At 38.2% G+C, this 144,179-nt stretch overlaps 1 protein-coding gene and 1 pseudogene across 2 annotated transcripts; both read right to left on the bottom strand.

Annotated features, from left to right (window-relative positions):
- Positions 1-3,342: 3,342 nt before the first annotated feature.
- On the bottom strand, positions 3,343-3,897 carry LOC122739950 (annotated as a pseudogene).
- A 21,668-nt stretch (positions 3,898-25,565) lies between these two features.
- E2F3 (E2F transcription factor 3) lies at positions 25,566-110,735 on the bottom strand. Of its 2 annotated transcripts, none has more exons than XM_043975094.1 (7): positions 109,977-110,735; positions 39,257-39,368; positions 37,417-37,636; positions 35,926-36,084; positions 32,404-32,518; positions 31,316-31,451; positions 25,566-27,258 (listed from the first exon to the last, which is right to left on the bottom strand). In XM_043975094.1, exons 1-7 carry the CDS (start codon positions 110,364-110,366, stop codon positions 26,996-26,998), a joined length of 1,395 nt encoding a protein of 464 aa, XP_043831029.1. In that variant the 5' UTR covers positions 110,367-110,735; the 3' UTR covers positions 25,566-26,995. The 2 variants fall into 2 exon arrangements, with proteins under 2 accessions (XP_043831029.1, XP_043831033.1); XM_043975098.1 differs by lacking the exon at positions 109,977-110,735 and adding an exon at positions 108,581-108,822.
- Positions 110,736-144,179: the final 33,444 nt, after the last annotated feature.

The following is a 144,179-nucleotide window of genomic DNA, read 5'->3' as shown; positions in this document are numbered from 1 at the left end:
AAGGAGAACTCTCCATAGGCAGTTTTTGAAGGACCTCCCCTTTTGGGGGATGAAAGATTGAATGCTCCCTGAAGGGAGGAAGAGGGTCTTCCGGAATGCTAGGCTTCTTCCAGAATGCTAGCGGTCTGGCGGGCTCTTCTTCTCCCCTTGTGGTGGTGGTGCGTGTACACTCTGTCTCCGGCGACTGCTGTTCTGGGTGGCGCGAGCAACTGTAGACTGTTTGGGTTTGGTGAGTTAATTATGGAAAACCCTAAACTCCTTTGAACTAGCTTAATTGGAAACGGTCTGAGGATTGAATAAGTTAAGTTTAGAGTTAAGAGTATTTATCTGTATTTCTGTTTTCCTATTTCCTTATCTTTGATTTTTATTAATTTCACCTTTGTTTTTTAATTAATTCCCAAGTAATAAAATCTGATCCTTTTGTGAACTAAAGCTTAGAGGCTCCTTTCTTATTGGCCTGGGAGAAATATCTAAAAAGGGCAGTTCAGAGGGGAGGGTGAACCTAAAAGGTTCCTCATATTTCCAGGACCTCAATATTAAGGTGAATCACCCAAATAATGCTCTGTATATCAAATTTTGGCCCTCACAGTACTATGCACAAAGTAACAACAATATTGTAAGATGATCAGCTGTGAATGATTTAGCTATTCTCAGCAATACAGTGATCGAAGAGAACTCTGAAGGACTTATGATGAAGAATTCTATTCATCCTCAGAGAAAGAACTGATGGTGTTTGAATACAGATTTGAAACATATTTTTTAAAAAATTTCTTTTTCTTGATTATTTTGGTCTATGTTTTCTTTTACAATATGACGAACATGGAAATATTTTGCATGACTACACGTATATAACCTTTGTTGAATTGCTTGCCTTCTCAGTGTGGGGGGAGAGAGGGAGGAAGAAAGATAATTTGGAACTCAAACATTTTATAAATGAATGTTAAAAATTGCTATTACATGTAATTGGAGAAAATAAAATATTAAAATACTAATATATATTATATGTTTATTATTTATATATAAATACATGTTCAATATAAAATATAATTTGCTTCTCTTTTAATTTTTATTATATGATTTTAAATAAGATCACATATACATTTTTAACTTATTATGGAATATGTTATAAGGTGTTGATCTAAGCCTAATTTCTGCCAACTCCTTTCTAGGTCTTCCTGCAGTTTTTATCAAATAGGGAATTCTTTCTTAAGTAATTTATGAAAAACCCATACAATATTAATGAAACACAGGGCCCTTCAGCTTAAAGCAGCCTTGGAAAGATTAACACTTCATTTTCAAAAAAGGAGCAAGAGGATTCAGAATCATTCTTAGAGCTTATGATAAACATGCTAAACACTTAAAGAAATACTTTTGGGACAGCAGGCATGATTTCAACAAGTAAAAATTGATAATAAGTCATGCCATTGGATTTGTTAAATGTAAATGAAAGTTGTTTCACCTTCAAATGAAGCTGATGAAATGGTTGAGATCCAAGAGTAAAATGGAAAGACTCTATTCATGTGACATCCACATAAACACAAACAATTATTTGTTCACACAGAGAAGAATCAAGTAAATGGCTGATTTGTGGGGATTTGTTTATAGAAACAGCAGGTTTATGGATGGTAATTCAGGACCAGGTTATTACCACCTAAAACTAAGACAGGTTATCCTTAAGAAACATGGGTTTATTCATCAATGTAGATAATGCAAGGAAATGATAGAAACTGTGTAATTCATTATAGCTAGCTCCATAATTTTAGTACTTGTGAAATGCCTAACAAGGAATAACCTGATGTCTCAAATTGTGTGGCAGAAGCTGACTAGCTTTCATAAATTTGCAGGTGATAAAGCCCGATTCCAAAAATTTAGACTTCAATCTATCCTTAAAATTTCAACCAACATACTGTATTGGAACCAGGCCTTATCATAGACACCACTATAGAACACAATCATTCAGACATAATATTGACCAACAAAAAACTAAGAACAATGTTATTAATGGATGTTTCTACATCAACTACATGAGCCATGTAGAATGAAAAACTTTCAAGAAGTCTTAGGAACTAACATTCACACAATGAACAACCTTTATTCTAGAGAACACTGGATGAAGCATGCTATTCACTTTTTCACATAGAGACGATGGACTCAAAGATTGAAGTGTTTTGTTTTGTTTTGGGTTTTTTTTGGGAACATGACTGACATTATTTTTTTTCTTTTGCTTGCCTAATCATGTTTGTAACAGCTTATTTTTTAAACTTTCTTAATGAGTGGGAAGTAAAAGGTCATAGGGAGAGAATTCGGAATTGAACATTAAATTAAATTAATTTTTTTTTTAAAAAAAGGTTTCAACAGACCTAGCAGAAGAAATCAAAATCATGCTAGAACAAGATGATACACAGCAATACTGTTGTCCTATTTTCTGCTAGAATTGTCTTCAATACGTTTTCAATGAGTCTACAGAAGAACAATAGCAGAATAGCAATTTGTTGTACCATCATTTCTATATGAATTCCATCTAAAATGATGATATAGATCATGTAGATAATAATATTACCAGCTGACATTTATATAGCATTTTAAGGTTCACAAAGTGTTTTATCATGCTATTTAATCTGAGCCTCATAAGCCATGAAATAGGTTTTATAGATATGTAATATAGGTACTATGTATGAGATATGGATAGCTAGGTAGATAGATAGAAAGATAGACAGGTGCATATATATTTTAATTGGACCAAATTTTTACTAAAACAAAACAAAACAAAACAAAATAAATCCAGAACTTTCATGTCCAACAGAGCGTTACCTTTTAAAGTAGTAACCTTTGAAGGCTATACCCCCATAACAGGTATGTGAACATTGCCTAAAGCATTTGTGAAATTCCTGTCTTCTTGTACCTTGATAAATTGTCTCTGAAAGCAACTTCAAAAATAAAGTTGAGAGGAGCCATTTTCAAAGAGGAATCTCATTGTTTCATTATCATCCTTCATAATCGTATCAACCATAGAAATAAAATCTTTTAATCTTGAAATTACATTCTTTGGATAATATATAATACTATTAGGTAACCTTGGAGTCAGTGGTCCTAATAATGTTAGTATATAGTTAATGTTTTGCATTTTTATTCTTCTGAAAGCTGCTAACATTTTCTGAATCATTCAATTAACTTTGTTAGGTTCTGGATTCTTCTAAAAGTCAAGGCACCAGATGGAATAGTTCCTTTTTGAAATAGCTAAGAATCCATTATAAACTTAGGCCACTGGCCTGAGGTTTTGGGGGTTTTGGGTTTTTTTTTTTTTGGTTTAATTTAACTTTTATTTGCATATTAATGTCACATTTACTCCCGTGCCATAAGCTTTTGTTTCTTCAGTTTCTTTTGGGATATCTTTTTCTTTTGAGCAACCTCCTCCTCTGGTTTAGTAACAATTTGTTCCTTTTCAGTCAGTATCCTCTCAATATGGCAAAGGGAACTCATGTATGGGTTGATTTGACCATGAGCCCTGCAAGTATGCCGTCTCATTCTGGGGGCCTTATTAACTTGGATATGATCAATGACAAGAGAATCCACATCCAAACCCTTCAGTTCAGCGTTACTTTCTACATTTTTAAGCAAATGCAGCAAAACCTCAGCACTCTTTTTGGGCCAACGACCCTGTGTCCAACCCCACTGCTTAGTCTGGGCACACCTGCCAACTCCACCATCGTATCGACGGAAAGGAACACATTGTTTCTTCAATGTGATGTCTTTCAAATACTTGGTAGCTTTTCAGATATGCATGCCCTCGATAGCTTGGGCTGCTTCACAGGTATTCTTGAAGTGGATTCGGAGACTTGAACCCCTTGGCTTGCATGATTTTGTGGGGTTCTCTGGATCAAGAGAGTACCTCACCATTTAAAATGATTACCTAGGATGGCTCAAGGGAAGAGCCTGAGTTTATTTTTTTAAAACATAAATCAGTTTATATAGTATTAATGCTACTATTTCCTCTCTTTCTAAAAGCCTTTTTCTAATGGTTTTATTACTCAATTTCTTTTGATGATGAGAGAATTTGATAATTGGATTGATTGCATGATAAATCTGGTAGTAGTTTTTCTCTTTCATCAACAGTTGCAAAGGTTTTGTCTAATAAAAGGCCTGGAAGATTGATGTCTCTTTGAGTTATTTCCTCACATTTCCAGTTTGTTCTTATCACCAGACATCATGATCCAAGAAATAAAGCGGGATCTAGCACAAGACATATGAAATTAGATAACAGTTTAAAGAAAATGAAGGGGGATTTTGTGTCTATAAGGAAAGAACTGACATCTGAAATGAGCTCTGTCATCAGTAAAAATGGCACAAGACAAATTAATAACAAATATTCAAATCATGGAGAAAGTGGTAAAAAAAATTTTTTTTAATAAAAGAATAGAATTCACTGGAAATCAAATCCACTAATTAGGAGACAAAACAGTAGAATGTGCATCAAAACAAGATCAAAATATAACAACTAAAAAAAGGGTTGAATACTTTAATATCAAAGTTGAATATTTTAATATCAAGCCTTGAGAGGAACTAGGCAACAAAGCTTGGAGAAATAATTTGAGTCATCAGATTGCCTGACAAAAATGCAGAGAGAGAATGACCATTTTCCAGGAAAAGCAAAATTTCCGGATGTTGCAAGGTCAACTGAGAGACAACAGATTGATAGAATTCACTGGGCACCCTTGGAGATTCACTTAGACATTATTATCAAACTCTAGATCTTTGTTGATGAAGAAAATACTTCGCAAGCAGTTAAAGAGTTTGCTGAAATGAGAGGAATGATGTATTTGGAATCAGAGAATAGGAAGTTCAAATCCATGCTTGTCATTTAGTATCTTTGTGACCTTGGTCAAGTCATTTGACCTCCTTTAGATTCCAAAGCTGGAAAATGAAATGGTTGGGGGGCAGCTAGGTGGCACAGTGGATAAAGCACCAGCCCTGGATTCAGGAGTACCTGAGTTCAAATCCGGCTTTAGACACTTGACACTTACTAGTTGTGTGACCCTGGGATTCTATAATTTCTAAATTCTCTTTAGATTCTAAATCTCTTATTTTATGATCCAATACATGTAGCCCAGATTAAATTAAATAGGATTATCTAGCTATCACATGAAAACACAGAAGCAATGCAACATGATTTACAGAAAGTTACCCCAGAATCTCTTACACAGCTAAACTAGAAATAATATTTGGAGATTAAAAAATTCTTTATTCACCACAATATTTCTAAGTATTTCTTCAAGGAGAAAAATCCCTGGTAGAAGACTTTGAAATGTGAATAGATTCAGGTGGAAAAAGAACTATCAAATAATACCTAGAAGGCAAGGATATTTCATATGAAAATTGATAATATCAGGTAACGTCAGTTCTAAAACTCTGAACCACCATAATAATAGAAGGGGATTCCACATAGATGTTATACACAGTACAGTAACTAGCAATTTTTGCTCCAAGGGCAAGTACTAGAAGGTATAGAGTACGAACGACCCCTTAATGGATCACTGGGGAGAGTGAGAATACAGAAGACTTCAAAACACTATGAAAATTCCCCTGGGCAGATGGCCCTAACATATACACCAGAGAAAGCAGGTCATTTGATAACTAGATCAGTTGTTTCTTTGCACTTGTCTCCTGAGATGCCTGATAAATGGGTGATGAGTGGGGTGATAAAACTTATAGCGACAAACAGATAATTTTGGAGAGAGGGGAATGAAAGGGGGATGAAGGTCAACTTCCCCGAAACATTCAAAGCATCACGCTACAGCTAAAAGAGACTTTTAGGAATATCTATCTAAACTTCTTCAATTTACAAAGTAGGAAACTGAAACCCTAGAGAGAGGAAGTGACTTGCCCAACTTCACAGACTAATGCTGATTCAACTCTTTAAGAAAACTGAGGATGAGTTGAGTTGGAACCAAAAGAACACAAATCTCTTAGACACACACTGTTAGAGCTAGCATGGACCTTAAGAATCACTTTGTCCAAAAATACTGGGAAAACTGGAAAACAGTTTGGTAGAAAGAAACTAGGCATATGCCAACATCTCACACCATATACTAAGATAAGGTCGAAATGGGTATATGATTCAGACATAAAGGGTAATATCATGAGTAAATTAGCGGAGCATGTAAAATTTTACCTCTCTGATCTATGGATAAGGGAAGTGTTTATGACCAGATAAGTGATACAGAGGAACATGGAAAGTAAAATAAATAATTGTGATTATATGAAATTAAGGTTTTGCACAAACAAAACCAATGCAGCCAAAATTAAAAGGAAAGCAGGAAATGGGGGGGAGGGCAGGGAGGAGAAACTTTTACAGTAAGTTTCTCTGATAAAGGCCTCATTTCTCAAATATATAGAGGACTGAGCCAAATAAAAATAAGAACCATTCCACAATTGTAAATGATCAAAGGAAATTAACAGGAAGTTTTCAGAAGAAGAAATTGAGGCTATCAATAATCACATGAAAATTGCCACCAAAAAAAATCACTAGTGTTTAGAGAAATATATATTCAAGCAACTCTTAAGTACTACCTTACACTTATTAGATTAGCTAATTTGACAGAAAAGGAAAATAATAAATGCTGGAGGGGATATGGAAAAGCAGGTACACTAATACATTGCTGGTAGACTTATGAACTAGTCGAACCATTCTGGAGAACAATATGGAACTATGCCCAAAGGGCTATAAAACTGTGCATAGCCTTTCATCTAGCATATCACTGGGGGTCAAATGACTTGTCTAGGTTTATATGGCTAGTAAGTATAGAAGGCTGGATTTGAAGTCAGGTCTTTCTGTCTGAAGGCCCAGAACTCTATTTACTACACCACCTAACTGCTTCTACTGTATCTTTAAACATAATGTAATTTCCTTGTTTATTTCTCTTGACATTGTGAATATATATATGCATGTGTCATTTGCTCTATCTGATAACATGACTGAAACTCCTGCTTTGGAGAAAATGTTTGATGCAAATTTTATTTTAAGACTCTCATCTTCATTTTGCATGTATCTTTATTTTTTTGATAGGATTTTTTGCATTTAGTAAAATTTTGCTTCTATTTTCTTATCCATTCAGTCACTCTCATTTTATTGGATTGTTTAATATATTTACCTTTAAATTTATAACTGTAAAGTCTGTGCTTGCTCTGTTTCTTTTATATTGATACTTATTCCCTTCCTTTTAAAAGTCAGTACTTTGTTCCTATGATCAGTTTTACATATATTACCTTGACACTAATTTATTCCCACAGATTTCTCCCTGCCCCCAAAACTCTTGTCTACCTACTTTACCACAATTTATTTGAATTTTAATAATAATAATATGAATATCATTTATATACCACTTCTTATTTGTTGGACACTATGCTAAAAGCACTTTACAAACAATATCTCATTTCATCCTTCCAACAACACTGGGAGGTAGGTACTATTATGATTGTTATTTTATAGGAAACTGAACTAAACAGAGGGTAAGTGACTTGACCAAGTCCACACAGCTAGGAAGTATCAGAAGCCAAATTTGAACTCAGGTCTTCTTGATTTCAGGCCCAACACTCTATCCACTGTTGCACCTTTCATTTTTTAAATCTTTACTAATTTATCCATTTCACCACCAAATATCTACTTTTGATCTGTTCTTTTCCCTGTCCAGATGTGTTGTGGTTGAAAAACTTTCCTCTTCTACCCAATTCCTTAGTTTAAGAAACATTTTTGTCGGGGCAGCTAGATGGCGCAGTGGATAGAGCACGGGCCCTGGAGTCAGGAGGACCTGAGTTCAAATCCGGCCTCAGACACTTAACACTTACTAGCTGTGTGACCCTGGGCAAGTCACTTAACCCCAATTGCCTCAATTAAAAAAAAAAAAAGAAACATTTTTGTCATGCCCTTTGCCAAGAAGTTTTCATTTATTTTGGCCTCCTCCTTACTTTTCTCCCTTCTGGTCTATTTTGAATTTTATTCCTCATGGGCTATACCCTTACTTATTCCTTCTTTAATCTTTCTATGTTTTTCATGGAGAAAGAACTTTTGGAGTTCCAAATTTGAAATCTACCTTCTATTCTACTAACACTACTTTTAGACCTTACTCTATCCTTATTTTTTTCTCCCTGCAATCCACTCTTAGAAACATTTGTTTGAAAGGAAGCAATACTAAATGGAAATAATATTATATAGTGTCTAGCTTTGCCCCTTCCTTCTATTGCTTTTATCACATTCTTTCATTGCCATCACTCTTGTTGGGACAATAAAGAAATTCCATCCCTTCTGTGGTAGAAGTGTAACCTAGGGCCCAATCCTGATGCATTTGCATAAGACTCTATGGATTGGTGAAGAGAATGATTACTTGATGCTCTGTGCCTCTTTAGTGGTAGAGTTGGTGAGAGCCTTGAGAGGAAATATGTTCTTTTGTTTCATGTCTTTCAGACAGGACACACTTTGCTTTGGGTTATCTTCAGGGAGAGGCCCCTGGAAGGAGAAAAAGACTTTGGGAAGAAGTTATTATGTAGAAGAACTGGAGCCTTGATATATTCCTGATTTCTAGCTCATCATACTAGAGACTTCTGAGAATTAACCCCTGGGTAAGATCATGGGTTTTCCCTCTCCCTCTCCCTCTCCCTCCCTCCCTCTCTCTCTCTCTCTCTCTCTCTCTCTCTCTCTCTCTCTCTCTCTCTCTCTCTCTCTCTCTCTCAGTTGAACTAAGATATTTTACTTCCGGGGGCAGCTAGCTGGCGCAGTGGATAAAGTACTGCCCCTGGATTCAGGAGGACCTGAGTTCAAATCCAGCCTCAGACACTTGACAGTTACTAGCTGTGTGATCCTGGGCAAGACACTTAACCCTCAATTGCCCTGCCAAAAAAAAATCTTTTTAAAAGAAAAAAGATATTTTGCTTCCAGTGGAAAAGCCCCTTCACTCTGTCTAGTGTCTGCATAACCTCTCTAGTTTCTGTATGCTATTGATTTAGATAAATGGGTTTATTCACTATTCATTAGTTGTAATGGTTTTTGTGTCATTAGCATATGGTGGGAAGGGAGTCAAGTCTTTGGATATAACTTAGTGTACTTTTTCCTCATTAACAGATAGCAACCAGGAAGGCAAATTGATCCTAAACATAATTATATATATATATATATATATACATACATTTTTTTTGGCAGGGCAATGAACATTATGTGACTTGCCCAGGGTCACACAGCTAGTAAGTGTCAAGTGTCTGAGGCCAGATTTGAACTCAGATACTCCTGAATCCAGGGCTGGTGCCTTATCCACTGTGCCACCTAGCTGCCCCTAGACTACCAATATTTAAGAGGACTGATAGCTATAATTCTAGTCCAATATCCCCTCTCTGGGGAAAGAAGAGTAGACCAGTGTCATGGATTAGCCTCCTACTCCCCTCCAAGCAGGAATTAAAGTTTTCTTTGGATAGGAGTAGTCAAGATGCTAGAGATATCTATTCATACTTCCTTGCATTTATATAAATGCATGAGGACATGTACACAACTTTTATGGGCAAATCATACATCCTACATGAGAAACATTAACTATTCATCTGGAATCCATTGTATGCCCCATTGTACAGTTATATTTATAGCTTATGGCCACTAGTTTTTTCCTTAGGAAGGCAACCAAACTAACTGTGCTTGATAACTGGTCCAAGGGATTTAGGCTTGAATTGTTGAAATAACTTCCTAATCACCTAAGGCATAAGAGTGTAGTGATGAGCTCCTTAGGCTTGACAGACTTACCCTGTAAGATAATACACCTTTCTAACTGGGTGTAACAATGAATCACAGGTGAAGGTGAAGGGAGATGTATGCTGCTGAACTAATACTATATTTCTGCAGAATGTCCATGCTATCATTGAGTTAACTTTACTTAAAAAAAAAAGGTTATATTGTCAATGACTATTCCATTTCATACCAATCCTGAATCTGTACCACTGAATTGACCTCAATCAGGCCTGGCTCAGACCACCTTCTGTGTTCACCTCTGGACTAGAAAGTAGGTTATCTCTAGCTCTCTATTGTATCTTAATCTCCCTCTCCCCTTTTGTAAAACTTCCTACTATGTTATCCCTTTCACAAAAGATACTGATTCATCTTGGGAAGAAAAATTAAGTAGTCTGCTTGTTTGGCACAAGTCTGTCAGAAACTAATTAGTTATTTTAATCCAAACAACTCTGCTGAGAAAGACAGAGACAGAGAGACAGAGAAAACTCCGTCTTGCCTTTAAAAATCTAATCCAATGATACCATAGATAAATTAGGAGAGAAAGGAATAGTTTACCTCTCAGATCTATGGAGAGGAAAACAATTTATGTCCAAACAAGAGATAGAGAATATTATGAAGTGTAAGATGGAAGACTTTGATTACATTAAATTAAAAAGGTTTTGTACAAACAGAAGCAATGCAGCCAAAATTAGAAGGGTGGCAGAAAACTGGGAAACAATTTTTACAGCCAGGATTTCTGATAAAGGCCTCATTTCTAAAATACATAGGTAACTAAATCAAATCCAAGAATCCAAGTCATTCCCCAATTGAGAAATGGTCAAAGGATATGAACAGGCAGTTTTCTGATGAAGAAATCAAAGCTATCTATTGCCATATGAAAAAATGCTCTAAATCACTATTGATTAGAGAAATGCAAATGAAAACAACTCTGAGGTATCACCTTACACCTATCAGATTGGTTAATATGACAAAAAAGGAAAATAATAAATGTTGGAGAAGCTGTGGAAAAACTGGAACACTAATGCATTGTTGGTGGAGCTGTGAACTGATCCAACCATTCTGGAACTATGCCCAAAGGGCTATAGGACTGTTCATACCCTTTGACCCAGTAGTACCACTGCTAGGTCTGTATCCCAAAGAGACCATAGAAAAGGGAAAAGGACCCACATATACAAAAATATTTATAGCAGCTCTCTTTGTGGTGGCAAAGAATTGGAAATTGAGGGAATTCCCATCAATAGGGGACTGGCTTAACAGGTTGTGGTATATGAATGCAATGGAATACTATTGTGCTGTAAGAAACGGTGAGCAGGAGGAGTTCAGAGAAACCTGGAAGGACTTACATGAACTGATGCTAACTGAGAAGAGCAGAACCAGGAGAACATTGTACACAGTAATAGCAACATTGTGTGATGAACAATGGTGATAGACTTGGCTCTTCTCAGCAGTGCAACGATCCAAAACAGTTTCAAAGAACTCATGATAGAAAATGTTCTCAACATCCAGAAAAAAAGAACTGTGAATTATGAATGCAGATTGAAACACACTGTTTCTACTTTTGGACTGTTTTTTTCCCCTTCTTTTTTTTTGAGGTTTTTCCCTTGTGTTCTGATTCATTTTCACAAGATGACTAATGTAGAAATATGTTTAATGCGATTGTACATATACAACCTATATCAAACTGCTGTCTGTCTTGGGGAGGAGGGAGGGAAGGGAGGGTGGGAGAAAAAAAATTTGGAACTAAGAATCCTGTGAAAACAAATGTTGAAAATTATCCTTATATGTAACTGTAAAATAATAAAATACTTTAAAAAAATCTAACCCAAGTAATTTTCTACTTATAATTTTAAAGTAATCCTGAAACAAAGGCAAAATTCCAGTCAGGATTAAATGGGAGTACACATTTTGGGTAACAATAGTAACTTAACTTTGGTGCAGTGAATAGAGCACCTTGCCTGGAATCAGGAAGACCTGAGTTCAAATTTGACTTCAGACATTTAGAAACTATGGGCTTCTAAACCTTGGGCAAGTGATTTAACCCTGTTTATCTCAGTTTTCTCTTCTGTAAAATGAGCTGGAGAAGGAAATGGCAAACCACTCTAGTATCTTTGTAAAGAAAATCCCAAACAGGGTAATGAAGAGTTGAACACAACTGAACAAACAGAACAACAACTATGGAGAATGACTTTCCTAAGTTTATTCTATGTGGTCAAAGATGGAGAAAGAGGAACTATTCTTTTTTTGTTGTTGTTTTTTAGTGAGGCAATTGGGGTTAAGTGACTTGCCCAGGGTCACACAGCTAGTAAGTGTTAAGTGTCTGAGGCCGGATTTGAACTCAGGTACTCCTGACTTCAGGGCTGGTGCTCTATCCACTGTGCCACCTAGCTGCCCCAAGAGGAACTATTCTTAATGGATTACCAAAAGGAGGCTACCTTCCTTATCTAATCATCACTCTAACCTATCTTCAAGGAGATCTGAGTTCATCCCCTGAACTTTAACTTACTTTTGCTTTGGAAACTACTTAGACCCTTGAAAAGGATGTTACAAAAGGATTTCAGACTAGGTCCCTGCATTGATAGTATATCTTAATATATATATATTTTTATTAGGGGCAGCTAGATGGCACAGTGGATAGAGCACTGGCCCTGGAGTCAGGAGTACCTGAGTTCAAATCCGGCCTCAGACACTTAACACTTACTAGCTGTGTGACCCTGGGCAAGTCACTTAACCCCTATTGCCTCACTAATATATATATATATATATATATACATATATATATATATTTAATTAACACAACTAAAGGCTATATGGTTATTTCCACACACTTATAGTGGAGTTCAGTCTGTGATATTATTAATTCAACTCTTCCTATTTCATTCAGAAAATTTAAAAATCACCAATAAATAAACATGTCTATGTATAAGGAAAATATGAAGATTGTATTTTTTTTAAATACCATGAATTTCTTTATATATAGTGTGATTTTAAAAATTAAATTCAATTTAAAATAAATTTTACACAGTAGTAAAATAAATTTCGATTTGTATCCCCCTCTGAACATCGACTTTGTTTTCTCCATTGTATTTTAAATATTTTATTATGCTATTTTCTTTCTTTTTTTTCCCTATCTCTATCAAAATAATCCATTTTATATCTCACAGTGCTTTTACCTCTTATTTATTCATAAATTCTTCTCCTAGCCATGTGTCTGATTGGTAATGTGTTCCATGGTTTTTTTTTGTTTTTGTTTTTTTTTTTTTTTTGCGGGGCAATGGGGGTTAAGTGACTTGCCCAGGGTCACACAGCTAGTAAGTGTTAAGTGTCTGAGGCTGGATTTGAACTCAGGTACTCCTCACAAACTGTGAGATTTAAAATTGGATATTAGATCATAAATCTCCCCTACTTAACCTTTCCCTTAATTTATCTCCCAGACTAGTAAATGGAAGAAGCTTTTGGTTTTCTAGATAGACCTTTTATTGTTATGGTAGTCACAAGGTGATGTTGATTAGAAGGATAGGAAAGTAGAAACACAATACAAATCATCTTAAGTCTAAGCTTATAAATTAGGTGGTGCCACATAATCAGTTTTTATTGAGAAGTGGGACAAATTGCACTCCAAGTAGTCAGAGGAGGAAGAAATCATTGGGAATAAAAATATGATTTAGGGACTTTTGTGCCAGGACTGAGGGACAGTATGGGGTCTTCACAAACAAACCTATCCCTCCTGCTCCCAGGAGGTATGTCCAATTTGTTCCTGCTGAGTTAAAGTTGCTTTATCCACTGCGCCACTGAGCCGCCCCCTGCGTCACTGAGCCACCCCCCATATTTTTTAAATTTACTTATGATAGCTCCCTTCATGCCTAGATCATGTATGCATTTTAACCTTATTCTGTTAAATGGTGTAAGATATTGGTCTATATCTAGTTTCTGCCAAACTGCTTTTCAGTTTTCCCAACAATTTTTACCAAATAGTGAATTCTTATTCTAAAAGCTTAAATCTTCACATTTGTCAAACATAAGGTTACTATAATCATTTACTACTGTGTTTTGTATGTCTACTCTGTTCCACTGACCTAGTTTTCTATTTCTTAGCCAGTACTAGATAGTTTATAATTACTGCCTTATAATACGGATTAAGATCTGGTACTATAAGACTTCCTTCCTTTACATTTTTTTCATTAATTCCTTTGATATTCTTGACCTTTTGCTCTTCCAAATGAATTTTGTTATTTTTTCTAGCTTAAAAATTTTTTTTTGGGGGGGAATTTAATTGAGATGGCATTGAATAAGTAGATTAATTTAGGTAGAATTGTCATTTTTATTATGTTGGTTATGCCCACCTGTGAACAACTCATATTTTTCTAATTATTTAAATTTGACCTTATTGTTTAAAAAGTGGTTTATAATTATGTCCCTGTAGTTCCTGGATTTGTCTTGGTTGGGATACTCCCAGGTATTTGACACCATTTTAAATGGTATAATTCTTCCTATCTCTTTTTTGGGGGTTTTGTTGGTGATATATAGAAATGCTGATGATTTATGTAGGTTTATTTTATATCCTGCTACTTTGCTAAAATTATTGTTTCAACTAGCTTTTTAGTTGAATCTTTAGGATTTTTCCAAGTATATCATCATAATGTCTACAAAAAGATAGTTTAATTACTTTATTGCCCATTCTGATTCCTTCAATTTCTTATTCGTTTCTTTTTGCTATTGCTAGCATTTCTAATACAATACTAAATAACATTGGTGACAATGGGAATCCTTTCACTCCTGATCTTACTGGGAAAACTTTTAGCTTATCACCAATACAAATAATACTCATTAATGGTTTTAGGTTGGTGCTCCATATCATCCTTTCCTTTTTTTGTGTGTGTATGTGTGAGGCAATTGGGGTTAAGTGACTTGCCCAGGGTCACACAGCTAGTCAGTGTCAAGGGTCTGAGGACGGATTTGAACTCAGGTCCTCCTGAATCCAGGGCTGGTGCTTTATCCACTGTGCCACCTAGCTGCCCCTATCCTTTCCTTTTGTTTTTGTTTTTGTTTTTGTTTTTGTTTTTGTTTTTGTTTTTGTTTTTGCAGGGCAATGAGGGTTAAGTGACTTGCCCAGGGTCACACAGCTAGTTAAGTGTCAAGGGTCTGAGGCTGGATTTGAACTCAGGTCCTCCTGAATCCAAGCCCTGTGCTTTATCCACTGCGCCACCTAGCTGCCCCCTTTCCTTTTTTTTTTTTTTTTAAATTATCAGGGCACCTAGGTGGCGCAGTGGATAGAGCACCAGCCCTGGATTCAGGAGAACCTGAGTTCAAATCTGGCCTCAGACTCTTGACACTGACTAGCTGTGTGACCCTGGGCAAGTCACTTAATACCCAATTGCCTCACTAAAAACAAACAAATAAATACATAATCTTGATAATTATACTTATTTACTTTTCTTGTGTTAATCTTATAACTGTGAGGGGGTTATATATGTGCATATATGTATGTATATATATATATATATATATAAACATATATGTTTACACAGATAGATATTTATATGCATACATATGCATATAAATGAGGGGATATAGTAGCTAATTTGGGGATTCACTAGTTTAAATGGGAGATAGGAGAGTGAGTTCTAAGCATTTGTTATATATCATTAATATATTCATATGTATATGCATTGTTTGCCCCATTAAAATGTAAGCTTCTTGAAAGAAAGGATTACTTTACTATTGTTTTTTGTGTCTCCATTGATTAGTACAATGCCTAGCACATAGTGTTTAATTATTGCTTGTTGATGTTTTGATATTTCTTTGATATCTTTGATATCAATAATAGAAAGGGAAATCCCATAAAAAAACTACAAAATGCAAACAATTTTTGATGATCAGTCTATCAAAGTGCATTTAACATTTATATAGATTCAAAGTGCTTCTTTAAAAAAATTAAGAAAACACAAGTTAAAAAGATGGAGGAATATTGAATGCTCATGACTATGTCATACCAATATAATAAAAATGATAATACTACCAAAGTTAATTTACAGTTCTAGTTCTATTCCAAAATGTCAAAGGGATATTTTACAGACCCAAATAATATCAACATTCCTTGGGAGAAATAAAAATTTTAAACCATCAAGGTAAATTGTTGTTGTTTGTCCTTTGCTCTTTGTTCTAGTAGAGGACCATGGCATCAGGGTGATGTCATGACTTGAACTGAATTGAAGTGAAGGAGAGCTGTGCAAGGTCACCACAACCTTACTCCCTCCTCCAGGGCCATCTGGGTCCAGTGGCAAGATATCTATCTATCTATCTATCTATCTATCTATCTATCTATCTATCTATCTATCTATCTATCTATCTATCTATCTATCTATCTGGATGACTAGAGATGGCCCTGGGTGTTTAAGGCCATTGGGATTAAGTGACTTGCCCAGGGTTACACAGCCAATAAATGTCTGAGGTGAGATTTGACTCAGGTCCCCTTGATTCCAGGGCTAATGTTTTATCCACTGTGCCACCTAGCTGCCCTTAAGGTAAATAATGAAAAAAGGTAGAGACAAATGGAGCCTAGCACTTTTTAGACCTATATAGGGTGTCCCAAAAGACTTAGTGAAGTTTTAAGCTTAAATACTTTAGTTAATCTACATCATAAATAGTTGTTTATAAATAAGATATATATAGGAAAAATAGAAAAAATCATCAGAGAAAAGGTTTCCTGGAAAGGAAGAGATTATAAATTAGATAAAGGAAAACTGGAAAGAATGGAATTCGATGACCCGGTGTTTGATAAACTGGAAAACAAAATTGCTTAGGAAAGAATTCCCCCTTTGTTAAGAAATTCTGGGGACACTTGGAAAGTGGTTTAGTGGAAATTAAGCTTAAACCAACTTCTTGCATTGTATTGTATAATAAATTCAAAGTGGATACATGACCATAATATTAAAGATCATGCCATAAAATAGAAGAAAAGCAGATCATATCTCTTTCGCAGTTATTAGCAGGAGATGTGTTTTTAGCCAAACACAGGACAGAAAAAAATTTTTAAAATACAAAAGAGATAACATTGCACAAAACCAAAAATCTTCTGAAAAAATAAAATAAATGAATCAAGGTTAAGAGAAGCAATAAAATAGGAACACGTCTTCTTGACTCTGAGACCATCATCTCTATTTATTACACCACTGCTTTGCATATTTCTTGGATAGTAAATTTTTGTCAGAGATAGTTTTTCATAGTTTCTCATCTTATTCCCAACTGATTTTATTTGTGCTTTTAAAAGCATTTAAATTTTATTTATTTTAAATTGTCTATTTTATCTTTATATCATGTTTGGTTATGTATTTTCCTGTTCACCATAGTTGTGAGACTATGTTGTTGTTCTTGATTTAAAAAAAATATTTAAGTTGAATATCTATAAACTTCCCCTTAGCCCCTTCCTACTCTCCCAAAGAGCTATTTGATATAAAAATAATATTTCTTAAAGAAAAAAGAGGAAAAGGAGGAAAAACCTGGTAAAATGGATCAATGCAAAAAAGTCTCAAAAGGATTTATTTACTATTTCTACCTTTTAACATTTATTTGCAATATCTCTGTGCCCTATTATATGGTCAATTTTTGTACAAGTTTTATATGGTGCTAAGACATATGTATATTCTTTTTTTAGTGAGGCAATTGGGGTTACGTGACTTGCCCAGGATCACACAGCTAGTAAGTGTTATGTGTCTGAGGCCGGATTTGAACTCAGGTACTCCTGACTCCAGGGCAGGTGCTCTATCCACTGTGCCACCTAGCTGCCCCCATATGTATATTCTTTAGCAATACCATTTAGAAGATGCCATAGGTCTTTAACTCTAGTTTCTCCAACAATTTAATTCTCTCTATTTTAATTTTATTTGAATTTGTCCAAAATCGAGAGGGAGACTGATAGTGAAATCTTCTGTGACTAATGCACTACTTTTTGTATCTTCTTGTAATTCAGTTAATTTCTTTCATGAATTTAGGTGCTAGGGCATTTGGAGTTTGTAAATTTAATATTGATATTGGTTTGTTGTCTATCATTCCTTTCAGCATAATGTAGTTTATATCCTTTTTTGTTGTTGTGATTATTTATTTTTGCTTTGTCAGCATATTGCAACTTGTGCTTTTTCATATTTACCTGATGCATAATACATTTTGTTCCAGGTCCTCATTTTTATTCTGTAAATTACTTTGCTTTTTAGGTGTGTTTCTTCTAGGCAACAGATTGTGGGGTTTTGCTTTCTTATCCAATCTGTCACTACATTTCATTTTATTGGATTTAAAAAAAATCTATTCTCATTTCAAGTTGAATTAGGCTTATATTGTCTTCCATTTGTCTCTGATATTATTTTCATTTTCTGCATTAGGATTTTTTTTTTGGTTCTTCTGTGAAGAGTACTTTGTTCCTTCAGTTATTTTTACTAAATCTACTTTAAGGCAATCCTATTCCCACAGGTTCTTTCCCCCTCCTTCTCAAGTTGCCTCTGTTTGTCATCCCTTTCTCTAGTTTTAGAGTTAGCACCCCTTTTTCTTCCTCTTAGTTAAAGTCTCTCCCCTCCCCTTCAACTTATTTTGTTAGTTTAATTTTTTTCCTGCACTATTTATTTATTTTGGTGGGGCAAGGAGGGTTAAGTGACTTGCCCAGGGTCACACAGTTAGTGTCAAGTGTCTGAAGTCATATTTGAACTCAGGTCCTCCTGAATCCAGGGCTGGTGCTTTATCCACTGTGCCACCTAGCTGCCGCCCCCTGCACTATTTTTTGAAAAAGAATTTCTTTTCTTCATTGTCTTTATTGGTTCTCTACCCTTTCTATTCTGTATTTTTATTCTTTTATTCATGGCCCTTTAACTCATCTATTCATTCTTCACTCTATATATTTTTTCCATGGAATCAAATCTTCCAGGGTAACTATTTTATCTTTTTTTTTAATTTTATCTCTTCTAAAGTTTCTATGGTATTGCTTTATAGATATTGCCCTTTCCCCCTTCTTTAAATATATATTTTAAATTTTTTGGAAAGTTCCTCTTTTAAGAGATATTCACTCCTGGAAGAGATAAAGGATAGAAGTATTATTCCATGCTAGAAATGTTTGTGTCGGGGCAGCTAGGTGGTGCAGTGGATAAAACACTGGTCCTGGATTCAGGAGGACTTGAGTTCAAATTCAGCCTCAGACACTTGACATTTATTAGGTGTGTGACTCTGGGCAAGTTACTTAATACTCATTGCCCCGCCCCGCCCCCCCCCCAATCAGAAATGTTTGTGTCCCTGATTGTGCAGTTCATTACTGCTTGCTCTTCTCATGATCATCTTCCTCTTCCCCCTATTTTCATGAAAACTCTTCTCTGGGTTCATGCCCTCCCACCCTTCTACATGTCAGTTGTTCCTATGAACTCTGATTCCCTTTCTTCTCAGGTAGGATGAATAGTCTCTCCAGGTATTAAATATCTTAATATTATACCCATTTAAAGACCCTATTTCCCATCATAGAATCTCTACCACAGGAACATTCTCCCCTCCCCCACTTAATAGTATTTTATTCTTTTCCAATTACATGTAGTTTTCAACATTCATTTTTATAAGATTTTGAAATCCAAATTTGTCTCCCTTCTTCACTCCCTCCTCTCTTCCTTCCCTAAGAGAGCAAGCAATCTGATATAGGTTATACATGTACAATCATGTTAAACAAATTTCCACATTAGTCATGTTGTGAAAGAAGAATCAGAACAAAAGGGGAAAACCATGGAAAACCAAAAACAAGTGAAAATAGTATGCTTTGATCTGAATTCAGATTCCATAATTCTTTCTTTGGATGTGGATAGGATTTTTCCTCATGAGTCTTTTGGACTCGTCTTTGATCACTGTATTGCTGAGAAGAGGTAACTAAGTCTATCATAGTTGATCATTGCACAACGTTGCTGTTACTGGTTCTGCTCACTTCATTTAGCATCAGTTCATGTAAGTCCAGATTTTTCTGAAATCTGCCTGCTCATCATTTTTGCACAATAATATTCTATTATATTTATATACCACAACTTGTTCCCCAATTGATGGGCATTCCCCCAATTTACAATTCTTTGACACCAAAAAAAGAGATGCCATAAATATTTTTTGTACATATGGGTTCTTTTCCCTTTTTTATGATCTCTTTGGGATAGAGACCTAGTAGTGGTATTGCTGGGTCAAAGGGTATGCGGTTTTATAGTGTGAGAAAATAATGGGTTTGGGGATGCCCAGAGGGGTCCCCCTCCCCAAGGGGATTATATTAAGATTGATTAGATTGACTTTGCTGATTGACTCACTTGGAGTTGATTGGAACCACACCTACCTAAAGGCCTGGCCCTCAGGGGGTATGTTCTCTGAACTCAGCACATACTGCTCCAGACCACCCTCAAATCCAGTGAACCAATAGATTTGGATGATGCTAGCCAATTAGCTTTGCGCAGTGTGGAAGGGCTGCCTCTCCTCTGGACCCAGAGAAAGCTTCCACACTGAGTTACTCTCTCTGAGGCACTCTTAGTGGCAGAGAATTTGGAGGAAAAAGCAGGCCAGGCTGAGCTCTATTCTCCCTTCTAGGCTAGCTAGGCCTTCTGAACTTTCAGAGACATGTGCGTGCTCTTTACTAATATTTAATATACTTTAATAACTGCTTAATGCCCCCAAATTGGTGCTAAAGCTTCTAATCTAAGTAACAAATATATGAGAAACCCAAGCTAATTTTTCCCAAACTTGGGACAGAAATAAGGCAACTACATATAGTTTTACTCGCCACAATAGTCCTTTGGGCATAGTTCCAAATTGTTCTCCAGAATGGTTGGATCAGTTCACAACTCTACCAACAATGCATTAGTGTCTCAATTTTCCCACATCTTCACCATCATTTATCATTTTCCTTTTCTGTCATATTAGCCAATCTTATAGGTGTGAGGTGGTACCTCAGAGTTGTTTTGATTTGCATTTCTCTAATCAATAGTTATTTAGAGCATTTTTTCCATGAGAACATCCTTTACTGGGATTTCCTCCCATTTCTGAATTGAGATGAACTTTTTCCCATTTCCATACCACCCTTTGCCACATCACCCTTTCTCCTGAAGGTCCTCTTCTTTCTGAGAGAACAAAGGAGTTATTTCTTCTAAGTCATCCTTTACCATTGACTTGATTAGGGTACATCACACATTTCCTTCTATGTTCTTCATCCCTCTCCCTTTTATGCACCTTTCCATTCTACAGTTTAATCTCACAAAAACCAGATTCCCTTGTAGGTGGGTGGTTGTGAGGTTTAGTTCATGGTGTTTCAGGTCTGTTCCTTCACCTTCAGCTTTTCTATTTAAGTTCTGCTTTCACACTTGTCTATGTATTTTTAGAAAGAAATGTCTTCATGGTTTCTTTGTTCCTATTTTCTTATTTTTTAACCAAATAGATGTCTTTCCAAGATTCCTGTCCCACTTGTCCTTCTTTGAAGAATTTATTTCCTTATGCCTTCCTAGGTTGTTGTATTTGCTTACCTTTCTTGTATTTCTCTTGTTGGGGGTATTTGCAATGCAAATACTTTGCTCCCATCTATTGTTTTTTTTTTCTCTTATAGGAATATTTCAAATGCCTTTCTTATATTTAATGTCCATCTCTTTTCCTTGATGACTGAATCCAGTTTTGTCACCTTGATCTCCTTAGGTTTTGGGAACATTCCATTCTCTTCTGTAGATTTTTGTTGGTCCTTTGTTATTTTAATTTCCTTTCATATATATATATATATATATATATACACACACACACACATTTATATGTATATACATATTTGCAGGGTAATGAGGGTTAAGTGACTTGTCCAGGGTCAAACAGCTTGTGTCAAGTGTCTAAGGTTGGATATAAACTCAGGTCCTCCTGAATCCAGGGCAGGTGCTTTATCCACTGTGCCACCTAGCTGCCCCACCCTCTTTCCTTTATATTTTCATCTTTCTTCTACTCTTTTGCAGAATGTTTTTTGTTATAGGACTTGTTAAATGTAATCACTGTCTTGGGTCTCAGTGTTTTGACATAGATTTACCCTTTTTTTCTGGAGGGAATCTGTGGATTTTAAAAAATTTTAAACATCCATTTTTTTTTAGTTCCAAATTATTTTCCTCTCTCCAGTCCTTCTCCCATTCATTGAGAAGGCAAGCAGTTTGATAATGTATGGATTCTTTCAATTGGTATTTTATTTTCTGTGTTCAAAGTCATTGGCAGTTTTCTTTTATTTCTTCTATTACAGTGTTTAGTGTTTTTGACTTGTGTTCTTCTACATGTCTTTGAGATCAATGTTTTGTTTAGGTTTTTTAAAATGTTACTGCTTTTTGCTTTTCTTCTTCCAGACTGTCCTTCATTCTTTTTTTTTTTTCTTTTCAGTGAGGCAATTGGGGTTAAGTGACTTGCTGAGAGTCACACAGCTAGTAAGTGTTAAGTGTCTGAGGCCGGATTTGAACTCAGGTACTCCTGACTCCAGGGTCAGTGCTCTATCCACTGCGCCACCTAGCTGCCCCCCAGACTGTCCTTCATTCTTACATATTTACATTTCTAATTATTTGTTCTCTTTTGTTTCTGATGATTTTCTACTATAAATTCAAGCTTTTCTATTGTGCCCATTATTTTTTGCTGGTCAGGTCATACAATCTGTTCTCATTACTCTCTTGTACCTTTCAGGAGTTTTCTGCTGTTTCCATGTATTCTTGGGAAACCATAGGGTCCTCTGCCTATCATGTGTTGATTCATTTTCCTTTTTCTTGCGATATTTATTTAGGGATGAGTTTAGATATCTAGAGCCCATATTCCTTTTTATTATCATCTTCTCTGTTGGTTTATCTGCTTGTGCTCAAGGTTTTTGAGTTTTCTTCTTGCTGAATTAATAATTTCAGTCTTTCCCCCTTATATTCCTCTATCACTTTCTGACTCATTCCTTTTTCATGGTGTCTTCCTGGGGGACCTCAAAGCTATTAAGCTGAAGAATTCATTTTTCACTGGCCTCAGTTTGTGACTTCTTGGGAGGCAGAAGTCTCAGTTTACAGTCCCTTTTCCTTCAGGCTTGGTAAAGGCTCCTCCCATCCCCCAGTAGTGCCCTGCTTCAGTTCCCTCCACTTTTTAGTTTTCTGGCTGAGTGTTGCTACCACAGAAAAGTACCAGATTCCTATGTCTTTCCTTTGCAAGTAGCTGGGCAGAACTGAGGTCTGCTGCTTGTTGCTGGACTGGTGGGGTAAGGGCAGTGGCAGCATGTGTTACCAAGGGAAATTTCTCAGTGGTCCCTGGAGCACAACCTTGTATGAGCAGGATAGGGATTACTGTTAATTTTTAAGGCTTCTTAGTTTCTAGGCCCACAGAAATAACTGCAATTGTTTCATCTACTGTGCATAACTGCATTTCCACTTTTTGGGAGGAGGGTTTGAGAATTAGTAAGGATTAAAGAAAATATCAAGTTTGTTACCTTGTTGGGCCATGTGACTGAGTTATTCAAATGCCCTAGGCATCCATGTAACATTTATTCCTTTATTGACTCATGACTTTGTTAGCAAGTGGGTGGATTTACTTCTAGGACTCATGATCCAAACTGGATTTGCAAAAAGGTAAGGTCTGACTTTGTCCAGTATAAGGCTATGTTTGTGTGTTGGTTTGGGGTGGTGTGGTAATGGGACTTTGGTTATCACGAGTCTATTCAGGAGGGCAGAAGCAGGATATTTGGCATATTGATGAAACCAAAGATTTTAGAATATACCAAGAAGGCCATTAAATATGTAAAATACACAGTAATACTTTTTTTTGGGGGGGGGGGTGAGGCAATTGGGGTTAAGTGACTTGCCCAGGGAGTAATGCTTTTTAAAAATGAATCTTCATTGTCCTAAAGATAAAAGTTTAAAAGGACAGATCTAATCACAAATTTAAACTCTTAAAAAATTGTTTTATTGATTCTTTACCATACAAAATTTATTCAAATTACATCCATTTGAAGTGGTAAGATCACAGCTAGAGAACAGGTCATCCTGTAACAAATCTATTTACAAAACTCATCATAAAAGCTTTTTTTTTCAACTTTTTTTTTACATTATTTTACACATTACCTTTTTTTTTTAAACTAACATACAACACAAAGCTCAACTGATTAGTATTATTTTTGCCTATTCCCTCTTTGGGAGAAGGGTTTACTTTGTACAAAATGGTATATCCTCTGCAAAAAAAAAAAAAAAAGTCCACGACCTGACCACTTCTATTCTTTTCACTCTCCATTAATCTTCCTATACATTTCTCCTTCTTCATCCATGTGTTCATTTGGAACTTAAGTTTTCTTTTCCACAGAGCTAAAGCTTTAAATACTGCAATTTTATTTACAGATCTACATCTTAAAAACAACAACAACAAACAAAACCAAACACTCTTAAAAAATTACAAACCAGCTAGAAAATATTCTGGCAGTGTTTACAAATTAATTTCTATTATTATACAAAATGGCTAGGATGACTAAAATGTGAGTTGACTACATTAGCAACTTAAATAAAACCTTCACTATGCACATATTTGTACATATAAACACACACTTAACACTGTTTGACAGCTCATAATGTGTTGCCCTTTATACAATTTTATATTCTAAGGCTCACTCAGTCAGAATTTGCACACAAGTAACTTAACTTTCAGCCATTTCAGATGTGAGCTTTTGTTTTTATAGCAGCAACTCAAGGGTACCAGAAAACCTGCAATACAGAGTACTCAAAAGTAAATAATACAAAATACTGTAGTACTAACTCACTTTGTGTGCCAGATAGAATGATAAAGATAAAACAACTCGCAAACAAAAATACAACATGGGACATCTAATTCATGTACATCAAACGAGCCCATGAATTGGAAAGAAATTTATACACAAAGGAACTTTTAAGACGTATTAGGATTCCTCTCACTTTCAAAACAATAAATATGGTATTATATTACCAAAAGGATTAAAAAAATAAACAATCCAGTCAGGTGATACTCACTGTTTAAACTTTGGGAAAAGTCAGCTTTGCGCTGCTGGCAAAAAGAATCACACAAAGCCGGAAGCAGAGGCAGCTAACCAGATGAGATAAATATGGTATATGGAAAAAAGCTTGGCATAAATTGTTTCCTTTACAGGAAAAAAAAAAACCAAAAAAACCCACAGTGCATTTCCAGTAGGCACTTAACACAAAGCTTCCCGCCCCGTTCCCCCACCCCTCCCTCCCCTCCACTTTATGTAGTACCACCACCACCACCAAACATTCTGTACCAGGTCCAGGGTGTGTGGGGGCAAGAACACACACTGTGCATCTTTGTTCTGCATTGTTTTTCCCTTTTCAAATACACACCCACACATACGTACACAAGTATTTTAAGGTGTTGGTGTCACTTTTATGACTCCCCCACCACTTTGCATATTATGGAATTCTGTCTATAGTCAACTCCAAGGTAAGGTTCTTTTCAAAATTTACCAAGGGATTTTTTGTTTTGTTTTGTTAAAGTGTTTCTCAAGTGCCTACGTGCCTAAGCACCGTCAGGCATTCAAAGTATCAATTTAACTGTTCATTCTGAGGTTCTTCCTAACTATAATTCTCCCTCCATACTCTATCTGTTGCTCTGGATGATGGGAGAATTCTCAGCATTCAGGGAATGGAGTTTGAGGTACAATGGAGCCAAGACAAACTCCAACATATGAGCTTGGCTGTTTAGAACACGTTTCCATCTGGAGATGGGAAAGCATACTTGGATATTCACCCAAATGAAGCTAACACAACCCCCCCCCCAACCCCCAACCCCCAACCCCAACCTTGGACACCATTCCCTGAGAATAAATAGGAAGAATTCTACCACACCTTAACTAATACTGCCTTATTTGCCTTGACACCTTTCAATCCATAATACTCCCTTACAAGTAAGAGGGAATAGGATTTGGCCCAGAGCTATTGCTGGACCAAATACCTTTTGTGATTACTTACTAGCTAAAGTAAATATTGTTCGGCTTCCTGGGATGGGAACATCATTCTTCCTAGAGGTCTTTTCCTGACCCCATCCCTAGGAGTGGTGTCCCTGAGTGTGATACAAGAGAGCCCTTTCCTGTGGTCATTGGCAGACAAAAGGCCCCCAAATGAAGCAGTTCATCCCAACCTCTCTACTTAGAACTGCTGTATCCATGAATGTGGGACTCCCTTTCGGCAGGTGGCCCAAGGCATTAGTGTCCAATACTGATTCACCCCTGGTCCTCCATTCCATAGAGAAAGGACCAATGTGAAACGAGGCCTATACAGCACTGGGATCACACAGGTTTAGAAACTTTGCTCAGCAGCAGCAGTTCTTAAATTAGTAGAAACTGCTTCAAAGTAAACAATTAAATTGAAATGGTGATGGGTGCCACAGGAAGGCTTAAATGCTTAAACAAACAGAAAAAAAAAGTTAAAAAAAAAAAAACAAAACCACCAAGGATTTCTAAGTGGCCATGTGCTACAAATAAACTTTAAAGATACAAATAAAATGGGGGATTTTTATGGGAGCACCTGAAAATCCACAATTGCTTGAAGTGGCAGAAATTGAATACATTTCATCTATATTTGCAACATATATGGAATACTCCAAACCAAAGGCATAAAAGGGCATTAGTATTTCTTACCTCATACCAAACAAATAGTACATAGCTTAAATCAAGTTAGGACCACAATTTAAATATTCCTAGGAAGAGCTGAAGAAATCCATTTCATACTTTTGCATGACTTCAAGTTTATGCTTCCTGCAGTTCCATTCCATATTAGCAGACCCCCAAAGACATGCATTCTACAAAGAAGGCACGGCTTGAAATGCTATTAAGGAAGATTGCTGTTTGCAAGTGGACCACGTGGTTCAGGCCCTTCTCCACCAGCCTGTCCATCAGGCACAGAGGCCACCTGGAAAAGGAGGGCGGGCAGGCAGGAGAGAGGGCAAGGTACAGCTACCTGATTGCACACGTTCCCACCTGCTGTTTCATCCACGAGATTTTGGAGCCTAGGGCAAAGCAAGGCTTTCCCAAAGGAGCCTGCCACTGTGCGTTTATTCAATATTTAGAAAAAAACATAGTAAAATGTCAGCTTTGTTGTGAAGTTGTAGTTTACTTCGTGATAATATTCTTGGAGGAAGAAGGTGGCAAGGGACAACACTGAAGGACAGATGTTCTAGTTCCATGATAAAAAAATATTGGTTTATATAATAGAGAGAATTCACACAAAACAATCAACTGCACATAAAGTCCTCCACCAATGGAAGTTTTTCTAAATCATAAGCATCAAAGAGATCACTGATGCCTTCTTCTTCTCCAAGGCTGAGTAGGTAGTCTTCTTGGATCAAGGGAGGCAATAAGTTCACAAATGGTCCTTCTAGGTTTGAAGGAATTTGGTCCTCAGTCTGCTGGAGCAGATTAGTTGGAGAAGCCAAGGGAGAAAGGTTTGCCATAGAAATGGAGCAATCAGCATGTCCTGAGTTGGTTGAGGCCAAGTCTGTGAAGTAAGATAGAAAGGAAAAGAGAAAAACCAAGGAAAAATGATGTTTGAGCTTTGAAAGAAGGGCTGCGTTGCTTCCTCAGTCATTCGATGCTTCTGAAAGAGGACTGCATATTTATTGCCAAGCACTGGGCTCAGCAGATATGTCACAATAAAAGGGTGACCTCTTTTCTTTTCTGCCTCCTCATCTACTTAAGCTATCAGAACTGAAGGCAAACAACTTTAAAGACCAGAAACTAAGTTCATTTCTGCCGACAATTAAAAATTTAAAAAATAAACGTGGGGCAAGTCAGGTGGCACAGTGGATACAGTGCCAAGCCTAATGTCAGGAAGACTCATCTTCCTGAGTTCAAATCCAGCCCCAGACACTTACTGGCTATGTGACCCTGTTTTCTCAACTGTAGAATGAGGTAGAGAAGAAAATGGTGAACCCCTCCATTATCTTTGCCAAGAACACACCAAACGGGGTCACAAAGAGTTGGACATGACTGAACAACAACAACGACAACAACAAAAAGCCAAACAGTCCCCTCTAACCCACAAAAATAACAACAAATAAGGTGGGCTCCAACACTTTAACCCCCAAATCATGTACCTTTGATGTTAGGAAAAAAAATAATATTTAAGTATTGTTTAAAACCATTTTTATGATCAAAAGTAAATTATAACTATTTAATAATAACGGTGGCCATTTACATAGTGCTCTCTATGCAGTATCTCATTTGAGTTTCACAAAAAGTCTGTGACATAAATGTTATAATCAGGGCAGCTAGGTGGCGCAGTGGATAGAGCACTGGCCCTGGAGTCAGGAGTACCTGAGTTCAAATCCGACCTCAGACACTTAACACTTACTAGCTGTGTAACCCTGGGCAAGTCACTTAACCCCAATTACCTCACTAAAAAAAAAAAATGTTATAATCACCCCCATTTTACAAACAAGAAAACTGAGGATGAAAAGTTAAGCAATTTGCTCAGGGTCATACAGGTAGTAAATGATTTTGGATTCAAATCCAGATGTCCCCGATTCCAAGCTGGCTTGGAGTATTCCAAGTATGTTGCAATGCCTATAAGGTGAAATTATTCTGAATTGGGGCCATTTGCCATGACCTCCCTCTTCTCCCTTTTTCTATATAACATCATCCTCCATTCTCTCCTCACTCCAATCTCACAAAGGCCAGCCCTTCTCTATATAAACTGGAGACCCCTTACTTCTCTTACTCTCTAATCTTTTCTTTAATACTGCCTCTTTTCCTGCTGCCTACAAACATGCTCAGGTTTCCCCCACAAAAAAATTCCTAATTTGGTGCTAGTATCCCCTCAAGCCAACTTTCTCCACTCCTCCCACCCTTTGACAGCCAGACTTCTAGAAAAAGCTATTTTCTTTCTCTGCCTATACTTTCTTTTCCTTTCACTCACTTTTCATACCTTTTGAATATGGCTCCCAACTTCAGTAAATAGAAACTATTCTTTCTAAAGCCACCAATGTTCTTTTTAATTGCCAGTCGGATGGCTACTTCTTTTCTTCCTCTTTGACCACTCTGCAGCCTTTGACACTATGGGCCAACCTCTTCTCCTGGATACCTTCTACTCTCCAGGTTTCTGTGATGCTGTTCTCTTTCTACTTGTAAGACGATTCCTTCAGAGTCTCCTTTACTAGACCATCATCCATACAAGGCAGACCCCTTTAACAGGGAATATACCAGGTACAGAGGTGTGCTGCAGCCGCAGCCAGCTCATACTGTCTTACAAGAGTCGATTATTGCATTTTCAGTGTGAGCAGTTATTTGTATCTCAAAAAATCAGCAAATGCTACAAACCATAGCATGATTTGTCGTTGTGTCAATTATTTGAAGTTAAGAAAGTGATGGAGAAAATGTCAATAATGAAGATTCAATTTTAAAATATGCAGTGAGTTTTCAGAAAGCCAGTTGTTAAACATTTATTAGCACACTCTAGGTTGTGCTACCCCAAGGTTCTTTCCTGGGTCCTCTTCTCTCACTACACTTTTTCAATAACCTCAACAATTCCTATGGATTTAATGATCGCTTCTATATAGATGACTCCCAGATCGACCAATTGAACTCCCTTTCTGCACTGCCGACTGTCTAGAAGGCATTTCAAGCTGGACATCCCAGTTCTTTGGGAACTCAACATATATAAAACAGAATTCATTACATTTCCCCCCAAAGCTAATTCTTTTTCTGACTTCTCTATAATCTGTTGAGGGCATCATCAGCTGCAGAGATTTTACAAGGTCTGAGTCATTCTTGACTCCTTTCTCTCCCACTCCACATAGCTTGCCAATTTTGCCTCCACAATATTTTTGGTATGTCTCTTCTCCATTCAAACAATCATCACCCAATTTCAGGCCCTCAAAACCCCTTGCCTGAACTACTAGAACAGTCTCTTAATTAGCTTCCTGGACTGAAGTTTCTACCATTTTGAATCCAACTTTTACACAGATGTCAATGTGATATTCCTAAAGTTACAGGTCAGATCAGGTTATTCCCTTCCTCAATATACTTCAGTAGCTCCCTATTAATTCCAGGATTGAATATAGACTGCTGTTTGCCACTGAATGCATTTTATAACCTGGTCCCAACCTACCTTCCATTTTTATACATTATTCTCATTCATGAACTTTGTAATCCAGGTAAGTGAACCTTCATATAGTTCTCACTTAATTTAAGTGGATTGTTCAGCAGACTCCTCCTCGCCTCCTTAATGGTGCCTCCCAGCTCTGTGGCCCATAGCCAGAGCAGCTTCAGTGCTTGGGTACCCCCACTGAAGAAGTCATTGCTGTTCCCTCATCTCACTTGCCAGGAGCCAGAGCTGGATCCTGGGCTGGGGGTCCTGCCTGCTATGGAGTTGTATTTGTGTAAAGTCTACATAAAGTGAGAACTGTCATATTAATTGAATATATTATGTGTAAGTCTGTCTCCCCTAAAAGAATGTAATAAGCTTCTTGGGGCCAGGGGCTGCTTTGTTTGTGACTAGCATCTAGCATAGTGCTTAACACTACGCTAGAACTTAGTCAATGCTTTTTGACAGAGCAATCCTAATTTTAGTTGCAGAATTAAGGAGTGAGGAAAGGAAGGGAATCCCCCATCACTTCCTGGAGAATTATTATCCTATACTTGAACTTCTTCAGTGATGGTCTGAGTAGGGTATTGGCAGTAGTCCTGACTTCTGGCATTCAACCCCCATTTAATTGTGACTAAGGCTGGCTAGAAGTTATCAATCAAAGCTTATGTGAACTGTGACCCTGGTTTTAAGTCACAAAGAAGCAGGTTGGTTATTTCTCACCCGTGGCCCAGATTAAGATGTGAGGAGGATGTGTAAGATGTGCATAGGACAAAGGATAAGGAGTTGAGTAGATAGGGACAAACTTTAACCCAGCACAGCTTATGATTAGATACACCAGTTTTATTTGGGGGGGGGGGTGAGGGGGAGGAAGAAGGAAAGTATGGGATATGTTTTTCTTAAAGATGATGTAGGTATATTTGTAATATATGAGAAAAAGAAAGGTAGTGAAAGTGTTAAGGTTCAGAGGAAAAAGGAATAATTTAGGAGAAATAATTATTTTTATGAAGATTTTTTTTGCCTTTTGTACTCTTCTCATCTCTGTTAAAAAAAAAAAAAGGTTCTCAAAAACAAATATCTTCCTGCACAATTTTTCAATTTTATTCCCTTGGACCTTCTCTCTCTAGCACTGTAACAAATGGGGACATGGTCAAATGTAGCATATATTTTTTTAAAAAGGAAGAAGTTTTGCTATCTACTTCAAAGGTGGTCAGTAGAAAGAGAATTTGGGAGTAGAGGATGGAGTTTTATCCCCTTTATGACCAAATAAGGAAGATTTAATGGATAATTCCTTACACTGAATCAATTAGAAGGATAGTGTAAAAATAAATTAAAACAAAAACAAATCAAAAGGGTATTTTCCTCTCAATGTTTCTGTTTCCTAAGCCTAGACTTAGAGAACTCAAACAGGATTGTCCATGCATTGATTTTCACATCAAGTTTTTAAATGATACAAAACAAAGATTTTTACCTTTGGAACTGGATTTGGGAATATTCCCATTGTGGTCTTGGTTGTAGGATTTTACTGGACTGTGTGTTTCATTCTCTTCTGGACACAGGTAAACTTCAATAGGTCCTTGGTTACTTGATAAATGTATTTGTAGGCTCTACAAATATATTTAAAAAAATGTCTACAGTAGGAGGTGAAACTTTGGCAATTTCCCCTACTAAACTTCCTTGTGGTTTCATCACAGCAGAGTAAGTACAAAGAAGCACATTCCTGGGGTCATCAATGTAACTGAGAGATACTCTACCTCCTTCAGGGTTTATCAAGATTTTAAGAAAAAAAAAATACTCTTTCATAGGCAAAGGGTGCCACTAGTGAAGTTTTAGGGACTGTATTTTTGAATTATCACCACTTATCTGTTATTTGATATTAAAAGGTCTATCTTATTGATGTTACAATAAAAAATTTCTTAATAGTATACACTTTAAAATGTGGCTCAACTGTACTGAATGAGCAAGGGATGCTATTTCCAAGTGGCAATAAAGACAATGCAGCACATACTTTTATTTGTCATTAAGTTTTTTTTTTTTAAATTAAACTTATTCCAAGAAAGGAAAATGCTTTCCTTAATTTAAGGGCTCTTAGTTCAAGGTAGATTCAGCTAATATATATGGAAGGAAAATACTTTTGTACTTCTTCAAATATTTAATTAGATCTACCTTTGAACAAAAAGTCCTTTATGGAAGATAACATTTTTTTTCTGTTTCTAATTTTTAAAAATGAACCAAAAAACCTATTTCCTCTACTTCCTACTTGCATCCCCCCCCCCCACCCAGGAAGAAAAAAAGGAAAACAAAACCTTTGTAATAAATATGCAGTGTTGAGCAAAACAAATTGCCGCATTGACTATGTCCCCCCAAAATATAGAAGACAGATTATTATTGGTTAACTCACAAAACCCTCAAGACAAATTCACACCTCCTACCGCAAGCCAGGAGAAATAGCAAGTACTCAGGAGAAAATGATGTACTGATTTTCCCAATTCGTGAGTTTAAGAAAATAATTATAGCTGAAAGCTTTGCATCAACAGCAATTTTTAGTCTTGTCCTTACCTCTAAGGGATCAGGCACTTCAAGTCTTGTTTCTGGAGGGGCTTTCACAACTATAACAGTTTGGTCTTTAAGGCCACTAATTTTTCGGATATCTTGATATGTAACATAAGCTAATGTGATTGGTGTTAAAGAAATCTTACCATGTAATTGGCAAAAGTAACCATTAAAAGACAACAATAAATCTCCAAAAAGTATGGGTACAAAAAGCAAAATGTTTTACTTCAGTTACACTGGTAAATGACTCTTGCCTCTTTGATTACCATCATGATTGGCTCCCTTTGTGAATTTTTTTTCTCCATTCAGTAATGTGTTATGAACCACCTATTCTTTTTCTGAGGAAGATGTTATCAAAGATTTGTTGTGATTAAAGCATCCTTCATTTACTGTTAGTGACAACTGCTAGAGGTGGAAAGTGTTGGTGAGATTATAAAAATTTTAAGGTAAGCATAGATTAGCCATTTTTACTAGGGAAGGGGAAAAAAAATCCCTAAACCACCTCAATAACTAGGTGAAGCTGGCAGCTGGGCTAGGACAGGTGTGAACAGCTAATTGGACCCCAGTGGGTATCACAGTCTCTGGGCTTTACAAACGGGCTAAAAAAAATGTAACCAAAGTGGAAACTTGGTGGGAGGTGATACTTGGGGGTGCCAGGCTTTGAAGTCATGAAAGACAGAGAAAGGCTACAGGTCTGGATGCGAGCAGTATCAGTGATGGAATAGAATTTCATCTAAAGAAAATGCCAACCTGGTTTTACCTTGAGCTGTTCCCTACACTCACAGCCTCCCTTCCTCCTCACACTCCCACTGCTGCTTGTTGAAACTGTTCTCCTCCCAAAGTCATCTTAAATGCCACCTCTTTCACAAAGGCTTCCCTGATTACTCCAAATAGAAAATGATCTTTTCCATGTTGGGCCCCACACGGCATTCTGCTTCCATTGCTAACACTTTCATCATGTATCAATCATCATAGATTAGTTGTCTGTGTATTTTATATCCCACACTACTAGATGGTGGACTCCTTGGTAGCAGGAACCGTGTCTTATTTATTCTAACACAATGTCCTGCACATAGTGGACCCTTTGAAAAATTCTTTGTTGAACTGAATTAATAAGAAGCTGTTGAGGGTGGGTAAGGCTGGGATCAATAGGTATTACTGGGAATTGTTTTGAATGATGCATAGGGTTGATCTGATTCCTAATATCTTAGGATAAGATTTCTTCAATCTAGGAATTCAATTTTGTACTCTGTACTTTATTTTATCCACTTGTTTCCTTTTTTTTCCAGGGGGAGAGGGGAGAAGGAGGAGGGAATACAATCTGTCTCTGGAGAACTACAAGGAAAAAATAGCATGTTACCCACGGTTGTACAAGTAATGGAAGGGCAACTTGGGAGTACTGTGGAAATCACATAAATGAAGTGCCAGAAAAAGATGGCAGGAGAGAAAGAGTAATCTCTGCTCCAGCAGTTCTGGGGTATGGTCTTAACAGAGAGTGAGGGAAACCTCAGGAAGGATGGTTTGGACTTCAGCTGTGAGTGCCATATTGTTTCTGTCATGGATTCTCTCTTTACACTGGCCAGTTCTGATTAGCATTGAGAAAAATCAAGGAGTACCATAGCAGGCACATTTTTTAATTGCCACATGTGATAAAAGCTTATTAAAATAAATCTCATCTACAATGACTCAATCTACTGCAGGAAAGGAAATTTCAACATATTTGTCAACAAGTTGAACAAAATTGGCAACAGAATAGAAAACTGAAGTGAACTGTGCAAACACGTTCTAAACATATGAACTTGAAAGGTCTTTCTCTCTGGCCTGTTCCTGAATTTGCTCCATTAAGGTCAGCAACCTGCAGTGAGCCTTTTACATTTACAATAAAATGCTGAGAAGGCTGATGTAGATGACAATGCAATTGCAGTTATCACATGTCCTGAATGGCTGTTCATCAGGTACTAAGCAGCTCCTCTGGGATTTGGTACAAAAAAATAGAGAAACTGGAACAATCCTTGTAGGGGACTATTGCATGCTGGTCATTATTACCAACAGAACCAGCTCAGCTATTCTCTATCTCACTAATAATCACCCCTCCTTCTCAGCAGACTACCTTATATGGAGTGGATACAATAAATGTTTAACTGAATTAGTGATGAACAGTTGATTTAAAAAAAACCAAACAAACCCACAAAACCCCAACAAAAAAACCACTACTGAAATCTTGTCCAAAATTATTCTATATTGAAAAAAAATAGATGCTTCCCTAATTTCAGTAAAAGGCAACTATTAGGATGTATTTCCCTTCTTCGGTCCAGAAACATGACAATGCAATGCAACTATAACGTATCACAGTAGATTATGTTTTATTTCCCCACTGACAAAAGATCAGTGTCAAATAATCAGAAAGTTTAGGTTGAAATAAATCTTGGGATAACCAAGGTCCCATCAATTTTGCTTTCTATTAATCAACCATTAAAACTTTTATCCCGGGGGCAGCTAGGTGGCGCAGTGGATAGAGCACCGGCCCTGGATTCAGGAGGAACTGAGTTCAAATTCAGCCTCAGACACTTTACACTTACTAGCTGTGTGACCCTGGGCAAGTCACTTAATCCCAACTGCCTCATCAAAAATCAAACAAACAAACAAAAAAAACCTTTTATCCCCCAATGAGTAAAAGAATTAATAAATAAAAATCTAGACTATGTCTAGTTTGCCCTTTCTTTAAGATGCAGAAACATGAGAAAACAAGTTTTCATGGGACATGAGTTGAAATTTCTCTCCACGACACTGTTGCTTTTTAAAAGGCAACCCTGGGATGAATGCCTTCAATCTTTAATGGCAAACATGTTTTGTTTTGTTTTTTCAACCCTTTTACACCCCAATCACATTTAGGATGATGTCCTACCTGCTACAACATTTAGCAAAGAGGAATCTAGAACCTTAACAGGGTCAGGGATCCACTAAAAATCTGTGAAACAGGGGCAGCTAGGTGGCACAGTGGATAAAGCGCCAGCCCTGGATTCAGGAGGACCTGAGTTCAAATATGGCCTCAGACACTTGACACTTACTAGCTGTGTGACCCTGTGGAAGTCACTTAACCCTCACTGCCCCCAACAACAACAAAATCTTTGAAACACACTGACATTAAATCTAATGCAAAGTTACCATCAAAATTAATATTGCTGTATTAAGTACTTAATAAATAATAACATGACACTGTACTATAAAAAACGAAATGTCATGTCCCACCTACTTGTGCATGTGCAGGTTGTTTCCAATAATTCCTCTTAAAAAACAGATATTATGTCTAAACTAGTACTGGGATCATAAAAACATTTTTACATTTTCCTGAACACACACACACACACACACACACACACACACACACACACACACACACACACACACATTTTACATTAAACTAATAGAAACCTTCAGCATAATCCAGACTCCTTTAAGTCTGGAGATGATCTTATTGGAATTCTAGAGTGGGCATAAGCCAATCCATTGAGCAGAAGTAAAGGATATTTTTGATTTTCTGAATCTTCTGTTAACAGCTTAAGGTCCAGGGTGCAGCTTTGAATTAGCTCATCTAGCTTCTTCTCTTCCTGACTAAGCTCCGTCACTTCCTTTGACAAACCTTGACACTGAGCCAGCATGCCCCCATCATCAGAGAGACTGCAGCCCCTAGAAATTAAAAGAGATTATTTTGTGCAACTATTCATAAAACTTCAGCGGGGGGGGGGGGAATGAGCTGGGAGTAGACTAGAAATGGGAATAGTTCATTTTACAAGCCTCCCTGACAAATAAGAGTATAAAGAAAGCTTACATTTTGTAAACCAAGTTTCAAAATGAACATTTATATGCATTTTAACATAAATTCAGTCCTACAGTTTTCACTACAATGAAGCAAGATCATTCTTTCTTAGAATATTGTTCTTTCGGAAGAAGGTTTGAATTAAAAGGAAAACAGGACAAAGCCATCTGACTTAAATAAACACTCATAACAGAAACAGAAAGCAAGAGATTCTTTGAGCAAGAAGTATACCCAAAACAAAACAAAACAAACCACCCCCCCAAATAAAAAACTGGATGGTTTAAACTCTAGTTATAGTCTACAAAGAAGGGTCTACCAAGAGAATGAGTGAAGCTTCATCACCAGTAATTAAAAAGAAAAAGAAGGGTGAGGGTAATTGATATTAAGAAGGTCTAACACTCAACAGGTTTCTTCTCTGTCCTTCTGTTTCTCCCCTCCAGCCAAATGGACAAAAATATTTCACTGCTTCTTTCAAGCACCAGAAAGAGGTCCAGGACATCACCTTTGAAGCATTATCTTATAGAGCCACCAGGTAATAAATTAATTCCTCCCTCCTAGTGCTTAAAATAATCTGATGCTGTTCTTCTTTCTGTTCAGGTTTTCTATCAATAATCTACAAGGTTTAATATCATCTTAAGTAACGTAGTAGAGTGCATCATTTTACAGATAACAAAATGGAGGCATAAGCATTGAGAATTCTGGTCAAAATCACGCAGACCATGAATAGAGTCATTGGACACACAGGCTTGGTTAATTTGATGTGTATATGGTTGACACAAGCCACAATTTATTTCCTAATTCTATTTTTAGAAGGTCAAAAGGACAACAAATATATGTACCTATCTTGCAGATCACATATGCAAGCACAGAAATGTACAGTCACCTGTCATTCAAAAATAAATTCTGGTTGGTATTTGTGACAGCACTGTTTATTTCAAAGATTTCCCTACTTGAGGCTAATCAAATAGAAGTTCTTCTATATTTGATATTATTCAAATAAAAAGCCCATTTTCTTTTTAACCTTTAAGATTATTTGGGCTAAGGAACCAAGTAGATGAAGGGAGACAATGAATCAGGGGAATGGCAGGTACGGGAGTACAGGCAAGAAATGGAACATGGATATGAATGGGGAAATTAGGTCTGAAAGAAAAGCTACTGCCATTTAAAAGCTATTCCCCATAGTGACAGCGACTGATACTCACATCCACTGTACGTTGTTTTTAGATTTCTTCTTAATGAGGTGGATGCCTTCCAGCACATTGGTGATATCATAAATCCTCCTCTTTTGCACCTTAAGCACTTCGGCTGCCTTGTTCAAATCCAAGACCCCATCTGGGGATTGGCTCAATAGCTGAATGAACTTCTTGGTGAGCAGACCAAGTGACGTATCATACCGTGTTTTTTCTGAGGGAGATTTTGGAGCTTGAAGAAAAACAAAAACCGAACGGGTAGGGGATGGGGGTGAAGGTAAAGAACTGAAGGGTTCCTTTGCAATGAAGCAAGCTTTCCTTCCCATTCCAGCATGAGTTAGCATCCAAAGCACAGAATTTTCTAAATTTTTTTTTGGGCAAATTACAAATAGTAAAGTTTTAGAATAAAAAAGACAAGGCAGAGAGTTTCTATAAAGCACTTTACATTCAGAGGGTGTGTGTGTGTGTGTGTGTGTGAGTCTTCTGAAGCCTCACTATAATATTGCTATGGAATTGATACCCTAAGGAGCATGGTAATAGGTAAAACTGTATTACAAGTAAGTTTTTGATTTTTAGTAAATAAGTTACTTTCAACAGGGCCCAATACCCACTCATGTTATATTTAATTCATACCACGGTGAGTTGTATTGTAATTGGGCTTTAATGTATTTTTTTCACTTTTGCCAAGTTTTCAAATAAGACTTCATAGGGCCATCTAAGGGACCTCAGAGACTACCTAGTCTAGAACCCTCAATTCACAGATGGGGAAACTGTGGTTCAGAAGTGGTAGGTGACCTGCTCAAGGTCACACAGAAAGTAGGTACCAGAAAGGGATGGAATTTGAACTCACATTCTGACTCCAAATCCAGTGTAATTTCCATTGTGCCATAAGTTAAATGAGGAAACATTGATCATCTATGTGCAAAGTACTGTGTTAGAATAATTTGCCCACCAAGTCTCCCAGATTTTTATATGTTCAAGTCAAGGATTCCATCTTACATTAAATATTACTTGGGTAGTTGACTTAGTAAGCCCTCATGAAGATGACATGATCTTAGATATAAATAGAGCTGGAAAGAACCTTACAAGTATATATACATGGATACTGAAGTTGGAGGGAGTTGAAGTGACTTATTTAAGATCATACAAGTAAATAAGCATCAGAAGTGGGAAATGGACCCAAGTCCTTACTTGAGAGAGAAAGCACTCTTTCTGTTCAACCAGACAGACCAACTTGGCTTCTATAGTTAGATGACCCCTTTAAATCCTTCCCTAGTATACACAATTTTTTCTTTCTCCCCTTTAAGTGACTGTAATGGTGACCAAGGGAGGAAATTTAGAATCAGAAGGGAACTTAGCCCAACATCAACTTACAAAGGGGGAAACTGAGGCCCAGACAACTTAAGTGACTCTGCCCACAGTCACACACGTAGGAATAACAACTGTAACTTTTCTGTTCTTAATCAATTCTAATGCTATCTGGCTACAGAATCAATGTGTGGGGAGCTGCTCATCTTGATCTGGTTAGTCTCAACACCAATTATATAAAATTAAACTTGATTACAGAACAGTGCCAAACATATTTTATAATTTAGGTTGAAAATGTAACTGTACACTGAAGTCAAGATCTTGCAATGACATAGCATCCATGCACAGACATATACTCAGCAGGTTTCACTTGGAAAATTGTGGGTACTTTGGTGGGGTGGGGGGTGGGGAAGAAGATAGAAATAGAAAGAGATTAGAAAGAATGAAATATGGGCCAAAATTATTCTAAATTTTGCAGTCTTTCGGCCACGTGCTGTGAAAATTGGGAGTCCTACACCAGAAAGAATAATGAATATTTCCTTACTTTTTGGACTATCTGGACTTCTTACTGCAGCTCTTCCTTTGCCTTTGGGGGTTTTTAGACCATCTGAGAGAAACTGATGACCACTTTCTCCTAGCTCCAACCTTCGCTTTGCCTATAAGAAAGCAAAACCATATCCATCACTGATTACATCTTTAAAAAATTAAAATAATTAATGACAAAGTTCTCCCAGTTCCACAAAAATGACTGTGGAATTGGGAAGTTGGCAGGGGGATACAGGGGCAGTGTTAATCATTACAATTAAGAGAAATTACAGACTCAAACTTAGGCTTCAACTGGAGAAACACTGAATAATCACTTCACACTATCAAACCTGGCAAACTAGAATCCTAACAATAAATTCTTATTCAATTTAACAATTATTTCTGGAGTGACAATTATGTGTCCAATACTGTGCAGGATGCTGACAGTGATATAATTTAATTATAATGCTGAAAAATTTCATAGTGACTTGCCAGTATAAAACACTCTCAATTAGATAATCATATTAATTCTTTACAATATAAAGACATCCAGCACTCATATTCAGCTGAGTTCTTAGTCTTCTTATAAAGGCCCATTCAATAAGACTTATGAGAACCCCCACAGTCTTATCTAAGACAAAGTCCAATATCTAATATTGGATCTGTGTTGAGGAAGACACACAGGTCCTAATGCAAAATGAATGGGGAATATTTCTATTTATTTCTTTTTAAAATTATGAACTTAATTAGATATCAAAAATGTACATTTCAACATAAAAAGAAAACCGAAAGGGAAAGACTAATCAATTAATACAAGTATTTCAGTGTAACTTCCAATCTTATTACTGAGATTTTACTAAAGTCCATAAAATATGCGATTAAAAAATTTTTTAAATCAATTTAATTCAACAACATTAAGCACTTATGATGCAAGTACACTATACAACATAAGGGACACACAAGGTTTTTTGTTTTTGTTTTTTTTTTTGTGGGGCAATGGGGGTTAAGTGACTTGCCCAGGGTCACACAGCTAGTAAGTGTCAAGTGTCTGAGGCTGAATTTGAACTCAGGTACTCCTGAATCCAGGGCCAGTGCTTTATCCACTGCGTCACCTAGCCGCCCCGGGACATACAAGTTTTTTAAGTCAGTTTTTGTCTGCAATAAGTTTACAATCTAATGGAAAAATAAGTCAGGTTTATAAATAACTACAGTTCACATAATTTGCAAGATTTAAAGAGGAAAAGACAACAGTATTAATTTTTATTAGGAACCAGATCTCAGCTTGAACAGTACCATGTTTGAGTAACTGAAATCTACAACACAAGTAGCACGTTTTCTCCTGTAACCAAGATCAGCACCATTTGCTACTTTTATCATCCCTATTTCAAATATAGGAAAAACAGGGTAGAATTTCAGTGGCACGTTTGGAAATAGAATGAAATACCTCAACTCTTGGCTCAATGACTTAGGCAACTCTATCACTGCAAACCCATTTTAAACAAGTTTTCAAGGACAGGAACCTTGTTTCCTGAATATCTTTTTTTCCACTGACAATGCTGGCAAGTTCTAAATACTAACATCTGTCAATTTCATCAACAGAAAAGACTAATTTATGTTTACAAAGAGTTTGACATACATCTTATATCTAGAAAATAAATTTAAGTAGTTGTATGGGGACATTTTCTTAATGATGCTTGTTTTTATATTTTTGGTTTTTGGAAAAAAAATTTCCATTTATCTATATAAAAACAATTGTGAAATATTTACATAACTATTAATATTTATAATATTTTGTCATATTTATAACCAACAAATATTTTATAACCAAATAAAAATAACAATAGACTATTATTAGAATGAAATACTTATGCTTTTACTCTCTGCAAAGTTAATGTATTCTTTGTAAAACATCACAGCAACTCGATGTGGGAACTGGATGGAGAGAGTATACACAGGCCTTCACCTTTATTATAGGTCACTCTTCCTTTTACTCTTTTCTCCCCCCAACCCAGAAGGAAGTAGAGAAAAGACTTGACAAAGCCTCTTTTCATTTTCTTTTCCCATACTAGACTAGAAATTTTATCTCCTCAGATATTGTCCATTACTGGAATAAAATGTAAATGTTTAATTGGGAACCTCTAGCTTCTCTCTGTGTATATACTCACACATATAAAGTAAGTGTGGATTTTCTCATTTACTTGGCATAACAACACAATACTACTTTTAAAGCTACGTTCCAATACTGATTCTGATTTACAGACTAATTTATGTTTACAAAGAGTCTGACATACATCTTCTCATTTGATCTTCATTGATATTTTGTTTCTGTTTTTTGCAGGGCAATGAAGGTTAAGTGACTTGCCCAGGGTCACACAGCTAGTAAGTGTCAAGTGTCTGAGGCCGAATTTGAACTCAGGTCCTTCTGAATCCAAGGCCAGTGCTCTATCCACTTCATCACCTAGCTGCCCCTCATTTGATCTTTAAAGCAAAAATACATTCTAATCTCCATTTTACAAACAAGGAAACTGACACAAGCCCAATGAATTGTTAATAATTGCCAGAAACTGGATTCAGGTCTTCTGACTTAAAAATTTGGGGGTTTCTTTGCAAAAACAAACAAATCTTAAAGCACTATTTAAGGGCTAGTTATTGTAAATTACTATAACACACCATATTTAAAATTGTATTTAAAACATAACACTAGGTTAAGCAGGCCCATAATATCTTGTAGAAAGAGATTTAGAGAAATACAATTAAATGGCCTTAGAGATCATCTACTCTAACCTTTCATTTTACGCAAAAAGAAAACAGACTCAGAGAACTGATTTGCCCAGGGTTTTTTCTTTTTTTAAAGTCTTAACCTTTTCAGGTTAAAAAAAATGCATAAATGCAATGGCGCTTTTAACTTAAACTCCTCTCAAGTTAACCTTAATCTATATTTTAGAGACACCTAAAATAGGCCAAAAACCCCTGTACAAATCAAATATAAATTCAGTCCGCAGTAGTCAGGACCAGAAAGAATTAGGTTCCTGAGCCACCATATCATATTAATGTCTTAGAATCAGAGTTCAGTTGAAACTTGCATGTTGGAGCCACAGTTGGTAAAAAGCACTGTGAAATTTCAACTTCAGAGTTGTACATTTTGGTATGGATCAAAGAAGGAACTATCAACTTAATACCTGAATGGACAAGCCTGGAAGGGAACCTGGAGAATAGAGCAGGTAGGAGAGAAAGGGGAAAACCAAAAACGAGTTTAACAGGTGCCAGCCATGACAGGCAAGGAAGCATCTTCCAGGTGCGTGGGTGAGTATATAGAGACAAAGCTGGAGTAGGGAAAATTATATAGTGGGAAAAAAGGGCCTATTGACAGAGAGGTAAGAGAAAATGAACTGAGCCTCAATCAAACACTGTAGCAGAAGGAGGGAAAGGACACTTCTTGCTTTAGCTTAACAAGAGCAGGGTGGCTTTCTAATAAGCTACAAACCCTAACAAGTTCTGGTGATGCCAGACTAGGAAGTGTGATAGAGCAACCTAGAAGGGGCAAAATAAGGAAAAGGAAAAAGGGTAAGGTAAGGCTTAATTTGAAAGCAAAAGAAGTCATAATGCAAAATGAATGGGGAATATTTCTATTTATTTCTTTCTAAAATTATGAACTTAATTATATATATCAAAAATGTACATTTCGACATAAAAAGAAAACCAAAAGGGAAAGATTATATGTAAATTTCTTAACTCCTCACCTCTCTTACTCCAAAAGGGGTCCGCCAACCAAGAAAACGAACCAAAACAAATAAAAATGATTAAAACACACCCCTTGCAACTGTTTCCTTACACGTGAATTTTATCAGTTTACCAAGTTCTTTCTCTGCCCCTTCAAAACTAACACACTGTTCACATATAAAGGAAGCATAATCCTCTATAATTTACAAAGTAATGAAACTTTTGTTTATTTTTTCTTCTGAACTTTTCTCAGTAAGTTTTTATCTCTCCTTCCCACCTCCATATCTCCCATTAAATAAAAAGAAAACCGTTGTGACAAATATGGATAGTCAGACAAAACAAATCCTTCATTTTTCACATCCCAAAGTATGACTTATCCTTTGGGCCTGCAGCTGGTTATTTTGTTGTTTGGGGTTCTTAAGTCTTTCCAGGTTGTTTGTCCTTACAATTTTGTTGTTATTGTTTAATTGTTCTTAGTTTTACTCTGAATCACTTTATACAAGTCTTCTTTCATCATTCTATACAGCAAGGCAACATGAATATACTGTAATTTATTTAGCCATTCCCCAATGGATAGACACCCCTGTAGTTTCCTTAATTATTAGTTAATTTGGAGCATTTTTTAATATGGCTGTTACCATAGATTTCTTTTTTTGAAAACAGCCTCTTCATAACCTTTGACCATTTATCAAGTGAAGAATATAAGTCCTATAAGAATATTCATGCCAAAGTTCATTTTCTATCCTTTTTGTAACCAAATGCTAATAGTCTATCTGAAAACAGTTTGTTCAGTTTTTAATAAACTAAATTTCTTTTCCTGACCCTTCCATATATCAAGTTCTTCATTTATAAAAGAAGCAATACCTTCATACTTTATCATTTGGTTTATTTCCTTTTCTTTACACAAAGTTATTTATTTTGTCCTGAAAAGCACCAAACTTCTCTGTATTGAAAGAGCAGCAATTTAAAATATATTACATGTGAAATTGAACTACTGTTATAGTGTTTTCCTCCTACTACCTGTAAAGTTTGTTTAAAAATATTTGTGTGTGTGCATGTGTATATACACATATATATAAAATTCAAATTAAAATGGTAGTTCTAATGTTTGTCTTTCTGAACTTCCTTCTGTTCCTTTATTTTCAAAATGTTTTATTGCCAATTTTTTTTCATGTCTTCATTTAAAAAAATAACACTATTATTACTCTCACAACACCCTCAATCATCTCCCACACACCAAAAAAAGACCTTATAATAAATAATTATAGTCATGAAAAACAATTTCACACATTAATTAAATAGGAATATTTCTCAATATCCTGTTGGCCATTTAGGTCTAGGAGAGAAAGATATCAAGGTGAAAAGCCTTGTTAGAAACCAAACTTATCAAATAGAATGGAACAGGTAAGCTAAGCTGCTGAATAAAATTCTTGATTAACAAAAGGCAAGAATTAAGAGAAGTGAACATTATATACCTGTTGAGTTTGATTCTGACCTCTCCTTGGGGACAAGGAATCAATTATCTTTGCAGATCATAACAAAGAGTTCTCTTTCATCTCCTTCCCAATTAGGATTCCTTTGCTTTCCCTTAGTTCACAGCAGCCTGTTCAGATGATATGCATGTGAGTGTGCATGAGCATGCGCGTGTGTGCGTGTGCACATGCACACACACACACACACACACACACACACACACACACACACACACACACACACACACACCCTTGCCTATGTTGCCTGGGTTCCAAATGTAAAGGCTCCTAGAATCCCAATCTTGATGACAGGCATGAAAGTTTTGACGTGCTCCATTTTTGACTTGGGCCCTAAAGCTAAAAGTTTCATACCATTATCATTTTGTGTCTTTGATTTTAACTCTCTAAAATATTATTTTTAAAAAAGCATATAGTCAGTAACAAAGACAAAACTAAAACATTCCCTGTCCTCAAGTAGTTTATATTCTATGGTTTAAATCACACTGGGCAATGACAAATGTAGTTAACTACGAGTTGCTAAAAGTTAAAATTCTAGTTTTAATTCTTACATTTGTTCTATTACTGTTATTTCTATGTCTTTTAATGCAAGAGAAATTATGTAGTTAAATTCTGCTTTCTTTTTTAATCTCCTACATTTTCTGTGTTAAATTTCTTTATTGTCATTTAGTCAATAGGCTCAAACATTACCTTATCATTTAAGAATGCCCAACACTTATGAAATAGCTGGCTATTTCAAATCAAGATATCTCATACAGAATCACATTCTTAACCTTTTTATAAAAGATATTAGTTTCTGGGGAAAGAGATCGAAATGGATTAATCCAATGGGCTTGACTTCATTTCAAGAAATAAACAAATACCAAAAATAAAAACAAAAATTAGATAACAGCCTTAACGCCATATTCACTCTTTTTCTCATATAGAAACATTTTGGAAGTAACCAAGTCCTAAGGACAAATTTTTACCATGAATTCTGATGTTAGTGTCAAGCCAAGAAAAATCACCTTAATTGAAGATATTCAAGAATTTATTTTTATTTGGGATTTGAAGAAAGCATGTTCCTAACTCTTTTATTAAAATTGGGTGTGCATGCTATCCAGTCACAGAAAGAAGGCTTCTGCTGATACCTGCTAAATAAACTACATTTTTTCCCCTTTCAGAAAACATCTTATGATCCTTCTTTAGCTAGTAAGCCTGATTCTGGAAAGTCTCAGGGCAACCTCTCTAGGTCAGACACCTCTGGTTCCCTGAAGGCGTGTTTCTATCCATGTCCATACAGCTTAGATCCTGGGATGCTTTGTGGTGCTGGCACTTTAAATTCTCATGAGTTCAGTAACAAATGAAAGCAGGCAAGGTAGTTGACCCTAGTGGACCCAATTCCACAAACACCCCATTGGGAAGGAGCTCTAATGAAATCCAGAAGAGTGCTTTTTGAAGATTTTTTTTAATGAACCTGGGAACTATTTGAAGAACTTCTTCTTAAGTACTGAAATGTTAATTTTTTAAATACAAATTATTTTTGTAATGGTTTGTACCCTGGTTGTAAAGCTGACATCTGTTACTCATGTGTTTTTTCAGGAGCATCCTATAATCTTCCACAAATGCCCTGAAGGCTTATGATCATGAAGAATGATGTTTTCCTTTTCCTTTTCTATTTCCTTCTTAGCAACAAGCTCCATCACAAAATCATGAGGCAGGAGATGTGATGATAAGATGAAGTATGAATCAACAACCAAGGTTAATTCTGGTCACTCTTGCTCTTGAGGAACCTTAGTTTGTGCCCCTTCTCCAAGTTCTATTCTCAGCTCAAGGGTCACTAGGAATGTAGCCTTCCTTCAAATTATCTTAGCCTAATTTTACAGCACAATATTTTTGGTTAAGTAGTAAAGTACCAAAACCATGTGTTCAAATAAGGCAAGAGAGATATTTCTTTATAAGTTCTTTAACTGAAAAGATAGATAAGATTAGAGTTAGGGCAAGGGTAAAAAAAAAATCAACAGTATATAAGGCAATATGGTGTCATTATTTTGAAATTTGCCTATTTTTGTGATTAACTTTTTGCCATCCCAACAAATTTACTGTAGTTAATTAAGTACTATGAAGAAATGAATGTCTTAAATTGATATAAACCAGATGCTAAAATTTATGTAGTCTCTGTTACCTTTTTACACATTACAAAGCAGATCACAATCCTAAGGCTAATAATGGATTAGAAAGTTTGAACCATTAAATTTTATAATTTGAAGTAAAACTGAACTTAAAACTGCCAGACATTGTTCCTCAGTCTCCACAGGAACAACAGATGTTTAATATATTATACTCAAAAAACAGAGGTAGGAAACTCACAGGATAAGCCATTTTGTTTGGCATCCTTATGAGAAATCTCAAAAAGTAATTAATGGCATTAGACTGATTGGACCCAGAGGTCTGAATGGGTCATCTTCAATGATGCCAATGCTGTTGCTGGGAAATGTTTCCCAGCATGGTTAAAATCTTCTGGAACTAAAAGAATAAGCTATCATTATGTTTGCCAAAAGGGCATCCTTAAAGTTGCTAAGAAGGGGACACAGGTTGAAAATTTGGTTTTGAACTCTTAGATATTTTGTCCTGGTTTTCTGTCTCATTCAGACATACCTGTTTCTTTTGGTATCATGTCCAGCTATTTTAGACTTCGTGTTCTATCACCACAGAAACCATGTCTCTTAATTCCAGTCCTCCTCTGCCCCCTCTCAAAAAACCCCTTGAAATTTCACTCCTAGTAGGTATTAAAAAAACAAAACAAAACAACTCATTCTCCTTGTCTAGCTGATTACATCCCATGTGAATATATTTGCATTAATTAGGTCGGCAAAGATTTCTGGGAGTTCTAGAAATAGCTATGGGTAAGGGAAGCAAAGGGAGCCTATATAAAGAAAAATGAGCAACGTTGGGGAGAAATGGAAACAGGAAGTTCTTACTATCCTAGCCTCTACTCTGAACCACACAAGCAGGAAGTCATAAGCTTAGTTTAAAAAACAAAACCAACACAAATATAAATGACTACCTTAAGAAAAATGGTAGTGGACATGTTGTCAAGCTGACATCTTTACCAAACCCTGAATTTAAACATTTTTTCCCTTCCAAAAAACAAACAAAATAAAAAGCACAAAACAAAACAAAAAAACTTTAACTTGTTGGTAAGATGAAAGGCATTCCTGCAGTTAAAAGTCAAGATAAGGGGAATGACTTAAAAAAATCTGATGTACTGATTTCAATATAGATGGGTAAAAGATCAAGTACATTGAGAGATGCTCTTTCCTTGTTTCTGGTACAGTATTCCTTTTTTGGATAGGAGGTATGATTTCATTTAGGTAAAAAACTCTAGGTGAAGAAACTACCAGTGCAAATCAGAACCTGCTCTGCAAGTTAGTATAAGCAGGTTGCCTTTGGGGGCACCAAGAGGTTCAAGGAGATATATCAAGGGCAGGACTTAAACCCAGATCTTGAATATGAGACAAGCTCTTTATCCACACCATCTAAATGAGTTTTGATTTCATTTTTCCAAGCGTACTGCTGTATTGTTGAAGATGGTATCCTTATTCCAAAACCCCCTTGGTTTCTATGTACACTGTGCTTTTGTGGGTAATGTTCACTCTGTATTTATTCATTTTGATCATGGTTCACCTCTAAGATGCTGAGTTTATTATTAGATATTCTTTGTAGCAGGTATCACTTTCCTTGGGAGTTCCAGGATGGCATTTACAAAAAAGATACTTATCTTTGCAAAGCAAATGTACAAGGTGTTGATCATCGATTTTGACCTTTCTCACTTTTAAAAAATTTTTCCAGTCAAGGACCTGGAACGGTATCTCCAAGGTAGCCATCAAGAGTTTGGGGGCAGACAGTATATTGAACAAACTCTATGAATGTTGATTTGGCAGAATTCCACAACAGCTAGATGCCAGTTTTGCATCTGGTGTTTATCTCCTCAATGATGTCAACAAGGGCTGGATTTACTTCATTATGATGTGGTGTATTCCATGCTGACAGTGTTTCTGAGTAGAAACATTTTCATGATTCACAAAAACAGAGCATGCGAGGGCTTAAGATGCTCTTTGTTTTTTTCCTGAAGTTGGTTTTGTTGGTGGATGATACCATTGAAAAGCTGGTACCTGGTTATGACAAGTGGAAGTACCTAGGTTGTTGTTGGTTTTTTCCTGCACCCAAGAGGAACAATTCTTAAGCACAGCTGTAGATGTAGGAAAGGAGGATGATGAGCCAACAACTGCCAAGATTTTACAGGATGCTTTTTCTTGGAAATTGGACCACCTGACATTTAAAAACCTAGGTGTGTTCTGAACACTTGAGGTAATTTGTGAACCTCTCTCTACACAAACACCTCGATTCAGTGAATGAATCTTTATCTATAATGACAGGTTTAGAGGAGATGACATCCTTTTTAGGGAACTAAGCTTGAGGACAGGCATTGCTTTTTTGGGGGGCTATGGGCCTGGCAAATCAGAGGTGCTTAAAAATGATTGTTGATAGATTTTCCCATATAATATACAGGGTGGGTCAAAAGTCATGATGTTTTAATAACTTTTTGAAAATTATTTTTTCTTTATTTTTCACCATTTCTGAGACTTGATTTTTCACATGCAATATAAATTCATTTTCTCTGTATACTGTATATGATGCTATGGCATTATAAATTAAAATAAAGGAATCATTAAATATTGAAACCCCTTTGTGACTGTTGACCCACTCTGTATAATCAATTTGTCTTGTTTTGATGCAAGAATGAATGAATCATATTTTTTTGGGTGGGGGCAGTAAATGTTGGTGGTTCCTGGTATGCTAACTTTTCTTCTTTAGTGGAAGACCTTTCTAGTCAATAGTCAAACATTTATTAAGGGCCTACTAAGTAGTAAGCACTAGGGTTACAAATAAGAATGAGAAATTCCTTCCCTCAAGGAATTTACACACACCCGGCCACTCCACTCTTCTTGATTAGTTTGTGGAAGAGACTGAACATTTCTTGACTGGAATATAGTTCTGGAAGAATACATACCTTACTAAAAAAATAGGATGAGTAAAAAGTGTGTTGGAATTCAGGAAACAGATCACATAACTGCCACAGAGGCATGATGAGAGACTTCAACTGCACAGATACCTACTGAGCCCCATCACTTCCAAAAGCATTAGAGCTAATACTCTCTTTGCTTGATTTAATGATTATCTTTCCAACAGAACAAGGGGGAAATCTAGTCTAGATTTTATTCTCAACACATGATTTTGGGACTTAGGGGAAAATGATCAGCCAATTCTAGAATTTGTGATAGAGAAAAGGAAAGTCAGAAATGGTCCACTTGAAATTTGTGCTAGATTTTAGGGAATGGCCGATTTCAAGGTTTAGAGAAAGGATAACTAGGATACCATGAACAAAAATTCTGTGGCAGGAATTACATTTAAAAGGAATGAGGAAGCTCAAGAATAAAATTCTGTGGAAGTAAATGGAAACAATTCCAGTGAGAAGGAAAAAGGGAAGTTGTCTAGAGAGAGTGATGTGGGTATAAAGAGAATTCACCAACAAACTTAGATTTTTAAAAGCTCTGTACAGAAGATGTAGGGACAGGAAACAGATGAATAATATAAAGGCATGACATGATCCTGTTAGGGCAGTTTCAGAAGCACTAAAGTTCAGAATGAATTGGGGCTAGTAAGGAAAGCTAAGGGTAGAAATAAAAGAGTTTTTCTTATCACTATATTGGGAAGAGAGACAACTGAAGGATGGACAAAACTGATGTTTGGATGTATGGCAACTTGACAGATGACAACACAGAAAGTAGAGTTGCTGGACCACTGTTTAGTTTCTAATTTCTCTACAGAGGAGAATGACCTTGGAATTGGAAAGAGTAGAACAAAAGATGGCCAATAAGGAATTCATACCCAAGATAAATAAATAGTAATCGAGCATCTAGCTCCTCTTGATGAGTTTGAATCACCTGACCCAGATAAACTATGTCCTGGGGTATTTTATTTATTTATTCTTTTTTTTTGGTGAGGCAATTGGGGTTAAGTGACTTGCCCAGGGTCACATAGCTAGTAAGTGTTAATTGTCTACAGCCGAATTTGAACTCAGGTTCTACTGAATCCAGGGCCAGTGCTTTATCCACTGCGCCATCTAGCTGCCCTTGTCCTTGGGTATTTTAAAGGAAATGGCAGATGTAACAGATGGAATTATTATAGGAAACAAGCTACCAAAAAAGACATCCCATCTTCTCTCCCCACCATCTTTATAAAATCCTTGAGAATGATTTACAAATATGCTGACATGATTAACAAAAATAAAAGAGGTAGCTTTCATAGATAATATTCCACAATAGACCTCATTATTATTGTCAAATAGCTGACTGAAGAGAGCAAAGAATTCATGATTTCCAGTTTATTTGTTGTTGTTCAGTTGTGCCTGATTCTATGTGACCCCATTTGGGATTTTTTTTGACAGGGATAATGGAGTGGTTTGCCATTTCCTTCTCCAGTTCATTTTACAGAAAAGGAAACTGGGGCAAACAGGGCTAAGTAACTTGCCCAGAGTCACATAGCTAGGAAGTATCTGAGGCCAGATTTGAACTCAGGAAAACGAACCTTACAGATTACAAGTCTTATATCTTATAGATTCACTGTGCAACTTAGATGCCTAACAGTTTATTTGTTGAATACCAAAAAGCATTTGATTCAGTAGAGCAAAATGCTGCTTTAACATTTCTCCTTAAACAAGTTATTTCTCATGTATATGTTGAGATCACATGAGATTCACTGATTGGTGCAACAACAGGGATGACTTTAATTTAAATCTTCTAACTCTAAGAAATGTAAAGAATTAATTGTTATTTGAGGTTTTTATGCCTCGGTGTGCACTGGCCTGGGGCTCCGCAAACCACATGGTGCTCCTCCCACTGGTTGTAGCCCTTGCCATGGTACTGGCACCTCACATCATCACCACTTGTCGATGCCTACATGGGCCTGGCAAAATTATAATGATTGGAAGCCTAGTGAGGGCAGTCATGTGACTGTCAGAGCAGCCATCCTATTGGCTGGGGGCTGTGTGGAGTGTGCTGGGAGGAAGGAAGTTTTTTCCCCCTTGGCATTCTAGCTGGAAGCTAGAAGGCGCTGGAAGAGGCTGAGGTGTATTCTCAGATGATTTCTGGGCGGTGGTGTTTTTTCAGGTTGTATAATTTCCCTTTCCCCATTTTATTTCCTTTCCCTTGATCCTAATGATCCCGTTTGTGTTGGTTTTTTAAAAAGTTCGTTCTTGTTAAAATAAATCCTGTTCTGTTTTGAGGGAGGCTGCCAGTCTCCTTCCTTGCCCCAATATTGCGGCGAGCTGCTTAGCTAACACTCCCCAATTAAAAATTGGTCCCCACAGAAACAAATGCATCATAAAACAAGAACTACCCTTCCCAAAGGTGTCTGCAAATATCATGGGAGTATTTTCCAGCAGTCCTAATAGAACTAATATTCTTTGTAGACGGTGAGATCTGCAAGCTTCTCCTTTTTGCAAATTATATTGTCCCAGTCATAAATGAGATTCCTAACTACTCAAAATATCTCTGCCTCACAATCCACACAAGGAATAATTAAATGGATAAGGATTCTTGTTCTCCAGACCACCATACGCAGCTGAATGGAAAGAGCCTTCTTGATGAAGCCTTCTCTGATCTCCCCAGAGTTCTTCTTTTCTATATTCTACAGAGATCCTCATATGTACAAGTTGTCTCCCCAATTAAAATGTAACCTCCTCAAGGCCAGGATGCTTACCAGAGTGTCTGACAGAGCAAATACTTAACAAATGCTTTCTCGACTGATGCGCTATTACTGAGCCACTGTGAGTGATCTTTCAAAGACTGTGGAAAAGCAAAAAGGTACCGTCTATCAGAATAGGGTTAGTTTTGATTTCCAAGATAAGCAAGAGAACAGTCTTCATCCTATAGGACAGTGAGCATAATCTCCATTTCCGGCAAAATCCTAAAACATTACTGGAAGCATGTGATAAAGAACATTTAGAAAAAGAGGCAGTGATTATAAAGGATTAACACTGCCCCCCCCCCCATGGCTTCATTAAGAACAAGTCATACCAGATTAACTTGATTTCCTAATTTGACAGTTTTACTAGACACAGCAGGGTGATCCTGATACAATTTACCTGGGCAAAGCATGACAAATTCTCTCATGTTCGTTTTGTGGAAAATACAGACCAGATCTGAGACTACCTATACAAGCAGGTATATCTGGAACATGCTGAATGGTTGGACCAAAAATAGGTATTGTTATTTCAATGTTAACCAGTCAGTTGGTATTCAATGGAATGCCCTTTGTGTTTGTGTTTGGACTTGGGTCTAACATTTTTATTGGTAACTGATAAAAATGTACACAGCAAACCCATCAGATTTGTAGGTACTACAAATCTGGGAGGGATAGGAAATGTATCAGATGGCAAGAGTTAAGATTCAAAATGACCTGGACTGAGACACTGGGCTGAATCTAGAAATATGATTTAACTGATAAATGTAAAGTCATGTGGAAAGAGCCAGACCTAAGCAATCGATATGCCCCTGGTTCAAGAGTACTGAGAATGATTTCTTTATAGCTCATACCTGCTACCAAATCTAGGCAATAGAGAGACAAAAATTATTCTTTATGAAGCCCTATAAAATTTAGACCCATCTTCCTTCAAAATGCTTCTCTTGTGGCATTTCACTAGAAATCTCAGTGGAGGTCAGATAAGTTCCTAAAACTGAAATGCACTCTCCTGGGATTGGTCTATCTGAATATTGCAGGGAATTAAAAAAATACAAAGACATATTTTTTAGCTGGTGGGTCTTATTATTAGTATTATCTTTATAATTAATTAGAACGGTAACACATTAGAGACATGAAACTTCAAAACTAGCAAATATCTATCATCTTTACACAAAAGCCTTATATGGAGAAGAAAAAGAAAGTTAATGGAGGGAGATGCAAATACTTTTCCTTAGAATGAAAATTTTAGGTTTACCTATGAGTGGCGAATCCTTCATTCTCATATAGACTCACTGCATTGCCTCCACTAATCTCTAGGTTTTCTTTTTTCACTCCTCTCTGTACTTCTTTGTGTATGTGCATCCAGTAAAAGCAAGGAGAAAAATGCAAATTAACTACCTGGGTTATTTTCTAGCTTTTATACAAATAACCATTTCTTGGTTTCTCATTTGATGAGTCCAACAAAAGGGTTCAAAAGTTCTTTACAAATCTAAATTACCGATCTTTTACTTCCATGAAGATAGTAAAAAAACGAAATAAAACAAAAAACTCAAAACAAAACAAAAAAATCTTTTTTCTTTCTTTTCCACCACTGTTGGACCAGATGTTCTTTGCTAAAAGTGGGATATGGAAGGGAAACCAGAAAGACCAAAGGTCACCAAATTTTTATTAGGCTGCAATTGACCAAATATGGAAAAGGCAAATACAGTTGAAATATTGACTAGACACAAGTACACTAAAAGTTCTTTAGACTCATTCCCTGGAAAGACTAGGAGATTAAATTCCTTAAATATGCTGAACAATCTCTTCTCTCACCTAGGTGGTGTGGTAGATAGAGAGCTAGGCCTAGAGTCAGTAAAAACATGAATTCAAATCCAGTCTCAGATGTTAGTTGTACGACCCTGAGAAAGTCACTTAACCTGTCTGCCTCAGTCTCCTTAAATGTAAAAATGGAAATCACAAAAGCACTTACTTCACAGATAGATGGAGATAAAGTGAGATCATATTTGCAATGCCCTTAGCACAGTGCCTGGTATATAGAAGATGCTTAATAAATGCTTATTCACTTCCCTCAACTCCCCATAAATATCATGTTGTTGTTACTCTTCAGTTGTGTCCACCTCTTTGTGACCCCATGGACTTGTCCATCAGGTTTTCTAGGCCAAGAAACTAGAATCATTTGCCATTTCCTATTCCAGTGTATCCCAATTTTAGAGATGAGAAAATGAAGCAAAATAGGGTTTAGTTGACTTCCCAAGGTCACATTGCTAGTGAGTGTCTGAGGACACATTTGAACTCATCTTCCTGACTCCAGGCCCAGTGCTCTATCTACTGTACCACCGAGCTTTCCCATAAATATCACATAATCACATATTTGAAAACATCACTTTATGCATGAGGAATCTGAAACCCAAAGAGTTTAAGTAACTTGCTCAAGATCATAAGTGGCAGAGCTAGGATTCAATCTAATAGTTTTTCTGTTCTAACGCACTGCTTCCAAAGTAAGGGAAGAAGGAAATGTGTATTTATTAAGCACTTACTATGTGCTAAGCATTTTACAAATATCATCTCATTTGTTGCTCCCAACAATTCTAAAAGGTAAGTGCTATTATTAACCCCATTTTACAGATGAGGAAACTGAGTCAGGCAGAAGTTACGTGACTTGCCCAGGGTCACACAACTAGTCAGTGTCTAATATCCTATCAGAGGTAGCATGGTATAATATAATAACAATAGCAGTAAGTACACTAGCAATTATATTGTTCTTTAAAGTTTACAGTGCTTTATAAATATTATCTCACTTGATCCTCACAACAATCCTAGGGATTGTATGAAGGAAGATGCTATCTGCATCCAGACAAAGGAATGATAAATAGATGTATAGAATTCTACACACACACACACAGACGTGTGTGTGTGTATGTGTGCATGTGTGTATATATATTATAGCCATCTCTAGGGAAGAGGGAAGGGGAGGGAAGGAAAAAAGAAAAAAAAAGAAAATCACATGATAATTTTATTATATATTTAAAAGGACTAACAAGTTGTACATAATTGATTTGCAGTTTCATATGCAATCATCTTTTTAAAAACCTATATTATGTTAGGGAAATGCTTCTTTTATTCCATAAATTAAGAATAAAATAAGTATTTTTTTTAAAGTCTAGTATCTAAACAAAAATCTTTTATAATATTTCTAACAAGTGGACAAGAAGTTGGAAATATTGTAGAGGTGGTTCATTCTACTTTGGGAGCATTCTAAATGTTATAAAATTTTTCCTTATATCAAATTTAAAAATGCATCTCTACAACTCCCCCTTATTGCTCCTAGTTCTCTTGTCTGGGGCACAGCTGGACAATGCTCATCTTCTTTCACATCAGAGCTTTTCTGAAGACAGCTACCACAACACTAGGGCTATGGCCCTTCAGATGCAACTATCATGTGCCAGACTCATCTCTAGTTCCTTCATGGGGATTTTGAAAAGACCATATTCTCCTGTCCTTTCAACACCTTTCTCACGCTCTTCTCAGTGGTCTACAGCTTATCAATGTCAGTGCTAAAATGTGGTACCCAGATCATACCCAGGATGTGTCATGAACAGGCCACAAGAACACTGGAACTGGAATCTTCCTTACTGCTTCTTCTGATTCAGTTTAGGAAAGTGAGAGGCTATCTGAGTAGTAAACATATAACATTTGGTTCTCAAATGGACACAACTAAAAAGCTGCCTCTTCTGTTACAGGAGGTGAAAGTATTGACCAAGCATGTCCAAACCTAATTATGATACTTACAAAACCACAAGGGCCCCATAGGCAAGCCAAACCTAAGGAGTGAGAGTAGGACCAGCCTTAACTCAACTACTATTATTACTCTCTGAGCTTTTCATTCAGATTCCTCAGGGATTGGTCCCAGAATTACCAGGAGTTTTTAAGAGGTATGAGAGCATCTCTTTCAGTCTCCACCCTATTACTGCACCATTAATGACCAAACAGCACCCTGGTCAAAGCATCCAAGGACAGACACCCTTGCTTCAGGGACTGGTGGGAAAGAATACATACTTTATCTTCTGTAAATTGTGTTGTGTCTTGGGGAGAACAGGCAGTTAAACACAACCTATGACTTGGTAAATGTTTTGTACTTAAACCAACTTTGCATTCCCTTTTAATTGAAAATGAAAAGATTTACTAGGGGGCACATATGTTTAGTGTGGTCACTTTCAAACCATGGAATTTTTCTGCAAGGGACCAACAACTGCTTCTGTGAAAAGGCACTGTTCATATCAAAACCTGGATGGACCAAAGCTCTCCTTAGACTTCAGACAACAGAAGACTGTGCAGGTCAAACCCCCTAGATGAGAGTTTAAATTAATCTGTCAAATGCATTGAACCAGAGACAAGTGAGAAAGCCTATTATTGACTGAATTACCAAGGCATACTGATTCATTAAAATTTTATCCTTATGAAGCCAATCAAAACACCAAAAATTAATAAAAACTCTTAGGGAGGGTAAAAGCAACTAAGGTACACCACATTCCTCAAATGACTAAAAGCACACTAAAAAAAAAAAGAGGGTAGGAGTTTTAATTATGTTGTTATTTGGTATAGTAAATCATATAGTCATCATTTTTTTGTGTGTGGGGTTATATTTTGGTATTCCCCATCCTGACTCCAACTATGCAGGCATATTGGGGAGGGGGACATTTGTTGGTCTAGTACTCATATTCAGATTTACATGACAACAAATGCACATACATTAAGGACTCTAGTTCACTTCAAATTTAGGAAAATATCAATCAGCCTTTCTGGGAATTCTAGTTGTAGAAGCCTTAGGATACATGTATCTATAAAGACTAGCAGATGATCCAGGAGCCTTACCTTCTGTTCTGATTTCAAATTCTTGTTACAGGCAAAAAGAAAAGAGATGAGAAGAAAACAATGATGTCCTTGTGGTGGCAAGACAAGTTTTCAATGGTGCAACACTTCCTAGCATTTTCCAAAAACCAGTTTTGCTGGTTCTTTATTATACGACACTGATTTAACCTGCAGAAATTCTGAACAAAGATCTGCTACTGGTGAGATATCTCCATGATTTCTGGAAGTGTATAGAATCATTTTCTAGAATTACTAATACCCAAGTGAAGAAATGTGTTTTCTTTCTACTTAAAAACAAGCAAACAACAAAAAACCAACCTATTTTTTAACTTGTCCACATTAGGAGGAGAGGGACCAAGGAACCAAACAGAAATCATTCACCACCAGTCATGGCTTCCAAGGAGGAGGTATCCCTATGTGGGTTAGTGGAGTCAGCTTCTATAGGATCTAATTGGAGCCTACTAAATTTAGAGCTGGAAGGGTCCTTAGGAACTACTACTAACTCCAACCCCTTCATTTTATAGATGAGAAAACTGAGACACAGAGAGGTTAAATGACTTGTACAGGATCACACAGCTAGTAGGAATTAAAGTTTTCCTGATTCCAAGTCCAATGATTTAAACATACTACCCCATTTCAGAAAGAGAGGCTCCTGGAACTTAAATGCAAATAGGAAATGTTTACCATACCCTAAGTTTTAAGAATGAGATACGAGGAACAAAAACCCTAGAGAGCCATCAGTCTATAGAGGAATGCTTTAGAATTTGAAAATAACTGAACAATCTGTGGCACGTAAATATAATGAAATATTACTACACTGCAGAAACGAGACAGATCCAGAAGAACATGGGAAGACTTGTATGAACTTATAGTTCATACAAAGCAAGTGAAGTCAAAGGAATAATAAACACAATTCTTACAACAATGTAAATAAACATAAATCTATAAGATGATAAAGCTCATGTCAAATATGATAGATGTTGGCACTATACTATCTCCTTTTTTTTTTTTTTGGTGAGGCAATTGGGGTTAAGTGACTTGCCCAGGGTCATACAGCTAGTAAGTTATAAGTGTCTGAGGCTGAATTTGAACTCAGCTCCTCTTGAATCCAGGGCCAGTGCTTTACCACTGCGCCACCTAGCTGCCCCTTGTCTATAGTGGAATTTTCTTTCTTTCATTCTTTTTTTTTTGGTGGGGCAATGAGGGTTAAGTGACTTGCCCAGGGTCACACAGCTAGTAAGTGTCAAGTGTCTGAGGCCAGATTTGAACTCAGGTACTCCTGAATCCAGGGCTGGTGCCTTTATCCACTGCATCACCTAGCTGCCCCCTGGCACTATACTATCAAAGAAAAAGCAACTATTCTTCAGTTCTCTTAAGGACCAGTAAACTATAAAAGTGAAAAGGGACCCACTAAGAATCCTAATCAAGTGTTTAGATTATAGGATCAAGGATTTAAAGCTAGAAGGGACCTTAGAGGTCATCTAATTTGACACTTTCATTTTACAGAGGAGGAACCAGGCTCAGAATAGTGAAGTCATTTAATTTGCTCAAGGCCACACAGGGTAGTAAGCAGCAGTCAGGATTCAAATACAGGTCTTACACCTCCAAATCTGGTGCTCTATTAGAAGTTTATGCATAAGGGGAATAATGTAAGTTGTTGGGAGGAGATAGGATTGTTTTGGAAGTAGCTGTTCTAACAAAACAATATATATCCCAAAATCATTAAAATAAACTATGGTAATGGCAAAACCCAGAGGATAATAAAGTCAACAAACTAATTTCATCTATTAGGGAACAGATTAGCCTTAGAGAAAAAAAGGCTATGAGTCATGTAAACTGGGAAGTACCCCAGGAATTCTTTCTAAGTCCAAATTGGCTCTGACCATTGATCTTTTCTTTTACAAGGGGAAAGCAGCCACTTTTTAATTTATAAAATGTTTCCTTCACACTGGTAACTAAAATAAAAATTACAGTGCTACATAAAGACAAGGAACTTTTAACTCTATTTAAAGTATGCATATGTCAAGTGATAATTAAAGATCAAAGTTGCTGACTTTCAGAAGGTCAAATTGTATTAGATAGGGTTGCAAAATCTACTTTACATGTAAGGAACTTTGTGGGGATACAGTATTTCCCAAACCAGATTAAAACTCCTGTTTTGAATTAGTCTACAAAATGTTCCAGGTGTAGTGTGTGTATATGTGTGTGTGTGTGTGTATGTTCCAGTTATAGTATGTGTGTATATAAAATAAAAAAACCTCAAAAACCCCACGAAGTTCCTTACACACAAAGTCAATTTTGCAACCCTATATGTGTATATACATACACACAATACACATATACCATATATATACACACACACACACACATATACAACAAATCGGTATTCAACAGAGGTGGGAGGGGGATGATTGTTGGTGTTTAAATGAACTAACTTCTTTAATAACTAGAGTTATTAAATGTCTGCTAATTTTAAAGTAATTTAATATGGCGTCCCATACCCTCTCCATAGTTTTTCAGATCAAGGCAGCAACAACATAAGTCTATAATTAAATATCTGAGAATGATATCAGTAACCCACAAGTTGTCCTTCCATCTATAATGAGTGAAAGTATCAAATTGTGAAGACTACAAAATTACAGGGACGCGACAAATGAGTGTTCATATCTTACTCCTAAGTATAAAGCTGGAACAAGTCCCTATTCTTAGGGAGTATGATGTAATGAAAAGAACATTAGATGGAATCAGGAGACCTACATTCTAGACTAGCAATCAGTCCTGTTTGCCAACCTGTAAAATGAGGGGATTACTCTAGATAAGGAAAGGTATAGTGCAAAGAGCCTGAAACTGGAATTCACATCTCAGCCAGGTTACAATTGGTGTAAGCTCAGGCAAGTCTCTTAACACCTGGATAACAGGCCTACCCCTCTTCTCATCCAATCCTCCTTAATCTTGGTGTCTTCCCTCTGAGACTACCCCAACTTCATCCTTTCTATAGCTTATTCATACATAGACATAATATACGCTAACCGACCAAATATAAAGTAGGTAGTTGGGACTAATAGATGATCACTAACGTCTCATTCAATTGAATGCACCCTTATATTCCTAGTAAGTTTCCAACTTCAGGGTTTAGAAAGTCATAGAAACATTTATGGTCTAACAGTAGATAGTGACCACGGATGGGTCCCTTGGCTTGGAACCTAAGAGTATTAGTATTCAGGGAGAAAATGCATCAGGAGGGGAAGAGTTCTTGTTATGAAGAAAAGCTGAGGGTTTCCAAATAGAATATCGCCTCAGGTATTACTCTAACCAATAAGAGATAATCCATCCCGTTTCAGATCAATATACTGTTACTTGATGTGGGGAGGGGGTGGGGTTGCAAAAGTCATGAATACTTAATAACTCCTTTATTTTTTGTTTTGAATTTATAATAGCATCATATATAGTATATATAGGAAATGAATTTACATTACATGTGAAAACCAAATCTTGTAAATAGCAATAAATAAAGAAAAACAATTTTTGAAGTTATAACAGACTGATCATAGCATTATTTTAACCAGATTACTGATGAGATATAATTTACAAAAAGTTAAACAGATTTTCAATACCTTTCAGAGTGGTTTATCTTTACCATATTTCTGTCAATGTGTACAATATTCTCCTAGTTCTCCTCATTTCACTTTGCATCAGTTCATGTAGGTCTTCCCAGGTGTTTCTGAAAGCATCCGACTCATCATTTCTCATAGCCCTCTTACAATTATAAAGATGAAGAAAGAGTTGCCTGCATGACTCATTAATAGTTGCTCTATAACCAGAACTGAGGTCTCCAGACTTCTAAGACCAGTATTTTTTCTTAGAATCATAGCTAGGAAGGGGCTTCTGAGGCTGCCTAGTCTAACACTCTCATTTCACAGGTGAGAAGCTAAGGACCTATCACAGAAATAGTAAATTAAAAATTCAGGATCTGAACCCAGGTCCATTGCTATCAAATTCAGCATAGTTTCTACGGGACCTCTCAGCCATGCATTGAGACTTTCATTCGTGATTTTACCTATTTTGTATTAATGTTTACAGAAGATCACAGATCTAGACCTGGAAAGATCTCAGAGATCATCTAGTTGAATCCCCTCATTTTTACAGAGGAGGTCAAATTTAAATCGAGGTCTTCTGACTCTACCATATTGCCTTCTTGAGGAAAACATATTCTTTTTGACTCTGATTCCTCAACATTTCATGGAGTGCCTGGTAGAGAGTTGTGGCACTTCATAAATGCTTGTAAAATAAATGCTTCAACAAATATCTTTGGGTTCAAGTTCAAATCTTGGGGTATTAACTTGTAAAACATCTTTCACAGTAGCATTTTCTTCAACTGAGTTGTAAAACTGTTCAAATTTGGGTTACGTCCCATGTTTTAATTCAAAAGGTCCTGCTGTCTCCATGGTCAGGATGCAAATCAAATCTTAACAGAAATGCAGGAAGTTCAATAACCACGTTGATACTTGCAGTTAGTTGCTTCCCCATATTTTCTTTTAATTCATCCTCAACCCTTCAATGGTCTCCAAGAAGCATACCTAAAAAGAAGGCCTAATCACACCAGACTAAAGCAGTCACCTTGCTCATCCTTCACCATTCATTCAAAAGTTTCAAGATACAAAGGTATCCAGTCATGTTGGTATCAAGGAGATCTCAAAGATTTAGTAAAGGTCTATTTTATGGCAGATGAAACTGTTATGAATTCCAAGTAACTAAGATGAAAATCCCCTTTGTGCTAAGAACGCTGTGTTAAATCAAATGAACGCTGTTCACTGCCTACTGGAAGCAAGGCAGATAATGTGAGTTATCCATCCCCAACCACAGACAGCTGGCAGTGTCTTCCCATATACTCCTTATTTTCCTTAAGACAACACAATAAACAGGGCAAGAGGTAGAGAAGCAATTTATATCTGCCATAATAGGTTTTTTTTAATTACTGTAAGAAATTTTAATTTGTTTTTCTTAGCACCTACAGTAATTGTAAACTCTGTTTTAAGGAGTAAAAAACACTGAAGTTAAGATAACTGGTAAAATGATGACACATGAGAAACCTTTCCCATGAGTAAACAGTACAAGATAAAGTTTTCATTTAGATGAAGGAACAGCTAATTGAGAAAACTGTTAACAAGTAAATGAAAGAAAAGAACTTAAAAGGTAGACTGCCTTTGGTGGAACTCTTAAGACACCTTTCTACCACCCTCCCCACCCCTAAAACTACCCCCTTTAAAGTCAAGTGGGAAACCACAAGTTAAGACAGCACACAAAGTACTGGGACACACCCTCTGGCCCATGGAAAGCCTTCCTGATCATAAATAGGATGAGTCCAACCAACCAGTTATAAAACAAATGTTCCCTTTACATCCTGAGACAACATAAAGGGGTAAAGTTTTATAGGCCAAAAACATCTTAATCAAGGAAGAATAAAAGGAATTCCTTCTGGGAGAGACTAATAATGAATAAGGAAGAATTATCAGGACAAGTGAAATTCAGGGCTTGGAAGAATGGGTCCCCAAGGATGTAACTGTGATGTTTTCAGAGGACAATACTATGGCCCCTGGAATCTGCCTCTTTCAGGCCCCTATCTCTCTGCCATCAGGGAATGAGGGCAGAGTTCTGTTATCTTTGAAATTCCTTTCCCTGTGTATAACCACTTCTCCCTCTTCCCAAAGTTGGGGTATTGTTGAATTGTAGGATAGAGTTTGTACACAACTGGGTACCATTAAGAATGATATTTTCCAGGGGCAGCTAGGTGGCACAGTGGATAAAGCATCGGCCCTGGATTCAGGAGGACCTGAGTTCAAATCTAGCCTCAGACATTTGACACTTACTAGCTGTATGACCCTGAGCAAGTCATTTAACCCTCACTGCCTCACCCCCCATGACATTTTCCTGTGTGTGCATGCATACATGTATGTATATGTAGTCAGATGAAAAAAAAATTCCTCGAAGTCCCTTTCACCTCTAAATTTTAAATTCCTTGCAACAAAAAATGCCTAGTAACCTCTAATACTCATTATAGGATTAAGAAGTGAGCCTCACCATACTGTCCTAGAAATTAGACCAAGTCTTAGAATTTTAGCAAAAATATTTTATTAATGCTTTGTTTTTATATGACATTCATTTCTGGATATATTCACTTCTCCTTTTCTCCCCATAAAGACTTCCCTTACAGTAATAAAAACATTAAAAGTCAAAGAAAAACAGTCTGCAAAAGCAACCAACATATCAACCATGCCTGACAATACATGAAAAGTATACCAAATCCATGGTCAACCACCTCTGCAATGAAAGGAGGGAGGTATTTTCTTTATTCTTTCCTGGGGTCAAGCTTGGTCAGAAGTATACAGTTTCATGTTATTGTTTTAGTTATGGTGTGTATTATTTTTCTGGTTCTTACTTCACTCTGAATCAGTTCATTCATATAAATCTTCCCATGTAGCTCTGATATCTTCATAATCATAATTTCTAATAGCAATTCTATTACATATGTCCTATAGCAACTTGTCTAGCTTCCCCCCATCAATGGGTATTTCTTTTGTTCCTAGTTGTTGCCACAAAAAGTAATACTATTAATATTTTCGTATATTTAAGAACTTTGTCTTTGACTTCCCTGGGGTTTATGCCTGGCAGTGGCATTTCTGGGTCCCAAAGGGTAAGGACATTTTAGTCCATTTGGAAAAAAAAAGCACAATTTCAAATTTTTTTCCAGAATGGTTATATTTATGCACAGCTTGATCACCAGGGTATTGATTTGTCTATCACCCTTCAACACTTGCTTATTTCCATATTTTGTCATATTTGCCAATTATTATAATTTGCATTTCCCTTATTATTATTGTTTTGGAGCAATGGAATGGTACTTACGTAGAAAAGGAAAGACAGGGCTTTGGTTAATCAATCAACCTTTATATAATCAAGAGTTAATTCTATTTCACTTGGCCTTTTCCTACATGGAGGCTAAGACGAAATTTAACAAGAAGGACACAAGATTTCATTACCATCTGTCTCAAGACTTATTTACCAAATGTTTACGTGTGCAAGGGCTATGTAGAATGTTCCATAGTTAACATTTATATAGCTCTTTATGACTTGCAAAGCGCCTTAGAAATATTCTCATTTGATCCTCACAACAATTTTAGGGAGATGGATACTATTACTATCCCTGTTTTACAAATGAGGAAACCTAGGCAGACAAAGGTTAAATGACTTGCCCAGAGTCACAGTTAATAAGAGTTTGAAACTGAATTCAAACTCGGGTCTTCCTCAATTCAACATTAACAAATTGGGATATAGGAAAATCCCAAGACTGAAAGTAAGGGTTGCACATGAATATAAAAATTTTCATTATGGACATGCTTGTGTAGAGGTCTTTAGGTTTTTGTATACCTGAGGGGAGAACAATACAAGATGTAAGTTACATTTTCAAAAAACAGGTGGGCAGGGTAGAATTCATTTTCTCTTCTTTGAGATTAGTCAGGAATACAGGTCAGCAACACTGAAACATTATTTTTAAAATGCTCCAATTTAGCCAAGTTAAATGAGCAAAGAAATAAGTGATTCCTTTTCACACTTTTACCAGACACCTACCTATTTCCTCACCAGTGATTACTGAATATAGTTTTAATTTTAGGAGTGGCTCAAGATTTAAATTAGTGTTGTCAAATAAGCCAGAGCACTGAATCTGGAGGCAGAGGACCTAGGATCAAATCCCACCTTTGCCTCTTGTTGCCCACGTGACCATCTGCAATTTACTTCACCTTTTCAAGAGTCAGTTTCCTAATGTGTATAATGAAGGGGTTGGACTGGAAGACCGCTGAGCTTTTTTCCAGGTCTAAGTCTACGATCCTGCAGTACAAAGAGCTCTGGACTAATTTGTAGTCCTAAAAACAAAGAAGTATTTTCAAGCCTTAGTCATACGGCTGGGGTTTCCATTTAAGTTAGTAAAATTAGCATAAATAATATTGAGTATAACTTTAAACTAAATCTTGGTTTCATAAGTCTCAAACACTGATAAGTGTTGAATCCTACACTATTCCCTCCCCCATCTATGTTGCTCTTCCAAAGAGCAACAGGAAAAGCCCCAAAGTAAAATTTAGATTCAGGGACTCTGGCAGGGAGGACACTTTTTTGGGGGGGGGGGGATGGGGATGGGGGGGACAAACATACTCAGAGTCAGCAACATGAATAGAGCACTTCAAATACCTTTCTAATACGCAGTGTTGTTATTTGTCTGAAAATGGAAACCAGTAACTTGTTTTATGATCAACAGTAGACATGATTTGAGCTGGGGGTCTGCAGAAGAAAACTCAAAGGAGACAGCTGGCAATTATCTGGCTAACTTAATCAGATAATCCAAGCCTAAAAATTCACTCTGGTGCAAGAACGGCCTAGATTGGCTGTCTTCATTGATTAAATGAACCATGTAATTACCAAATCTCCCTTTTACTTTGCTGTCTAGACAGCACTTTGGTGTGTGAAGAGTCCAGCACTTTAAAGACCCTCAGTCGAAGAGTAGTATAATCTGTGGTAGAAACTATTCATCAAATTCCAAATGGAACAGGCCAACTAAAGAGAAGTTTTCAGAAGAACGTTTTAAAATGTGTAAAAGGGCCATACGGTCTAACTACAGGGCACAGTCCTTAAATAATGAGCAAATGAACAAAACCCTTTAAAATATACCAACTGTCTGAAAAACAGTCATTAGAATAAGAGATTATTCAAAATAAAAATGTGGGGAAAGGGTATGTGAAACTATAAAATATTTTAAGAGTAGAAAAAACCCATTCTGGTATATGAAAAGTCTTAGGTGAATTTAATACAAACTAAAAATGCAGTATACAATTCAATTCCTACCAGAGAGTCTCAGTCAACTGTTGTTAAGCATGTTATATTACCACTATCTGAAAGTACATTAAAATATCACAAATTAAGGCAACATCTTGCCATTTGCAAGGGGTGAAATCTGAGGCAATTTACTTAACATCAGCTTGCTCATTTGTAAAACGAGGAAATTAGACTGGGTGATTTCTATAGTCCCTTTTAGCTCTTAAAGTTCAAATTCTATCTGTGTATGGTTTCTTTGTAAGTCTCTACTCTTCATTCTAGTTTCAGAGGAGCACAGAATCATGGCACTGGAAAGCATTTTAGTGATTATCTTATCTAATGTATGGATTCCCTCCCATATTAACACCTACTCATGCTTCATGGATTAAAGCAAAGCACTTTACATACATCTCCATCTTATTTGACCTGCACAAAACATCGCAAGTAAGTGACGCAATTTTATTATGCTCATTTTATATAGAATGTTTAAGCGACTGATCCAAGGTCACATGGTTAGTAAATGAGAGAGCCTTGATTTAAACTCAGGCTTTTCAGAGCTCTTTCCTCTAGATCAGTGGTGTCAAATTCAAATACAACCAAATCCTTGCAGGTCACATGCTAAAAAAACACAAATTAACACTGTCCATGTTATACTGTATTTTTATTTCTTTTGTTAAACATTTCCAAGTTACATTTTAATCTGGTTCAGGCCTCACTGGTAAATTTTGCAGGCAGGGGCAGGATGGCCTAGAATTTGATGCTTCTTGTCTCCACATGACACTAACTCTTCTACAACATCCCAAAGAACAGGTTATCCAAGCTCTGCTTGGAAATGTTAGGAAATGAAAAAGCCTACTTATGAACCAGCCCATTCCACTGTTGTTCAACTATACCTGTATGTGTTGTCTTTCACTATTAAAATGAAAGCTCGTTGGGGACAAACCTTAAGCACAATGCCTAGCACAAGGTAAAGGCTTTATAAATCCTTTTAATTTCATTCATTCATTCATTTACTCATTTAGAACTGAAATCTGCCTTGATATAAACCCCTACCCATTGGTCCTGTCTCTCCCCTCTTGAACCAAACAGCATAAAGTTCAATTCCTTTCCCTGATCAACCTTCAAATATCTAAAGATTGGGATCAAGACTGTCATGTACTGGGTGGGCTCCAGCCTGCCAGTCCTCCCTCTAAGCCACAGTGGTTCAGAATTGCACACATCATTCCTCATTCTCAATGATAAGTACATATATTTCCATCAATGCTGCTTAAGGGCACATTAGCTTTCTGGGTTCTTTAGTACAGCAGTAAGAGCTCAGGATGACCTGGAGTCAGGGGACCTCAGAATGGACTGACCAGGTGTATTACCTTGGGTAAATAATTTAACTACTCCAAACAGCTTTCTTCATCTACAAGATGAGAATAATAATAATAATAACAACAACATCAGAACAGGGTTGTAGGTAGGAAAGCTCATAAACGATAAAGTTTTGGACTTACTATCTGTTTCCTAAACTCAACAATCCATTTTCTAACTCAACCTCTACCTGCCTCTTTCTATGCCCTCCTTCCCCTTTTTAAAAAGTAAGGATTTCAGATAAATCCTTACCTTTTTTTCAAGGGTTTTGCATCTTTCATGAAAGCCTTCCTTGATTCCTCCACTTGTCCCCACTTTCCTCTTTCCTCTCCAAATTACATATTAGTTACTTATCAGGAAAGACTGTGAGGAGGCATCACAGATAGTACTGGTTTCAGGACCTAGTCAACTCCTGCTTAGGACACAGGCTTGGATGTGACAAGCCAACTAACTGCTCGGTGCCTCAGGCAATTCTCTATGCCAGGATAAATTTTAGAACAGTGGCTGATCCGCATTTGTGGAAGGCTCTTCCTCACTGGGAGCTCCCTACCCTGAAAATCACAGGAGGGTAGGGATGGTTTTGTTTGTGCATAGCTTAGCACCTAGCACCACAACTGGGGTATTTTAAATGTTTGTCAAATTGAATTAGTAAATGAAAAAGGTCCCTTATCATTTTTACTAGGTAGGAAAAAATCAACATAACTGTAGATAAAGATAAAACAAAGGAAAATAAAGGGCTAGTAAGAGCTATGGGCAGGAATCTAAACAAATCACAGCTGTGCTGCCCAGGACATGCCCACAAAAATGGTTTCACATTAATATTTATGTAGAAAAGAGAAACCGTGCTGGAGTAGAAACAGCAGGGGCTAAGAGGCAAGAGGCCTAGATTATAGCTGGTGTGACCTTGGGCAAACCCTTTGACCACTCTGTGACTCAGCCTCCTCATGTGGAAGGATTGAGCTTAGGGCTGGGCTCTGCTAGTTCTAAGATCCTACATTTGGCTTATTTTTCATACTCACTTTCTTTTTTTCCCCCCTCATCTTTTTTCTTTTTGCAGGGCAATGAGGGTTAAGTGACTTGCCCAGGGTCACACAGCTAGTAGGTATTGTGTCTGAGGCCATATTTGAACTCAGGTCCTCCTGAATCCAGGGCTGGTGCTCTATCCACTGCGCCACCTAGCTGCCCCTCATACTCACTTTCTAGCAATAATGACAATAATGATGCTGAAATATAGAAACATGAGGGATGATTATGATGACGAGTTATATGAAGTTTGTCAAAATGTAAAAGATCATTTAAAGCTCAAGGACAACTATCCAAAGAATACACACTCATCATAAAATGGAAGAAACAAAAATAAAAAAGCTGTAGTGCCTAATTTTAAACACAAATCATTCCTATGTCCATTGTGCTTTGGGATTTACAAAGTGTTTCTCAAAAAAATTTTCTGGAAAGTACCTAAGCAAGTATTATAGAGATAATAATAATAATATAATTATATATTATCATATATGTCTATTTTACTGATGATGAAACTGAGGCTGAGTGGTTAAATGACTTGGTCACTATTATACCATTAATTTCAGTGTCAGGGTGGGGACTTGGTTTCAAAGCCTATCCCCCAATTTCATGCCACAAAGATCTAATTAGAGTTCTTACAGAGATCTGTAATGCTGCTTACTATCATTCCCAATTCTGCTTGGCACTACCCAATTCTATTAGACAAATGAAGAGCTAAAAAACTCTCTAGGCACTAGCTCCGCATTGTTTAATATACCTTTGAACAGCTTTAAGAAACCAAAAATGAAAGAAAGCAACTGTTCAACTGCTCCTCTTTTCTTGGTTGGAAGCTTCAACTTAAAATACCACTTCAAAATCTAACCAAAATTGCACAGTAAATTACCGATCACTGCTAGTCAGTTATGAATGCTATTTTACTTTCCAGATAAGCCTGGCAGTTCATTCCTTTTCTAAGTGGCACCTACCTGTCATTGTTGATTTAGATGTTTTCAGAAGAATCTTTCATTCTCAGATACAGCTGTGAGTAATGGGGAGTTCAAATTCTGACTCCACTGGCATGGAATTATTCTAAAAATGACTACAGCTCTCCCAGGGTCTCAAGTTCAAGTGTGTCTCTTCTTCCCAATTTGATTACTTTTGGTTTTTTTTAATGTGTGTGGCTAGAGAAACAACCAATGGCCAGGAGAGCACATTAAAACATCTACCATCAAAGAACTCAGAAGGTTGAGCAAAAATGTCCAAATTTCTAAGCAAGGGCAAAGCTTCCACTTTGTCCTTAGTCTAGAAATTTTTCCCCCCTTTTTCTTCCATGAAGGCAGATTTTTTTCCCCCTGGTGGGTATTGTTTATTTGCTTTTTAAAGGGAGGACGGATATGTAACGATATGTTGGGGAGGCATTGAAATGGTCAAAAAGAGTGAGCAGTATAGCAGTCATTCTATTTTTATATACTTTATTCTACTTCATTCTGGGTGCTCAGAATTTCAATCAATCACACATTTTAAAAAAGGATTAATAAATTAGCTCAATAAACTTTAGCAACTTAAGAAAACACAAACAAACAAAAGACTACCAACCCTATAGAGAGAGGCCTTACCTTAAAATAAAAAAACTAAGCTGAATGCATTAACTCACTTAACTAAGTTTTTGGTTTTTTTTTTTGCAACTCCGGGCAAGTTACAACCAACCCAGGCATCAATTTCCTCTTCTGTAAAATGCCTCAAAAGACTGTATGTGAAGAGCAAACAAAAACACCTGTAGTTTGCTTTCTTATCCAGGCCCCAGCCTCAATTCAACATCAGGGACTATGTTCCCCTGCTGTGTCTGCCACATCAGAGCTGAGCTGTCTCAAGTCCTAACTAACCCCCCGGCTCCCTAGAGGCACCACAGCAAGGAGAGGACGCTGGAATTAGGCAAGAAGAACATTAGGCTCTGAAGGCAGGAGAACGGAGCCCAAGTTTGGCTTTTACCACTTACTAGTCACGTGGCTTTGGCTCAGTCACTTTCTCAGTCTGTGTCATCACCCACAATTCGTGACTAATACTCATACTCACAAACTGCGAACTGTAAAATGCTATCTACTTCAATACTTCAAGGATTCAGGCCATCAATGGTGCAGGTATTCTCTCCACTAACACAGATCACAACTCCTTAAAGCCATAGCAGAATCATCACTCTGTGGCTAACGTGGTGATGGAACCTTTCTGAACTTAGGGAGGCCTGTCTTCAGGAGACATATCTATTCTTTCTCTTTCCACACACACACACACACACACACACACACACACACACACACACACACACACGTGTGTGTATGTGTGTGTATATATAAAATATTATTATAGATTACAAATCTATATTTAATTTTACAGTATAAATTATATATTACATGAAATTATCAATATATTTATAATTATCTTATAGAGGTATAATATAATTATTTAAAGTTATATAAAGATTATAAACCTATCTATATGTAATTCTATTACAAGTTACATTATATTAAATTTTATATACTATTGATTTATAGCTATGTTTATAAGAATAAATTTACATGTGTGCGCACATATATATGCATATATACAGAGAGAATAAGAGGGAGAGAGATGCAGAGAAAGCACCAGAGCCTACTGTCAGGCCCACTCTCAATGGCTTTCCCACTTGGTAGGACTTGTCAGGTTTTTAGTTTTACTGGTATACCCTTTGAGAACACAGGATAAATTCCACAACAGGATGAGGCATTAAAGTTGTGAAGGAAAAGTGCTATGTAATTATTAGTAACCTTTCCCAAATTCCCTGTCCCTGAAACATTTGATTGCAAGTGCTTTTGCTATTTCTGTTAATTCATAGGATCATAAAAGGATCATAGATCCTTTATGGAAGCTCCCTTAGAGGCCTTCTAATCCAACCTCTTCATTTTATAGATGAGGAAAATGAACTTCCTGAGTCTTAAGTAGAAGGTCACACAGGTAACTGTAAAGGGTCAGCAATTTCCCCACTGCACCACACACTCATGGCTACTGCTGAGGTCCACTGACTGTATCGAACTGAGTAACATCTAAGAACAGCACTAAAGTTAGAAGTAGTGATTAGAATACTTTCTGGGAAGAGACAGGCAACTGAATTTGGGGGTTGCAAAAAATCTGAGTAAATGTTCGATTTATATACATATTTTTTTATATGTCTCTATACCCAGGGTTGAACAAAAATTTCTTGGATGAAAAGGATTCAGGAATGGAAAAAAATTTAAGAAGCACTGGTCTACCTCACCCATCCCTGTGGAATATGCCTCTGAGGCATTCAGAGAAGGGATGTGGAGAGAATCGGTGCAGGGCACTGAAATGCCCTTCTAAGAATTAGGAGTGGTATAAAGTGACACTGGGACCCAGGTTTGGGAGTTACACCCTTTGGGACAATACCATCACTTTTTTAGATTAGCATAATCCTCTACTCTATACTCTACAATAATCTAAGTATGGTGGTGTAATCAGAGTGATAACCTTGTAACTAGGAGACATGTACTGCATGTGACTAAAGGCTAAGTTATTTAGCCTCTTTGAGATTCATTTTCTTCATCCTCCCTCCTTCCCAGGGTTGTGGTGGGCTTGGGGGAGGAGAGAGTGCCTTTTTAAACTTTGGAGCACTATGAAAATGTGAACTTTTATTGCCCATCAAAGTATTTACTCAGCCCTGATATGTGCCCAACACTGGGTGGCTACACTCTGAAGGGAGGGAGATATAACTGCAAAAATCTTCTCATGGTGACCAAGATGGTGAGAGTACTAGAGATAGAGAACATGCCATATGACAATCAACTGAAGGAAATCAGGACCACTTAGCCTGGAGGAGAGAAGAATGGAGAAGATATGAGAGCTGTCTCCAAGTATTTGAGGAACTGTTCTATGGAGGGACTGGACTTGTTCTGCTTGGCTCCAGAAAGCCAAAGAGAGGAATAATGGGTGGAAGTTACATAGAGGCTGATTGAAGGGAAAAATCCTGAAAGTCTGGCTTTCCCCTAGCTACTGACTCCTTTGAGGAGGTCTTGAACAGGCTGGAGGACCATGTGTTGAGGATGATGTCAAGGGAAATTCTGTTCTGGTACAGTTTTGCACTTTAGGTCTTTTATAGCTCTTCAGAATCTGTGATATCCTGATGCATGTGCCATTTCTTTGCTTAAAGCTCCTTTGCCCCTTACTTCCCACCAAATAAAATTCATTTTCCTGCCATTCTAGGGATTTAATATATGATCTCTAATGCCCCAACTCATACCATTCGCATGTCCCCCTCCTCAATTTAATTTGCAATTCGGGGAATTCAGACTATTTGTCAACTATTCACCTTCTCTCAGGCTTTACTCTTTTTTTGGGCAGGGGGCAATGAAAGTTAAGTGACTTGCCCAGGGTCACACAGCTAGTGTCAAGTGTCTGAGGCTGGATTTGAACAAAAGTCCTTAATCCAGGGCCAGTGCTTTAGCTGCCCTGCAGACTTTACTACTTACAGCAGTCCCTAAGCTTGGAATGCCCTCTCACATAATTAGATACCTGTTGAATTCCCATCTGCCTTTTTTTTGTTTGTTTGGGTTTTTTTTTTTTTAGTAAGGCAATTGGGGTTAAGTGACTTGCCCAGGGTCACACAGCTAGTAAGTGTTAAGTGTCAGGCTGGATTTGAACTCAGGTACTTCTGGCTCCAGGGCCAGTGCTCTATCCACTGCGCCACCTAGCTGCCCCTCCCATCTGCCTTTTAAAAGCCCAGTTCAAATGCTATGTTCTTCAAGACATCTCTCTAACTTTCCCTATTTTTTTGTAATCCCAAGGGCTAAGCACAGTGCCTGGCACACAACAGACACTTAATGATGAAGGTTCGAGTCCCTCCTCTGACACATACTGGCTGTGTGATCCTGGGCAAATCTCTTAATCTCTCAGTATTCAAGATTATAGGTTTCAGAGAAAATGCTGGTCTTCACTGCTAGAGAAATGTCCCTCACCTGGGAGTTCCCTACAGCAATGAAATCATAGGTCCAGTCCCTTCCCTATTTCCTTTCTTGACTATGAGATCTATGATGGCAGCGGCCACATACATAGTTTCTCTATTATCTTCCAGCACCTAAAATATCTATTATGCAATAATTCCAGGATATATGGTTTTATCCTATACATACACACACTGTGACCATTCTACAGCTTAAAGAGAATCCTTAACAATCACTGTAGCCAAAACATTGACCAATCTGTATCCAACTGGTAATGAACAGATGGTCCTCAGGGTACAGACACAAAATCTGTAGCTGGACCTATACTCAAAGCCTTTCTTGTATTGAGTAAAGCCTTCTAGAACTCAGTCACCCCTGTCATTAGGAGACATTGGACAAGACTTAAGTAGAGAAGCCAGCCTTTAGCTGGTGCCTAAGAATATTGAAATTGAATATGGTCCCTGTCCTCAACAAGCTTATAACCTAATCAAGAGGGAAGAGGGAGGAATACAACAGAAATAGAGTTGCCTGAAGGTGAAATGGGCTACCTAGGCAATGCTGGGCTTCTTGGTCTTGGGACAGATGTTGTAGATGGGGTCTATGACTTGAGTAGGTGACAGCTGACCCCTGAGCTCCTTTCCAACTCAGTCCATAATTCTATACTAATTATCAAACAATTAAGTTGTGCTGTGTAGTTTTGAATTATAAGCATAAATGTACACTTTAGAAAAGAGTTGCAGCATTTAAGAAAGACTTCAAGAAAAAACATCCTGATAGATGGGAGAGGAATAGGCAAATGGAATGTCTCTCTGATGAGACCAACCAAAAAACTCTGTTGATTATTTCCAATATATTCTGTTTATATCTCATTTGTATGTAATTGTTGGCATGTTGTCTTCCCTATGAGATGAGTTTCTTGAGAGCAGGGACTGCTTTTTGCCTCTTTGTTTTTCCGGTGCTTTGCACAGTGCCCAGCATATAGTAGGAACTTCCTAAATGTTTACTGATTTACTGACTGGCCAACAAGATAAACAAAAGGACAAATGTTGAAAAATGTTAATTTAGTGGATAGTAAAGAAATGAGCCCAGGGAAAAGGAAGTGCCAGCTGGGCATAACTGTACATCTTTATCCAATAATCAATCTGGAAAGGGGAGTGTGACTATTAGAAATGCTAATGGAAGGAGGAAATCCAGCATGTTGGAGAGGGATTACTGAGGAGCAAGTCTCAGAATCTCAGAATTGGAAGGGGTGTCTTTGGTCATCCAGTTTAACCTATCTATCCCTGAACAAGAATCTTCTCCACAATATGACAAACAAGCTTTTGTGATCCAGGTTTTTGCTTGGAGCCATTTCCCACCTGGGCACCATCAAAACTCATGCTTCCTTTAGTAACCTTTCCCCACTCTGACTGGAGAGGGTGGCCTGGGGAGAGCTTCACCCAGATTTTCCATTTAAAGAGAGCACCCACGGTAGCCAGCTCATCATTTCCCACCTGGCTTCCCTCCTGACTTCATCATGCCCCTATTTGGATTCCTTCCCCCAGGAAGCCCATTCTATTTTTAGATAGATCTAATTTTTAACCCCCCCCCCCCCATTAAACCTAAATATGCCACGGTGCATTCATCACTGATTCTGTCCTTTGAGATGAAGGTGAACATCATCTTGCTTACACTTTCCAAAGATAGTTATGACATCTCTCCTGAGTCTTTTCTTCTAGAAACTAAGAATCTCCAGTTCCTTAGAATGGTTCTTATATGGCATAATATTAAGGTCCTTCCCTGTTCTGGTCCAGAGACACTATCCAGTTTACCAATATTCTTCCTAAAATGTGGCCACCACTATTTAGCCAAGAAGGGGGAGGGAGTCAATAGACTAGGTGAACTTAAAGGATGTGATGCAGAGAAAAGGTTTGGTAGGGATTGTAAGATAAAACCTTAGACTTTTAGGCTGCCTAGGACCTCAGAGTTCAGCTAGTCCATACGACCTCCTTCGAAAGTAATTTGTGAGGCTGCTGTAAGCAATTCCAAAAATTCCACAAACCATTTATTAAGTGTTAGACAACGTGTGTGGGGGTTGGGGGAGAGGGGATGGGACACAGATATAAACTGATATAAACACATGCCAGGGAATGCAGTAAATGTAGGGGTTACAAAGATTAATAGGCTAAAGGCACTGCCCTCAAAAAGTTTACAGTCTAGAAGAGAAGTAAGGCACAACGAGCTAATAAAATGCAGACTGCAATAGAGGAGCTGCACAATGCAGTGGGAATTCAGAGGAAGGCAAGGTCATTTCCAGCTTAGGGGGTGGACCTCAGTTTCCTCATCTATAAAATAACGGTGTTGGACTAAAGGGTGTTTGAGATCCTCAATAATGTTCCTCTTCCTATTTGGAATTTATCTTCCCTCTACCCCCAACTTACCCATACATACATATACATGTATACACACAAATACATATATAGACATATGTATGTATGTAAAATTATAGTATGTATGTATACCATAGACCCCTTTGGCAATCTGGTATAGTCTATGGACTTCTCAGAATAATATTTTTGAATGTATAAAAGACACAGGATTATAAAGGAAGCCAATACAGTGAAATAGTTATCAACATATTTTTCAAAAAAATAACCTAATGAACACCAAATTAAGAGCCCCTGAAGTAGATTGATGGCATGAACCTTCAAAAGCCATCATTTAGTAATTAAGTTAGGGTAAGTTTGGGGGTTGGAGGTGGGAAGAAGTTCCTTATGTGAATAGGAATACTACTGAGGTCTACACTCATTAAGTCAAAAAGTGGAAGAAAAAAGTGAGAAGAACCTTAGAACAAACTTTAGGGCCAGAACAAAACAGGGCACGGGGTGGAGAGAAAAGTAGTAGGTCATTATGTGCAAGTTTCAGTTAATGCTACAAGGCCCACATGGCCACTCCTTCAAGATCAAGGGTTAGAATTTTCAAATCCACATATCTACAATTGTCCAGCCACTGAGTAGGACATATTCTATAGTTGTAAATTAATAGTATGATGTTGTTCTAGTATATAAATTATTTAAGAAGGCCAAGACTTAACTAAGCAAATTAAACAGACCAAAGATACTAGAAGTCAGAGTCTATTAGAACAAATACATCAGAGTGGAGGAAAGGGCCTTGTTACTCAAAATTCTTTCATTTTTCTGGAATTCCATAATATCAAATACTGTCTAAAAATAAGTGGGACCTAGCAAAGATTTAGAGATATTTTTCTCATTGTAAGTTATTATATCAATAATGGCATTCATTGCAATAAGATCTGACCTGTAATACTTTAATGAATTTTTTTGCACTAAAAGTAAAAGAAACGTAAAATTAGTTACATGGACTGTCATTTTGATTCTCTCAAAAGGATCAAATGAAATCCTAGGGATAAAAGCTACAAATACATTTCGTATTTTACTTTGGCATATCAAAATGTCACCAGCAAAACTGTACTAGGACTCTTAAAATGAAGTTAGTACAGCTCTGTGTATGTTGTCTTTACTATAGGATAAAGCTGCTCGAATGGGCCCTGTGGGCCCTATTGGGTGACTGGATCAGAGATTTACACCTGGAAGGGCCCTCAGAGGTCATCTAATCCAGTGGTATCAAACTCAAATCTGTAGGCCCCATACGGACTTAGAAAACCACAAATAACAATTATGTTGTACTATATTTTTACTTCTTTTGTTAAATGTTTCCCAATTACTTTTTAGTCTGGTTCTTGTGCACTGGTAGTGAGTTACAAATTTGACACCTCTGATCCAATCCAATCATCTCATTTTACAGATGAAGAAATTGAGGCCAAAAGAACTTACCCAAGGGCATACAAGTATAGTAGAGGAATTGAGGTTTGAACCCAGGTCCTTGGGCTCTAAATCCAGTGTTTTCCACTGCTTCTTATTAACCCCTTCTAGTTCAGTATCCATTTCACTATATTTGCAGGCTTGAATTTTTTTTTTAAATGTAAAAAAAGCAAGCTGCTTTTTAGACACATGTATGTCTTTCCCACAGAGGTTAGTTCTTTAGTATTTCTAATTTCTCTATAAAAAGTTATAATTCTAATTCTTCTCATCAGGGCATGTCTACCCAGTAATTTCCAATCTCTTCCTCCACCCACCCACCTAAACTTGTCCTTCCTAACCTCCCTATAACGGTCTGCATCAGAACCACCTTCCTAGTCATTGAGGCAGAACCTGGGAATCATTTTTGACCCTTCCTTCTCATTCCCCTCCTCCAATATATCTACTCAGTCACCATATGCCATCAATTCTGACAACTCACATCTGTCCCTTCCTGGCCTTAGCTTCTAAAATGGTCTTCCTGCTTCCATTCTTTATTTTTCTGTCATTCATTATTCATACCACTTCCAAAATAAACTCTCTTGGGTACAGGTCTTCTCAAAACCCTTCTGTGGTTTCCTAAAGCATATCCTATAGAATAAATTACAAATTCCTTAGTGTGGTCATCAAGGCCTAAATTATCTGGCTCCAACATATCTTTCAGACGATTTCCTGCCATGCACCCTATAATAGGTTCTGTATATTGAAACCATCATTTATTAAGCATTTTCTATGTGTGTCAAGCATTGTGCAGCTGGGACTGAGACACAAAGAAAAAAATCCAGTGGTTACTGCTCAAGGAGCTGGCATTCTAAAGGAGTAAGTCAACGATACACAGATTAAATAAATGCAAAGTATATACAAAGTAATTTCAAGGTGAGAGGAACAAAAAATGGGAAATTAGGGAAGGACTCACGTTTGGAAGTTGTACGCAGGCTTAGCCTTGAAAGGAGCTGGGGGTTCAAAAGGGACAAAATTGAGGAAGGAAGGCATTTCAAGCTTGGAGGGCAGATATAGGAGATTGGATATTATGTAACAGACGGTTTTCAGAGTGTGTGTGTGTATGTTTAAAGTTTTGGTGGTGGTGGTGTTTTTGCAGGGCAATGAGGGTTAAGTGACTTGCCCAGGGTCACACAGCTAGTAAGTGTGTCAAGTGTCTAAGGCCAGATTTGAACTCTGGTCCTCCTGAATTCAGGGCCAGTGCTTTATCCACTGCGCCACCTAGCTGCTCCCTCTTGGTGCTGTTTTAAGCTTTAATTGTTTACCTAATTTGACCCTCACAACAACTCAATGAGCTGTAATATTCCCATTCTGCAGAGGAGGAAACTGAGACTGAATAGTATATTTGGGTGGAATATATTAAGTCTAGAAAGGGGTTGGAGCCAGATTGTGAAAGCAATAGGGAAAAATCAAAGCTTCTTTTTTGGGGAAGTGACCTTGTTGATCAATTTGGTAGCAACAGTGAACAAAGTGGAAGCAGGAATACCAATTAGGATAACATCACAAGGGCATGACATAAGGAGATCAGTGTCTAAATGGAGATAAAGTAAATATTGGAGATTGACTGAGGTTGTGAACATGGGTGAGAGACTAGAAAAATTCTGGTACTCCAATCAATAGAAAAAAGGAAATTTAGATAAGCCTGGAGTGAGGGCAGAGATATTTTGGGACCTTTTGGACGTTCTACCCTTCTGGCAAGAAAAATGTAAGAAACCAACTCTAACCCCTGGTAAAAAGGAAAAACAAAACGAGATCAGGTAAACCTAAAGTGAAGTTGGGGGCCAACTACACAGTCTGTCAAGCTGAGTCCTGAAAATCTACAATTGGATGAATCAATCTCTGACCCAAAGATACATTCACTTATACTCACACACACACACACACACACACAAATCCAACTCCACATACTGACTGGGATCTTCACTTAAGTACTAACAGTTAAACAGACAAAAGACTTCAAGTCCCTTTCCTCTGCTCAGTGCAAGAATGAGGAGGGCTTCAAGGTCTACCCCATGCCTGTTATACTAGCAACTATTGCCACAGAGAGAGGAAGAAACAACCATTAACTATTATCTGTTCTGTATGCTTTATCCCTATTTAAACAGTAAGCTAAATGCTTCTTCACTGCTTCAAACCCATTTGAGTCGATAGGTACAAGAACTCAACATGGCCTCACATGTGACACAGTCACCAGAAAGTCCCAATAGATTATACAGCAACTAAACTCATTTGGTCTTGACATCTCATATCTGACAGTTGTCCAGAGAAGGCAAAACTGGATTAAATTACAATAGCAGTAACACAACTTCTCACTCAAGTGGTGAGAAGGAAAGTAAAACACAATTTTCGCAAGTGAGAATTAAACAAAATGGAAAGAAAATACAAGAGAATGTGAGAGACCTGAGAAAGCCCTTTGAGGTAAATGGCATAAAATATTTTTCTTCTGGCACCTCTAACGGTACTCTAACTATAGGTAGAGAGAATTATACCCTGCTCTTTTTCTGTAAATTCTTGTCAGAAATGAATGACTGCTTTAATTAAGTTTTTGTCCAAAAGATTGCTATTTCCTTCCCAAAGGGGTGGACAAACCTTGTTTTAACCAGCTGCCTCTTTAAGAAGCTGGTGTTTGGGCAGCTAGGTGGCGCAGTGGATAGAGCACTGGCCCCGGATTCAGGAAGACCTGAGTTCAAAAATCCGGCCTCAGACACGACACTTATTAGCTGTGTGACCCACTTGCCCAGGCAAGTCACTTAACCCCAACTGTCTCACCAAAAAAAAAAAAAAGCTGGTGTTCAATCAATAGTATTTATAATTTTCTCAAATCTTATGAGCACTACAGACCTATAAAAATGCTTGGTTCTATAAAGGACTGTTTTTACCCAACATTAAGAGAAGGGCAACAGAAGGTTGAAGTTGAAAGCCCAGAGTAAAAATGATCCTTATTTCAATCGGTAGGGGGTGTGGATAGGTGGGTGGGTGGGTGGAGGTGGGAGTGGATAAGATGATCAACTATTTAAAATTGTGGTTAATACAAGACATCCTTTTACAGGGTCTCAGGTCGCAAGATCAAAGATCCAAGGCTAAAAGGGTCCCTAGATGCCATGTATTCCAACTTCATTTTATGCATATGTAAATTGAGTCCCAGGGAGGTTTAGCAACTAGCCCAAAGTCAGTCAGAAGGAAAATTCGAATCTAAGTCCTTTGACCTTGGAGACAATGCTCCTTTCCGCTTTTACTGGTAGGACATATCTCTCTTCTGGCTAGCAAGTTATCTATGCAAGCTGTGAAATCTCTTCCAGGCTTAGACCTTTTACATAGGTTATCAAAACAGTTTACTTGAGGGTTAAGTGACTTGCCCAGGGTCACACAACTAGTAAGTGTCAAGTGTCTGAGGCCGGATTTTTGAACACAGGTCCTCCTGAATCCAGGGCCAGCGCTTTATCCACTATACCACCTAGCTGCCCCCTTTTTTACTTTTTTTTTTTAGATGACAGGATTTTAGCAATGGAAGGGACACTAAGGACTATCCAATCCCCTTCTTCGTAAAAATGAAGAAAACTAACTCATAAGTTAAGTGACTTCATAGTCAGTCACACACTGTCTTCACCAAACAATTTAGGACAATTATAAAAACATTATGTGTTTCATATGCATTATCTTGTCTCTTTAATTAGATTATAAGCTCACTGAGAGCAGAGGCCACACCTTGTGTGTCATCTCCTTCTAAAAATATAGATTACTGGGGCAGCTAGGTGGTGCAGTTGATAAAGCAACTGGCCCTGGATTCAGGAGGACCTGAGTGTGACCCTGGGCAAGTCACTTAACCCTCATTGCCCTGCTCCCCCCCCCCACATATATATGTATGTATATCTGATGCATTTTATGGTCACCTAAGTGGGGCAGTGGATAGAATTCTGGGTCTGGAGTCAGGAAGAATCACCTTCCTGAGTTCAAATCCGGCCTGAGACATTTCCTAAATTGTATAATCCCAGGAAAGTCACATAACCCTGTTTGCCTCAGTTTCCTCATCTGTAAAATAAGCTGGAGAAGGAAATGGCAAACCACTCTAGTATCTTTGCCAAGAAAACCCCAAATGGGGTTGGATACAACTGAAATGACTGAACAAGATGCTTTTTAATCTTTACATCAGTCGTTTTCGAACTTCACCTCTAGAATGAATCCTCCCTTGTAACAAAGAAAATTAATCAATCAGAAACCAAGATTGTCTGCTGTTGTATTCAATGTTCTGTCCTAGTCCAAGTATGTGCAATCATCTCTTTTCTGTTACCTTCACTGTTTTTTTCTATCACTTTAGGGGTTCAACTTCCTTTAAGAGGATTATTTACATTGCTGTACCCATTATCTATATTATTCTCTTGGTTCTGCTCATTTTTCAACTCATTCACCAGCTCATACAAATGGTTCCATATTTCTTGGAATTCCTTATATTCGTCATTTTTACTGTCCACTGATATTCACATACCAGTTTTTTTTTTGTTTTGTTTTTGTTTGTAAAGCCTTTCCCTAACTGATTGACACCCAGTTTGTTTCCAGCTCTCTGCTACAAGAAACACTGCTATGAAAATCTTTATATTGGATCTTTGATTTTGTCTGACTTTTTTTGAGTATATAACTAATACTAGGACTGCTAAATCAAAAGGCAGGGACAGTTCAGTTATTTTTCTTGTATAATTCCAAGTTGAAATCCAAAATGCTTGGATTACTTCACACCCCTAACAACAGGGCTCATCAGTACTCTCTAAGTACCCTTACTTAGTCTTTCCAATGTTGGCTGGTCTCATAATAATAAATTATGCCTTTGCTGATCTGAAAAGTATGAGGTGCAACCTCAGGGTTCTCCTAATTTGTATTTCTCTTACTATTTGTAATCAGAGGCATTTTTAATGTGGTCATATATAGTTTCTAATTAATTTGAAAAATGTTCATTAGTTTTAACCACTTTAACTATAGGGGAATAGCTTTTGGTTTTATTAATGGATACAAATATTCTTTCCCACTCTTCTTCTTTTTTTTTTTTGGTGGGGCAATGGGGGTTAAGTGACTTGTCCAGGGTCACACAGCCAGTAAGTGTCAAGTGTCTGAGGCCGGATTTGAACTCAGGAACTCCTGAATCCAGGGCCGGTATTTCTTTCCCACTCTTCTACTTCTCCTCTAATCTTTTTTTTTTTTTTTGCGGGGCAAGGAGGGTTAAGTGATTTGCCCAGGGTCACATAGCTAGTAAGTGTCAATGTCTGAGGCCAGATTTGAATCCAGGGCTGGTGCTACATCCACTGCGCCACCTAGCTGGCCCCCCTCTTCTAATCTATCTTTACAAATTTATTTGTGCAAAAGCAGGAGGGTGGAGCTGAAAGGACTGCATGGCTCTTTCCTCAACTCTTGGTTTAGTCCCAGCTACCCTGAGGATTTCCCCAATCTAGGACTACTCACACCACTTCTCTAAACAGGGAGGGAGTTAGCACCTACAATTTTCCCAGCAATATGGAAGACCTGTGGACCTGTCCATTGGCCCTGGAGCTTATTTCTCCTGTATGTGCTGTTTACCTCAAAAAGCGAGCTCCTTTGGAACAGAGGCTGCCTTTGCATCTCCGATGCTTGGCACATAGTACATACTTAACTTTTCATTTATTCATTTTATGTAGTCATCTTTTCAGGATCTCTTCCATCCCATATGCTTCTTCTATATCCCCATAAGTACCAGGTAGATGTTGAATCAATGTTGAGAGGCAGCACACTTGTCTTGGTTTCCTCATCTGTTTCTTTTCACACCTTAATGAAGACAATCACGCTTGCAGTGAAGTACAAAGAAAAGAGTGCTGAATCAGGAGTTATAAGATCGGAGCTGAATCCCAACTTAACTCCCTTACGTAAAATCTGGACAAATCACTTAACCTTTTTGGGCTGCTCAATGAGGGAGTTGGCCAAGAATCCTTCTAGATCTCTGTGACTTTGTAAGGTTGTTGTAAGGAAAGTGCAATATATAAATGTAAATTATTGTTATAATTAATTTATTTCAGTTCATTTACCTGAGGTGAAGTATGAGTTATTAATTTCTAGATAAAGTGGAATTTAGTAAAAAAGCTAGGAACCCAGGCCAAAGAATAATGTTAAGGAGGAGAGTTTTCAGTTTTCCTTTTTTTCACAAAGATCAAAAAAGAGGATAACTGTTGTTTCCCATCCCACAGCTAAAGTCCCGGTAACAGGCTCAATTTTTGATAGGACCAATACAGGAAGATTTGCACACACAGTCCAGATAGAGAGGCTAGAAAGGTATAGAACACTGGCGGTTCAATGCTGCAGGCACCTAGCTCTCACTGAGTACTAATGGTACCTTCAAGCCCAATGCAGAGGAAAGATGGCAAGAGATACCTTTCTTTGGGTACCTCCACTCACACCAGGCTATTACAAATTATCCTTTAAAAAAAAAAAAAGACCCAAGTCATCTCTCTCTCTATGAAACATGTTCAAGAGATTAATTTCATAACAGGGCCCTGTTCTCAATCTGAGTTATACCTCTAATACTGAAGCATTACTTAGTCCAGATGTGGCATTGCAAAATGACATCTAAAATAAGCTACATGACCTGGTTTGAAATAAAGCCACTCAATTAAGGTGAACTAATGTAGCTGTAGAGACAAGCTTTCTCAGTTCCCTTCCAAAAACTACTGCCTCCTGGATGTTAAACAGAATCAGACAGGAGGCTTTCACCTTTTAAAAAGTATGGCATCTGGAGATAAAATGCTATATTTAGATGACAGACATGGGTGGTGTTCCCTGGTATTTTCAAATTGCCTAAAGCCCTATCTCACCATTGCAGAATGAAAATTTAGCAATTTCCTAATTTAAAAACGAATATTTATGTTCACCATCAAAGCTAAAAGTCTCCACTGCGAATTTTGATAAAAAGCAAACATCATCCAAAAGCAGGTAGGATTCATTTTAGAGCTAAAGGAGACAATTCTAATACTAGAAGACAGATCGCATCAATTTCAGTAGGACTTAAAAGAGATTTTTAAAAAGGACCCACAAAGCCTCCCTAACAAATCAATGCTAAAAACAATTTTTAATAAACAATAAATTATCAGACAGATAGTTCTAACATTGATTTGCAAGAAAAGTCATCAACAATCCCAGAAAATACCAGGATTTGCTTTGTACTGCTCTTGCATTGGGGCCAAAGGAACACAAAGCTACCTCCTCCATAGCATTTTAATGCGTGCCCCGAGCACCACCAATGGAAATACTGCTCTGTCGGGTCATCCCATGTCGATGAAAGTTCAGAAGGCAGCTGAAGGTTAAAGAAAATGAATACTATTTCTAGGCTATGCCACTTAGAAAATGAATGCACACTGCTGGAGTTGACTCATCAGAGAAAGCGGACTCCTTACTAAGAGACAATGTGCCCAGAGAAATGAATTCTTGAGCTCTCCAGGAATTTTCAAAGATCTTTGCAAGTTGGCTTAGGAAGCCAAAACAACTTGAGCAAAATCTGCTCTCGTGAAACCTGACCCAACACAATTTAAAATGTTCTAATGCAATCTTTTCATAACCTATGTGTACCCGTGAGTTTGGGTGGATAGATGGTAACCGTGGAATCAGGAAGACTTGGGTTCACGTTCCCTATGCCCCCTGATACATATTAGCGGTGTGACTATGGATAAAAGTCAATAAACCTCTCAGTGTCCCTGGCAACTCTAAGACCAGAATAGTCAACTCAGCTCAGGAAATTCCTTCCCTGGGAGTTACTAAGACCAAAGAAATTATAGGTATGGACCAGATATATTTACACACATATCACCCTGAGTCCTCCAATCTAGAGGGAGACAATGCCAGGCTGTGAGCCTGAGCCCTAGAAATAACAGCACCCTTCTCCATCTCTCCACTGACCCTTCTTCCAAGCCAAGCTCCTAAAGTCATCATCCCTTATAGAAATGATGCCTGACAACTGCTTCTGCCCTGTTATAAAACCCCTTCTACCTCTGAAGTTATAACTACTTAAGACACAGAAAAGAAAGTTCAACACAAAAGTCCTTGGCACTGTCAGATGTTCAACATCTGAAACTAGTTTTATCAGTGGAAATGACACTAAAGAAGATGCATTACTATCTACTTTGCTATTATGCTTTATGGACCATAAGGCCTTTCCATTTGATTTTCAACTGAAACCTCCTATGTTACCACCCTTTATTAGGATGTATGCTCTTGAGGGAAAGGACCATTTTGCTTATCTATGTGCATTCTCGATGCTTACCATAGTGCTTTGCACACAGTAAGTGCTTAATAAATGTTCATGTATCCATTTGTTCAATGCATCTATATATAGGCTGATGGGTCAAGCTCACATTCAAAAAAACACTGGAGCTCAAGGGCTTTTGAAAGGTGGGTTAATTAACAATAATGTATGTGCCAAGAGGGGGAAATGACCTCATTAGAAAAAATTTACAAAACTCAATGACAAAAAACTGAGAACTAGTTCTCATTTGGGCAGGGCAGACAGAAGCAGTCAAACGCTCTGCCCACCCAGGATCCTGCACTCTTAAAATTCTCTGTTGCCACCATCTCTCCTTTTTCTAGACATATGACCACAATACAATTTTCCAACACAGAACTGAGCATCTTGACCCTGGGCAAGAAGCAACACATCTTCCTTCCAACACAGAAGCATTTGATGATAGGTTGATTTCCCCCCCGCATTTATTGAGCATTTACTAAATGCCAGGGGTTGTGCTAAGTGTTGAAAATATCAAAAAGTAAAAAATCACAGTACCTGCCTTTGAGGAGCTTGGAGGCCAACCTATACCAGACACTGAGTCACTTGTAGTTTTTAAGGGGAATCACTAGTATTGATTAACTCTTATTTCCTAACCCGCCAATCACTTTTACAGTATGATGCTCAAATATTTGCTTCTCAATCTAACCAGCCCTGAGTTAGAAAGTAAGCTGTTCTATACTTACTTTATGGAAAATTTGAGAGCATAACTATTATTTACAAAAAAATTTAAATTCCTTAAGGAAAAGGTGCTAAATAGAATAGAAAATTCTTTGAGTAACTCCAGTCAGTAGAGATCGTCAGGCTTCTAATGCTTGGCATTCAAATAGGTTTTGGATAAGTAATATTGCACCATGAGCATAAACCCACGATTCCTATTATTTGATAAGAAACTGAAATTAGATTCCAGTCTGTTCTTCCCATTGCATGTTGAAAGGTGGTGCTGATGGTTACAGCATTTAAATATCTATAATAGATATCTGGGAAAATGGCTAAAATAAAAATCTTTTATTGCTTGTTAAACTTCAAAATCACCTTCCATACTATCTTGTTTTTACTCCATATTCCTGTGAAGTATGTAAAAGTAGGTATTGTAGATGTCATTACAATAGAGATTACCATAAGTAGGGGAAAAATGTCTTGCCCATAGTTTCATGAAGCTACATTTAGATTCTAGGTCCAATTTCAACAGATATCAGCAGTGCTGAGCTACAGTTACAGGATGCAGATCATTTGTCAAGAATGGAAAAAGCCAGTACTCAGGAGCAATGCTACAGAAGGGGAAAGAGTAAATTTTATATGAAATGTAAAGAAAACTAACCAATAGTGACATTTTTATGTTGTTTAATAGCCACTAGCCTCTAAGATACAACAGTGACATAAGCCCTCCAATGGGCATGAGACTATTAGGAGGGTTCCACTGAGATCAACTAGTACTAGGTCCTTGAAGCTAAGATACAGTATTACTAACAGCGACAGTCCCTGTAGGGAACTATTGGGGGCACACTCTCAAAAGCACTACTGCTATACTTAACATGAAAGGTGGGTAATGGATCCAAAATTTCAGACATCATCAAAACCAAAGCAAAACGATGTTAGTTGTGGCATTTTTTTTAAAGCAGACAAACAGGTAACATACCAATAATCTTAAACAGGAAGATTTTTCCCCCAGTTTTTTGCAATAAAATAATAGTTAAAGTTTATGTAGCATTTTCAGGTCTGCAAAGGACTCTACATGTTATCCTCACAACAAACTTAAGGAGGTAAGTGCTTTTATTAATACCATCTTACTTTACAGATGAGGAAACTGAGGCTGGCTGTCAAATTCACACAGCTAGTCAATGTTTCATTTTGGATTCAAACTCAGACCTCCATGATTCCACACCTCTGCCAATAAAAAGGCTAAATAGGGTTTGGTTTTTTTTTTTAATATAAAACTGTCTTTTGAAGGTAAAAATGATCCCTAGTGTCCTCCTTGATCCTTCCTTGTATTTTCTTTTTTTGTTGTTGTTTTTGTTTTTGTTTTTAGTGAGGCTATTGGGGTTAAGTGACTTGCCCAGGGTCACACAGCTGGTAAGTGTTAAATGTCTGAGGCTGGATCTGAATTTTAGTGAGGCTATTGGGGTTAAGTGACTTGCCCAGGGTCACACAGCTGGTAAGTGTTAAATGTCTGAGGCTGGATCTGAACTCAGGTACTCCTGACTCCAGGGCCGGTGCTCTATCCACTGTGCCACCTAGCTGCCCCCTTCCTTGTATTTTGTAATAGAACTGCTCTTTAATCATCTCCCTTTTCTCCCTAATTTTCACCCTCTCCATTTTTACTGATTCTTTCTTTGCTGCCTATAAAAATGGCAATCTCCCCAATCCTTGAAAAACTTTTGCTAAACTCTACCACCTCTCCAAACTGTTACAGCTCTCCTTCCTTTCTCAGAAAAACTACTAGAAAAAGCTGTCTATGCTCACTGCCACCACCTTCTCTAATATCACTCACTTCTTAACCTTTAGCAACCTGAATTTCTCCATCACTCATTTGAAACTTTCCCCCAAAGTTACCAGGACCCTCTTAATTGCCAAATCAATGTGCATTTATTTCACAGTTGTTTTCTACTTTTTTGTTCCCTAGGACACTCAACCTTCTTGGATACTCCTCATTCCTCTCTAGGTTTTCACAAACACTTTCTTCTCCTCTTTTTACTCCTACTCTCTCAGTCTCCTTTGCTTGATCATCAATCCATATCATAATACCTACTCGCGGGGTTCTCTTTCCTAAACTATTTCTATAGTATCTCATTGATCTCAGCTCCCATAGGTTTTCTATATCTCTGTAAATGACTCCCAAATCTCCCCCCCCCCTTGTCTCTCTCCTGAATCCACATCATTAACTAACTGTCCATTGGCTATTTCAAAGTGGATGTCCCAAAGACATCTCAAAATTAACATGTCCAAAACAGAACTCATTGCAATCTTACCCTTAAAACTTTTCCCCTTTCCAAACTTCTTTACTTCCGTTAAGGGCAACATCACTCTTCTGTTCACCTCTCACATCGCACATATCAATCAACAAGCATTTATTAAATGTCTATTCTATGCCAGATCCTGTGCAAGTTGCCAGGAATATAAATACAAATACTGAAATAATCCTTTCTCTTAACAAGCTTATATTTCCACAAAGGAAATAACAAATACTTATGTAAATATACACACATATAATGATTACTAGAGAATTAATACAAAGTAGTTAAATACAGGGTAGTTGCAGAGGGCAGTAGAATCTGGAAGGAAAAAGATAAGGATTGATGTAGAAGGCAATGCTACATTTCAGGTTATGGGGAATGAACACTGCAAATAGCCATATTACTATGATAGCTGTGCACAGGATGGACTAAGGTGAGTAAAAAGATGTGAGGCAAAGACTAATTAAACGAATTTGGCAAACATTCAGGCAAGAAAGGCCCTGAGGAAAAGAACTGACCTAAGGTAGTGGCTACATGAGTAGACAGAAGGGATAAGATCCAAAAGATGTAGACGAGGTGGAAATGGGGAGGATTTAATAACTGATTGGATTTGGACAGTAAAGGAGAGTGTGGCCCAGGTTCTGAATCCGGAACATTGGAAGGATGACAAGGCACTTAAGAAAAATAGGGAAGTCTAGAAGAGAATAAAGACAATGAGTTTTAGACATGTTGAGTTTGAGATGTCCAGTGGACTCTGAGTTTGAAATGTTTTAATAGGTAATTGGTGACGTGGAATTGTAGCTTATTAAAGTGTCTAGGAAGATATACACACATAGATGTATACATACATATATACACACACATATATGCATATTTCTATACATACATGTACAGATATCTATATACACATGTATACACACATATCCACCTCTTTCTCTCAGGAATTCATTTGCATAAAGATAATAGCCAAATCCATGGGCTGGTGAGGTCACCAAATGAGAAAAGAGAGAAACAGAGAACCTTGGAAAACATCCGATTAATAAGCGGTATTAAATGGATGATGATGAGTAAGAAAAAAAATAAACTTAAGAAACAGTGCTAAGACATTCAGGGGTAGAACCAGGCTTGAGTACTGCCATGAAGACCCAGAGAGAAGTATCCAAGAGGAGAGGGTAGGCAACAGTGTCAGACACAGCAGGGAGTTCAGTGAAGAAGCATAAGACTGAGAAAAGACCATCAGATGAGTGAAGTAGGAAGCTGGATTGTAAAAGGTAGTAAGAGGAAAAGGCAGGGTATGTAAACAGCTTTTTCTAGGACTTTTGCTGAGAATGGGAAGAAGGGTTAGGATGACAGCTTGAGAAGATTGGGGAGGTTGTTGTTCAGTCCTGTCTGACTCTTTGTGACCCCATTTAGAGTTTTCTTGGCAAAGACATTGAAGTGGTTTGCCATTTTTCCCCAGCTCATTTTACAGATGAAGAAACTAAGGCAAACAGGGTTATGTAATTTGTCCAGGATCACACAGCTAATATGTGTCTGAGGTCAGCTTTGAACTCAGGTCTCCTTGGCTCCAGGTCTAGCACCCTATCTACTGAGCCACCTAACTGACCCTTTATTGGCAAGAGGGAAATGGAATGGTTTTAAGAATGAGGCAGACAGGCACATCTGAAGGCAGCAGCAAAGGAACCAATGGACAGAAGCTGATGAGTAGAGAGGAAGAGTGTGTGGCTGCAATTTGCTGGAAAAGATAGGTGAGTGGATCAAAGCAGGTATGTGTGTGTGTGTGTGTGTGTGTGTGTGTGTGCGCGCGCGCACGCGTGCGCATGCGCTACCTCAATTTTCTCAGTAAAGTAAGAGGCATGGACTTTAGGTGAAAAAGAGAAAAAAGAGGGAGGGAGAAGAGGCTTGAGGAGAGTAGAGCAAGTTTAGAAAACTATGTTTTGAGATAGGAAATCAAAGAGGAATAAAAGTACAGTCGATGCTCATCATTCCCCGTAGTTATGTTCTGTAAAGTTTCCCCAAACAATGTATTAACAAATATTGAACCACTGCGTCTTTTTTTTTTTTTGCACAAGGCAATGAGGGTTAAGTGACTTGCCCAGGGCCACACAACTAGTAAGTGTTAAGTGTCTGAAGCCACATTTGAACTCAGGTCCTCCTGAATCCAAGGCCAGTGCTTTATCCACTGTGCCACCTAGCTGCCCCCTGAACCATTGCTTCTTGAGGAACATACAGAGTTAGGTTGCTTCGAGCTTCTGGTCACAACATTTACTTAAGCACTTTATGAAGCAGCCTCACATACAGATCAGCTTATTTCCTCTTCCCTTTTCTGGATATACTATGTTGTTGATTCATTAACACTAAATTAACACCAATTCTCTCATGACTGAATGAAGCCAGATTTGGCTATTTCTTCCTCTCCTTTTCCTCCAGCCAACCCCTCTCTAGACTCATGTATTTGCCACCTTAATTCAGATGCTCATTAAGTGAGGATAATAGCTTCAAAACTGGTCTCCCTTCCTCAAGTCTCTCCTCTTTCCAGTTTATCCTCTACAGAGTCACCAAAGTGATTTCCCTTCCCTTACCACACCTCACCACATCAGTCCCTTAGGGAATAAATACCAGGGGCTCCCTCTATTTGGCTATTATATTTGGCTATATCTATTTGGCTATTAAAGCCCTTTGCAATGAGGCACCAACACAGCTGGCCCTACTATACATCACTTTCCTTCCCACACTCCATATCAGGTGTCATGAATCCCTTTGGATAGTATGGTGAATCCTATGGATTTCTTCTTATACTTATTCTCTCTATATCTATCTATTTATAGATTGTCTCCCCCACCAGAATTGAGCAGAGATGTTCATTTTTGTCTCTAGATCCCCCAGCACTCAACATAATGTTTGGCACGCAGTAGGCACTTAAAAAAGGTTTGATTATATAGGGATTATTTGGAGGAGCAAAGAAGAGGTGGACTGATAATTCAAGTAAGATAATGCCTCAGTTCAGTCATAAGGAACCATTATGCCAGGGCAGCTGCTCCACGACCTTGCAGTGCAGACTTTCCCAATAACTACTTTAGAAAAAAATAAAAGATTTTTATTCTTGGGAACTTCTCAAATTTACCACTTTAATTGCACAAGATATTAATTTAACATCTAATCATTTATGCTGAGTTATTCTTGCAAATAAATTCTGTTAAATATTTTAAACTATGGTTAAAATGTATTCTTTATATGCTTCAGGACTCTGGGCACATTTGCATACAGAATTAATACATACTTATTAATAAATAAATTTAATTTTCTAAGACTCATGGCAGTCGTTTTGTTAGAGTCACAATGCAAAGAAAGTCTAAATTTATCTTCCCCTACTCAAGAAACCCAAACCAAAACAAAACCCATCCTGCCCTCAGCTTACAAACATCCAACTATAAAAAGCCAAGAGTAGATCTTTGGAAGTTGTTCCATAAAATAACATAGCAGATAAGGAGGCAGACAAGTATATAAATAAATACAGATGAAACTGACAGATTTACAAAACTCAAATTATTAAGAGTATATTTAGTAGGCCTTTCATTCAGTACCCCTTTTCACTGTCTATCAGCTTAAAAAAAAAAAGTACCCCATTTAATTCCTGAGTCAGGAAAGCATAAGCAATATCATGTCTACATTTAAATTTGGCAGAGTTCTCCTTTAATACTGATTCGCAGCTTTAATTCTGCCAATATTTACTAAAATAAGTTAAAAAAATATACTGTAGAAAGTTGTAAGGTGGGAAGCTAGGCTAAAGTGTGGGCTTGGACTCAAGAAGACTCATCTTGGAGAGTTCAAATCTAGTCCCAGACACTTACTAGCTGTGTGACCCTGAGCAAGTCACTTAACCCTGTTTGCCTTAGTTTCCTCATTTGTAAAATGAGCTGGAGAAAGAAATGGCAAACCACTCCAGTAGCTTTTCCAAGAAAAGCCCAAATGGGGTCACGAAGAATCTGACATGACTGAACAACAAAGCTGTAAGGTGCTTGGGAACAGAAAGTATTTTATCTTCTATTTCCTTTTTATAGCAGTCATTGTATAAATGCTATTGACTGATGAAGGTATTTTCAGAGATTTTTTTTTGGTGGGGAGTCCAGACCAATGATGCAGGCAACTCCCTCTACTAATTCAGGCCAGTAACCATTCATAACCTGGACCTTTCCTACTCTTCCAGTCTTACACCTTCCTCCCCTTTACATACTATTCCATCTAGTGACACACTACAATATGATACTGTATTTTCTGACTCCAAACATCTTCTCTGGCTGTCCCCTGTGCCAGAATGCTCTTCTTCTTCATCTCTGTCTCCTAGCAGCAAAAGTCCCACCTTCTGCAGGAAGAGGCCTTTCCTAGGCCTCTTTAATCTTTCTGCTAAGACTACTCCCAAATCATCCCATGTAAATCTTGTTTGTACATAGCTGTTTGCATATTGTTTCCTCCATTAGACTGTGAGCTTTCTGAGAGCAGGGACTTTGAACTGAGAGGGTAAATAACCTGTTCAGGGTCACACAGGCTGCATGTGTAAAAGGCAAAGCTTGAACTAACTCTTAGAGAAGTTCTCTGTCTGCTACACTATGTTGCTTGTCATATATTGAATGGAATTACTTGAATTACTACCACTGTCATAGTAAGACTGTTTCCTCTCTACTGTCCTTTATCAGCAATAATACTAATATCCTTTGAAGCATTTATTTTACTCTCTGATCAGTACAAGATTACAGTAAGGTACAAATCACTTTCTTCAGACCTAACTAAAGTCAACCTAAAATGGATGAGATCATTCAGCCACTTATGGAAACCTGCCCAGCAGGTAATGCACAACAAGTTATGGTTCCCAATTGTGTTGCTGAATAGATTAGACTGTCCCCTAAAATTCCATCAAGACCATGTCAACCTAAACATAATTAATATAAGCTAAGCTGTGATCTTAGAAATTACAATAAGTCAACAGAACAAATGTGAATGGAAAAATAGTTCTAAGTCTGGAAAGCGGAGGTAAAGTAAAAGCTATCTTCAGAGTAATCCTAGAACGTGAAGGGATGCTCTGGATTTAAGTGTCCTGGCCCACTGGACAGTAATGTATCTACAATGGAAACAGGTGCCTCAGACCATCTGGGCCTGACCACTTGCTTCCTTAAGACAGTGCATACATACTTCTTTTGTTCTCACTATCCATCAGCACTTTCTTATTTATTAACTTGGTTTCCCCAAACTACCTTTATGAGGTAGCAATAGACTGACCATCCAAGAAGTATTCTAGTCTGCTTGGCACTTCTATTTCTCAGTATAAAGGGGGGGGGGAGCAGCTAAGTGGGACAAAGGTGGATAAAGCAACGGCCCTGGATTCAGGAGGACCTGAGTTCAAATCCGGCCTCAGATACTTGACACTTACTAGGTGTGTGACCTTGGGCAAGTCACTTAACCCTCATTGCCCCATGAAAAAAGAAAAAAAAGGAAAAAAAAGGAGTCTGGCCTGTCTGGCTTATTAATCAATAATCTTTTGTTGAATTTAGTTATCAATCCAGCTCCCCCATAACCCCTAAAGTCTGTTCACCCCTGGGCAAAATGATAAAATGGAGACCCTAAGCTAAGCACACAAAACTGAAAACCAAATCCAAGACATACGGGGATTTCAAAAAGGTAAAGGTGGGCCATGAGGTCCTGTTTCAAACACCTAGCCAGCCCTTTATTAACTACATTAACTCCACATTATTGAAAAATAATATTTCAAATAATTGCCAAAAATAATAATCTGGTGATAGTAGAGCCAAGAATTGAATCAATACTTGATCCCAACACTGACAACTTCCATAATGTATCATCACCACCACCACCCCAGACTCATTATTCAAATCTAGGGAAGAGAACCTCAGCTACCGTGTTTCAAATCCAACACAGCTATGCATAAATGTTGGTTTCACTTACTTCTATTAAAAAGTTACTGGGCAGCTAGGTGGTACAGTGGATAAAGTACCGGCCCTGGATTCAGGAGTACTTGAGTTCAAATCTGGCCTCAGACACTTGACACTTACTACTGTATGACCCTGGGCAAGTCACTTAACCCTCATTGCCCCGCGAGAAAAAAAAAAGTTACTGAACTCAACCATAGCAGTAGGGATAAGGACCAGAGTGCAACTGCTGAGTCACGTTAGAACTTCTGCAGAGGTGGCCACAGCTCAAAGGCCACACCTCAGCCACCCCTGCCATGGAGAGAAGCAGAAAATGTTGAAGTTCACGGAAACAGAAAAGCTGATCCTTGAACACTAAGGCAGAAACAGGAAGGAAGAAATGAGCAGTGGTTTGCCTTACTTTCCCAACCTCTACAATACAATCAACCACAAATGGTATATTTAAAACTGTCACAAGCACCACCAGATGTTGCTACAGCTAAAGGTGACTGGAAATAGAAAGAAGAGATTCTCTCTGGGGACTTTAGAGATCATTTCAGGAGAACACCAAGGGAAAAGTGGGCAGTGTTGGATCTTTTCCACATGCATCTGACAAGTAACACAGCTTCTTGTCAAAAATAACCGGTGACTTACCACATTTGTTTTTATATTGTCTATCAAAAGTTTCTCTCCCCATAATGAAATTACCTTGGCAATCAAAATAATCAAATATTTAAGTATTTTCCAAAACCAGCAAAATTGGTTTGCTTGGCTGACAATCTGATTCTTTTTGTTTGTTTTGGTTTTTTTTGTGGGGCAATGGGGGTTAAGTGACTTGCCCAGGGTCACACAGCTAGTAAGTGTCAAGTGTCTGAGGCCGGATTTGAACTCAAGTACTCCTGAATCCAGGGCCGGTGCTTTATCCACTGCACCACCTAGCCGCCCCCCAACAATCTGATTCTTTATATAAAGAATTTGGCAAAGAAAATACTATTTCTAAGATGACAGATTAATAGCAGGAAAAATAAGACTGAAAAATTTTTTTAAATCATCCAATAAACATGTCCTCTGAGAGAAAAATGAAAATAATTCATTTGCATTAATAGAGGTTAAATTAAAAAAAAGGCTGGGGCAGCTAGGTGCTGAAATTCCAAGACATGGATTTATTACCAAGGTCCACTTTGTTACCAATCTACTGCTGTGGCATCAGGGATTCTTCCAAATAATAATGACGATGTTGATAATGATAACTTATATTTACAGAGTGCTTACTATGTATCAGGCAATCCACTAAGCACTTTACAATGAATAGATCTTTAATGTTCCCATTTAAAAAATGAGGATGGCTGTGTACAAAGCATGACCAAATCTCCCTACCAGTTAGCTCAGTCAACCAAAGATGACTTTATAGACTGGGGAAGTGTTAGATCCAAATAACAAGCAAATCATTATACCGAACATGAAAGCACTTTTAGTTTAACTGCAGAACAATCACTGAGATAAAGATTAAGAATATAAAGCTCTCTGTTAAAGAGCACACATTTTAAAAATACCTTTTTCAAAGGTATTCTTTGATACGGTCCTACCCCTTACAGAAGGAATCAAGGCAGTGCAGGATAATGGAAAGAGCACTGACCCTGAAGTAGAGGTCCTGGGTTTCAAGTCCTGAATATTGAACATGACCTTAGGCAAGTCACCTAACCTCAATTAGGACCAGGTGGCCTGAGATCCCATAGCGTTCTGATCTTATGGAGGCATAAAGCATTTGATATAGAAAGTTTTCTGATAACCCAAGACATGTAGGGAGTCCAACATGATAGAAACTCCCCTATGTCCAATGGACTTCCTTGTTGCTCCTGTTACCCAAAAAGACATCAAATAACAAAGAAAATGGCTGGAAACCCTGGGATGCAATTGCAAACAGGTGAGCTTGACATAGGATTATATGGAGAATAGAGCAGAAAAGAATCTCACCTTCCTGAGTTGTTATGGACCCCTCTACCGAGCAAAGAACTTCTACATTTATCCATCATCTAATTAGTCAATAATACATGTCTAGCTTCCTAGAACTTTTGAGGATTACAGATGTACAGATAGAAGACATCATCAAGTCTAGCTCCCTTGTATTACAGAAGAAAAAGGTAAAGGTGCCCAAGGTCCCAGTGGCCCTTCCATTGGACCCAATGGAAAGGGATCATTAATTACTGTAGCATGTCATGGGATGATAGACTGTAGAGGCAACCTAGCCCAAATCCCCTCATTTTACTCATGAGAAACTGAGGCCCAGAGATGATAAATGATTTTGCTCAGGGTTTTATATCCAGTAAGTGTCAGAGGCAAGGTTCATTCCCAGGTCTTCCTGATTCCAAGTCCAGTGCCCTACCTACTATGTATGCCATGCTACCTCTTTGGTTCAATATTCAGAGTCTTGGTCTCATAGGTAAAAGAGGATACTAGTGCCTGCACTATCTATTTACTTTGCTGAACTTCTACAAGGAAAGTGATTTGTAACCATAAAGCATAAATGTGAGTAGTCTTATTGTTAGAGGTAACTCTGGCATTCCACCAGAGATGACTAAAAGCAAAAGCATTCTTAAAGTTTACTGAACATTTCGTGTGCCTACCATGTGGGTAAGTACTGTAAGGTAGGGTGTATGGCTTCCACAAAGCCAAGGAAAATCACGAAAAACTTCCATAAAAAAAGATTAGGGGGGCAGCTAGGTGGCACAGTGGATAGAGCACCAGCCCTGGAGTCAGGAGGACCTGAGTTCAAATCCGGCCTCAGACACTTAACACTTATTAGCTGTGTGACCCTGGGCAAGTCACTTAACCCCAATTGCCTCACCAAAAAAAAAAAAAAAAAAAAGATTAGGACTGAGTCTCCCCATCTTGCTCAGGTTGGAAGTATAGAGGCTTCTCACTGGTCTAATCATTCTGGCAGGCATGTGAGTTTTAACCAGTCCTATTTTCAATCCTGGGCCAATTTATCCCTCCTAACTCCAGTACCATACCAGGTACTCCCACTCATTAGAGCTCACCATATTACTGCTGACATTAGTGTGGACACGCCACCAGCACAGCCCACTGTAGTATAGAACTCTTGAGCTCAAGAGATTCACCAGTCCAGGACTGTGGACACGTACCACCATGCCTAGCTGTGGTTCTTAAAAGACCGAAAACCCTGTAGGCTGTTTCCCAGCATCAAGATGACTGGAATACAAACATGGAAAAGAAAAACAAGGGATTGTGTGAAAATACGAAAGGTAGCAAAGTAGACATTGAATTAGTATGATCAGCAGCAGAAATTCTAAAACTTATCCTGCTACCTAATTATAGCAACAAAATCAGTCACTTCAAGGAATGCTACAAATAGTCAAACACCAGTTATACATTCAAAACCAATTATAATAGATGTTTAGAATTCATACAGCTTTTTCTTTCAGATGAGCTTGATGTTTTCATTTTTAAACTTGAATACACCAGAACTAACAGAATATAAATGTAACTCTATAGTTTTATAATCAGTATAGGCACAAAAGAAAAAGTAAAATAAATAGGTGTGTCATCCTTCAGAACATAATTACATAGCCTTTAAAAAACAAAAGTGCCTGCGCGTGTGCGCGCACGCGCACGCGCGCGCGCGCACACACACACACACACACATATCTGTGATTTCATCAGGGTAGAGAGCTCCTGGTAAGGAATTTCCTCGGCCAGTGTCGCTTCAGTACCAGATTTCCTGTCATGTGTAGTTTTTATTGTGTTTTATCGTCCATGGAAAGAGTCTTCATTGTCACTAAGAACATGTTTAAGAGATAAGGAAATGGGACAAGTAGCTTTAAAAATAAAATCCTTGATTTCATTAGTAAGAGACCTCTCAATGAATAAATTCCTTCTAACAGAGATGAGTACCCTGACTACAACTTAAGCACTTAGAGAGTTGTCTGGGGAGGAAGTAAAACCACTTGACTAAGGTCACTCAACCAGAACGTATCAAAGGTGAGGTTTGAAACCAGGTCTTCCTGACTCAGAGGCCTATTCTAGACCCTACACCACAAGGTCCCTCCTCTATTGCCTTTCTTCAAAGAGAACTAACTCTCCCCAATTGTCCCTTAGTTTGAGAACTGATAGTGATGCTTCAATCCTGGGCCAGGATAGAAGCACTAGGGACAAGGGATATCCATCATATGTGGAAAAAAAAGAACTCGTCACATACAGACATGCTCACTTTGTGTGTATTTGTTAAGTTCAGAATAGAAAAATATATTAAAACAAACGAAAAAAACCCATGACATTCCAACATTCTGTGTTCCTCTAAACAAACCTGATGATGTAGAAGTAAATTATGAAAGGCATTTACTGCACCATTAACAATTTTTTAAAAAGAGGGAACCCAGTTCTTCACCTTCTGTTATATAATGATTCTAATCATCATGCTTATTGATCATAGCTCTAACCTTTCCCTCACTTTCAACAGTCCAGTAGATATTTCCACGTGGATATCCTACTGTCCCCTCAAACTTAACATCTTCAAGCCAGATTCATCACTGTCTCTTCCAAACTGGAGTCCCTTTCACATTTTAATCTATTTGGAGTGGGTTTCCTAGGCTGAAAGTGCAGTGGCCACTCAACAGCCCAACCCTCTGAGGGGAGCTCTAATCTACTGTTTCCAACAATGGGCTGCCTGGTGGCTCTCTACTCTGGGGGCTGACCTTATATTTAGACAGTGCAGACACCAGTACTCCCAAATTCAAGAGATCCTCACGATCCTCAGTCTTCTTGGTGGCAATAAAAACATAAACTTTCATAATTCTTTTAAGCAACATTTAGTCTCTAATATTTAAAATGTACAATCAAACCATTTTGACTCCTCCGTTGCCTCCCACTTTACTCACTCTTCAATTACTTTTGGTTCCTTCTTTTAAAGGACTCTCAGATTCACAACTCTCCTCTAATCCTACTGTCCTCACCCTAATCCATAGTATCTTAGCATTACTTGCCCAGATGGCTCCAACAACATCCCAACTGTTCTTGATCTTGATAAGTTCTACACAATAATGCTATGTTAATTTTCCTAACTACCGCTTTCATCATGTTCTTTTTCTATTAAAAATATCTATCTGTAAAGGCCCAATATTTCCTATCAGAACAATTTAACACATTTTATTAAGCACCATGCTAGGCACCATTGGGGGTAAATGTAGGAATGGGGATCTGCATCATGTTAATTTAGTACTACATAATCTAACTGGGCAGCTAGGTGGTGCAGTAGATAGAAAACAGGACCTGGAGTCGGGAAGACCTACATTCATATCTGTGCTCAGACACTTACTAGCTGTGTGACCCTGAGCAAGTCACTTAACCCTGTTTGCCTCAGTTTCCTCATCTGTAATATGAGCTGGAGAAGAAAATGGCAAATCACTCCGGTATCTTTGCCAAAAAACCCCCAAACGAGTCACAGAGTTAGACACGACTGAAAGGACTGAACAACAACATATGGTCTGATTATCCGGTCAATTCATTGGTACTTAAGTCTTGCTTGTAAATTCCTTGGGGACAAAAAGGCTATGTTTTATACTTATTTCATATTCCCAAAATGAAAGCATATAGTAAGTGCTCAATACTTACTTGGTGCCATTGGTGGTGACGTGCCTAGTCCCAAAGTGGGGGCATCTTCTAGCAGGTTGTAAAAACTACTATCAATGAATAGACAGACTACTTTTACATTGAGGGTAGCACACTTCAGTTCTATATAGTTAGTCAGCTCTAGCTTGTGGAAAGATCACTGGATCAATCTGGAGTTCAGAAGACCCAGATCAAGTAAGTGACCAATCTGTGTAACCCTGGCCATGTCACCTCAGTGCTCGAAAAATCTGTAAAACAGCAATAACACTTTCAGTACCTACCCTATGATTAAGTAAATATCCAAGTTACTTTAGACACTCTTAAGCCCATATCAATACTACTGGAACAGCAAGAAGTCAACTATTTCATCTGTCCCTTGCTAAGTACATATTTGTTGCTTAATAATCCTTGTTGATTGACTGGATACTGGATGGCCTAAATGGAGGTCCTAGAGTTTACAATGAGGTTAAATCACTGCGTGCCAAAACCTTGCCCCATCCCCAATATTCCTAGGTGAAATTAGTCTTAATAATTTACAAGAGAAGAATGAAAATTGTTTGTAAAGGAACGATGCAGTTTCTCTCTTTCATTTTTGCTTTCTTGGAAAGGAGGCAATTCAAGTCCATGAAACGCTGTTTGTCATTATATCTACACAAATAATTAAAATGGAAATTTGAGGTTGTCTTTCAGAACAAGTACTAGTACTACTACTACACTTTGCCTTGGTGGTGAAATCATGGGTTAATCAGTATGGATGAGCTTCCAAACTTGTTTAATACCACTGGCTGAGACAGGTTTTCCTTGTCCAGTGGTTACTCTTCTAAGTCCCTGCTCGGCTGCTGACAACACATATGCAAGAAGATGCCTGGGACATGGAAAGGAAGGAGGGAAGCCTGCCATCCACCCTCTCTGGTCATGGCTCTGGTCATACTCTCCTGAAACCCCACAGAAACCAAAGCAGGAAAAAATAGGAAAGGGAGAAGAGCCCAAGAACACTCTTCTACAGCAAGTTTTCTACATTTCTTTATGCTAAAAATCAGTCCTACTCAATCAAAACAATGTTTCAAAGGTACAGGCCACAGGCTTCTGAATCAGAAGACATGAATTTTAAAACTACCCCTGAAACTTACCAAGGGTGTAACCTCAGGCAAGTCTATCCTCAGCTTTCTCATCTGTAAAATAAGGAGATTAATTAAATGGTCTTTAAGGTCTATCCTAGAGTTGGGGGTTTTAACTTTTTTTGTGTCATGTACTCCTTTGGAAGTCTGGTAAAAAGGAGGTATCCTTTCTCAGGATGTTTTAAAAATGCATAAAATACACAATACTACAAGGTACATCAATTATATTAATTTATAGTTATCAAAATGTTAAAAAATACAAGTTCCTGGAACCTTGGGTAAGAATCCTCCCTCTAAAGATCATCAGGCATAAACCATACCTGAGAGAAAGGGAGGATGAAGACTGTCCACTCCACACCCTGGAGGGATAGCTGATCACACTCTGGAAAACTTAAAAGGGTAGGAATCAGGCTTAAAGAGAATGATATGCTCACTATCATCAAACTGCTATTTGAGGCCCACAGGACCCTACAATAAAAGTGTTACCTTGTACAGAGGCATTCTCCCAATCTGTGGGTGGATGGCAATTTTCCCTTCTTTCTTTCTAAATCTCCAGCACCCTCACTTGCAATCATAGCTGGCAGCTAAGTAATGACTTAAGGGAAGTAGCTGCTACAAGAAAACCTGGCTCAGGCAGTGGTGCTAAAAAAGACTTAAGAATTAGCTCACTATCAATCAACCCCCAATTTCACCAGTTTCCTTTACCAATGAAATCACAGGAACTGTCCCCATCAGTTCTTGGTCCCTGCCTAAAAGGAACCAAATAAATCAGAGCCACCTTAGACAGCATTTTACTTTTAAGTGCAAACACTGGTATGAAATCATACCTGATAAGAGATCTAGAGCTGGAAGGAATCTGGGGTCAACTAATTCAAAGTCTCATTTTATACCTGAGCAAACGGAGGAATGGGGTTAAGTGACTTGTCCAAAGTCATGCAGGCAGCAAGTGAAAAAGACAGGGGTTTGAATTCAAGTTGTATGACTCCTTTTTAATGATGCAGTGATGCTTATTCTATTTTTAAGGTCTCTCAGTTCTAAAAATAAAGTTATTTTAAGGAAATTAATTAGCTTTAGTTTTCAAGACTTAAACAACAACACTTTGACAGCTCCGAAGATCTTCCCTGAACTGTTGTTGGTGCTACCCTATGCTACTGAGAAGCCCTAGAAAAATATTATCATCAGCCATTCACGGGGAGGATAGCTCAGGACAAAGCCTTCAACCTTGAATTGGAAAGTGTCACTCTTGTGAACAAAGTTAAAAAAAAAAAACAACAAAAAACTATACCATACAGATTCTATTTTTTGTGAAATATATTGTTCGTTTTTCCAGAATTTGAATTGTCAAGTTCAGACATTAGTATAAAATTTTCAAATTACTCACTATGAACAACTTACTCAAAGTTAGTCATTCCTTCCATTTTTTAATTCCCTTTTACCTAGCACCTAAGTAACAAGCAAATACAATAATACCTCCCTGAGTTGGTATCCTTGGGGAACATGATGTTCTACAGAAGTGAGGGGTTTTTTTGAAAACTTATTCCCTTATAATTTTTATAAATTAATCATTTTTGTTGGAAAATCTTTTAAAATAACATATACTTCCCTATACTTAAGGGACATAATAGCTGATATTTATAGCACTTTAGGATTAGCAAACTGATGTCCATCCATTATCTTATTGGAAGAGTTCTGGATAACACTGTATTGAGTGAGCACTAGAGTCTGAAGCCCTGGGTTCCAAGTCTGCCTTTATTACTAGCTCTGACCTTTTTTCTCATCTATAAAATGGGAAGTTCGACTGACTAGAGAGTCACTAAGTTCCCTTCCACCTTGAAAACTGTGTTTTAAAAATGTTTATGCTGAAAGGTTTTTGTACCCTACTAACAGAGTGATTGCCTATCAGACCACTCTCATAGGTCTCTGAGTCCTCACCATGTACTTATTACTGCAATGAACATTTTGATAGTATTGGGCACAGTGGGGCCAGAAATGAGCATACAAGCACTCTATTAACTAAATTCTCCGATTTAGTGTTAAAGATAACTCTTCTTAGCCATCTCATTTCTTCAACGACTCTCCCCATTTCTCAATGACTCTTCAATGACATGAACTACACTGAGGTCTGTTACTGCCAAAAATACAGATGAATGTCCTGATAGCGAATTCTGCTCTTCACTGGGACCATGTTTAATACTAGAATGGATGCTAGAAATTATCTACGTTATCTTTAGAACAAATTATATCACGAATGTATACTGTAAAACAAAATAGACATTTTAAAAAACGAGGTAATGATGCAATATTCAATTCTAGCATCAATAGTCATTGGTGACATTCAGGAAAATAACTGTCACAGTGCCTAGATTGGTGAGGAGAGAGACCAGAGGCAAGGGGACCAATTAGGAGGCTATTGTAATAATCCAGGGAAGAGTTGAAAAGGGCCTGAACCAGGATGGTAGCAGTGGGAATGGAGAAAAAGGGACAGAAGTAGAGGTAAGAAAAAGTTAAATACTAAAGGTGGGGATCTGGATGTCTGTGATAGTAACAGGACAGTTTGGATGGGGTGAAGGGGAAGAAAATGCAAGGAAATCAATGTGTGACCTGATTTCTCCCACCCAGGAAAGGGTGGGGCTCTTACTGATCACTGCCTGGAGGCCCACCTTGAGGGCACCTGTCAGTTATAAGGTGATCTAGCTATAGGTAAAGGTGGGGGAGGGATTTTCACAGTGGCATTTGCAGAGCTGATGGAAGTTAGGTACAACTGTTCTGAAGGGCACATGCCTGATTTAGAAGGAGGCAACTGAGGGAAGGGGCAGAGTGGAGAAATGTTGGGAGCACGAGTGGGAAGGCTGTGTTGGAGACAAGAGTTATTGTGGAGAAGGTTAGATATGTTGACCCAGATTCCCGTGCTCTGAAAGGGATACCACACAGCCCCTGGGGTCAGGCCACAACCATCCCACAAGGGTCATGACTGACCATCATTTATCTGGAAAAGAAAGATAGTGCATGAGCTTTTTAACATTTACTTGGTCATCAGTTCTTTCCCCTTGATAAGATCATAGAAGGCATTCTCAGTGACTGAGGTCAGAAAAATAAGACCTTCAGAGAGTAGAGGGTCCTTACCTATAATCATTAATTTATTAAGTTCTAATTCTCAAATCACATTTTGCTTCTCCAGAAAGATGAATTTTAAATGACTCTTCTAGGGAAGATGTGTGGTATTTCCTTCTTAAAGAAATAAAACTTATTTGTAATTCTCCATCTATATTATTTCCTCAACTAACCAAAAAGCCAATGATCCCATTTCTCCCCCTTATTCTGCGTCAGTGACTTATGCAGTTTTTTGCGTAATTGTCTTCTTTGTTGAATACATTCTTCAAGTCATTCCTTGGTGCCTCACTGAAGATGTTAAGTAGTAAGGAAGTAGATAGTATTAGTGGTTTCCTACATATATTGTATTCTCACTTATTTTCCCCTTTTTGGTCTCATGACAAATGACAATGTAATCTTCCCTGTTCATGCTTCTAGGAATTTGAAAACATTTTTCATGCTAATAGCCCTAGATATAAGCATTAACCCTCATGACTAGTGCCTAAGAAGAAATAAGGGCAGATACAAGAAGAATAAGGCAGAAGCTTAAAAAGGCCTAATAATTTATTTACTATGCTGCTTTTTTTATTTACTATGCTCTGTTTGGAATGTAGCCTACCTCCCAAATATGTCAAACCACTAAAATGAATCTCTTTGAAAGGAACAAAGTGCACAGAATAAATACAAATTAGGGGAAAAAGAAGGGCATCTATAAATAAAGGTCAATATAGTCAGATATAGGCCAATGGAGTACTCACTTGCTTTCTTTTGGTTTAGTTTTCATGGAAATCTGTGGGCTACCTAGTTAAATGCTACAGCCAAATGCTTCTGCTCTTTACTTCTTGGGGTAACGGGTGCCAAAGATAGGTGAGATGATTAGGGGAAGAAAATGGGGAACAATGAGAACATGAATGTGGCATATGAAACCAAATATAGGGTATTTATTGTGAAAGCTATATAATAATGCTGCTAAATCCCTATGAAGATGCTTGTCAAGAGCACTCAAGGTTTAATGTATAAACCATGCACTTTTTGGCATGGCTCTGAAAACAGGCCTCCAATTAAAATCCCTTCACAGGGTGACTAAAAATTTCTAGCCATTCCATCTCCAGGTGCTATTACTTACAAAGTTCCACCTCAGGACAATTTCTTCCCCAGGTTAGCTTTACACAGCACATTATTAGTGTGAGCATCCACTCATGACCAAATACCACTTAGGGTGATGATTTAGAGAAAAACAAAACCAAACCAAACAATTGTTTCCTGCACACAAGCTGAGTCTCTTTTGCCCACACTAAAGCATTTAAAAGTGCGCTTTGTTTTAGAAGATGATTACAGGGGTGCCATTTGTAATGATTACAGTGGTGCTGCTAGAGCCTGGGCACTGCATTATATTCCATTTTGGAGAGTATAGTGACTAAAATTTCTCTCCAATCTTAAATTTGGCATCACATACATATCTCAGCAGAAAAAAGATTATTGAGTACAGAACCACAGGAGCCTAGCATTTTTCTTTTATATTCTAGCAGGGGGGAAAACCCACTGAAATAGCACCTATGGTTCTGCTCTAACACAGAAACTTCCAGAAAGGTTTTCCTCCCCAGCAGAATATAATCAGTAGGTTGCTTTGCCTAGATTAAACTACATCAGGGTTGGCAAATCTTTGTCTATGGTATCTGAAATTCTCAAAACTTCTAGAAATAATAAAAACCATCTCTGTCTCCTTAGCAATAAAAACAAGTAAGTTGCTTTGCTTTTTGGGGAAGAGATGAAGAAAGTTGGGGCTTTTCTTTATTATTCAAAATGGATATTGTGATTTTTTTTTCCCCCAGAATCCTTCTACATCAATCCATTCACTATCCAAACCCCAAAAATGCTCGTTGTCTGTAGCTGGATTAGATCATTTGATTATAGAATGATCCCACCATAACCAAAGTTTGGGGATGGGGAGGATCAAACCTTATGAAGATCAGGCAGCACAGGTTTCTCTATTAATCATCACCAGGAAACCAGGGAATAAAGTGTAAATGGCTCTACCCAAATTTGTTAACATTTTTGGCAAAAATGATTCCCAGCAAGTGCCTGAGGAGGTCAAGCTACCATCTCTGTCTACACAGCTTCCTATAATGCCACTCAACATTTCTCTCCCATCATTGAGATGGCAGTTTAAAAACAAAGAAAAAGGCTTATTTGATGTAATCATTAAATCATTTCTTTAAAGGTTCCAAGTCCTCAGAATTACTAAGAACCAGAATTAGGACCAGAAAGAAATACATTCACTGCTGTAGCTACCTGAAAAATGGTTTTCAAAAACTCTTCTTTTGTACACTGATATCACCTAGCTCTCCATTCACCTCATCTTGGTGATGGGATTCTTCTCTTCCTATTCTGGGGAAGAACAAGAAGGCCATCAACAAGATTCTTATAGAATTATAAAGCCAACTCAAGACAGACTTGCTTGTCCTGATTTCTAGTCCAAAGTTTCTTCCATTATACCATATTGTTTCTCATGATTTAAACCAGACAGTTGCAGAGATTTGGCTTTTATCTTAACTAGTTACCAGGGGAGAAGCATTTTATTGCTCTCCCATTTTCCCACTATCACACAGATCTCAATTCAGACCTAAAAGAAGCACACATGTGCTTGAGTATTTCAGGTCAGGTCTGTAATACAGTGGCAGAATTATACATGGACAAAAATACTTCAAACATGTACAAGCATGTCTCGGTCAAGTCAGTGATACAATACTGCTCATAAAAGCATAGGACATTCAGGTGTGTACAAGAAAATCAAGACAAACTAGGGATGTATCACAATAACCCCGTGATGGAAGGCTCACATTATAGATGGCTAGGGTGTTTGTTTGTTTGTTTGTTTGTTTGTTTGTTTGTTTGTTTATTTATTTATTTATTCTATTAATTCCTTTAAACATGTACTGCTTGTATCTTTGGGCAACACACAGGTTAAGACTCAAATGCAAAAAGGACTATAGAGGTATAGAGTGCTTTATTTATTCCTAAATAGCTCATATTCCAAAGAACTGAGCTCTTTTCTTCCATCTGACCCTACATATCTCTCCCCTTTTCTCCTCCCTCCAAAAATGGCTATTTAAATGTTAACCCAACCTCCTACTTCTAATAGCTATGTCCTTAACAAATAGTACAGGCAACAATCCCCTCCAATTGTGGAGTAGAGTGTGAAGCCAACCCCCCCAACCCATTACTTTATATATATTTTGTATTTCTTTCTACACCTTTGTTCTCCACCTCGCTCCTTACTAGTCTCCCCCAAGCTCCTTAGGGGCAGGGACTGTTTTTATTTTTCTTTATCTTCAGCTTTATTTATTCCTAAGTAGCCCATATTCCAAGCCCCAAATAGAAGGACTATAGAGGTTCAGTGTTTTACTTATTCCTAAATAGCTCATATTCCCAAGAACTCAACTCTCTACTTCTTCCATCAGACCCTACATCTCTCCCCTCTTCTCTTCCCTCCAAACACAGCTATCCAAATATTAACCCCACCTTCTACTTCTAATCTCTAAATACTTAACAAATTTTACCATTACCAATTCCCTCGATGGTTGAGAGGTGAGCACAGCAGGGAGTGTTTTCATTTTTCTTTATCTTCAGCACCTAGCACAATGCCTAGCACATAGTAGGAGTTTAATAAATTACCGTTGGAATGAATTCAACATACTTATTGATTAACCATCCTATCTCCCTAGAAGGGGGTAGCTAAAGATTTGGGTTTCCTGTCATGGCTTTTGATACTTGGGGACTGTGTGACCTTTGTAAAGTCACTTTTACATCCCTAAGACTGAGCTTTCTCATCTGTAAAATGGAGATAATAATCCTCTGCACTACCCACTTCAACCAGTTGTGAGGAATGCCCTATATAAAGTGGCTTACGGTGTCTCACCAGCTGGGGGAGGGGAGGTGTGAAGGAACGGATTGAGGCTTGGAGGTAAGGCTCTCTCAAAGTATCCAGATTAAATTACTACCCCCTAAAGCATCATTCCAAGAGACCCTTTATAGGGGGGAAACACGGGGGTGGGGGGGCATGGGGGGGCACACAAACGGGGCACTTTATACATACACACACTCCTAGCACGAGAAGACTAAAGAGCTAAATACGAGTGGCAAGCCCCCTCCCCCTTTTTCAACTGGGTACCCACCCTCCCTTTAAAAAAATGCCCACACCATGCTCCCCATCCACCCCCTTCCTTCGCGCGAATACTCCATGGGAGGCCAGGGCATTGAGTTAGTTAGATTTTTCTTGCTTACTCATTTCCCTCCCGCACCCAACCCGCTTTCCCTCCCCCCGCCCCAGCCCGGCTTAACCTCCTCCCCTGGAGCTCCGGCCCAGCCCCGAAGGGGGGGCCCCGGCGGTGCGCTGCCCCGGCCTCGCCCGCCACTGACCTGCTGCTGGAGGGGCATTTCCGAACCAGCCCCGGCCGCGCGGACGGCTGCGGGGGCTGCGGGGCGCGGAGCGCTGCCCGGGCTGGGGGACCCCGGAGAGCCGAGGCCGGCGCGCGGGGCACGGGGCGCCGGGGGCGGCGTTCTGGGCAGGCGGGAGGGGATCCCTGACTGTCCCAGGCCGGGGAGCAGGAGCAGCAGGAGGAAGTGGGTGCCCCCCTCTCCCCCGCCAGCGCCCCCTCCCGCCGCCGCCGCCGCCTCCTCCTCCTCCTCCCCAGTCACAGGCGCGTCCTCGGCGCACGTGTGCGAAACGTCACCGGCGGGTCCCGGGGAGAGGGACAGACCGCGGCCGGCGGGACGGGAACCTCGGCTGCCCCCGCCCCCTCGGCAGCCAGGGAGGCGGGGAGGGGGGGGGGGAACAGGGCGGGGAAGGAAGGGGCAAGGAGAAGGGGGGGGCAGGGTCAAGGGCAGGCCCAGGGCGCAGCCGAGAAGGCCGGGGCGACTGGGCCACGCGGGTGCTGCCACGATGTGCCCCAGCCGGCTGCACCAGCACCCCTCCTCCCCGCCCCCCCAACGCACACACCCCACCCCCACTCGGCGCTATCCTTCCCGCGCCGCCTCCCCCAATCCCCGACTCTCCTCCTCCTCCACCAGTTTCTTTGTTGCAGGGAGTTACTGATCCCAAAATGTCTAAAGCACAAGGCAGCCAAGCCTGCGAGTGCCTGGCATTCAGGTCTCCCCCCTCCCCACATTCCACCAGGAGCCCCTTCCCCCCCCCCCCACTCCAGGCCGCTCCGGGAGCCACTGGTCACAAACAGTGCTACAGGCCCGAGGGCCGGGCACGCATGGGGTGAGCTGGGCAAGTGTCTGGTCAATGTCCCAAACCTCCCTTAGTTTTTCCTCTTGCAACAGTATCCTCCAGCGCCCCCCCCAACTTATCTGCTCCCTTCCCCCCCCAACTTCTTCATCCGGGGCGTGACCCCTTTCGACGCCCTGAGAAAGAGGAAGCTTCGGGTTTTGGGGGGGTGGGGTAGGGGTTAAGGAAAAAGCGAAGACAGAAAAGATCTGGGGAGAAGGGGGCGCGAAAAGTTTTCCCGTGTTTCACGTCGTTGGTGCAAAGGCGATCCACGATGCTCCGCGGGCAGTGGGAGCCAAGAGTGGGGTCAGGGGTGCAGGGGGACTGAGCCCCTAACAATAAACCCCTGCACCTCTGGGCAACAGCCGAAGCCCAACAATGCAGCCCCCAAGCCCCAATACTTTAGGGGGTCAGGGGGAGCAGAGATGTCTCCGCACTCCACCCCAAGTCTTGGACATGCCCATATGCCTATCCCAACTCGGCCTGGGAAGGTTGGGGGGGGCGGGGTGAAGAATGGATGGGGGTGAAGAGGGGGAGTATTACCGGAGGGCCGCCACCGCCGCCTCGTCCTAAGGCTGGTTGCTGTTGCAGCAGCCCGGCTCGGCTGGAGGGTCCGTGCGGGGTGGAGTAGAGGAGGCTGCTGGCGGTCTGCTCCACGCCGGGGATGTGAGTGTGCTGGGGGCCGGCGGCAGCACCCCCACTTTGAAGGGAGGAGGAACAGGAGGAGGTGGTGGTAGTGTTCGTGGTGAGGATCTGGATGTAAGTGCCGGGGGCGGCGGTGGCGGGGAAGCCCGGGCTGGCCAGCAGTGCCCTTTTGTCCATGGAGGCTGCAGCAGCGGCGGCGGCAGCGGCGGCGGCGACGGCGGCCGCCCCCTCCCCACCCCCGGCGGTCACCAGGAACTGCTCCAGGGCGGGTTGGATCCCCTTTCTCATCTCTTGCGCGTGCTCTTTTTTATTGCTCTAATTATTTATAATGGTTTTTTTTTTCAATTTCTTTATTATTTTCAGTCGGAGTTTCCCGGTCTCTCCTCCGCCTTCTCTCCTCCCCGCCGGGGCTCTTCCAAGCCCCCTTTCTCTCTTTTTTTCTTTTTATTTCTCCGCAATGCACGGGCCCCCGGGGCCAAAAATAATCAGGGCTCCGGAGAGAGGAGGGTCTCGGCAGCACAGATATCGGACCGTGAGGGGGGATGAAGGCGGCGGGGGCGGCCGATGCAACGGATTGCGAGGAGGCGGCGGCAGCCCCGGTGCTGCGGCCGGCAGCTGAAAAATGGCTCCAGGAAGCTGCTGCTGACAATGAATGAAGGGATACGGTTTACGCGCCAAGGTCCTCCCGCGAAACTCAGATTTCCCGCCGGCTTTTCAAATCACATCTGCATACCCCCGCCCAGTAGCCGGCCCCTGGCAATTTCCACAGCCCATTGGTCTCCTCATCCCCCTCCCCGTCCCCAATCACGGAGCCCAGCCAGGGCCCTCTCGGCTCTCATTGGCCAAGGTGCATCACGGTTACCGAGGCGACAGGGGTTTGATTTGCATACGTAACTTTTATTGGTTGCGAACTAAGCAGGCTTTTTTTTCTCCCTTAGCCTTTCCTGGCTTCAGCTCGCCCCGCCCCGAAGACCCCTCCCGGTCCAAGCCCCACCCCTTTTCCGCCCCGCCTCTCCAGCGCCGCTGACCTAGGATGAGATGTCGGGATCAGTGGATTGTGTGCGTGGCTAGGGAACAAGTTTCATTTTTGGAGATTTCCAAGGTGACCGTGAGGACAGCTCGGTTACTCTCTTTCTTTTCACTGGAGACCGTAATAGCTGAGCAGCAGCGGGAGATTCATCCAACACAACACACGTGCTATTTGCAAGTTAGACCATGTGGACGATACATGACAGGTGGGAGTGAGAGCCCTTTAAACCCTGGGTCGCCTTTCTCCTTCCTGAAACCCAATCAATGCCACAGCAGGAGTTGATCATGAGGCAGAAGCTGACAGACAGAAGCATGTGGGCATATAGAATCGTGGGGGCAGAAGGCTCAGCTGACATTATGCCGGCACCCATTTATTTAATATTCAAAGATGCTTCCCGATATCTTCATTATTAATGCGAATTGTGTTTAAATTAGAACTAGGTCTGAATATTTTGCCAAATAAAATCTAATTTGAATGTTGCTTTGAGGATGGCAGACATCTTTTCACACATGAGCACATGTTGCAGTTAATCAGTACTAGCCTCAGAAGACTGATACTCAAGCGCCTAACCTAGCCAGGCAGTAATCTAAGGAAGTACTGTGCACACACCATTATGACGTTGTATTCCCAGGGAACATTGCACTCTGGGACGCCAGCGTTTTGTAGTTGTTTTACCTCCTATGTGTTAATAGGAAGTTCTCACTTTGAAAAGAGAGCCCTTAGACAGATATAAATTCCAAAGAGCCCTTAGAGGGATTAAAAAAGAAAAAAGAATAAGACTAGAAAATGTCATCTATAAATATCACTATTTTGCAATCAAAATAACTTCTGAATAAATAAAAATATTTATAGGTACCAAAATTGAAGAGTGTTCTTGTAATTATGCATTAAATGCTTGGTCAGGCCATTGTGCAGCAAATGGAAGATCACAGATATATTGGGGGGGGGGAAGATATATTGAGTACATTTTTGCAGTTATCATTTTCTATTTCAAGGATTCAGAATGGTTCAAAAACCTAGTTATGCACTTAATAGCGCTAAATACTAATTGATTATAATCAAGATGAAGATGTTCTTTTTTTTAGACTGAACTTGTGATTTCATTGATATATGGAACTCCCAGAGAAGAAACCCCTTCTACCATTGCAAATTAACCCTTGCACAGCAATTTATAGCCCTAGGAAGTAGCCTAGGAGTTAAATGATATGCCCAGGGTCACAGAGACTGAAATACAGGTTTTTCTGACATTATGGTGGGCTCTCTATCCACTTCATCATAGCTGCCTTTCAGCTCTTTATAATAAAATTTTTTAAAAAGTGCTCTAGAGGGGCAGCTAGGTGGTACAGTGGATAGAGCACTGGCCCTGGAGTCAGGAGTACCTGAGTTCAAATCCAGCCTCAGACATTTAACACTTACTAGCTGTGTGACCCTGGGCAAGTCACTTAACCCCAATTGCCTCACTAAAAACAACAAAAAAAAAACAAACAAACAAAAAAAAAGTGCTCTAGAGCATGTGGAACGCACAAAACTAAATAATTCCAGTCCCTAAACCATGATTCTATGAACATGGATTAGAATGCCTACGGGTCCAAATGTTGCTGACCTCAATGTTGTGATATTGCCTTCAGCTCAGTAATCAGGTAATGGAGTTGTGGAGGGATAGCTTAGTTCTGTCTCAGGCTATGGTTCTTTATGCTCAGTCCTACCTTTATTTTAGCCAAGAAGACATTGCACAGTACTTAGACCTTTAAACTTTAAAATGCTTAATATAGACGTCATTGTATCTTGGACAGTTGCACAGTGCAGAAGTAGTAAAAATTGGGCCATTTTTCCGCTCCCATATTGTCCCTGACACTACTGTGGCACCCTGTTGGAAAATTGGTTGCCCAAATAGTACAATCCATGGAACAAATAGTCTAACACAAAAGAGAAGTGAAAGACTCTTGCCACAGCTCTTTTCTAAAAGTTAAAATATTCTCTCAGTGACAATCACAAAAAGAGCAAAGCATTTGCTTTTTCCTACCTGCCTGTTCCTATCAGTTAACGTTACTTAGAACTATGATGGGAAGTAAGACAAAGATGTCAATATACAGTAGGAAACAGAGTCAGCCTTAGAGCCAGGAAGAACAGGGGTTTAAGTCCTGCTTCTGACACATGATGGTGATATGACCCTTGGCAAGTAATGTAACCTCTTTAAGCTCTAGCCAACACTCAAAGACAATAAGGAGCTGACATATTGGTAGAGAGCCTTTGCAAAGAGCAAGTTCCCTATACAGGTCCTCTTCCAATCCTAATAGACATTTATCTAGGATCTAAGTTATCATTTATAGAGGGTAACTAGAAGATGGATAGGGAAAGGTGAGTGATGCTAAAAATATGTGCTGTGTTGGTAATGTTTTATCTATTTCTGGGTTTGTATTACACAACTCTAGCTAGTACTTTGGCCTTATTCTTTCTGTATGAGACTGGCTATATCTTTCTCTGACTGTTCTAGTGATACCCTGGAGAGTTTAATGTGTTTCATCTTTAATGCTATTGGCTTAAGCCCCCATTCTTGGTGTGGTTCTTTCCAATGTTAAATCTCTAGTGACTTGCACCCTAGCTCTATTTAACCAATTTACATCAATTAGCTTTTACAAAGGGACACATATACTTCAAAGATATAGCAATACTTGAAGTATAAGTATTTCTTTCCCAAAACTCTGGGGGCATACACACTCTCCCCTATGGGTCTTAGTCTTTGGATTGATATTACAATTTCTACAAGGCATTGATCCTACCACATTCACAACTAAATACAACACTGCTGCTGGATGAGCTATTGTCTCAACTACCAATGGTCTGGGTCCTGAAGATTGCTTCTTGATCCTTGGTCCTACACTAGTAGCAAAACCCCAAATGTACTACACTCCTAAGGCCCAGAGTAACTTGCTCTCCTGAACCATCAAAACTCATAGTCTCCTCTCTTCTTCACCTAAAATGAAAGAACAAATGCTGAGGCAAAGAACCATGGCCTTCTTGGCTTTAGTGTGAGCCCATCACACAACTATATATGCATTTATGTGAATAAAAACAAATGAAAATAAATTATATTTTTCACCTACAGGTAGGCGGCAGAGTGCTGAATTGATGAGGAAGACTTGAGTTTGACCATTACCTCAGACACTTACTAGTATGTGAATCTGGGCAAGAAACTTATCCTCTCTCAGTGTCTTCATCTGTAAAATGGAGATAATAGTAGCATTTACTTCTCAGGCTTGCTCTAAGGATCAAATGAGACCGTAGATGTAAAGTATTTTGCACACTTGAAAGTGCTATAGAAATGTTAGCTATTATCCAGATTTATTTCTAGTGTACACATTACCAAAACATATAATTAGTATGTTGGACTCTTTAATACTCAAAATATCAATCATATAATTTTGGCACTCCTGAATACGTGCTTAAATTCTCCATAGATAGTGATTTTTCCTCATGTCTATGTGAGTATGTGCACACTTGATTTTATGCTATCCCTTAATACAGGCCATACTCCTAAAATGGATTCTCATCTATAATACCAGTATGATAATAGCACCTAGCTCACAGAGTTATTGTTTATGTCAAGTGTTTTACAAACCTTAAAATACCATATAAAGGTCAGCTTTTGTTATTGCTACTTGAAAAGAAAAAAGAATTGTACACCCTGAAAAAAAATGCCAATTATAGAAAGTACTCAGGTTTAGCTTTGTGGCATGGGGGGAACAACAGAGCAAAATGGTTTATATTCAGATACGTGTTATAATTTGTTGCTTTTCCACTTTTTCTTGTTTAGTTGTTTTGCTAAGAAGGGTTTTATATCACCTTCCTCAACATTTGTCTGTTTTAATTACAGAAATACCACTTTGCCCATTAGCAATGTACAAAAGACTCTCAAGTAACAAGAAAGTACAACATTCCTGTGGGGTGTGTTAAATAACTCAGTTTTTCAGATGGGTAGGATGATGGTTCTAGGTAATAAAAGATTTACCTTTGATTTGATAACAGTAGGAAATCAGAAGGTTAAATTGATTCCATACTAAGTGGTGATTCAGAACTTTTTTCAGTGCATAAAGTTTCTTCACTTTGATAGAATAGATCAGAGCTGTTTAAACTTTTCCCACTTGACACCTTTTTCCCCCGAGAAATTTTTATGTGGCCTCAGGTATATAGGTATATAAAATAGGTATACATAACCTTATACTGTTGTCAAATTTTTTGTGACCCCCACATTCAGTTTTATGTGACGCTTTATGGGATTGCGACCCACAGTTAACAAGCTAGAGAATAGATCATCTAGGATGGTTAAAACAAACAAAAAACAACCAACAGACCCTCAGCATTTTAATTATATTTTCTATTCATTTTGAACTTATATAAAAGAAAGAATACAGAGAAAAGAAATATCTCAATTTTGACTATTTCAAAATTGCTACTTCAGGATTCTCATATGTAGCATTATTTAAACAATGTTTATAAAATGCAACATTCATTCCTATTAAAAACACTAGAGAAAATAGGAATAAGTGGAGTTTTCCTTAAAATGATAAGCAGTATCTAACTAAAACCATCAGCAAACATTCTATATAAGGGGGCTAAATTAGAGGCATTGCCAGTAAGATCAGGGGTGAAACAGGGATGTCCATTATCACCCCAATTATTTAATATTGTACTAGAAATGTTAGCTTCAGCAATAAGAGAAGAAAAAGGAATTAAAGGAATTGGAATAGGCAAGGAAAAAACAAAACTATCATTCTTTGCAGATGATATAATGGTATACTTAGAGAATCCTAGAGAATCAACTAAAAAACTACTTGAAACAATTAACAACTTTAGCAAAGTTACAGGGTATAAAATAAATCCACATAAATCATCAGCATTTCTATACATGACCAACAAAGCTCATCAGTAGGAGATAGAAAAAGAAATTCCATTTAAAGTAACTGTAGACACTATAAAATACTTGGGATTCTACCTGAAAAGACAAACCCAGGAACTCTATGAACACAATTACAAAACACTTTTCACACAAATAAAATCAGATCTAAACAACTGGAAAACTATCAATTGCTCATGGATAGGCCAAGGTGATATAATAAGAATGATAATCCTACCCAAATTAATTTACTTATTCAGTGCCATACCAATCAGACTACCTAAAAATTATTTTAAAGAGCTAGAAAAAATAATAACAAAATTCACCTGGAAGAACAAAAGGTCAAGAATATCAGGGGAACTAATGAAAAAAAATGTACAGGAAGGTGGGCTAGCCATACCAAATCTGAAACTATACTATAAAGTGGCAGTCACCAAAACTATTTGGTACTGGCTAAGAAATAGAGTAGTGGATCAATGGAACAGGTTAGGCACAGAAGACACAGTAGTAAATGACTTTAATAATCTACTGTTTGATAAACCCAAAGACTCCAGCTTCTGGGATATCAGTTCTTACAGGTTTTCCCAGGTTTCTCTAAATTCCTAGTGGTGTGGTAGAGAGCTAGTCACACCTCTGACCCCTTATTGGCTGTGTGACCCTGGGTTAGTTATTTAACTTCTCTGGGCCCTCAGGCAACTATCTAAAACTAAGTTGCAGAGAAGGTGCTGTGGAACAAAGGCCCATATTGTTAACCTCAATATTCTCAGGGTGATATACAGCAAAGTCAAGGAATATCACTATTTCTGAAAGAATTGAAGTGGATGATCACCATAAGGGCAATGCACATTTACTTGGCAGACAGTAGGTGTGTGTAACACAAACAAGTGAGAAAGCAATTAAGGAAGTTACATAAAGAATACTATCAAAGAAATAGTAGGCCAGAAAAAAAGACAAGTTGGTCACATCCATGCAATGTCAGAAGACATAGAGTATAGTGGATTTATGGGAGAACTTGGACAAGAGATACAGAGAATGGGAAGGTAGGGATGACATGATCCATTTCATTGGAGGACATAGCTATATCAATGAAATAATAATAGATTGATTACATTAATTAAATGCCAAATGCATTAATTTATCTTTGAGATTTTGATAGACCTTGAAAAAGCATTTGGAACAGGTGCATTTTCTTAATTTGTTAATTAATTTATGGTTTACTTTATTTCTCTTTCTGAGATTGAGTTGATGAAGGCCTCTATTTCTAGTTTTGTTAACATGGAAGGTTATCTATTTCTTTTAAGTCAGGGGTTCTTAACCTGGTTCTGTGACCTTGGTTTTTTTTTTTAATTGATGACTCCATTTTGATATAACTGGTTGCATTGTAATTTGTTTTTTATTTTATGCATTTAAAAACATTAATCTGAAAAGGGGTCCATAGACTTTACCAGATTGAAAAGGAATCTGCACTGTGCCCAAAGGGCTATAAAACTGTGCATATCCTTTGATCCAGCAATACCACTGCTAGGTTTATATCCCAAAGACATCCAAAAAAAAGGGGGTGGGGAAAATCACCTATTTGTACAAAAAATATTTATAGCAGCTCTTTTTGTAAAGGTTAAGATTTGGACATCAAAGGTGTGCCCATCAACTGGAGAATGCCTAAACGAGCTGTGGTATTTGATTGTAATGGAATATTATTGTGCTATAAGTAATGATAAGCAGGATAATTTCAGAAAAACCTGGAAAGACTTACACAAACTGATACATAGTGAAGTGAACAGAACCAGGAGGACATTGTACACAGTAACAGCAATATTGTGTGATGAAGAACTGTGAATGACTTGGCTATTCTCAGCAATATAATGATCCAAGACAATCCCAAAGGACTAATGATGAAGCATTCTATCTGCCTCCAGAGAAAGAACTGATATTGTTTGAATACAAACAGAAACATGCTATTTTTTACTTTCATTTTTTGTTCAAGTATTCTTGTACAAAATGACTAATATGAAAGTTTTACATAATTGCACATGTATAACTTTTATCTGATTACTTACCATCTCATGGAGGGGAGAGGGGAAGATGGGATGGAGGGAGGAAGGGATAGAACTTGGAACTCAAAACAATAAAAATGTTAAAAAATTGAAAAAAAAAAAAGGGAACCACAACATACACACACACACACATACACACACACACACACACAGTTAAAACTTTCTGATTTTAATTCTAATTTTATTTATACATAATTGTGTGTTTTAATTTGTGGGATTGTTCCTTATTTTCTCTCCATTATATGTTTACGCACTTATACTTTAAAAAAATTTTTTGATAGTTGGATTCTCTCTGTCTCTCTGTCTCTCTCACACACACACACAAACACACATTAGCAAATGGTTTATTGATTTTTTTCTGTTCTTAAAAACTATTTTTATATAAGTTCAATTTTCTATTTTTAAAAAAATTCTATATTTTTTCTCTGTTTTTTTCTAAATTTCTCCTTTAATGTTTGGTTATATTATATTTTAGTTTATCATAAAAGTATTTTGTTATTTTCTAGTTACATGTAGAGATAGTTTTCAACATTTGTTTTTATAATATTTCTAGTTCCAAATTTTTCTCCTTCCCTTGTTCCCTCTCCCCTCCCCAAGGCAGAAAGCAATCTGATATAGGTTATATATGTACAATCACATTAAACATATTTATGCATTGGTCATGTTGTGAAAGAAGAATCAGAACAAAAGGGGAAAACCTCAAAAAAGAAAAACAAGAAAAGTATAAACAGTATGGTTCAATCTGCATCCAGATTCCACAGTTCTTTTTTCTGGATGTGGAGAGCATTTTCCATCATGAATCCTTTGGAATTATCTTGGATCATTGTATTGCTGAGAAGAGTTAAGTCTATCACAGATGATCATCACAAAATGTTGTTGATACTATGTACAATGTTCTCCTGGTTCTGCTTATCCCACTCAGCATCAGTTCATCTAAGTCCTTCCAGGTTTCTCTGAAATCCACCTGCTCATTGTTTTTTATAGCACAATAATATTCCATTACATTCATATACCACAACTTGTTTAGCCATTTCCCAATTGATGGGCATATCCTCAGTTTCCAAATCTTTGCCACCACAAAAAGAGTAGCTATAATTTTTTTTTACGTGTGGATCCTTTTCCCTTTTTTGTGATCTTTTTGGGATAAAGACCTAATAGTGGTATTACTGGGTCAAAGGGTATGCACAGTTTTATAGCCTTTTGGGCATAGTTCAAAATTGCTCTTCAGAATGGTTGGATCAGTTCACAGCTCTACCACCAATGCATTAGTGTTCCAGTTTTTCCACAGCTTCTCCAACATTTATTATTTTCCTTTTTTGTCATATTAGCTAACCTGATAGGTGTCAGGTGGTACCTCAGAGTTGTTTTAATTTGCATTTCTCTAATCAATGGTGATTTAGAGCATTTTTTCATATGGCAATAGATAGCTTTGATTTCTTCATCAGAAAACTGCCTGTTCATATCCTTTGACCATTTCTCAATTGGGGAATGACTTGGATTCTTATAAATTTGATTTAGTTGCCTATATATTTTAGAAATGAGGCCTTTATCAGAAACACTGGCTATAAAAATTGTTTCCAAGCTTTCTGCCTCCCTTCTAATTTTTGATGCATTGCTTCTATTTGTACAAAACCTTTTTAATTTAATATAATCAAAATCTTCCATTTTGCATGTAATAATATTTTGTATCTCTTGTTTGGTCACAAATTCTTCTCCTCTCCATAGATCTGAGAGGTAAACTATTCCTTCTTTTCCTAATTTACCTATGGTATCACCCTTTATTTCTAAATCATGTACCCATTTTTACCTTATTTGGTATATGGTATAAGATATTTGTCTATGACTAGTTTCTGGCATACTATCTTTCAGTTTTCCAAGCAGTTTTTGTCAAATAGTGAGTTTTTATCCCAGAAGTTGAGTCTTTGGGTTTATAAAACAGTAGATTACCAAAGTCATTTACTACTGTGTCTCCTGTGCTTAACCTATGCCATTGATCTACTACTATATTTGTTAGCCAGTATCAAATAGTTTTGATGACTGCCACTTTACGGTATAGCTTCAGATTTGGCATTGCTAGCCCACCTTCCTGTGCATTTTTTATTAATTCCCTTAATATTCTTGACCTTTTGTTCTTCCAGATAAATTTTGTTATAATTTTTTTCTAGCTCTATAAAATAATTTTTAGGTAGTGTGATTGTTATGGCACTGAATAAGTTAATTTATTGTTTTGTTTTTGTGAAGCAATTGGGGTTAAGTGACTTGCCTAGGGTCACACAGCTAGTAAGTGTTAAGTGTCTGAGGTTGGATTTGAACTCAGGTCCTCCTGAATCCAGGGCCAGTACTCTATCCACTGCGCCACCTAGCTGCCCTCTGAATACATTAATTTAGGTAGAATTGTCATTTTTATTATGTTAGCTTGGCCTATCCATGAGCAGTTGATAGTTTTCCAATTGTTTAGATCTGATTTTATTTGTGTGAAAAGTGTTTTGTAATTGTGTTCATAGAGTTCTGGGTTTGTCGTGTCAGGTAGAAGAAATATTTTATAGTGTCTACTGTTACTTTATTTATTTATTCATTCATTCATTCATTCATTCATTTATTTATTTATTTATTGTGAGGCAATGGGGGTTAAGTGACTTGCCCAGGGTCACACAGCTAGTAAGTGTTAAGTGTCTGAGGCCGGATTTGAACTCAGGCCCTCCTGAATCCAGGGCTGGTGCTCTATCCACTGCGCCACCTAGCTGCCCCTACAGTTACTTTAAATGAAATTTCTTTTTCTATCTCCTGCTGATGAGCTTTGCTGGTCATGTGTAGAAATGCCGATGTGGATTTATTTTATATTTTATATCCAGCAACTTTGCTAAAGTTGTTAATTGTTTCAAGTAGTTTTTAAGTTGATTCTCCAAGATTCTCTAAGTATACCATCATATCATCTGCAAAGAATGATAGTTTTGTTTCCTCCTTTCCTATTCTAATTCCTTTAATTCCTTTTTCTTCTCTTATTGCTAAAGCTAACATTTCTAGTAAAATATTAAATAATAGAGATGATAATGGACATCCCTGTTTCACCCCTGATCTTATTGGGAATGCTTCTAACTTATCACCGTTACATAGAATGTTTGCTGATGGTTTTAGGTAGATACTGCTTATCATTTTAAGGAAAACTCCACTTATTCCTATGCTCTCTAGTGTTTTTTAATAGAAATGAGTGCTGTATTTTATCAAAAGCCTTTTCTGCATCTATTGAGGTAATCATATGATTTTAGTTCATTTTGTTATTGATGTGGTTCATTATGTTGATAGTTTTCCTAATTTTGAACCAGCCCTGCATTCCAGGTATAAATTTCTCTTGGTCTTAGTGTATTATCCTGGTGATAAATTGCTGTAATTTCCTTGCTAATATTTTATTTAAGATTTTTGCATTGATGTTCATTAGGGAAATTGGTCTATAATTTTCTTTCTCTGTTTTGGCTCTGCCTGGTTTAGGTATCAACACCATATTTGTGTCATAAAAAGAATTTGTTAGAACTCCTTCACTTATTTTTCCAAATAATTTATGCAGTTTTAGAATTAATTGTTCTTTAAATGTTTGGTAGAATTCACTTGTAAACCCATCTGGCCCTGGAGATTTTTTCTTAGGGGGTTCATTGATGGGCTTGTTCAATTTCTTTTTCTAAAATGGGCTTGTTTAAGGATTTTATTTCCTCTTCAGTTAACCTGGGCAATTAATTTTTTTTTTGTAAATATTCATCCATTTCATTCAGATTGTCAAATTTATTGGCATACAGTTGAGCAAAATAGCTCCTAATTATTGCTTTAATTTCCACATCATTGGTGGTGAATTCACCACTTTTATTTTTGATACTAGTAGTTTGGTTCTCTTCTTTCTTTTTTTAATCAAATTAACCAAAGGTTTATCTATTTTATTTAATTTTTCACAGAACCAGCTTTTAGTTTTATTCATTAATTCTACAGTTTTCTTAATTTCAATTTTATTAATCTCTTCTTATATTTTCAGAATTTCTAATTTGGTATTTAATTTGGGGTTTTCAATTTGTTCTTTTTCTAGCTTTTTTAGTTGCATGCCCAGTTCATGGACCTCCTCTTTCTCTATTTTATTCGTGTAAGCATTTAGAGATATAAAATTTCCCTAAAGAATTGCTTTGGCTACATACCATAAGTTTAGGTATTGTAAAAATATTTTTGGTGACTAGACTAATTTGGGGGGCTAATCTGACTGGAGGACTAATCTGGGGACTGTTGACTATTTGGCTATCTGACTTCTGTTAATTTAATGTGGGCCGTTTATAAAGTTCCACCACACTGCTCCCAAACTGATAGACTAAAGATTAAGAAGCCTCTTAACCAAATAATCAAAGCAGAGTTTATTTATGAGATACTGTTGAAAATTAAGAATACAGGGAAATAAAATGTACAACCTGACTGCTTTCCTGCCGTCTCTTTCCACTGCGTCTCCTTCCCACCTGTTGGATTCCGAACTTCTTGATTACAATAAGGGCCTTAGCCGCCTCCGGCCTCAGGGCACATTACACTTTCCCTGGTTTGTATTAAGGCCTGTAACCTTGTCAGACCCATCTCTCCTTTTCCAAACCCAACTCTCCTCCGTCCTTGTCCGGGCTCCCCTCTAGTCAGCCTCTCTCCTAGTCCATCCTCGAGTCTTCTCTAGTCTGTCCTCTTCTAGTCAGCCTCCCTTCTTTCTAGTTCGTCCTTGCTCCTTTTCTATCTAGTCCGTCTCCCCCTCCTGTCTAACTCCCAGGTCTATATATACCTTTTATTCTCTCCACTCAAATCTCGGGGCTTCCTTCACCCCCACAGACCAAGCTAACCCACCAGCCAGAGCTGCAGCTGGGGGGGGGGGGGTGTGTGCTCTCGAGCCTCATACCTCAGCACAGGCTATCCTTCAGATAGCTCCGCTCAGGTCGGAGGGAGCTGGGGGCTTTTTTTTCTCCCCCAACTGTCTGACCTGGCATCTTGTATAGCCCACGGGGCTTTTTCAGCTCAGCTGAAGCTGAGGAGGAGGGGGAGAGACCCTGAGGGCCTAAGGCTTTCTAATCTCAGCCTAAAGGTAGGGTCCCCAAATCAAAATAAATTTCCACAGTATGTTGTCTCATTGTTGTCATTCTCTTGGATGAAGTTATTGATTGTTTCTATGATTTGTTGTTTGGCCCACTCATTCTTTGGAATGAGATTATTTAGTTTCTAATTAATTTTTCATTTATCTTTCCTAGGCTCCTTATTACACGTAATTTTTATTGCATCATTATCTGAAAAGGATGCATTTACTATTTTTGCCTTTTCTACATTTGACTGTGAGGTTTTTGTGCCCTAATACATGGTCAGTTTTTGAGTACATGCCATGTACCGCTGAGAAAAAAAAAAAGTATATTCCTTTCTATTCCCATTCAATTTTCTCTGGAGGTCTATTATATCTAACTTTTCTAAAATTCTATCCACCTCTTTAACTTCTCTCTTATTTATTTTGTGGTTGGATTTATCTTGTTCTGAGAGGGGAAGGTTAAGATCCCCCACTAGTATAGTTTTGCTGTATATTTCCTCTTGTGACTCATTTAATTTCTCTAAGAATTTGGATGCTATACTGCTTGATGCATATATGTTTAATATTGATATTACTTCATTGTCTATAGTACCTTTTAGCAAGATGTAGTTTCCTTCCTTATCTCTTTTTATTAGATCTATTTTTGCTTTTGCTTTGTCTGAGATAAGGATTGCTACCCCTGCTTTTTTTTTTACTTCACCTGAAGCATAATATATTCTGTTCCAACTTTTACTTTTACTCTGTGTGTATCTCTCTGCTTCAAATGTGTTTCTTGTAAACAACATATTGTAGGATTCTGTTTTTTAATCCACTCTGCTATTTGCTTCTGTTTTATGGGAAAGTTCATCCCATTCACATTCACAGTTATGATTACTATTTCCCTCCTTCCTTTTTTCCTTCTTTGTTTTGTACTTTTTTTCTTCTTTCATCCTATTCCTCCTCACCAGCATTTTGCTTCTGACCCTTGCCTCCCCCTATTTGCCCTCCCTTTTATCAGCCCCCCCTCCCTTTTCTTTACCCTTTCTTCCCCTGCTTCTACCCTCCCTTTTGTCAGTGTCTCCACTTTCCCCCTTACCTTTTTACTTCCCTAAAGGGTAAGCTAAATTTCTTTATCCAAATGAATGTAAATGTTATTCCCTCTTTGAACCAAATCTGATGAGAATAAGTTTGAAACAATGTTTACCCCCTCTTTTCTTTCCCTCTATTATAATAGGTTTTTTGCACTTCTTCATATGATGTAATTAACCCCATTCTATCTCCCCTTTCCTCTCCACCCCATATATTCCTTTTTCAACCCTTAATTTTCTTTATATCATCATTTCAAAGACAATTTATACCTATACCCTCTATGTATACTCCTTCTATCTGCCTAAATAGAGATACAATTCACAGAAGTTATCAGTATTATCTTCCCTTGTAGGGATGTGAACAATTTAACCTTACTGAATAATTTTTTCCTATTTACTTTTTTATACTTCTCTCTAGTCTTGTATCTGAAGATCAAATTTTCTGTTCAGTTCTGGTCTTTTCATTAGGAAACATTGAAAGTCCCCTATTTCATTGAATGTCCATCTTTTCTCCTGAAAGAGAATGCTCAGTTTTGCTGGGTAGTTGATTCTTGGTTGCAATCCAAGCTCCTCTGCCTTCCAGAATATCATATTCCAAGCCTTCTGATCCTTTAATTTTGAAGCTGCCACGTCCTGTGCATTCCTGACTGTGGCTCCATGATATTTAGATTGTTTCTTTCTGGCTGCTTGGAGTATTTTCTCCTTTACCTGATAATTCTGGAATTTGGCTACAATATTGCTTGGAGTTTGCCTTTTGGGGTCTCTTTCAGGAGGTGATCAGTGGATTCTTTCAATGACTATTTTATCCTCTGATTCTGCAATATCAGGGCAGTTCTCCTTAATAATTTCCTAGAATATGGTGTCTGGTCTGTTTTTCTGATCATGGCTTTCAGATCATCCAATAAGTCTCAAATTATCTCTCCTGGATCTCTTTTCTGATGAGGTATTTCACATTTTCTTCTATTTTTTCATTCTTTTGATTGTTTGATTGATTCCTGGTGTCTCATGGAGTCATTAGCTTCCATCTGCCCAATTCTAATTTTTAAGGCCTTGTTTTCTTTCAGTAAGCTTTTGTACCTCCTTTTCCATTTGACCATTCCCCTCCCCCATTTGGCCAATTGTATTTTTTAAGGAATTGTTTTCTTCAGTCAATTTTTGTGCTTCCTTTTCCAAGTTGTTGATTCTTTTTTTCATAATTTTCTTGTGTAACTTTCATTTCTCTCATTTATTTTCCCATTTTTTCTTCTACCTCTCTCATTTGATTTTTGAAATCCTTTTTGAGCTCTTCCAAGAAGGCCTTTTGGTCTTGAGACCAATTCATCTTCCCCCTTGAGACTTCACATGTAGGAATTTTGAGAGTATTGCCCTCATCTGAATTTGTGTTTTGGTCTTCCCTGTCAACACAGAAGCTCTCAATGGTAAGGACCCTTTTCTGTTTCTTATTCCTATTGAGGCTTATTTTTTTTAACTTTTAAAGTTGAGGTCTGATCCTGGGGCACAGAGGCCACTGTTTCAAGCTTCTTGTTCTGGGAGATAGGAGCCAGGTTGCTGGCTTTCTGCTCTGAGGCCTCTGTTACTTGTAGATTCCTCACCTCCCTGTGTTTGCTCCCTGCACTGGGATGGCTTGGCCTAGTTGTGCCTGTCTTGTGGGTGGTTCTCTAGTTGGCATATTGCCCTCTCAGCCAGTGCTAGCAGGTCTCACAACTAGCCTGCTGAGCCAGGACCAAGGGGCCTCAGTTGCTGTGCTGTGCCCAAGAGCCTCCTGCTGACTTGTTCAGACCCCCTCTTTGCTGCACTGTGCTCCTCTTTTGCCCAAGTGAGACTGACCTTTCCTGATGTCTTCTAAATTATCTCAGGTTGGAAGATTGTGTTTCTCTGTATTTTTGTAGGTTCTGTAGTTTCAGAATCCGTTTAGAGGTTTGATTTAATGTTGTTTTTGAGGGAAACTCAGGAGAGCTCAGGCAACTTCCTGGCTTCTCTCTGCCATCTCTGGGTTATATTTTAGAAATTATAAAGCTCTTTTAAGATCTTCAACATTCTCCCAGAAACAAAGGAATATATGTACTTATACACAAATGTATTTTTATTACTAATTTTCTACCATTGTTATTGTATATCTGAAAGATATGGAACACGAGTCTTTGAAGAACTGAAAAGAAATATCACATAGAGGGTAATGGAGAGATGAATAGTGGATATGAGAAGGCTGTAACATATGGAGAAAAAGGAATTTCAAAGAAGAAAAGGGGAAAAGATGTCATTAAGGAAGTATATCATTAGAAAAGAAGATGGGCTGGTCATTTGATCTTATGAGCCTGTGTGGCAAGGGCAAAGGATTACACATGAAGAGCCCAAATTCTCTACTGATATCAAAAGAGGTCAAGCACTAAAGAAAAACCTTTGTGACACTTTTATGGGAGGACATCAACAAGAGTCACCCAGGATGGGCTGGCATGAATGGTTTGCAATCTGCTTCTATTGAGGGAACATCCATATCAATGAGATCACAGATTGATTTTAGCATTTTGAGGAATGTTGCTTTTATTTGACAAGTTTGCATGTGAAATACTCTGTTCAATTGTTTGGGTTTTTTTGAAGACATGAGTCAAATTCTACCTTATATTGAAAGTCTGTCTTTTTTTTGTATTGATTAAGCTCAGTTTTGAAGGATTTGGTATTTTAACATGGAAACAAATTTCCTTTGTTTTCTACATCATAATTTAACCTCTTTGATTTCTCACAGTCCAGGAGGAGTCCTAAGGGATTTGAATTGATTTTCCTTGGTATATAAAGTACTTTTTTCTTGGCTATTTGCAATATTGTTGCTTGACAATGTGAATGCTCACACAGTATAGCCTTATGAATTATACTTAGGACTTCTCTTGGTAAATTTCCTTTGGCTTATAGCAATCTGAATTTTGCCCTGGTTCTAGTATTTTTGAGCAGTTTTCCTATATGGTTTTTCAAAATGTGGCATTTAGGCTTTTTATTTCATATTGTTTTCCTAAAAGGCCTATAATTCTTAAATCATATTGTAGTAGCCTATCTTCAAACTCTTTAAGCTTTTATTGGACCACATGTTTCTCCAAAATTTCTTGTCTTTTGATTTTATTAAATTATCATTCTTATTTTTGCCACTCTATTCTTTCCTTTTCAAACTTCCTCCCCGCTGCCCTGCCCTTTTTTTTTCCTGAGAATTTACTGGCATATTGGGTGCTTCTCAATGCTTTGTTCTATATTCTTCATTCTCATTTGTCTTATTCAATACTTTGAGAACCCTGGTTTCTATTCTAATTTCCACCCTTGATCCTTTCATTTCTTGTTTTAATTCTTTCATTGCATACCTGAACCATGCTAAGGTTTTTGCAATTGCTCTGGTATCACTTTTGGAGACTCATAACATTTTGTTTTTCAGTCATTTCTGACTCTTTGTGACCCCATTTGGGGTTTTCTTGACAAAGATACTGGAGTGGTTTGCCATTTCCTTCTCCAGTTCATTTTATAGATGAAGAACTGAAGCAAACAGAATTAAGTGACTTGTCTAGGGTCACATAGATTAGTAAGTGTCTGAAGCTGGATTTGAACTCATGAAACACAATACTGTACTCACTGTACCACCTAGCTCCTCCTCATAGAATTCACTGTAATATTTTCCTCTCCCTGGGGTAGTTTTTAGTCTACTTCCTTCAATCTATAGAATTTATTCATTGTGTCAGCTCCTTTTCTTCATTGTTAACCTTTTCTGTTTCAGCAGGCTCTCCTAGCTTTTCTCTAAATAATCTTCTCACTAAATGTCCCTTTCCTTCTCCACTATACTGAAGCAGGTCTAGCACTTTTGAATTCCTTCCATCTCTGCATCCACTACCACCCACGGTCTCCTGTCCATCATTGTGGTTGGTTGCTTTTCTTGAAGATTACTTCAGGTACTTAGTGTTTATTTTTCAATATAGTTATGTAGCTATGCAAAAATACGCTCTTTCTTCATACTGGTTAGAGGAGCACATCTTTCAGCGACCTCTACCACTGAGCATGGCTTGCTCCTCACCAGACTACTGATGAATTGAGATTCCAATATAAAAACAGATGCTGCTATAGCTACATGGCTCTCAGAGCCCAAACTCTGCCGTGTGACTAGTGCAGAAGGCAGGTGATACAGTAGGAACATTAGGTGCAGCTCGGAGATTTAGTAATTCAGCTTTTTGTTACTTTTTCTGTAGAAATTACCTTGAGCTGAATTGTTTCTCTTCTACCCTTCTGATTGTTACCATTTTTGTTATTTTATTTGGTGCATTCCTTACTATTCTGAGGCAGTGAGAGGAGAGGATCTTAAAAGCAACCTCCTACCCTCCCATCCCAGAGTCACAATTGGTATGTCGCTTTCCAACTTATGGTCTGGGGAAGATTACTTGGCATATTTTGTCCTCAGGTTACAATCTAGGATTGTGGCTCTATAGAAACGTTTCTTCTCACGGGTTAGAAAAACGTGTTTTTAGTTGCTCTCCCATCAAACAGTGAATCAATCTGACTGTGCTCACTACAAATTTATGGTGCATAACCTCAGCTGGTCCCCCACAGCTATTGAGCCTTTGACTTCTCTGCTCTTATGGATGCCCTGTCTCGTTCCTCACAGGCATTGTTTCAAGCCTTTTCCTCTCCCGACACATTTCAATTCTTCTCTCCCCTACACTCACTGCAGATGATTTAGCTTTTTTGCTTACTGAGCAAACTGAAACCGTCTCATGTGAGATCTCTCAAACTCCTCTCCTCCACTACCCCAAACTTCTTGGTATCATTACCAGTTGTGTATTCTTTTACTTTTCAGAAGAAGAAACAGGGGGAGGGAAGAGAATAATCAATTCTCTTCAGGACATCTCTACCTAGATGTCCCACTAACTTCCTCAAATTCAACATGTCTCCAACCATGTTCATTCTATTTCCTCCTCAACGTACTTCTACTTGTTACTTTACTATTTCATTTAGTAGTACCATCACTTCCTCAATGTTCTATCTACAAAACTTTGGTGTTATCTTTTATTTTTAACTCAGTAATTTTTATATGCAAGCAGTAATGAAGTCTTTTATAGTCTTCCTTCATAATATCTCTTCTTTCCATCCTCTCCTCTCTGTTTCCACTGCCACTGGCACAGGATCTTATTACTGCCTACTTGGGTGACTCCAATAGCCTTCTTAACATATTTTCCTGACTACTTTCTTTTCCCTGGAATTCATTCTTCACATAAGTGCAAGTATCTTTTTCACACTTGGATCTAGTTATGTGCCACCTTTGTTCAAAATCCTTCAATGGTTCCTAATTGCTTACTGAGTAAAGATCAAACTCCTTTGATACCACTATCTTTTCAGCCTTACTGCATACTACTGCATTCAATGTACTCTATGATCTAGCCCAAATAGACTAATTATCTTCTTCTATGTACTGGTAGTGCTGTCCCATCCTTTTTCCTTTGTTTATACTGTCCCTTTTGTCTGGAATTTCCCCTCCCCCCCCCCCACTTATTCTTTAACACCAGCTCAAATGCCACTTCTTTGCTGCATGGTTCTTAACCTTTTTTTGTGTCATAGATCTCTTTGGCAGTTTGTTGAAGCCTATGAGCCCCTCTTCAGAATAATATTCTTGGGGGGCAGCTAGGTGGTGAAGTGGATAAAGCACTGGCCCTGGATTCAGGAGGACCTGAGTTCAAATTCAGCCTTAGACACTTGACACTTAACTAGCTGTGTGACCCTGGGCAAGTCACTTAACCCTCATTGCTCCACCAAAAAAAAAAAAATTAAACAAAAGAATAATATTCTTAAATGAACAAAATAAAATACAAAGGATTGCAAATGAAACCAATTATATTGAAATATAGGTATCAAAATTTTTAAAAAGTTAAGGACCCGGGGCAGCTAGGTGGCGCAGTGGATAGAGTACCGGCCCTGGATTCAGGAGTACCTGAGTTCAAATCCGGCCTCATATACTTAACACTTACTAGCTGTGTGACCCTGGGCAAGTCACTTAACCCTCATTGCTCCACCAAAAAAAAAAAAATTAAACAAAAGAATAATATTCTTAAATGAACAAAATAAAATACAAAGGATTGCAAATGAAACCAATTATATTGAAATATAGGTATCAAAATTTTTAAAAAGTTAAGGACCCGGGGCAGCTAGGTGGCGCAGTGGATAGAGTACCAGCCCTGGATTCAGGAGTACCTGAGTTCAAATCCGGCCTCATATACTTAACACTTACTAGCTGTGTGACCCTGGGCAAGTCACTTAACCCCAATTGCCTCACTAAAAAAAAAAAAAAGTTAAGGACCCATGTTCTTTTTTTTTTGTTTTTTTGGGGGGTTTTATTTTTGGTTTTTTTGCGGGGCAATGGGGGTTAAGTGACTTTCCCAGGGTCACACAGCTAGTAAGTGTCAAGTATCTGAGGCCGAATTTGAACTCAGGTTCTCCTGAATCCAGGGCCGGTGCTCTATCCACTGCGCCGCCTAGCTGCCCCCAGGACCCATGTTCTTAATGTTTTCCTGATCCCTAATGTGGACCTCACATGGAAAACTTTTATCTTTCAAAGAATACAGTGTTGTTAATTACAACATCATTGCAATCCATAATGATTTTTCTCCATTTTACAGTGCCCCAATATTCCTTAATGCAGTCTTTTTTTTTTTTTTTTTTGCAGGGCAATGGGGGTTAAGTGACTTGCCCAGGGTCACACAGCTAGTAAGTGTCAAGTGTCTGAGGCCGGATCTGAACTCAGGTACTCCTGAATCCAGGGCCAGTGCTTTATTCACTGCGCCACCTAGCCGCCCCTTCCTTAATGCAGTCTTAAGCTATTAAAGCTTATTTAAACTATTAAAGTTGAAAACTGCCCTGAGACTTTTAGAACACCCTGTACTTCTTGCAAGAATTCCATGAGAAATTTGAAGTCATACAATATAAGTTCATTGCATAAGCATTTCAAGGTTTGCAATGTTGTTTCCTGACAGCATCCTTTTAAGAAGAGGATTGCATGTATTATGTTATCCCAATTTGCGGATGAAGACACTAAAGCTTAGAGTAGTTAAGTGATTTGTTCAGGGTCACACAAGTAATAAACACTGAACTTGCAGTTCCAATACAAATTCTGATTGTACTTTTCATATTTATTTATTTATTATTTTTATTGTAGCTATTTATATGTCCCCCATATGCCCTGTGAGTATAGAAACCATATTTTATTTAAACCTTTTATCTCCTCCAACAGTCAGTCAACAAGCATTTATTGACATAGTCAAGTCTTAATAAATGGTTGTTGGATCAAATTAAAGCATGTCTTATCTATAATATACAGCATCATAGTTATTGTAGATGGATGGTTTATGAGCACTTAGTAAGGGACATAGTTTTCAGTAGGAGTGACCATACATTTACTTAGAATGAATCATGGTAAAATAACATCATTTCTTTTTTTGAAAGTGTTTTCAGACCAGATAGAGTATATCTGGATATCAGCAAGGCATCTGGAAAAAAATCACATGCTATTCTTATGAATGAAATGGAGCAACATGAGCTGGATGGCTAGGTGCTTTCATAGTTATTGGAACAACCATACCCAAAGAGATTGAATAATGAATCAATGACAGTATAGAGGGAATTCTTTGGGTATACCCTGAAGTTTTGTCCTTGGAAAAGTCTTGTTCAACCTTTTTATTAACCACTCAGATTATGATATAATCTTCAAATTTGTATTGTCCCCAAACTATACTTATATTATAGGTGAAATTCTCTTCTGCCCTGTGATGGCCATCCATTGGCAGAGGTATGGTTGCTATGACCTTTTGAGTTTGTTTAAAATGAGTGAAATATGTGATGACATTTATAGTGATATGTTCCTTCATGTAAACATTCTAGCTTTCCCCAAAGCCACCTGCAAATAAATGATAAGTGACACTGAACTCCACCCAATATGGTATAAACGTGTATACTTTCCCAAAGTCAATTGCTAGCTTCTAGCCCAGTGATCCAAAGCAATGCATTTTAGCATCAAGGGACTCTTCCTAAGCAGAAGCCATTTGTGTTTGTCTCCTGCCTTTTCTCTTGCTGGTGAACTCACATTGAACCCCAGCTTCCAATGCCTTCCTCCTTCTTTTTGTCTCAGATTTATTATCTATATGCTAATGTATGCATGTACTGTCTCCCCCAATAGAAAGTAAGCTCTTTGAGGGTAGAGACTGTGTCATTTTTGTCTTTGTATCGCCAACCCCAATACAGTACCTAAATTTATAAGTACTTCCTGTTTGTTTTTTGGTAGATTGATAATACATATTTGTGAGTAGAATGTGCAATGTGATCTTCAGCCTAGTAATTTTTGGTGTCAGTTTTAATGACCCTTTAGCTTCTTGTTAAAATTTTTCCAGGGTACAGAAGGGGTGAAGGTCATTAGATATTCCCCTGTGGAGGAATTCTCCTTCCACCTATTGGAATCGGTTGGAAAATAATGTTGGAATTATATTTTAGAAGGCAGAATGAAAATTCAGAGAAATGTTAACAGGCTTGAAAAATGGGCTGAAATGAAGATGAAATTTCATAAGGTAAAGTGTAAATTTAAAAATGAAAAAAGTAAAGCCATGCATTTAAGATTTTAAAAAACCCCACAAAACCACACCATGTAAGTATAAGAGTGAAGAGAACTTATTTAGCAGCAGTTCAAGTCATAAAGACTTAGAGACTTTAGGGGACTACAATGAAAATATTAGTTAGGTGTGTGATGTACCTTTCCGAAAAGCTAATTTGACCTTATGCTACATTATGAACATGAGGTATTATGAGTGTAGGATATTGCTACTTCCTTTCCCACCCACATCTTCCCCAAGTTTTATATATCAACCATTATCAATAGACTGTGAATTCAGGCAGTAATTTGTAGTGCAAATGCCTTGAAAACCAACTTATACTCATATTAATACTCCCTCAAACATTCTACTCTCCCAGTTCCTCAATATACTCATTTCCTCTGACCTACCCCTCCAAACTACCACAGCTCCGCATAGAGATGGCTATACCCTTGATCTTGCCTGCCCCCACAAGTATTTCACTTCCAATGTCATGAACCCTGAAATGCCTTTCATAATAAAAAGTCATAATAAAAGATCATAATCTTTTGTCATTCCACCTTTCCCTCTGCCTTACAGCCTGTAGCCATGTTCTTGATCTTTGCCATGTACTTGATCTTTATCTCCAGTCCCTCTACCCTTCAGTTCTTTTCTAAGTTGTCACCTTTGTACTATTTATACTCTCCTCTTTTCTTTATCTTGACCCCTTGCTAACCAGTTCAACATTACAGTGTCCTCTCCTCTGGAGTCCCTTGTCCCCTTATCCTATCACTATCCTTGTCCTGCCAAGCCTCTGCCTTGGATTAATACTACTACACACTGTCTTTGCTCCTAGTTACATGCTGAGGACAGGAGTTGGAGAAATCATGGAAGTTTTGCTAACTGGGTCCACTACAAATGTATATCCCATAATCTGACAGATGGCAGCCCTGACATCGCAGAAAGAAAAGTGGGTTACAAGGAATACATGTTCTCCTGTTCAGTCAGTTAGTCCTGAGCCAAGCCTCTCAGTGAGTTACCATCAAATTTTAGATTGCCCCCCACCAGTAAAAGAATAAGATATGTAGTGCACAGAGTCTTGATCAAGAAGATGCATAACATTTCATTAAGCAAACGTGAAAATTTCTGATATCCCTGCCTAGAACTTAGGGTTAAGATTCCTATCTCAGAAAGTAATATATGAACTCACACATCATGGAGGTGCAAGTTGGGAAGGAACACCAAGCACTGAAAAGAAGGAAGTAGTTAGTTCAATGAATTCCACAGTAGAACCATATGCCAAAGAGGACTCAACCCTTAGTGCATGAACCACCAAAGACTCTGGGGGATGGGGAGGGGTTCTAAATTTCTGATTGATAGAGATGAGGACCTCTGTTACTATTATATCTTAGTTATTTATAGTCTTATGGTGATAATGAAGGACAAGATGGTGTAGTGGATAGCTAGAGAGCTGGCCTCTAAATCAGAAAGACCTGGAGTCAAGTAATGCCTCTGACACATACCGTCTGTGTAACACTGAATAAGTCATTTAGCCTTTCGGTTGTTGTTTAGTCATATTAGTCTTGTCCAAGTCTTTGTGACACCATTTGAGGTTTTCTTGGCAGAGATACCAGAGTGGTTTTCCATTTCCTTCTCCAGCCTCTTAGTATCCCAGGCATATATCTAAGGCTATAAATTGCAGAGCAAGTGATATTCTACATTGGTTGGGGGCAGTTTCCTCACAAGGAGTTCCCCTCACCAATGAAATCCCAGGTCCCCAGGTTTGAACCCTCTACCCCTTCCTCTCCCTCCCCATAGTTGTACTATGCTTATTCTGTGACTTTCCACTTCTGGGCACTGCTGGGTCATTATCTCAGATGTTGATAGGTGGCAACCATCTCACAGGCCTCTGCACAAACAAATGATATTTGGGGATTATATTTCATAGAAGAGCAGATGTGGTGTGGTAGAAAGCACCAGAATCAGGAGACCTGGGTTCAAATCCTGCCCATGAGGAGTCCCATGCTAGCTCTGACTGTGACCAAGCCATTTAACCCTACTGGCTTTAGTTTCCACAAGAAATAAATTTTTAATAGCTAATAATAATAATAATAACTACTACTAATAATAGCTAGCATTCATATAATGCTTTAAAGTTTGCAAAGCCTTTATAAATATCTCATTTGAGCCTTACAACAACCCTGGGAGGTAGGTGCTATTATTATCTTCATTTACAGATGAGGAAACTGAAACAAGCAGAGGTTAAGTGACTTTCCCAGGGTCACATAGCTAGTTAGTATCTGAGGCCACATTTGAATTCAGGTCTTCCTGACTCCAGGTCCAGAGCTCTAGCCACTGATTGCTGCCTAGTTACTTTTACTGTCTACCTCACTATATTTATATAATGTTTTGTACCCTTAAAAGTACTATATAAATGTGAGCTATTATTACTGAGTTCAGTTGATAGCACTGCATTCTGGGAGGGGCTTTGACAGGATCCTCTACTGAAGTCATGCCCACCCATGACTTGGAGGTGAGCCTGGGTTTTTGGCATCAGCAGAGCACAAGTTCTAACAATTTCTCCAAAATGATAGACTGTGTTTACTATCTGAGGACTAGCCAAGGAATGTTTGAAGAGGCTTATCCCTAGGAGGTTGGCTACTTGGAGATGATTTTTTTGTTGTTGTTACAGCAGCCCATCAAATAGACAAAAATACAAAATGGTTTTCATTCCAGACCATTTCCTTTCTGTAACAATGGTGGAAGAATGTCAGAAGGGAGTCAGTGCATGCCAAGAATTACATAATTTTTAGACTGTCTACGATCAGTAATTTTTTTTTTTTTTTGGTGAGGCAGTTGGGGTTAAGTGACTTGCCCAGAGTCACACAGCTAGTAAGTGTTAAGTGTCTGAGGTCGGATTTGAACTCAGGTCCTCCTGAATCCAGGGCCAGTGCTCTATCCACTGCGCCACCTAGCTGCCCCTATGATCAGTAATTTAACTATTGGGTTCTGCCATCTTTTTCTTATGACCAATAATTTGATACACTACTGGTGAAATTGAACCACATCTATCTTGATGTGCTCCCCAAAACGCAAATGTAATATAAAAAGAAGTTAGATTGCAGGGAAGGAGGGCCCATTATTTCTACTCAGAGAGGAAAATAAAGGAATAGAGAAATTGTTTTCATTGTGCAACAAAGGGAAACAAGAATTATTTCACATGGTAATTTCTACTTGAAGTGCTTATGGTGAGTATAAGCAAGCAGAATACCATGAAGATAATAGCAGCTTATACTGCAAATATTTATGTCGTATGAAGAACTGTAGAAACTGTTTAAAGAACTGGACAGGATCCTCTACAACAATTCAACACATTCTTGGTGCTCAATGATTTTGTGTATAAATGAACACAAAGAAGAACAGGAAAAATTTTGTTGGGGAATCTAGTTCAGGATGAAGAAATGAAGAAGCCCAAAGATTTGTGTAGACTATTTTTTTTTTTTTTTTTTTTTTTTTAGTGAGGCAATTGGGGTTAAGTGACTTGCCCAGGGTCACACAGCTAGTAAGTGTGTGTTAAGTGTCTGAGGCCGGATTTGAACTCAGGTACTCCTGACTCCAGGGCCAGTGCTCTATCCACTGCGCCACCTAGCTGCCCCCTTGTGTAGACTATTTAGAACCTTCACAACTGCACATCAGGAAAATTTCCCGTAATAAGAGAAATACAATATGCTAGATTGTTGAGCACTGAACAGCATCATAAAAACAATAATTTATTAAATTTGGACAGGATGTAACTCAGGTTACAGTTATTTTTGAACCAGGTAGCTGTTTGTATGCAGTCAGTTATCAACCATGAGAGCAAAAGTAAAAGCAAACACCTATTAAGAAGAAAGGGTAAGGGGTGGCTAGGTGGCGCAGTGGATAAAACACCGGCCCTGGATTCAGGAGTACCTGAGTTCAAATCCGGCTTCAGACACTTAACACTTACTAGCTGTGTGACCCTGGGCAAGTCACTTAACCCCAATTGCCTCACTAAAAAAAAACAAAAAAAAGGGTAAACGTTAAAAGAAGTCATTGCATGCAATTATTGTCACTGCAACTTGACCTGTTAAAACAAACTGGTAACTCCAAAAAATAGGAAATGGACAAAAGAAAACATTGGCCATGACAATCTGACAATCAGCATTTCTTACAGAATTTTAACCACCAGAAAAGAGTTACTATGAATAGAAGCTAGAAACACTAAGTTACAAAAATGTAATCTCTTTGCCAAGTGAAAATATATGGAAGTCAAGGTCAATAGTGGTTTAAGGTACAAACTCATTTGCAAAACATTAAGGAGGAAAATAAAAGGTAAAGGAGTATTATGAGGAAATCAACTCACTTCATGCTCTGATGTTTCTGTGGTCTCATCAGTATGGGTATTCTTATGATACAGATCAAAATCATCTATGCCTGTCCTCCTATGTAACTCTTTCCCATACCTTTCTATATTTTTATCATAATGGAGTGTTAAAGGTGGAGGGGGTGGTGCTGCCTAACCTAATGTACTCAGGGATTTCTTCATATCTCTTGACATTTCATACTTAATAATAAACTGACCAACTATCTGCCAGTTATTCTTAGGTGACTGACCCATCTGTTGTTCCACTCACACTTCTCTGATGACATCCTTTTTTTTTCCTTTTTCAGATGATCAGGATTAAGTGACTTACCCAACGTCATAAAGCTAGTAAGTGTCTGAGACTGGATTTGAACTCAGGTCTTCCTGACTCCAGGCCCATTGCTCTACCTATCCACTGAGCTCCTTGATGACATTCTTTATGCTGATTTTCCTATGTAATTCATAATCATTGTAATGTATAACAGCTTGTTCAGACTCACTATAAACTTCTCCATTGATTTGACTGATCCTCAACTTTAATTCTTCTAAGATTGTGGTATTACGTGACTTGTAGTTATGCAGCACAAATGAAAGAATGTTAGAGTTAAAAAGATGGGTCTTTGTGTCAGGGTCATCAGTATGCTATTTACCAAAAAACCAAAACAAAACCCAAAACTCTCCTATTTTCCTCCTTATGTTTGAGTCTGGGCCCAACTTATTGTCAATTTTTGGTGTTTGTCTAAGATATTTGTACTGATGGAACATCTCTGTGATATTTTCTATTCAATAACATGTTATATTCTGAACAGTAGGCATTATTTGTCCATTTAATTTCTTACATGAGGTTAAAATCTGAGTTATTTTGGGTTTTATCTAGAAGACTTCAATGTTCTGGGACTTAATACAGTCATCACAATGTCATCTACAAACAGGAACATTTAGAAGATCAACTTCACTCTTCCCTACCATTAGGCAAGGCTTTCCCATATAAACTCTCCACTGGACATCTTCATAATAGTGGCAGGCATATATCCATGCTTTATACCTCATGTGATATATGTATAATCCTAAAACCTTGGATTTAAGCTAGAAGGAACACATCTAGTCTCTCCCCTTCCCTATTTTACAAATGAGGAAACCGAATTCCAGGGAGGTTAGTGAATTAGTTAGTGGTCCCAGAAGTAGTAAGCACCAGAGGTAAGTTTTTACCCAAGTCCTCTGAATCCAGAGCCACTATTCTTTCTACTTTATGTAGTTGACTGTTGATTATACAAAATTGTTTTTGTTATCTCTTTCAGGAAATGTATGTGTGTATGATTTTGACATATGTACGGAAGTTGCCTCTTAGAAGGAGAATCTTTAAGGCGGGGTTTTGTTCCACCAAATCAGATGCTTTAAAAAAATAATCAATAAACATTAAACACAGTAGGATTTTGTAGAATCTATATACTTTAGTCAATTGTGTGACAATAAAGATATGGTATTGTGATATTTAAAATCTATATTGTGTGATCACCTTAAATTAGAAGCTTCCGCACCAGTCTTTGGGCATTAAACATTTATTAAAGCATACAGATATTCACAAGGAGTTCAGAAAGTTAAGAAAAAAGAAGTCCTACCTAGCCTAGAGTTCTAGCCTGATTGGGTTCTTCCTCAAGTCCTCCTCCACGAGCCTGCTTTAATTAGGAACTCCCTAGCAAGCTGATTATGGAAACTTTTTATAGGTCTGGAACAGAGGCGGTCCTTATATACTGCTTCAAGCTGATTGGTTGGTGTCATCCAAATCCATTGGTTTTGAAGGTGTTCTCAAATTGAGTTCACAGTCTAGCTTCTGAGAACAATACCTTCTTAAGGGATAGCCAGGTGTGATTACAATCCAGTGAACTAATCAGCAGTCAATCACTCTCACTTGATTCAGTCAGTGTAGATTAATCTCCAGGTGGGTCTTTGAGTATCTGCTAAATCCCATTATCTCGTCACAGTATGCTATAGAAGAGTGGTCCAGGGATCCCTGGGGAGTCCCTGAGACACTTTCTGTAGCTCCCTGAGATAAAAACTTTTCAAAATAATACTAAGATGTTTTAATTTCTATATGGTAAATATTAATAGACATAACCAACATAAACAAAAATTCTTTCGGGTGCTGGGGTCCTCAATAATTTTTAAGATTCTAAAAGGTTCTAGAAACCAAAAAGTTTGAAACACTGCTGTAGAACATTATTTCTAATCTCAAATGTTTTGTCAAAAATATCTTCAGTGGGGGCAGCTGGATGGCACAGTGGATGGAGTGCTGGCCCTGGAGTCTGGAGGACATGAGTTTTCGGATCCGGCCTCAGACACTTGACACTTACTGGCCGTGTGACTCTGGGCAAGTCACTTAACCCCACTTGCCTCACCCCCCCCCAAAAAAAAAGAAAAAAAAATATATATCTTCAGTGAGTGTGTAGATTATTCTGAAAATTTTTGGAGAGATGGAAAAGATAGTATATGGGTTGACAATTATTATGTGAATTGACATTGTTCTTTTGGTCACCTGTTTGGATGATGATAAAGTTTCATTTTCCCCCCCAAGACTTTGGTATTGTGTTCTTTTTCATATTCTTTTAGATTCCTTCCTTCCTAAATGCTCCCTAAATCATTTAATCTTCTGAATAGACTTCCTGTGTTTTCTCCTTTCTCATTTTAATCCAGCTTCTCATTTCTTCCTTATCTTCCTTAGTGCTATTTCCTCCACTTCATGGAACACATCTGGAATCATGTTGCTACTAGGAGCTCTGGGTCATACCCCGACCCTGACTCTTATTTGCACTCATAGGCTAGGAATCTCAGTAGATAACCATTCCAGATCTAGGTACTTTGTGGGTCTATACTCCTCAAACTGCAGTTCATGAGCCCCTGCTGATGCCAGTCAATAAACATTGACTAAACGCCCACTCTGTGCCAGGCACTGTGCTAAGCTCTAGGGATACAAATACCAAAAAAAAAAAAAAAAAAAAAAGACAGTCCTTGTCCTTGAGGAGCTTACAATCTAATGAGAGAAGACAACACCCAAAAGGAAACTGACAAGCCAGGGTGAGGGTGAAGGCACCTGATTCAGGGGCCTGGTGGAAAAGCCAGAGATATCCCGAGTAGTGCAGCCACGTGAGAAATTAAATGTTCTGAGCCAAGTTCCCTCCTTAAATGGAGATTTTGGTTCTACTATTCAATCCAAGGGGATGAGGTTAGTGATGAGGTTGAGTACCAAGGCTGATGTTTACCTTTCTTTATTAATTCGCAGAAACCTGGCTCTTTTCCTGTGTAGCTACCATTTCTAGCGGTGGTTGTACTTTCACTCATATCCCTAATTCATTGGTCATGGTAATGGAGTTGGAATACTCCTTATTTCTTATTGTCACTTCCAGACTCTCCCTCTACCACCATTATTCAGTAGTTCTTCTCCCTTTGGAGTTCATTCAATCCATATTCATTCATTTCCCACTCAAAATTCTGGTAGCTAGCCAGTATCTACTGACCCCCCCAAGACACTCTTTTTTTTTTTTTTTGGTGGGGAAATGAGAGTAAAGTGACTTGCCCAGGGTCACATAGCTAGTAAGTGTCAAGTGTCTGAGGCCATATTTGAACTCAGATCCTCCTGAATCCAGGTTGGTGTTTTATCCACTGTGCCACCTAGCTGCCCCCTGACACTTTCCTTCTTTCAAAAAGTTCAGTACTTAGCTCAGTCTTTTTCTTCTCACGAACTCTTGTTCTCATATTAAGTGCTTCAACATATATATATTCCCTCAAGAACCATCCCAGTTATTAAAGTCCCAGTTCCTCATTCCCTATGACCTCTTCCACTCCACCTCAGCTACACACAAAGATGGTTCACTTCCATGTTCATTAACTCTGAAATTCCTTTTTCTGATCACAATCTTTTGTCATCCCACTTTTCCCTCTGCCTTATCCAACCCTGTTCTTGGTCCTCACCATTGTTTCTAATACCCCAACCCTCCAGGTCATTCCCGGGCCATCACTCTTGCACTAGCTATACTCTCCTCCCTTCCCCATCTTGGTTCCTTGATAAACCAGTTCAACCCTGTATTGCCTTCTTCTATTGAGTCCCTTGCCTCCTTATCCTATTACTATATTTGTCACGACAAGTCCCAGCTTTGATTTCCTACTATCCATTGCCTTTGCTCTTTTTCAGGAGCTGCTAACTAGAGCTTCAGAAATCCAAGGAATTGTGCTGAATGGGTTCACTACAAATTTATGTTGTGTAATCTCTGTTAAGCCCTTACTACGGCAAGGCAATCCTTTTACACCTCTATATATTTTTAAAAATTTTTCATCCCAAGTAGTTTTATTTTTGAATTTTGAAATGGAGCACTGCAAAACCAGCCCATTAGGATTCAAATGAAGCTACTTGACCATGACTTAACCCAAATCACAGGCTCTCATTGATTGGTCAACAATAGGTCCCAGCCCAAGCCTCACTTGTTTGGGTTTTGATGGCTCTGAATGAATGTAAATAGCAATTATTTCTGCTCTGGCCAGAAAACCTAAGGTCCTTCCCCTCCAAGATTAATTCTCTTGAGTAGGCAAACTAGCCATCTTTTGCCTTCATTCTTACCTAGCTTTAAATCACCGAATGGGTGTTGCCTCTGACAAACTGAGACCTGGGAAAGACCTTAGCTTAAAAAGGCCATGGTTTACCACTGCATCTGGGGCCATCTCTAGTTGTCCTGATCTTCGTCTTGCCACCAGATTCAGATGACCTTGGAGGAAAGAGTGAAACTGTTGACTGCACAGCTCTACCTCACTTAAATCCAATTCACTTGCAAGACAAGTTATCACCCTCCTGGTGTCATTGGTCCTCTTTGAGAATGAAGGACAAAAAGCAACAACAACAACGATTATTTCATTATGCTTTTCACCATAGTGGCTTTTCTAAACCATTTCATCCCTCTTCAAATCTACAGCTTCTCCCTCCAGCTACTCTCTCTAATGAGAACTTTATAATTCACTGAAAAAAATAGAGGCAGTTCAAGACCTCCCTCTATTCTACACCTCACCTCACATAATCTAGATGCCTTCCCCAACTATGAACTCCTTTATCCCTTCTCGCATGAAGAGATGGCCCTTCTTGCTAAAGCAAGCCCTTCATGTGAATAAGTATTCCTATTCCATCTTATCTTCTCCAGTAAATTTCATCCTCTGTCGTCCTCACTCTTTCACTTATCTTCAGTTTCTCCCTGTCTACTATCTGCTTCCCTGCAGTGGACAAACATAGTTATGTCTAACCTGTTCTAAAAATGCTCATTTGGTTGGAAAAGATGTGGGAAATATGGAACACTAATGCACTGTTGGTGGAGCTGTGAACTGACCCAACCATTCTGCAGAGCAATTTGGAACCATGCATACCCTTTGACCAAGAAATACCACTATTAGGTCTTTTTCCCAAAGAGATCATAAAAAAAGTGAAAAGGACCCACATGTACAAAAATATTTGTAGCTGTTCTTTTTGTGGTAGCAAAGAATTGGAAACTGAGGGGATGCCCATCAATTGGGGAATAATAGCTAAACAAGTTGTGGTATACAAATATAATGCAATACTATTCTGCTGTAAGAAATGATAAGTAGATGGATTTCAGAAAAACCTGGAAAGACATAAATTGATGCTGAGTGAAATGAGCAGAACCAAGAGAACATTGTACACATCACCAAGACTGTGTGATGATTAACTGTGATAGATTTAACTTTTCTCAGCAATACAATGATCCAAGACAATGCCAAAAGGCTTAAGGTGGAAAATGTTCTCCACAATCAGAAAAAGAACTATGGAATCTGAATGCAGACTGAAGCGTACTATTTTCACTTTTGTTGTTGCTTTTTTGTTATTGTTCTTGTTTATTCTTTCTTGCATTTTTCCCCTTTTGTTCTGATTAATGTGGAAATATATTTGACATGATAGTAATGTATAACCTATATCAAATTGTTTGCTGGCCTCGAGAAGGGGGAGGGAAGGGAGGGTGGGAGAAAAATTTGGAACTCAAAAAATATCTTTACATGTAATTGAGAAAAATTAAAAATAAAAATGCTAATTTGATCCTTCCAACCCTACTAACTATCATCATTTATTTATCCTCCCTTTTGTGGCCAAAATCCTTGAGAAACTCATCTACAAAGTGTTCTACCTCCACTTACTTTCCTCTCCCTCTCTTCCTAACTCTCTGCAGTCTAGCTGTTAACCTTATCATTAAACTGAAACAACATAGTCCATCCAAAGTTAGCAATGATCTCTTAAAAAAGTTTTATTTAGGGGCAGCTAGATGGCGCAGTGGATAGAGCACCGGCCCTGGATTCAGGAGTACCTGAGTTCAAATCCGACCTCAGACACTTAACACTTACTAGCTGTGTGACCCTGGGCAAGTCACTTAACCCCAATTGCCCTGCCAAAAAAAAAAAAAAAAAGTTTTATTTAGGGGGCAGCTAGATGGCGCAGTGGATAGAGCACCGGCCCTGGAGTCAGGAGTACCTAAGTTCAAATCCGGCCTCAGACACTTGACACTTACTAGCTGAGTGACCCTGGGCAAGTCACTTAACCCCAATTGCCTCACTAAAAAAAAAAAAGTTTTATTTATATATTTTGTTTCTTTTACATCACCATAATTATCCCATGTCCCTCCCCTGACTCTTCCCAGAGACCAAAACTATATAGCCAATAGAATTTTTTTTAAGGCCAAAAAAAATGAGAGAGGGAAAAAATCAGCAAAATTGATTCATAGAAAAAGTTTGAAAATAAATGCAATGTATAATGCTTGTAGACATCCCATTTCTATAGAGAGGTAGGATAGTGTTTCTTCTCATATCTCCTTTCAAGCCATGCTTGTTTATTTATAATTTTGAAACATTCAATTTTGATTTTCTTTTTGTGTGTGTTGTTGTTTTTCTGATTATATTGTTGTAGTCATCATGTATATTATTTTCTTACCTCTGCTTCCTTCACTCTGAACTAGTTCTTGTAGATCTTTCCAAGCTTCTCT

This window comes from Dromiciops gliroides, chromosome 1, assembly GCF_019393635.1.
Source record: "Dromiciops gliroides isolate mDroGli1 chromosome 1, mDroGli1.pri, whole genome shotgun sequence".
Classification (NCBI taxonomy): domain Eukaryota; kingdom Metazoa; phylum Chordata; class Mammalia; order Microbiotheria; family Microbiotheriidae; genus Dromiciops; species Dromiciops gliroides.
The sequence above is the reverse complement of the archived record's forward strand: the minus strand, read 5'-3'. Positions and strand labels throughout refer to the sequence as shown.

Excerpts from the sequence above, each read along its gene's own strand:
- E2F3 (XM_043975094.1), bottom strand. The coding sequence starts at position 110,366 with ATGAGAAAGGGGATCCAACCCGCCCTGGAGCAGTTCCTGGTGACCGCC. Across the intron at positions 37,637-39,256 it reads AAGTCCAGATAGTCCAAAAA|CTCCAAAATCTCCCTCAGAA; the intron begins GTAAGGAAATAT and ends TTTTTCTTCAAG. Across the intron at positions 36,085-37,416 it reads AAAAACAACGTACAGTGGAT|GGGCTGCAGTCTCTCTGATG; the intron begins GTGAGTATCAGT and ends TTTAATTTCTAG.